At 41.4% G+C, this 144,179-nt stretch overlaps 1 protein-coding gene and 1 pseudogene across 1 annotated transcript; one reads left to right on the forward strand and one right to left on the reverse strand.

The window, feature by feature from the left end:
* Positions 1 to 27,918: 27,918 nt before the first annotated feature.
* Positions 27,919 to 98,543, reverse strand: LOC132241742 (ferritin light chain-like; annotated as a pseudogene).
* Positions 98,544 to 138,047: 39,504 nt separating this feature from the next.
* On the forward strand, positions 138,048 to 139,663 carry LOC132242042 (importin subunit alpha-1-like). The gene has a single exon (XM_059710969.1). The coding sequence runs from the start codon at positions 138,073 to 138,075 to the stop codon at positions 139,660 to 139,662; it is 1,590 nt and encodes a 529-aa protein (XP_059566952.1). The 5' UTR covers positions 138,048 to 138,072; the 3' UTR covers position 139,663.
* The last annotated feature ends 4,516 nt before the right edge of the window (positions 139,664 to 144,179 follow it).

Genomic DNA, 144,179 nt, shown 5'->3' on the forward strand with positions numbered 1-144,179 from the left:
AATGCTACTACTATCGATTTTAAAAGAAATAATTTGTTCATAAGACTGCCTCATTAATATAAATTTTCATTTCTCTATTCTTCTTCCGTCTTTGTCTCCTGATATGCATTCTTTTTGCATGATTGTGAAAAGTATTCATTGTGCACAAACATTTAAAAAATCTATTTAAGCTTGTGGCATAGATATGGGAACATATCTTGCAGGTGTAGGGAATAATTAAAGCAGTAATTAATTAAAAACTGTGTCACTGACATAAGAATACATTGGTAGATCAATGAGATGACATGAAGTTCAGAAATAAACATGCATTTATAAATAAAGTTTAGTGTATAATAAAGGTCAGTGGACATTTGGATGAAAATATACTGTTGGATAAAATATGAAATCTCCACATTTATGCCAATATTACTTAAAGCAATGCCCTGAGTTTTTGTCTTAAAAATTTACTAACTTATATAGGATAGTGAACTATATCTTCTTCCTAAATTCTTGATGAAATTAGAGAAGAGGTACTTTAAAATTAGCACATCTGTAAAAATGCTGGGGGAAAAATAGCTATGGGTATAAAAATTTAAAAGCATTTTTGGAGGAGAGACAGAAAATAGGATCTCTTTTTAATGGAGACAACAAAGATCTAGATATTTTAGGAAAAGTAGCAGCAAAAATGAACCTAGAGTTGGAGAGGAAAATTGGAACTATGGACTCAAGAAACAAACAAAAGAAAGAATTTTAGAACATTCAATATGTTATTGTTAAAAACATTTAGACGAGCCCTGGCTGGTGTGGCTCAGTTGTTTGGAGTGTGTCGAGTACACCAAAAGGTCTCGGGTTCAATTCTCGGTCACGGCCCATGCCCGGGTTGTGGGTAGGAGGCAACCGATCAATGTTATTTATTTATTTATTTTTTTATCTATCTAAAAAAGATTAATTAAAAAAAATAAAGTCCTCAGGTGAGGACTAAAAAAACAAAACAAAACAAAAAACATTTAGGATAATATTTTAGCCTTAAAATAAAAACAGGCTTCAATGAAGGAGGAAAAATAAATCATTCTTACATTAAAAAAAATCATGATCTCTAAATTTTTTTCAAAGAAGGCTTGAAGGTCAAGCTGCAGATCTGAAAGATGAAGATGATGAACTCTCCAAAAATGCAGACAGAAGAGACAAAAGTAATAAAATAAAATTATGAAAGAAAAATAAGAAAATAAGGAGGTCAGATGCAGAAGTTCATTATCTGTTCATAGTATTTAAAATAGTTTGGCACTCCTGGGAATAGACTGGTGGATCCATGTGGCAGCTTGAGGTGCAGCAATTGTCCTTCATTTATATGGAAATTTACATGTAGCCACAGTGGCTTTTAAATCAGTGGGCCTTTGGAGGACAGGGTTCATTGGCTTTTGGGAGAGTTGTCCAGATCCCAGCTTTACTTCCAAATTATTTGTTTATATGCAGAACTGATGTTGATATGCCAGAGACCTCATAACCAGTGTTTCAAATTTGTAAAATTAAACATTTTTCTTTCATCCTAAAAGTTTATTTCACCTCCCAAGGGAAGCGGAAAATGGAGTAGAAGGCAAAGGCAGATGTAAGTCTCTGCTCTAGTACGCATGAGCAGAAAATAAAAAGCAAAAATATTGTGAAGCTTTTCTAGTCATTCCCACTGTTCCCTGTTTAAGGAAAGGCTATTATTCTTTTAAAATCTTAAAAGAAGTAGGCACTGAGACTAAAATCTCACTGTTTTTCCAGCTTTTATCTTTCCTGGAGAAGATGAGTTTGGCTACAGGCATATCCCCCCAGACACTTTACATAACCTTACTTACAAAGAGAAGCTCAGAGATGCAGAGTGCAAAATCAAAGCCAAGGGCATGAGTTTGCCCCAACAAGTTTGTGAGCTGAGAGCAGAAAGGGAACATTGATTTTATGTCTGACCTATCTCCCGCACATGGGAAGGAGGGCGTGGACCCAGGACACAGGGCTCCATCAAGGGACTAGACTCCACCAGCTTTGCAAACCAGCATGTGTAAGTTCTCCACGGTGACTAAAACAAAATTTGTGCTTAATTTGACAATAATTTAAACACAAGAATATAAACACATTTTAAGCCCTCAAGGACTCCGTGACTGACACATACTTCTGTGTTGGGGTTGGGCTTTTATAATGTTATTGGCCTGGAGTAGAAAGGAAAAGAACAGTGAAAAAAAAATTAATATATTACTGAAGGCCAATGGCATCAAGATGCCGGCTGTGCACAAAAGTCTCATAGTAGCTTAAATAAGGAACTGTGCCGGGAACATAAAGTTCTCTCCTAGTGCATAGTAGCTCCGGCTGCCAAACCTACAAGATTCGTGCTCTGGCATTCAGGACTAAGGACATAGTCACAGTGTAAGGAGTGGTTTTATTTCAGCAAAGGAACATCATGTGCCACGTTGAAGAAAGAGACTTAATTTGAATTTTACTGTTTCTGTGCATGTATAGTTGTGTGAGCATGGGGAATTTCTACCCAGATCTATGTTTTTGCATATTTAAATAGCATTCTAATAAAAATTATTTCACTAAAAGTAAAAGTTAGAACCACAGGTACTAGTGTTTTTATTATCCAGTAATACTCATCAAATTTGAGCCAGACTAGCTGACTCTAGTGGTTCCTCCAGACCACAAAGGTCATGCATGTGATTGAACTGGAATAGCATCAAGGGCTCACGTGACTTGGCCTCTGTGTTTCGTCCGGAGACAAGCCCCTCTGGGTGTCCTCTTTAATTTCTAGCCAGTTCTTTTTTATGTTTTAATTTTCTATTCATGAATAAGTCACTCTTTCCTTGGTGTTTACTTAGTTGCGCATACGTCTCAGCAGAGGGGAGAATGAGATGTTTTGGAAAAGCAGGCTTGGGGAGTCTTCTCTGAGTGTATTTCATGCCTTAGTTTTGCAAATCTGAAGGTTATTAACTTTGTCAGCAAAAGGACTACTTTTTTCCTACAGATATGCTCTTTGCCAGAGAAAAGGTCTTTAGTGGCAGGTTGTAGCTAGTTCAAAACAAGATAGTCCTCATGGCACATGAACACTTTCCCAGACAATCTGAGAAGTCTTTGAAAGAATTCCAACCCTCCTGTGGGCAAGACTAATGCTCTGGTGGGAATTATGACCACTGAGGGAATTATGACCCAACTGAGAGTTGGCAAAATCCTTCCCTTTAAGATAAAGATCTAAGGGCTCTTATGTGGTAAACGTTAATCAGGTGAAAAGTTGGTGTATAGTTCAAATTAAACTAGAGGAATAATGTATGAATTTATGATGAGAACATAACCATTTTAAGCAGATAAAGTTCTCTTGATTGTAGATTCGTGCATTCTTTCCCTATAGTCATGTTATAATTGCTGTGGCCTGCATGTTTGTTTCCTCCTCAAATACAGATGTTGCAGTTGTAACTCCCAAATGATGATATTAGAAGGTGATAATGTGGGAGGTTCTTAGGTCATAAGGATGGAGCACTCATGAAAGGGATTAGTGCCCTTATAGAAGAGATCCCATAAGAAATCCCTTGTCCCTTCCACCATGTGAGGGCACAGTGAGAAGGCACTGGCTATGAATCAGGAAGAGGGCCTTGACCAGAATGTGATGAATGTGACTATCCTAGGGCCTTGATCTTGGATCTCCTAGCATCCAGATTGGCAAGAAATAAATTGTTGTTGCTTATAAGCCACCCAGTCTGTGGTATTTTGTTTTAGCAGTTCCATTGTACTGAGACAATGATCAAAAGATTTTTTGGTGCCCTAGCTGGTTTGGCTCAGTGGATAGAGTGTTGAGGAGTCCCAGGTTTGATTCTGGTCAAGGGCACATGCCTGGGTCGTGGGCTCAATTCCCAATAGGGGGCGTGCAGGAGGCAGCCTATCAATGATTCTCTCTCATCATTGATGTTTCTCTCTCTTCCTCTCCCTTCCTCTCTGAAACCAATAAAAATATATTTAAAAAAAATATTACTTGGTAAACAGATGATTAGAACCAGAGGATTTAGCTAGATTTATTTAGTTTGATCAGAACATGATGGACTGACACAGCCATCTCCATCGCACGGACGTGAACCTGGCACACAGACCTCAAGACCATCCTTCCTGAACAGTGGTTTTGTGGGCCCAGCCAGCATTTGCTTCTTTGTCACTTTTTGATACTTTTCTTTCTGGATGGATAGACTCTTTCTAAATGATGCATTGTTTCCTTAAATGTGCTAGTACTTTAAATCTACTTATAACCAGGACTTGCTGGCCTGTCTTTCTTTTTAAGGCAACCTTCTATAAGTCAGCTTGGAGCCATTGTATGTTGAAGCTAATCTTGTTAATTCTATTTCCAAGTTCTTGGCATCTCCTTGTTGCTTAGATAGACCACTTCTTTCATTCTTGTCCTTTGTGCGTATTCAAAAGAAAGATAAGCGCCCTTGATAATATGCATGCTATGGCACTGCCAGAATTTCCAAATAGGAAGGGTTTGGGTCTGTGATCACATGGGGATGGGGGGGATGGGGGGCAGGGACTACTCTGAAGCAGCTTTTGGAGGACAAACACACTGCTTTTATGTAGAAAGTTTGTTTATTTGGCAGTAGCTTGAAGCTGTGTTTACATAATAATCATGTTTGGGGGTTTGATATTCACTTAGGGTGATTGGAATGGGGCTGATGAAGGTGGTGGGTATTTTTGCTTCCCTAAGGTACTCCTTGGTTGCTGCTACTCAGTGCATGGTCTAGCTCTTCAACCTGGATCACAGACTAGCTTCCAATATTCCCAGACATGGAGTTAATTAATTGGCTCTCTCCAAGAAACCTCTAATTACTTGTTTCACTTTTATATTTACAGACATCTATTTGCACCTGTATGTATTTTATATCCCATTTTTGCAAATCTGCAGATTACTGACTTTGTCAGCAAAAGGGCCACTTCCCCCCCCCTGCAGATATCCTCCTTTCTGGAGAGTAAACAAGCTTTTCTCTCTCTATTTGCACAATTCAATTCTAACCCCAGGCAATGCAGACAATACCTGTGCAGCCATTCAGGTAACTGCAACAAGTCTCTTGCTGCCCAGGTGTGTGTGTGTGTGTGTGTGTGTGTGTGTGTGTGTGTGTGTACGAGGGTTGGATACATGTATGTTCCCTGTAATTATACTCAAAAGCCAAATATAAATTATACTAGAGGCCTGGGTGGGGGGAGGGTCCCTCAACCCGGTTTGAGCCCTCTTGCAGTCCGGGACCCCTTGCTCCTTTCTGCTTGCCTGTAGTGAAGGCTGGTGAGCGCAGCAGCGGTGGCGGGAGCCTCTCCTGCCTCTGTGGCAGCACTAAGGAGCAGCGTGGGAGCTCACTGACCGCCAGGGGGCAGCTCCTGGGTTGAGCATCTGCCCCCTGGTGGTCAGTGTGTGTCATAGCGACCGGTCCTTCTGCCGTTCGGTTAATTTGCATATTAGGGTTTTATTATATAGGATTAGTGGTTGTTGGTGTTATCCACGGCGTTTCTTCAACATTAGAGGCCTGGTGCATGGATTCATGCACTCATGACATCCCTTGTCCTGGCCTGTACCCTCTTGCAATCCGAGACCCCTCAGGGGATGTCGAAGAGCCGGTTTTGGCCCAGTCCCTGCAGGCCAGGCCAAGGGATCCCACCAGTGCACGATCGGGGCCAGGAGGGACCGTGGGAGGGCTCCAGGACGTGTCCAACCTGTCTGGGGGCCGGTGGGGAGGGACTATGGGAGGGCTCCAGGGCATGTCCGGCCCCTCTCGCCCAGTCCCGATTGGCCAGATCCCAGCAGCAAGCTAACCTACTGGTTGGAGCATCTGCCTCCTGGTGGTCAGTGGGCATCATAGCGACTGATTGAATGGTTGAACTAACAGTCAGACACTTAGCATATTAGGCTTTTATATATATAGACTAGAGGCCCGATGCACAAAATTCATGCATGGTGTGTGTGTGTGTGGGGGGGATCCCTCAGCCTGGCCTGCATCCTCTTGCAATCTGGGACTGCTGGCTCCTAACTGCTGGCCTGCCTGCCTGATTACCCCTAACCACTCGCCTGCCTGCCTGATTGCCCCTAACCACTCTGCCTGCCTGCCTGATTGCCCCTAACCACTCTACCTGCCTGCCTGATTGCCCCTAACTGCCTCTGCCTCAGCCCCCACCACCACAGCTTTATCTGGAAGGATGTCCAGAATGACATCCTGAAGGTCATTCAGCTGAAGGTCTAATTAGCATATTATGCTTTTATTATTATAGATAGTGTATGAGTTCCTATTGCTGCTGTAACAAATCACCACAATTTAATTATTTAAAATAATACAAATATATTATATAACAGTTCTGAACATCAGAAATCCCAAATAGTTCTCATTGTCAGCCTGTGTTCCTTCTGAAGGCTCTAGGGCAGTGATGGCGAACCTTTTGAGCTCGGCGTGTCAGCATTTTGAAAAACCCTAACTTAACTCTGGTGCCGTGTCACATATAGAATTTTCTTAATATTTGCAACCATAGTAAAACAAAGACTTATATTTTTGATATTTACTTTATATATTTAAATGCCATTTAACAACAACAACAAAAAATCAACCAAAAAAATGAGTTCGCGTGTCACCTCTGACACGCATGTCATAGGTTCGCCATCACTGGTCTAGGGCAGTGGTTCTCAACCTTCCTAATGCCGAAACCCTTTAATACAGTTCCTCATGTTGTGGTGACCCCCAACCACAAAATTATTTTCGTTGCTACTTCATAACTGTAATTTTGCTACTGTTATGAATCATAATGCAAATATCTGATATGCAGGATGTATTTTTATTGTTACAAATTGAACATAATTAAAGCATAGTGATTAATCACAAAAACAATATGTAATTATATATGTGTTTTCCAATGGTCTTGGACGACCCCTGTGAAAGGTTTGTTCAACTCCCAAAGGGGTCGCGACCCACAGGTTGAGAACCGCTGCTCTAGGGGGAAATCTGTTTCCTTGACTTTTCCACTTTTAGAAGCTGCCCACATTCTTTAGCTCACAGCCCTTTTCCTTCAGCTTTGAAGCCAGAAATGTTGGGCTGAATCCTATGTGGTTCTCTTCTGCCTCCCTCCTCCTCTTTTACAGGCCCTATGATTGCATTGGGTCCACCTGGATAATCCAGGATCGCCTCCCAATTTTAGTCAGCTGATTAGCAACCCTAATTCCATCTGCAACCTTAATTCAATCTGTAACATTAATTCCATTTGCAGTCTTAATTCCCTTTTTGCCAAGAGCAGTGTTTGTGAGTCTACTTGACCTATCATTGTCAATGATTAATTAATTTTAGCCATTCTGGTGGATATAGATGGAGTCTTATTTATTTTAGTTTTTGTTTGTATTTCCTAGGTGATTAATAAAATTAAGCCTGTTTTCATTCAATAATTGACCATTTTGATATATTTTTTTGTGAAAGAGTATATTCAAGACTTTTTTTTTTTTTTTTTTTTTTTTTGCAGTTGGGTAGAAAATGATACCATCAGCTCCTGTGGTTATCAGTCTTTTTAGAATTTTTATCTCTCAGCTTAAACTAATAAAGAAATAGTCTGGTTTTGTTCATCTCTTATGTGCTTCATTAATCAGAGCTCTCCTAGTTAAATTGATCTCATGGAAGCCACACACTGGCTAAACTAAGGATTGGCCTGGGGGCCTGACAGCTCTGCCCTGGTAGGTCTTGGTTGAGATAACATTGCAATCCTTCCTCCCTTCCTCCTCTTCTTCTTCCTTTCAACTAAAGCACTAACAAGCAGATAGCTATAGTTAGAATTTTCTCATTTGATACCAGAGTTTAATACATGTTGGATATCAGCATAAATGTTTCCCAGAATGTTTATTTATTGAATTATTTTATGAATTCATTTGCTGCTTGAGATAACTACTTAGTGAAGTAAGAGTTTAATTTTAGGAAGTCTCCTAGACCCGTGGTCGGCAAACTGCGGCTCGCAAGCCATGTGCGGCTCTTCCTAAGCTTTAGGAGTACCGTAATTAAGTTAATAACAATGTACCTACCTATATAGTTTAAGTTTAAAAAATTTGGCTCTCAAAAGAAATTTCAATCGTTGTACTGTTGATATTTGGCTCTGTTGACTGATGAGTTTGCCGACCACTGTCCTAGACAAATGGACAAAGACTCAGATGTTTTATTCTTTTCCTTCATGCCAATGAAAAGAGCTTGTGTGACCAGTGTTTTTCTTCCACCGGGGTCTTTGCTTGTGGGACAGTACATGCAAAATAGAGCCTAACTCACCTTCTTTACTCTTAGGCTTTCTCACATAACCAGTGCCTACTCCTCACAAAACCAGTGCCCTTTTTCCACATTCATGCATCACCTCCTCCTCTTACTGTAGCCTAGAACCACCCAGAGCCTGTGTGCTCCTGCCACCTCAGGCGGAGTTGTCATCAACTCCAGCTTCGGGGCACTCTGTGTTGGAATTGGCGGGCTCTGAGGAGCATTTCATCAGCCATGCTGTGCTCAGTGCTGCCAAAGGTAGGGCCCCTGCCAGTGATGCATACTTAGGCTAACGGCCTGTGGGATTCTGGGAAACAAAAGGCAGGTGATGGAGGACAGCCATCAGAAATTGGCAGGAAACAAGGATCTTTTAAAGCAAAACCATTAAGAAGAACAGGATTCAAATAAAAAGACTCGCAGAGGCTCTGGAAATATAATTCTGTCCCCATTTATATCTCTCAAGTAGAAAGAAATGGAAATAGATGGCTGAGGTCCTAAATTCCCAAGTCCTTCACCTCAACTGTCGCCGGAACAGGAGGAGGAGATGCAGCAGGGACACTGAAGGCAATGCTCCCGTTACCCACCCTGAAACTTCAGCTCCAAGTCAACACTGTACGGTACTTCCTGTGTGCCAAGCACTGTTCTAAAGATGTAATTCTCACACTTTAATGTAAGCATTATTACTATCCCCTTTTTATAAATGAGGAAATTGAGGCTGAGACAATAAGTAACAAAATCCAGGGTAGTAAGTTAAGGGAGTCATAGAGCTAAGATTTGTACCCAGGCATTCTGGCTCCCTACTCTAGGGTTTTAACTATTAAACTCATGCTTTCTTCCTAGAGAGGATATTTTACATGAAATAATATTAAGTATACATAATGTATATAGTCATGTCCTAAAAAAGATCATGGTCTGGGCTGAAATGGACAAAGACAACAAAGTGTGGAGGAGCCAGTCCTGAGGAATTGTGCAGGATTTCCATAGGTACAAGGGGAGAAGAAGGTTGAGGAAGTGAATATTTTGGAACATTTAGCATCCCTGTCCCACTAATTGCTAGTAGGGAATCATCAAGCATTGTGACAACCAAAGCTGCTTCACACATTTGCAAAAGCCTAACGCGTTGAGAACAGCGGAGCAACATGTACAAGGGCGTAGAGCAGCGGTCCTCAAGTGCAACAGAATCACCTGGAGGGCTTGCTAAAACACAGATTGCTGGTCCTTGGCCTCTAGAGCAGTGGTTCTCCACCTTGGCTGCACATTAGAATCACCTGGGAATCTTTTGAAAATCCTGATTTCTGGGCCTCATCCTCCGGAAATTCAGTGTCTTTGTTACTAATGTTGTGGCCCCACCCCATAACAAAGAAACAGAATTTCTGGAGGATGAGGCCCAGAAATTAGGATTTAAAAAGATTCCCAGGTGATTCTAATGTGCAGCCAAGGTTGAGAACCACTGCTCTAGAGTTTCCAATTCAGTAGGTGTGGGTGAGGCCCAAGGATTTGTATTTCCAAAATATTCCTCGGTGATGCTGACGCTGTGGGGGCCTCACTTTGCAAATCATTGGCCTAGAAGCAGAAGCCAGCAGGACATGAGAGAAAGGAGAGAGAAGATGATGATAAGAATAAAGAAGCCCTAACTGGTTTGACTTGGTGGATAGAACGTTGGCCTGCGGACTGAAAGGTGCCAGGTTCGATTCCAGTCAAGGGCATGCACCTTGGTTGCGGGCACATCCCCAGTGGGAGGTGTGCAGGAGGCAGCTGATCGATGTTTCTCTCTCATCGATGTTTCTCTCTCATCGATGTTTCTAACTCTCTCCCTTCCCCTCCGTAAAAAATCAATAAAATATACTTAAAAAGTAAATAAAGAAGAAAATGATTATTTAATAGTAGCAACCAACTGCAGTGACTATTCTGAGTCAGTTCTGTGCAAAGCACTTGATCTATATCTTTTAATCCTTGCCACAAATCATAGATGTTATTATTTTCAGTTTACAGATGAGAAAACTATGGAACAAACACATAGAACTTTTCCAGGTCACATATATAGAAACGTAAGCCCTTGTTTGGTGAGTTCTAGATAGAGCACAGCCACTGGCCAGTACTATTGCTCCGCAGCCCTGTGTTTTGATGGGATGTGCTAGGAAGTACTTAATCTTTCGAAGTTTCTAATCAGTGATGGAGCAAGACAAAAGTGATAGGGGAAATTATTCTGGCAGAATTGTGCAGAGTTTAAAGTCTGAGAGGATAGCTATGGATCTATTATAGCAATATAGGCATGATCAAAATTTCAGAAACAAACTTTAGATCCAATTCATTTTCAAAGTGAGTAACATGTCAAATGCCAGGATCTGGAGTTTCATTAAGGCTGGATTCCTTTTATTTGGTTATCTGATGTTGATAAACACAGATTTTGGAATAAGAAGGCTTTCATCTTAGATCTATGACTTATAATTCACTCGTTTATTCAAAACTATTACTAAAATCCACTAAAATGGCAATAGCTTTTTCTTTTGAGAATGTTGGCTATCATTTTGTTTTGATATCCCATACCAAACCCAAGTTAAACTTTTCTTACTGGCTGTTTTTAAAACCTTCTCTTTGTCTCGGGTGTTCTATAGTTTCACTAGAGGCCCGGTGCATGAAATTTGTGCACTGGGGGGGGGGGTGTTCTTTAGCCCGGATTGCGAGAGGGTGCAGGCCAGGCCAAGGTACCCCACTGGTGCATGATTGGGGCCGGGGAGGGACGCAGGAGGTTGGCCAGCAGGGAAGGGACTGCGGGAGGGCTCCAGGGTGTGTATGGCCCGTCTTGATCAGTTGACCCCAGCAGCAAGCTAACCTACCGGTTGGAGCATCTGCCCCCTGGTGGTCAGTGTACATCATAGTGAGCGGTTGAGTGTCTTTAGCATATCATTAGCGTATCATGTGTTGATTGGTTGAACAGACGACTGGACAACCGAACACTTAGCATATTAAACTTTTATTATATAGGATTATGATATGTTTAGGTGTGGATTTATTTTTATCCTGCTTATGTCTGAGTTGATGTCTTTCTGGAAAATTCTCCATTATTATCTCTTCAAATACTGCTTTTTTCTCATTCTTACTAATATTTCCTTCTGCAATTCTAATTAGATTATGTTGGACTTTCTTATGCTATACTCTAATCTTATTAATCTCTTGTATCTTTAATATGTTTCTTTCAGAAACATTCTGAATAATTTCTTTAAACCTATGTTCCTTTTACTAAGTCTCTCTTCACCTGTTTCTAATCTACTATTTAACTCATTTGTTGTTTAATTTCATTTACTTTATTGCCAGTTTTCATTTTTAAATTAGTTTTTCAGACTTTTTTTATAGTTTCTTGCTTATATTTTTCGACCTTACTCCTTGAAGCATATTAAACATTCTTATTTTGTATCCAGCATGTGATAATTCCAAAATCTGAAGTTTTGTGTGTGATTCTGCAATGTTACTGCTTTGGTTCTTACTCATGGTTATTTGTTTATCTGTGTGTTTGCAATTTTTTACTTTCAGCTCATATCCCTTTGGATCATTATCTGAGAGAATTTTCTTTCAGGTCATGTTAATGTAGAATTCCTTTGGAGAGGATTTTATTTTGCTTTTTTCTATCACCTGGAGGCAGGCACTAAAATCCAGGGCCATTTTATATCAACATTTCTATTTGAATTTTTTGGACCACCCAGAACATTTTAAATTGAGCCAAAAACCTGTGTGAGAGCTGGTTTATAGTTCCAAATTATTAAGAGAGATTTTTTTCCCCTCTACACTCAGTGCCAAAGTGAAAAGAGTTGCTTCCTTGTTGTCTACTTCTAAGAAGAAATTGTATCCCAGTGAGGTCTCAGCTTTACACGGGAGTCTACAATTTGACTTTCTACTTTAGGTGTGCCCTAGTGTTCTCTGCTTTCTTCTGTGCCTTGCACAGGCTTCAAAACATGTTCAAGTTCACCAGCGTTTAACAGATTCCCTCAGGAACAAGGCTGGATTCTGCACATGCTTGCCTTTCACCTCCCCAAATAAACTTGTTTTTTGCTTTGGCCTATTACACACTTCTTGCCAGCGTAGGAATGCACTTAGAATATTCTAAACACACACACACACACACACACACACACACACACACACACACACACAATATTTAAGCTGTTTTCATCAAAACAGAAACAGACATGTTATTCAGGATATTTGTTATCTAGTCTGATGTATTGCAGAAAATGCAAATTCCAAGTTAAGCTGAAAATGTGTTGCAAACTGTATTAGAAAGGAAGGAAAAGTACTCATTTTCATGGAAAGATATAATCATTATTATTATTATTTTTAATCCTCACCTGAGGATACTTTTTCCATTGATTTTTAGACAGAGTAGAAGGGAGGAGGAGAGAGAGAAAGAGTGAGAGAGAGAAACATTGATGTGAGGGAACTTGAACTTGCAACTGAGGTATGTTTCCTTGACTGGGAATCGAACCCTTGACCCTTTGGTCTGTGGGCAAGTGCTCTAACCGCCAAGCAACCGGCCAGTGCAAAATATTTTATTAAGTAAAAAATGGTAAATGACCTCTTTGAGGACAGAAACAATATCTTTCTTATTTGTATCTTTAGGTCTTACCACTGTGCTTAAGACATAACAGGAGCTTTATAACTAATGAATGAATAAAATAATATAACCATTTGTATTGTATTGGAGCAGTGGTTCTCAACCTGTAGGTCGTGACCCCTTTGGCAATCGAACGACCCTTTCACAGGGGTTGCCTAAGACCATCCTGCATATCAGATATTTACATTACAATTCATAACAGTAGCAACATTACAGTTATGAGGTAGCAACGAAAATAATTTGATGGCTGGGTCACAACATGAGGAACTGTATTTAAAGTGCCAGAAGGTTGAGAACCATTGTGGAGGCTTCGCCAGTTGGGTCAGTGTAACTCGTTTCTAAATGTATATGTATGTATGATTTACTGGTTCCAAAATGAGCCTAGCACATCTCTGATAAACCTGTTAACAGGCAGGAACATACTTCAGCAACCTTGATTAGAGCTAATGCATTTCAGATTCTGAATTCTAAAATTGACCTTTTCACTCTGGATGGTAATTCACTTATCTGCATAAATATTATCCATGGACCTTCCCGTGGCTCTGCTTCTGTGAACTGAAAGGAGAGCATGGTGTTGAACATAAAATCACTGAATGGAGTAGGAGGGCCCCTGCCAGTGGTATTCCTCTTAAACTGAGGAGCTCTTCAAAACTTGGCAGAAACAGGAGATATGGGAATAGTAAGAGTTTCAAATTTCTGTCAGGTCAGGTTCTGAGGCTCATGGCTAATTCTGACTGGCTGGCAATCTGCGGTGAAGCTAACTGGAGGGAAAAACACATTGCTTTCATATGAGGAACAGCTTTGTCCCTTCTAGAATAATGTTTAGACAGACACTGGAATTAAGCAAAACGAGTTTCAAATCTGGCTTTGTCACTTAGTATCTTTAGTCAGCAAGCAAGCTGCTAAGCTTTCAAGTCTCTATTTCATCATCTGGAAGATGCAAATGCTAACATAAGATAGTGTTGAGATTAAAAAAGATAAGACCCATAAAACCATTACCACAGTGCCTCATGCATTGTAAACATGCAGTAACATCTGGCTATTCTTTTTGTCCTTCCCAGCGAAGCCTATTGTAGTATGCTTGTTGCACATTAAGACACTTAGTAAATACCTGCAAATTAACTGATAAAATCAGCCACCTCTACTTGTTGAGTGACTGCCCACATTTCTCCCGTGCCTTTGGCCTTCACCATTGAGAGAGAAACAAGAATCAGGATGATTCTTTGTTCCATGAAAACAAAGCCATGTAGACCCCTATTCACTTCAACTTCTAAAGAAGCTAGTGTCTTGCCCCATCAAAGGGTAGAAGACATCCCAAGCACCCGATGCCAGTGTCACCTTGGCGCCAGCAGCCTCCATTCTCTTTTCTCTGCCTTGGAAAACCTTGTGTGCTTCTCTTGAGTCAACATGCTGATGTGGAGCTCTGCTGCCATGGAGCCACCACCCACATAATCTCTCTCAAGAAGCCCTACGCGTTCTTGCCAACCTCCAAAGAGAGGTTAGAGCTGAAGACTGATTTTCTGGAGAGCTTGCTTTGTGACCCAGCGAGCGTGCTCCCAGCGATCCCCTTTGTTTGCTTGAGGAACTCTCACCTTGTCTCCAACAATTCAGCTCGGTCTCAGAAAGCATCATGCTGTCCTCAGAGGAAGTCCCAGTAGACCTTCTAATTTAAGGAAGCCATCGAAGGCTGGCACAGATTGACTAATAGCAAGCAGAGGAATGTCTATGGCGAGGGTTACAGGGGGTTAGGGGTTTTGTGGTCAGAATGTAAATGGAGTTACAGGATTTCTTTGAAAGCCTACCATCTCCTCGCTCCCATTTTATTTTTTCACTTAATTTGCAACTTCAAGCTAATTGCTTAGCTGTTTTAAATGTCAAGCTCTTGTTTGGAGATTGAAAGCAAAATATTTCTACAGGGGCATTTTTTATTTTCCTTTTACATTGCTTATTTTACTGGATGGGTTTTGCTTGTTTTACTGGATGTATTTTTGTACATCACTGCAAATGATATATTAGGGGACATATACCCACCCTAATGTCCAGGATAGTGGGTATAAAGAGAGCTGCTTAATCAGAGGGGGATCTTTAATAGTGTATACAGAGCGCAAGATGGCATCCATGACTTTTCCCAATGGGTAACGCTGTTTGCATCTTGAATTACACTATGAAATAAATCTTCCAACAAGAATAGAATAAAATATGCTTCCCATTGTTTCATTGGAGAAGGGGGTAGAATGTAGATGAAGAACCCACTGCTACCAGAGCAGACGAGAGATGATACTTGGCTCTCCCACCTTCCAACTATATGATGTTGGATAAGTATTTATTTTTTCTAATCCTATCCCCTTATTTTTATATTATTTATTGTACTAGCGAGGGCCTCCAACATGTTGATTAGAAGTTGTGAAAACAGACATCTTTTGCCTTGTTCTAAAATTTAGAAAGAAAGGGTTTTTGAAAATGTCTTTTTATCAGATATGACAAATCCCATCTATCTCTTGTTTTCTGAAAATGGATGGTAAATTTTGTCAAATATTTTTTCCATCTATTGATATTATTACCAAGGCTGTTGTTGCTTTGGTTTGTTAATATGGAAAGTTTATTAATTGGTATTGAAAGTTAAACCAAACTTGAATTTCTGGGGTAAACTCTAGTTGGTCACAACGTATTAGTTTCTATCTATTGGGGGATTTGATTTTTGTTAGGAATGTTTATAGTTTTCTAATTTCTTTGATTTGTATCAATGTAAAGCTTTTATTTTCTGTAAATGTTTGTATAGAATTTGTATCTTCTTGCTTAGATGTTTGGTAGAATTCATTATCACCACTGATTCCATCTTGGGCCTACTGTTTTCTTTGTAGAAAGGTTATTAAAATGCAATTTCTGTATAGATACAAATGCAATTTCCTTAATAGATATACTATTTCATCTTAAATGAGCTTTGGAAATTTGTGACTTTCAGGAAATTTTTAATTTCATCTCAGAAGTCAAATGTATTGGCATAAAGCTGTTCACAGTTTTTCTGTGTTTTCCTTTTAATGCATCAAGATCTATAGTGATGTTCTCATTTCATTTTTGATATTGATAGTTTGGATCCTTTCTTTTTTTCTCCTGATCGGCCTTACTAGAAGTTTATCAACTTTATTTACAAAAATTTTGGTTATACCAATTTTCTCTATTGTTTTTGGTTTCTATTTGTTTGATAAAATATTTTTTATCTTTATTCTTTCTGCTCACCTTATTTACTTTTCGTTTTTGTTTTCAAAAATCTTAAACCACACTAAATCACTGGTTTCAGATCATTCTTGGTTTCTAATATAAGCATTTAAAGTAATAAATTTTACTCTAAGTATCCTACTGATTTTATGTTGTGTTTTAATTGAATTTGGAGCATTTTCAAATTTTCTTAGACATTTTTTTTGTTTGGCCCAGAGGTTATTTAATTATGTGTTATTTAATTTCTACTATTTGAATATCTTCTCAATATCATTTGTTTTTTAGTTTTCTAACCTAATTCCATTGAAGGGTCAAAGAAAATATTTTTTAATCCATAAGATTTCAATTTTTATAGATTTAAACAATGTATAGGGATTTATGTCTTAGAATATAGCTTACCTTGGTGAATATTTCATGCACAGTTAAAAACATGTTCACTCTGATGTTGTTAGGTAGAGTGTTCAATAATTAGGTCAAGTTAGTTGATGACATTGTTCAAGTTTTTATATTCTAATTTTCTATTATATTAATTATTGAGTAAGAGTGTTGGAGTCTCCACCTCAAACTGTGAATTTGTCTCATATCAGTGCATGTATTTTGAAACTCTGCTTTCACATGCATACAGATTTAGGATTATTATATTAATAATAAATAGATACTTTTATTACTATAAAATATTCTTAGTCACTTTTTTCTTTTCTCAAATTCTACTTTGGTTGAGAGTAGGAAATACAGTTAATCAAACTTTCTTATGTTTACTATTTTTTTGGTATCTTTTCCCATTCTTCTACTTTTTTAAAATTGTTGACACTATTACAAATGTTCCCCATTTCCCCCCACCCCATCCCTTTGCCCACCTCCACCCAGTTCCCAGCCCCCCACCACCCCTGGCCTTTGCCACAGCGTTGCCTGTGTCCATGGGCTTTGGCTAATCTCTTCACCTTCTTTTAAGTATACTTGAGATGGGTTTTTGTAACAGTATTTAGTTGGGTTTTGCTTTTTTATCCAATATAATAATCTCCGCTTTACAATTTGATTGTTTAATACAATTATTAATTTTAATGTAGTTATCAATATGTCTGGATTTAGATCTACTGTCTTGCTATTTCTTTCTATTTGTGTATCTTTCCTTGCTTTTTAATAATTGAATACATTTTTATGGTTTCTTTCTAACTATGCTTATGACTTCCAGGCCCAAACCCTTTGCTCTATCTATCATCTATCTATTATTTATTTATTTAAGTTTGGTGGTTTATCTAGGGCAGTGGTTCCCAACCTTCTGGCCCTTTAAATACAGTTCCTCATGTTGTGACCCAACCATAAAATTATTTTCGCTGCTACTTCATAACTGTAATATTGCTACTGTTATGAATCGTAATGTAAATCTCTGATATGCAGGATGGTCTTAGGCGACCCCTGTGAAAGGGTCATTTGACCGCCAAAGGGGTTGCGACCCACAGGTTGAGAACTGCTGCTCTAGGGCTTAACAAATACATCTTTACATTACCAGAGTCTACCTTTAAAAAACATTGTATCACTTCATGTATGGTCAGAGAACCTTCCAACAGTGTACATCCATTTTCACCTTTCTATTCCTTTTATTGTTTTTTCTCATACATTTTACAATACATATGTTATAAACTGATAAATTTATTATTATTTCTAATTAAATAGTTCTTTTAAAGGAATTTTAAAGTTGAAAAAAAAATCTTATGCATTTATCCACAAATCTATGCTCTTCATTCTTTTTTGATGGTCAGAATTAGCATCTGGTATCATTTTCTCTCTGCTTAAAGAAATTTCTTTAACGTTTCTTGTAATGAATATCTGCTGGTAATTAACTCTTTTAGTTTTGACTATCTAAAAAATTCTCTATTTTATCTTCATTTCTGAAAGATATGAAAGATAAGGTTGATGGTTTATTTCTTTCAATCCTTAAACATGTTTAAGTGTCTTCTAGCTTGCATAGTGGCTGATGAGAAATTTGCTTTTATTCTTCTCTTTGTACCTCTTTACATAATGTGTTTCTATTTTTTGGTCTGGATGCTTTTAAGATTTTCTTTTTATTGATGGTTTTTAGTAATTTGACCATTATGTGATTGGGTATTATTTTATTTATTTTTCTTTTGCTTGGGGTTCATTGAGCTTATAGGATCTCTGCATTTATAGTTTTCATTAAAGTTGGAATAGTTTTGAGCACTATTTCTTTAAATATATTTTTTAATCATAGGAATATTAACTGCTTAATATAGCTCCGCAGATTGCATATTCTCTGTTTATTTTCCTCTAGTGCTTCATTTTTGGACAGCATTCTACTGTGTCTTCAGGTATGGTGATCATTTCTTCTTCAGTGTCTAATTTTTTGTTAATCCTTCCCAATGTATTTTTTTAAAATTTTTTATTGATTAAGTTTTTACTTATGTGTCCTTATCCCCACGTTACCCCCTAACTCCCCCACTCATGCTCTCACCCCCCTGTTGTCTGTGTCCATTGGTTAGGCCTATATGCTTGCATGTAAGTCCTTTGGTTGATCTCTCCCCCTTACCCCTTATCTTCCCTCCAAGGACCAATGATCCGATTGATGCCTCTCCATCTCTGGATCTGTCCTTGTTCATCAGTTTATGTTGCTCATTATATTCCACAAATGAGTGAGATCATGTGGTATTTATCTTTCTCTGACTGGTTTATTTCACTTAGCATAATGCTCTCCAGTTCCATCCATGCTGTTTGCAAATGGTAAGAACTCCTTCTTTTTTACTGCAGCATAGTATTCCATTGTGTAGATGTACCACTGTTTTTTAATCCACTCATCTACTGATGGGCACTTAGGCTGTTTCTAAATCTTAGCTATGGTGAATTGTGCTGCTATGAACATAGGGTGCATATATCCTTTCTAATTGGTGTTTCTAGTTTCTTGGAGTATTCCTAGAAGTGGGATCACTGGGTCAAATGGGAGTTCCATTTTTAGCTTTTTGAGGAAACTTCATACTGTTCTCCACAGTGGCTGCACCAGTCTGCATTCCCACCAGCAGTGCATGAGTGTTCCTTTTTCTCCACATCCTCGCCAGCACTTGTTGTTTGTTGATTTGTTGATGATAGCCAGTCTGACAGGTGTGAGATGGTAGGTACCTCATTGTCGTTTTGATTTGCATCTCTTAGATGATTAGTGACTTTGAGCATGTTTTCATGTCTTTTGCCCTTCCTTCTGTCTTCTTTGGAAAAGTGTCTACTTAGGTCTGTTGCCCATTTTTTGATTGGGTTGTTTATCTTCCTTTTGTTTAGTTGTATGAGTTCCCTGTAAATGTTGGAGATTAAACCCTTATCGGTAATAAAACTGGCAAATATGTTCTCCCATGCAGTGGGCATTCTTGCTGTTTTGTTGATGGTGTCTTTTGCTGTGCAGAAGCTTTTTATTTTGATGTAGTCCCATTTGTTTATTTTCTCTTTAGTTTCCAAAGCCCTAGGAGATGTATCAGTGAAGAAATTGCTTCGGCATATATCTGCTATTTTGCTGCCTGTGGATTCCTGTAGTATTTTTACGGTTTCTTGTCTTATGTTTAAGTCCTTAAACTCCATTTTAAGTTTGTTTTTGTGAATGGTGTAAGTTGGTGATCTAGTTTTATTTTTTTGCATGTATCTGTCCAATTTTCCAACACCATTTATTGAAGAGACTGTCTTGACTCCATTGTATGTTCATGCCTCCTTTGTCAAATATTAATTGAGCATAGTGGTTTGGGTCAATTTCTGGGTTCTCTATTCTATTCCATTGATCTATATGTCTGTTCTTGTGCCAGTACCAGGCAGTTTGAGAACAGTGGCTTTGTAATACAGCTTGATATCTGGTATTGAAATCCCACCAACTTTGTTTTTCTTTCTCAGGATTCCTGCAGCTATTGGGGGTCTTTTTTTATTCCAGATGAATTTTTGGAAAGTTTGGTCTAAGTCTGTGACATATGCCATTGGTATTTTAATGGGGAGTGCATTGAATCTATAGATTGCTTTGGGTAGTATGGACATTTTGATGATGTTGATTCTACCAATCCATGAACACTGTATGTTCTTCCATCTGTTTATGTCTTCCTCTATCTCTTTTTTAGTGTCCTGTAGTTTTCCACATATAGGTCTTTTGCCTCCTTAGTTAAGTTTATTTTTAGGTATCTTAATTTTTTTGGTGCGATGGTAAATGGGATTGCTTTTTTAGTCTCTCTTTCTGTAAGTTCATTATTGGTGTATAGAAATGCCATAGATTTATTGGCATTAATTTTGTATTCTGCTACATTGCCAAATTTATTTATTAAGTCTAGTAATTTTTTGATGGAGTCTTTAGTGTTTTCTATATACAGTATCATGTCATCTGCGAATAAGGACAGTTTTACTTCTTCTTTTCCAATTTGGATGCCTTTTATTTCTTCTTCTTGTCTAATTGCAATGGCTAATACTTCCAGGACTATGTTGAACAGGAGTGGTGAGAGTGGGCATCCCTGTCTTGTTCCTGTTCTTAGGGGAAATGGTTTTAGTTTTTGCCCATTGAGTATGATGTTGGCTGTGGGTTTGTTATATATGGCTTTTATTATGTTGAGGAATGATCCTTCTATTCCCACTTTGCTGAGACTGATTACATAGATTCACATATAACTTTTCTCTCTCGCTTACAACTCAACTGCTTTCAACTCTATATGGAACATACAGTATTAGCACTTAAACAGTTTATTCCAACCCATTTCTTCTTTTATATTCTAACTAGGGGCCCGGTGCACGAAATTCGTGCACTGGGTGTGTGTGTGTGGGGGGGGGGAGTGTCCCTCAGCCCAGCCTGCCCCCTCTCACATACTGGGAACCCTCAGGCGTTGACCCCCATCACCCTCCAATCGCAGGATCGGCCCCTTGCCCAGAGGCGTCAGGCCTGGGCAGGGGACCCTCATTTCCCCCCATCACTGGTTCTGCCCCCAGCCCAGGCCTGATGCCTCTGGCCTAGGCGTTCGGCCCAGGCAGCGGGGACCCACAGCTGCAGCGGCCCCGCGATCGTGGGCTCCGCTTTAGGCCCAGGCAAGGGGCCCCTAGCTCCTGGGACTGCCAGCTTCGACCGTGCCCAGCTCCCATCGCTGGCTCCACCCCTACTTCCTGCTATCACTGGCCAGGGTGGAAAAGGCGCCTGATTCTCTGATCATGGCTGCCCCCCAGCTCTTAGCTCCCCCCTGGGTTTCCGATCACTGTCAGTGGCAGGGGGCTTCTTCCTGCTTTCCCTTTCGCCTCCCTGCATTGTGCCTACATATGCAAATTAACCGCCATCTTGTTGGCAGTTAACTGCCAATCTTAGTTGGCAGTTAATTTGCATATAGCCCTGATTAGCCAATGAAAAGGGTATCGTCGTACGCCAATTACCATTTTTCTCTTTTATTAGTGTTGATACATCTTCATTATGTTGTTTGATGAGATAGACCCACAAGAAGACGGTCGTGCCCAAGGTCAGCCCCACTTTCAGCCAATCAGGCTTGTCGTGTAGCAGCTCCCCAACATAGAACTTGGACCTGCTGACAAGCCGCTCTGGAGCCTGGCCGGGGCCAGCAGCCGGGAGAAGGGCTGCAGCCACGCAGACGGCGCCATCTTGCTGGGCGGGCTCCCCCTCCCCTTCCCCCCACAATGTATTTTTATTTTAAACATTTCTGAAAGTTTAACTTAGAGTATTTTTTTATATCTTTCATTTATCTCTTCATTATGATTATGCCTCGTTTATCTTCTTTGAACATGCAGTTTCTTTATAAAACCTGTCTTTATGTCCTTGTCTGCTAATTTTATCACCTTTGGGTTTTTCCGTCGTTATTAATTACTTTCCTGATCACAAATCCTATATTTCTGCTTTACTTTGAGTTTTAAACTGTTTGGTACGGATATATATATATATATAATCTTTAAATAGTGTTGGAGTTTTTTCTGGCACCCAATTAAGTTACTTGAAATCAATTTGATCCTGCTGAAACTGATTTTAAGCTTTACTTATTGCCACTTCAGAGCAACATTCAGTCTGAGGATAATTGAACTCCTATTCTGAGGCAATGTCCTTCTGAGGATTCTAGTCGGTATCTTTCCATTCTGGCTGGTGGGAACACTAACTATTGTAAGCTTTGAATGAGGAACTTTCTGTCTCCTGTTCTCTGGCGACCTTCCCCCAGCCTTGGTGGGTTTCTTCTCATGCCTGTGCAGGTGAGTACTCAACTAGATTCGCGGACACTCATCTGCAGATCTCCAGGCTCGCTCTCTCATCTCTGATGCTGTGCAGCTCCCTTCTCTCTAATACTGTGCCCCCAAATTCTAGTCATACTTGGGTTTCTCTCTTCTTAGCTGTGTCCACTAGGCTCTGGGCTCTTCTTTCCCTGAGCTGTAGCCTACAAACTGCCTCCAGAGGTAATCTGGGGATTTGTAGGGCTTATATCGTTTGTGTTACTTTTCTCAGCGATCACAGTCCTCCATTGCTTTTTGTCCAATATATGAAAGTCATTGTTTCATTTATTTGTCTGTGTGGCCTTCTGCCTATGGCTTATGAATATCTGTTCTGTAGTTCCCACATTAGTCCCTGTTCAAAGTTGTTTTATCCTGAAAGTCCCAAATGGATCATTACTAGTCATGCATTTATGCATTCATTTATTCATTCGTTACATCACTGCTAGGAAACTATGTGAGGAGAAATAGGGTGAGTAAGACACAGTCACTATGTTGGAGACCTACCTGAGTATGTGAGTAACAGAATTTTCCTATAATAATTGGGTTATAGGGCTGCAATGGGCACAGGCCTGCTGTCCTGAAAGGATGAATGAAGTGTCATGGGAAACCAGGGCAGGAAGGAATTCATCATAACTGGAATGGGTTAGGAGCAGGAACCCTTAGGTAAGGAAGACTTCACTTAAGACGGAACTCACCTGTGGCACAATGCAACAGCCTAGTGCCCTCTGTAAGAGGCTGGGTGCTTTTCAGAGAACAATGTCAGTATTCAGAGAGAGTTAGCTGCTAATTTTTAGTGCTTCTTCTGAGTGAGTAACTTGATGTATAGAAATTATAATCCTTTTAATTATCTTGAAAAGGAGAATCCTCTCTATTTACTAATCTAGGAAACAGAGCCTGAAAAAAAGGTAAGCGACAAGTCATGAGGATTCATCTTAAATATAAATCACTTAAGCTTACTGCATTTTATGAAATCATTAACTTTTTCATATTTAAGTTTTCAACAAATATGATATTATTTATCTAATATTATTTATTAGTCCTTCAGTCATCCATCTGTAGTTTTCCAAGAGCAACCAAAAATTGAACTAAAAACTATATCTTTAGTTTCCATTCCTTTATCAAAGTTTTATACAACTTTGAAATATATAAATCTTGAAAGTACTTCTGTTTAAAAATTATAAATTAACAAGTTATGGACCTGGAACTTCCTTTGTTGATGTTTTTGAAAATAAATTTAATTTATTTAATGGAAATCAGGCTATTCAGATTTTCTAAACTATAAAAAAGCAAATATATATTTAATTTTATTTTTTTATACTTTTATAAATTTTACATTTGTGTGTGACATTTGAAAAAGTATTAAAAATCAAATATATATTACATAAAAATATATCTAATTTTTAAAATTTTCATCAGAGAATGGAAAGCAGGAACATATTTATGCATTTTGAGCAGCAAAAAATTCGTATATATATTTTATTCTACCTTCTCAATAACTCTATTAGGCAGGTATTGTTATTCTCATTTTGGAAATATTCAAACACGGGTAGTTAATAATAACCTGGAAATTTAAATTCAGACCCGTGTGATTCTAAAACACTTTCTCATCCTGCTTCAGCAAAACTGCCTGGGAAGTGCCTTTAAGAATGGCTGACTCTAAGTTCTACTTATTTACTTTGAAATAGTACTTAGCATAATTTAAGGTATTTAATATGTGAGAGAGAAAATGGAAATTCCTTCAGTCATTCACCCATTCAACAAATACTTATTGAATTTCTACCTTATGCCAGGCACAGTGTTGATAGGATTCAACTCTGCAGGAGACACAGCTCTTGCACCTCAGGTGCTTCCAGCTCTGGGGTGGGGGTGGGGTGGGGAAAGGTGGGGGTGGGGGTCAGGGACAGAGGACACAGGCTCTGTCAGAACAGTATAGTAAGTACTGCGCTGAGGGAGTCTGGGAGTGCAGAGGTGCACGCAGGGTGGGTACAAAACCCAGGCCTCAGAATTCATGAAGACTTCCTGGACAATTTGCTGATACAGGAAGGATGAGTCCATGTTAGCCAAACAGTGGAGGTGAGGAGCAGGGGTGAAGGTGGAGGGTGATGGCAGTGTTCTAAACAGAAGGACCTAATTGTATGAAGATGTCTGATGTCACAGGAGCCTCCAATGGCCTGACATGCTGTCTAATATTTGTTGGAACATGGGTGGGCAGGCAGGGCAGCAGTGATTGAATGGAGGAATAATTGAGGAACATAATCCAGCAATTACTGTAGGAGCAGGAGATGAGAGTTATTGACCCAGAAATTCCCTGTAAAAGGGCTTTCTTTCTGTCCTTTCAATTCCCAGAGACAGATTGTGCTGATGTCGGAGGGAAAATGCGTGCTTTTGTCCCTCCTATCTAAGTAGGTCAGTATTTGCTAACACTCAAGGAGTCTGCATTATTTCCCAGTCGGCTAGAACACTGTGCTAATGAGGATCAGGTCTTAGGTTCAATCCCCTTACAGGCCTCTTAGCTTTGCTCTGTTCTGTAGGCACAGGCAGCGCCCCCCACCCAGGCTGTGCTTTCTGAAATGCCAGTGGCTGGACTGCGGAGACCTTCAGACAGATTAGAGAAAACTTGAGCGCTCAGGGCCTCCGAGGGGTGCAGCTTCCAGTGAGTGTTCCACTAACAGCGCATAATCAATGTAATTGTGGTTTTCTAAGAATGCTTAAAACATTTAGTGCTACTCCCACTAAATCTCTCACCTCAGCTCCTGTGGAAAATTTCTTGCCAAGGACCCGCAATCAGCTACTACTCTCCTCTGCAGAGGCAGCTAACAATATTTATTAAAAATCTAGTCAATTAGGGGTCCTGTGATGCTGTATTGAGAGTGCCAGAAATACAATCCCTTGGATATAGAAGCTTAAGCTTAAATACCCACATATTTACCCAGCGATGACTTTACAGTACAATCTATAGACCCAGCTCCATGCTAGACGTCTAGAAGAGAAGACACCCTAATTAACAGTATTGAAGATGGCCTGTGTGCCAAACATGTAGCTAAGAAACTTGCAAAAATTATTTTATTTAATGTTCAAAATAGCAAGTCAAAACTTAAGCTCCCCATCACTTCCCTCCTTCCTGGGAGAGATTAAAAGTATGAAAATATGTGGTCATAGAAAAAAAACGCAATGGTCAGAAATTTTCCCAGAAGAAATTTCCAGGCAGAGAGGTCCAAATCATTACAACTATAACCAGTATTTATCCACATTTACTTTGTAGCAGAATTTTATTCTGAGCCCTTTATATCATTAAAAATCTTTCATCTTTAACTTAATTCAGTGAAGATAGATTCTGTAATCATTGATATTTTATCTATGAGGAAATTGAGGCAAAAAGGACAAAGAGGTAAGCCTGTCCAAGTTCACATGAGAGGTAAGTGACTGAGCCAGGATCCTAATCCAGGCATTGCCTTAGTTATACTGAGGAGGTTCTACTGTGCTCATTTACCATGCACATGTAGTCTTCGGTGATGGGTCTATTACAATCTTTTTCTCCTTTTAAAATCAGGTTGTTTATCTTCTAGTTATTGAGCTTAGCGGGTTTTAAAAATAGTTTATACTGGATTCAGTTACTTTACCAAGTATGTGATTTGCAGATATTTTCTTCAAGTCTTTTTAGTATCTTTCAAAGGATAAAAATTTCAATTTTGTTGAAGGCCAATTTATCAAATTTTTTTTCTTTTCTTATGCTTTCTTGTGTGTGTGTGTATATGGGGGCACTAGCTAAGAGATCTTTGTCTATTCAAGATCACAAAGATTTTCTTTTATTTCCCTCCTTGGAGTTTTATAGTTTTTACTTTTAGGTTGAGGCCTATGTTTCATTTTGAGTTAATTTTGTATGTGATGTGGGGAAAGGTTAAAATAATTATATTCCATATGGATATCCAGTTTTTCTAGCACCATTTGTTACAAAGACTGTTTTTTTTTTTCATTGAATTACATTGGCAGCTTTGTTGACAACCAATTAATCATAACTTCTGTTAATAATGTGTAATTTTTGGTGTACTCATCTTTCATATTTTGTTAATTTATCTGTAAATATTTTTTATGTGTACAGTGCTACTAAAACTAATATTTTTAATTTCAATTGCCAAATAATTTTTTTTTGTTAAAATATAGTAATATGCTCTGGCAGGCATGGCTCAATGGGTAGAGCGTTGGTCTGCACATTGGAGGGTCGAGGGTTCGATTCCTGGTCAAGGGCATAAACCTGGGTTGCAAGTTTGACCCCTGTTGACCCTATATACCATATTGGCAAGAATTAACATTTTAAAAATTTATGTCTTTTAACCTATTATATGGTTTATCTCTTTATTTATTTTAATGTATTATTTTACTATCTTTTTAATAACAAATTTTTCTTTTACCTTTTTAAAGATGTGGCTTTATTGTCTTTAAATCATGTAGTTTTTGATGAAAAACCTGCTCTCATTTTTTTTTTATTCTACTCTATGTAATGTGTGTCTAATTCTTCCTCTAGCTGCTTTTGTAACTCACTTTGTCACTGGTTTTCAGCAACTTGATTATGATGTGCCTTGGTGTGACTTTCTTTATGTTTTATTTGATTTGATATCTGATGACCTTCTTAGATATGTAGATTTTTAGTTTTCTTTACATTTGGATATTCATTTTTTGTTATTTCTCCAAGTAGCTCTCCTTTTGATGAACATATTTAAAAGCATTATATTGTACTAGAGGCCCCGTGCACAAAATTCATGCACAGGTGGAGTCCCTAGGCTTCGCTGGTGATCAGGGCCAATCAGGGCCAGGCCTATCAGGGCCAGGCAGGAGAGGAGGCGATGGTCACCCGGCCAGGTGCGGAAGGAGCGGACGCCGGACACCGACACCACCATCATTGGTGCCCTGCCACTGTCCAGTTCCCCACCTCCCCCCTCCTCCTTCCCTCGCCGCCATGCTGCCACCATGGCGGGTGGGTGGTGGGCCGATCCGGGTGAGGGACCGCGGGAGGTTGGCTGACTGGGGGAGGTTGGCTGTGTAAGTGCACTGACCACCAGGGGGCAGCTCCTGTGTTGAGCATCTGCCCCCTAGTGGTCAGTGCACGTCTTAGCGACCGGTCGTTTTGGTCGTTTTGGTCATTCCAGTCATTCCAGTTGCTTAGGCTTTTATATATATAGATGATTGCTTGATACTGTGTGGTATCTGATTGAGGGTCTGTTCATTTATTTCAGGTTATTTTCCTCTGTGTTTCATGTAGCGTCGTTTGTATAATTCTGTTCCACACTTTAATATTCTTCTACAGTTTCTAATCTGTCAATCCCATCACCCCGTGTATATTTTATTTCACAAATTGTTTCTATATCTAGAAGTTCTATTTGCCTTTTCTGATATGTACTATTTTTCTAGTTATGTTAATGTTTTTTAGTCTGTATTCTTTAGCTTACTTAAGATTTATAGTAACTCTATTTTTTGTTTTTTTCAAAAAGCTTTATTATTTCCATTTGGTCCAATGCATGGGAGAGGGCTCCAGGGTGGTTAAAAGGATGCCTAGTGGTTTCAGGAAGAGGCTCAGGCAAAAGCCAGAGACCAGGGAGATGCTCCTCAAAGGTCTCTGAGTTCCAAAGGCTCCTAGTCGTGCTTCAGGGTGAGCCTTTTGAAGAGGTACTCGTCCAGCCCAGCCCGGGGCAGGCCAGCCTGCAGGAAGTCAGTCAGGTTCACCCATCTCTTCGATGAGTTTCACCTGCTCATTCAGGAAGGGGTTCTCCAGGAATTCAGAGAGATGGGGGTCTGTATGGACAGAGCCCAGGGCATGCAGATCCAAAAGGGCCTGGTTCAGATTCTTCTCCAAGGCCATCTTGGCTTCCATGGCATCCTGAGTTTTGCCCCTTCATCTTGGGAAGGCTTCAGCAAGTCCTGGAAGAGAATGCGGCCACTGCACTGGTTATGCATCTTTAAGAGACATGGGGTGCCCTCACACTTCTCTTCAGCCAACTTGTGGAAGAAGTGGCCCATGCCCTCCATAGCCACATCATCATGGTGAAAATCGGTACACAAAGAGAGGTAGGTGTAGACGGCCGGTAGATGCAGGTTGGCCAGGTGGTTGACGGCAGCCTCCACCTCCATGGAATAATTCTGATGAATTTTTGGAGCTCATGATTGTTCAACAGTAAGGAGTTAAGGTAAAAAAAATGGTGTTGGCTGGTCTCAGAGGCTGAGGATGGCTGAGGTGGTTCTGAAGGTGGTGACTGGAAAAGAAGTTGGAGGGTGGTCAGAGGTTGGAAGAAAGGGTCTATTCCAAACACTGTTGGAGCCAGAGACAGATCGGGGCAGCACCCAGGGTACCGTGAGATTTATAATAACTCTTTCAGGCCAGGCTTGAATCAGCTAGATGCTTTACATAAGCAATGAATTCATTTTTGCTTAAATGAGCATTATTACTCTTATTTTACAATCAAGGAAACTAAAGCTCAGAAGGGCAAATTAACTGTTCTCTTCAATATTAACTCCCCTTTACCTGGTTGTTTAGACTTAAATAAGTATTTTACTTCTATGAATCTCAGTTTCCGTGTCTATTAAACTAGAGATCATAACAATTTCACAGCATTGTATGTGAAAAGTACTTTTCCTCTGAAGTTACTTTTGCTGCAGTTGGAAGAAGAAATTTAAATGTATCTCAGGGAACAGCCCAGCAATAGCAGAGCTAAGGGTATGCATTTGCATAAATGTGTGGTGGAGGAAAGACACTTCATTGGAAGGCTCTTCTAAATTAGGGAGCAGGAGAAGATAGGGGCATTCTTGCAGAGGTGTGTGGAGAGGAAAGAGAAAACATGAGTGCTTCACCCTGTCATAAATAAGCCTGGCACTGCATATTATGGGTATGTTTGAGCAGCTGTGGTTGCCATTGTTTTGTTAATGTGACTTTTCCATTTTGACATGGGTGTCGTTTGGAAAAGAGAGATTGTTGTATATTGGCCATCTTAGTGACCTTTTCCAACAATCCAGAAGATAATAGCGGTGAAGATAGCATCTGCTGAAGGGAATTTTTACTTTTAAGATAAGGATTTTGTCCTAGATCTGTGCACCTTCACAAAGCCTCCTCTAGGGCTGGAGAGCTCAGTTTGTTTGCCCTGTGTTTCCAGGACACATAAATGAGTTCCATGATAGAGATCAATTTCCTTTTTTTTATTTTTATTGCCTTTTTGTTATTTGAGCTATTAGTCAGCAGAACCACCCTGGGCAGGAATCTTGAAAATGCATTCAGGGTTCACTATTTGCTTAGTGCCAGCTCTATACAAGTGTATTGCTACAGACTCTGTGCTATGGATACAGAGATAGTCTAGCCGGGAAGACAGAATACAAGTTAATCATGCTGTGGTCATAGGTATACGCCGCAATGGATGGGAAAATCGAGGAGGGGCGCCTTACCCAATTGGTAAAAAGCTAGAGAGGCAAAACTCAAAAGGGGTTCTCGGGAGGGTGATGCTTCACTGAATTCCGAAAGATGAGCACAAGTTTGTCAGGGACGGAAATAATGGCAGGGGAGGAGGTTCCCAGCAGAGGGAAGGGCAGTGTTTGTGGAGGCTTGGCAATGTGGTGAGTATAGTGCCTCTGGTACCTGTAATTTGTTTTGACTGGGGCTCAGGGGCGATAAGGAGGACAGGTGGACAGGGTTCAGACCGCGAGGAGGCTATTATGCCTCCTGGTCACAGTGAGTCTGAAAGTGAGAGCGTGGGTGAGGAGGTATTAATTCATATCCACGCTGGAAAAACAGCTCAAAGTACAAGGCCGGTTGCTGACAAATCAGTTGCCTCAAATTTGTGTCTGATCCCACAGGGCAGGGGGGTGATGCAGAAATCCCACGGACGACAGGGCCTAAGCTCTCAGGCAGCGAGGAAATCTGCTGAGTGGAAGCCTCTGGGGCCTGACGATGGGATAAACAGCTTTGCTCAGATCTCTAGCCTCTGGGTAAACAGTGGCCTGTTTCTGAGCGGAGGTGGCTCAGCTGGGGGTAGCTGGTGTTGGCTCCTGAAGCAGAAGTAGCCGCTGCCTGGGCTTGTACAGGCTCCCGAGTTCACAGGCAGACCACAGGAAGCTGACAAACCCACGGACGCAGGGACATGTTGGAAAGAGAACTGTAAAAGGCCAAGGAAATGTTTACAACCAAGCAAGGTGGTAAGAAGAGGAATGTCCTATGTTAATACCAACCTCGGTGCAAAAGTCTAACTCCTTGATACTCCCTGCTCAGCTCAGTAACTATAACAGGTGCCAGGCTTTGAGCTAAGTGTTATTGCAGGATAATAACCAGTAACTGACGCATTTTGAGTGTTTGCTTTGTCTCATGTACTGTTCTAGACATATTCCATATCATTTTCATTTCATTCTTACGTTTACCCTATGAGGGAGTTAGAAATACTATTTTCATGTTATAGATGTGGACACTGAGTCTGAGCAGTAAGGTTTGCTTAATGTCACATAGGTAGGCACTAACTAGTGGATCTGGGACTTGAACCCAGACAGTGGAACTTCACAGAGCCCGTGGTTCTTTTCACCATAGCTATGAGATACACATCATTAGCCCTGCTGTGTATATGAGAAAACTGAGGCTCAGAGTAGTTAAATAAGTAGTGGAGCTGGAATGAACCTCAGGCTCTGGTTCCGGTGCTGGGTTGCCTTAGCCACTCCACTCCACAGCTCTCAACACTGGGGACATGTCCAGAGCTAGCTTCCATCTGTATGGGACTTGTCCTGGGTCAGACCTGAATTGTATAAGAAAACTGGGCTGTGGAGAGAAACAGCCGGACTTGCTGAGGAGATGATAAATGTGTCCCACAAAGAGCAGAAGGTGTTAGCCACACAGTCATTGCTAGTCAAAGAATCAGAAACATTCACTAGGCAGGGGACCCCCATCACAGGCCTCACCTCCCCTGCTCGTACAACTAGCCCCGAAAAGTGGAGGAGTTAGGAACAGAGGGAAGTATTCCAGATCCAGGCAAGGGCCACTCTCCAGGGAGTCAGATATGGAAGAATAGCCCCCCTCCCCCAATTGCCCCCCCCCACACACACACACTTTAATCCCTCAAGCCACACAAGGAGTTGTGGGCAAGAGATAGTGAGGAAATTGGTTTGAGTTGGGGATTTTGAACTAGACTACATAGACTTTTTGTTAAAAAATAAGAACACAATTATGAAATCTGGGTAGTTTTGTAATCTGCTCATGGTATCATTAGGGAAGGGGAAGGGAGAATTCAGAGAGTGTAGGCAGTGACAGATATAAAACTGTTTTATGAGACTGTTCAGTAGACCAGCTACATCAGTCATCTACCAACTCAGGCATTCTAGCATCACCTGCCCTTCCCATCATCGTGCTCCTCCTTCCACCCCTCTCTCATCCTCAGAAGAACTCTAACCCTAATCCCAGTGCTTGCTACCAGAGCAGTGCTCTTCCAGCTCATGGTTGAAAGCTGACAGTTGTTACTTCTCTAGGATTCATCCTATGCTTCCCTCCCAAATCAGATTTTGAAACCGCCTAAGGTCAGGGCACAGTGGTTGCGCAAAGCGTAGATCAAGGTAGCATCTGTGGCCTCATGAGTCAAGCTCTAAACACATCCAGAGTGGATTCTATAACCTTGTCAAGCTGGCTTCCTAAGACCTTTCTCATTCATCATGGACAGCACCCGGACTGAGCGTGAGCCCTATGTCTGTGGAACACTTTGGGGAAACAGGCTGCATGTCCTTCTATAGAGAGGCTGAATGTCCCAGGGGTAGGAATGAGCATCTGAAGGGCTGGGGAGCAGAGGTAGGTTGCTAAGGCCTTGCACCTCTTCCTGAGAGGCAAAGTCCTGAGGCAGTGACAAGAGTTAGCCTGTCTGAGATGGCTCTGACTCAGTGAGTAGGGTAGATACTTGGGAAGACTATGAAAAGGGAGCAGATAGCTCCAAGCTCTCAGACTGAAGTTTACTTCTTTGAGCAAGTTTGACTCCCACCAGACTCAACTATCTCCCCTGAGAACCTAAAACCGAGCCTGGTAAGTCAGGCTGAAGCTCAGAGCTGTGTTGGGACTCCTGAAAAAGGACCAAAGAACAGTGTGGGGATGGCCAGGGCATCCTCTGCCTTACTACATAGCTCTCCATACTAAGACACTCTTTATGGCTTGCTCTTCATGATCTAGAATTGATTTACTACCTAAGGATGAATGCTTCTAAGTCTACCTTGATATTATTTTTAATCTGTACCCTATCTCAGGGAGAACAAAATTTATATAATTATAGGTAATCATTACCTTGAAATATCCAAAATTTGTATGCATTCATACATCCATTTAACAGATATTTATGGAGTACCTACTATGTGCCATTGTTAAATCTCCAAGTTCTCCACATTTCCAGGCCCCTATGGTGTAGGAAGAAGGAGATGTCTCAGGAAAACAGAGGCCTTCACTTAAGCTGCAGAAAGCTGGAAAAGCACAAAGTCATGCATTTTAAGACAACCAAAGACTTCCTAGAAAAAGAATATTAATAAGAGATTTGACTTTCACAGTGAGATCTTTTTTAAAAAAGGATTAAAAAAATTAATTGATTTTTAGAGAGGAAGGGAGAGGGAGAGAGAGAAACATCGATGTGAGAGCAGACCATCAATCAGCTACCTCCTGGATAACCCCTACCCAGGCATGTGCCCTGACCGAGAATCCAATGGCATCCCTTTCCGTGCATGGGACAATGCCCAACCAACTGAGCCACACTGGCCAGGGCTGTGAAATCCTATTTGGGCTGGGGGTGAGGGGATGGGGCAGTGCTTAAGTCACAGAAACATGTCAAATCTTGATGTGGGGGCCCTTGCATGAAGAGGGTGTAATCTACTCTTTTCAGTCCTTGGTGGGCATTAGTACATTGGAATGAGACTTTCCCAATTTTTAATGGGACTGAAAAGTCCACAGACCACTTGGATTTTATAGAAATAGTTGTTTTTATTTTCTATCTAGATAAAAAATTGTGATTTTTATGTTGTTTCAGAACATGATGGAATTGGGATTTCATCATTTACATACCCGCTTTTGTGACTGTTGGATGGCTCTAGCACAGGGGTGGGCAAACTTTTTGACTCAAGGGCCACAATGGGTTCTTAAACTGGACCGGAGGGCCGGAACAAAAGCATGGATGGAGTGTTTGTGTGAACTAATATAAATTCAAAGTAAACATCATTACATAAAAGGGTACGGTCTTTTTTTTTTTTTTAGTTTTATTCATTTCAAACGGGCCGGATCCGGCCCGCGGGCCGTAGTTTGCCCACGGCTGCTCTAGCACATTTCCAACATGTAAAATATTTTTTGGTTTGAAATGGGTTGTGGGTGAGGATTCCTGTCCTACACTTTGGATAAGGAGGAACTTTGTGGGGAGTGGGGTTTGAGAAGCAATAACAGCTTTAAGGAAGAAATTGCCTGCCTTCGCATTCTCTCGGCCTATTTAGCGAAGCCATTTGGATGGCGTTGTGCAGCTCCACTCTTGTCTAGGTAAAGAAATTACTGCATGAGCTCACCTTTGGCCCCCGGCCCTGGGCTATCATGCCAGTAAATCTATATTAGTTTAATCAGCACACCAAACGTCTAGATCTTTGTTCTAATCTCAGAATGACCTGGGCTCAGAAAAATTCCTTTTTTCATATTATTTTTATTCTTAACCTTTCAAGACAGTGGGCCTTCCTCTGAGCAATTGTTTGTCAGGGAGGGGAGGGAAGGAGAGGGGAAAAAGGAAGAAGGGGAGGAGATTCACATCCGCCCTAACATTCTCAGATGGGACTGTCATTTTCACATGTCAGGAGGCAGGCGGATGCACAGGCTGGCCCTTGGATGAGAGTGTGCAGATGCGCGCAGATCTTTCTGGGCACGCTCTTCTCTAGCACACCCATGGGGGAAACACAGGAAGTATTCGCTATGGCTTTGAGCAGAATACACACCAGAGCCCTTTAACTAGTAGTGATGCTCCCTGTGCCTCAGGGCCCTCTGCAGAGTGGCCGGCCTGCTTGGCCTGCCGTTTCACTCTTTCACTCGCTGGCGTTGGCGGTTTGGCCTGCAAAACAGCCTACAACCCTCGCCCTTGTTCTCCCTCAAGGGAATGTGCCAAACAGCATGTTTGCTTTGCCCACGGCCTCCCCACCGGACAGCAGCTCCAGTTCTTTGCTCAATCCAAGCATCTTAACGGAAACTTGAGCAGTCAGCAGAGCTCCAAAGAGCCGCACAAGAGGAATCTGGATGCGGTCCTAGCCTGGCCCCCTCTCATCTCCCCACGCTCACCCCTTGCTCACCCCTTCCATTGGCAGCTGCCTGAAAAGGGCCAGTGGGAACCATGAAGTCTATCCACACTTCTGTCCTAGAATCAGGTTGCTGACACCAGTGGCCCTTCTCCTGAGCGAAACCCTGGGAAGCACTTGGCATTGACTGCTGGAGACACTATTGCATGCCCTTTAGAAAGTCAGGACAGTGGAAGATCACTTCTGATTGGGGAGGTGGAATCTGAGAAGAGGCTTAAAGTGAGGGATAATTAAGATGGCGGGGGAAGATAAGGGAAGAAAAATTTGGGAGGGGGAATGGAGACTCGGGTCAGGAATAATCCCTGATAACTCCAAATGCCTAAGGCACCCTTCATGGGGACAGCTTGTGAAAGCATTTACCCTCAGGACTGCAATCTGTGTACTTGTCAGACATCTAGACAAGAGGGTGAATTCCTCATCTTACCTATTCAACACCACCTGGCCATACCTAGCACAGATATATCACCGAGGGAGCACTTAATAAATGCTTGTTGATCTGAACGGAAAGTTGTCAGCATGAGCAAAGCTCAGCAGGTGCAAGAGAGGATGAGAAGAGGGGAGAGGTGGGAATAGAGCTGAAAGGGAAGTAGGTATTTTCTCTTCCTTCAGGTCTTGAAGCAGAACTCTTTTGGGTAAGTCAACAAAGATTACTGAGAATCTTTGCGTAGGCTCTGCTCTTAGAACAGGTTGTAAGGTGGCAAATGTGACCCTCCTGACTCCCTCCTACGCCTCAGTACTTCTTAGTTGCTCAGCAAATGGAAGCCATGAGACCTCTCTCATCTATCCACCACCAAACTGACCACCTGCCTGCATTCAGACCGACACGTTCTGCCCACCCTCCTGCTATGTGCAGAAGTGGTTCCTGCTGCATCTGAGCCTGTCCTTCCCTGGGTACTGGTTCCTCTCTTCTTTCATTTACTCAAGGACTTTGCTCCTGCAAAGATCCTGAAATTATTCTCTCTCCCTCTTGGCAGAATCATTCTCATCTACATACAATTTGCTTTACTATCTCCCATCTTAGCTGTTGACCTATTTCTCTGCCCCTATTTATAGCAAAGAGCTTTAAAAGAGCATATTACATTTTCTGTCTCTAACTCCTAGCCTCCTTTATTCTCTTTGGCCTACTCCAGTCCTATTTGTATCTCCAAACTCTGTTGAAAATGCTCCAGTTAAGTCACTAGTGTTTTCCATCTTGCCAAAACCAATAGTCTGATCATATTATACCTTGCCCAACCACTCTGTTCATTTCAACCACTGCTCATTCATACTGTTTTTCAAAGCACCAAGCTCTTTCCCCTCTGCGCTTGCTGCTCCCTTTTTCTCAAACATGCTTCTTCCATCAGCCCATCACCAGCTCTCTCCCTCACTTCAAATTTCTGCTTGGAGAAGCCACTCTGATATCCTAGCTGAAAATAAAATCTCTCATCATCCCATGTGCTATCATCTACTCCCTTATCCTGCTGTCTTCCTTCTTAGCACTTGTCCTTGCTGAGATCATATCTTTATTTGCATTCTAATTTATGCATGATTCCCAGGAGAATATAAACTCTAAGAGGTTAGGGACTTTTGTCCATCTTGTTCCTTCCTTATACCCCAAACCTATAACAGGTCTGGCACATGGTCAGCCCTCAATGAATGATAAATGAATAAAGGCACAGACCTACCCCTTAGGAGCTCATAGTCTACTTGGGGATAGTGGTAATGATGATGATGATGATGATGATGTGGTACATAACACTAAATTTTATATATATACTAGGGGCCCGGTGCACGAAATTCGTGCACTGGGTGTGTGTGGGGAGGGGAGTGTCCCTCAGCCCAGCCTGCCCCCTCTCACATACTGGGAGCCCTCAGGCGTTGACCCCCATCACCCTCCAATCGCAGGATCGGCCCCTTGCCCAGGCCTGACGCCTCTGCCAGAGGTGTCAGGCTTGGACAGGGGACCCCCATCTCCCTCTGATTGCTTGCTCCACCCCCCGCCCAAGCCTGACGCCTCTGACCCAGGCTTCAGGCCTGAGCAAGGGGACCATCATATCCCCCAATCCCCGGCTCCGCCCCCCACCCAGGCCTGATGCCTTGGCCAGAGGAGTTAACCCTCATCACCCTCCGATCACCAATCACCAGATCGGCCCCTTGACCAGGCCTGAGGCCTCTGGCAGAGGTGTCAGGCCTGGGTAGGGGACCCCCAGCTCCCCGCAGTTGCAGGCTCCGCCCCTTGCCCAGGCCTAATGCCTCTGGCTGAGGCGTCTGGCCCGGGCAGCGGGGACCCGCAGCTGCAGCAGCCCCACGATCGTGGGCTTCGCTTTAGGCCCAGGCAAGGGACCCCTAGCTCCCGGGACTGCCAGCTTCGACCGTGCCCAGCTCCCATCGCTGGCTCCACCCCTACTTCCTGCTATCACTGGCCAGGGTGGAAAAGGCGCCTGATTCTCCGATCATGGCTGGGGGGCAGGGCAAAGGCGGCCCCAGGGCCGCCTTTGCCCTGCCCCCCAGCTCTTAGCTCCCCCCTGGGTTTCCGATCACTGTCAGTGGCAGGGGGCTTCTTCCTGCTTTCCCTTTCGCCTCCCTGCATTGTGCCTACATATGCAAATTAACCACCATCTTGTTGGCAGTTAACTGCCAATCTTAGTTGGCAGTTAACTGCCAATCATAGTTGGCAGTTAACTGCCAATCATAGTTGGCAGTTAATTTGCATATAGCCCTGATTAGCCAATGAAAAGGGTATCGTCGTACGCCAATTACCATTTTTCTCTTTTATTAGATAGGCTATGTATACACACACAAACACATATATATACACATATATATGTATATATATACTAGGTGCCCAGTACACGAATTTGTGCACCTTGAAAGGAATGTGGGCCATGAGGCTGCGGTGGGCACAGGGGCAGGTCTTGGCCTATCCTCTGCGCCCCTGCCCGGCCCCTCACACTGCAGCTCCTAGTCCCCTGTCTGCCGGCAGCCCCGCTCCCACTGCTGCTGCTCCTACGCACTGATAGCACTGGCCCCACTCACACCTGCTGCCAGCGCCCTGGCGCCGGCCCGATCTCTCGGTGCCATCAGCAGGTGCGAGAGGTGGCTGGCAGCCCCAGTTGCCCCTTAGGAACAGGGGAAGGTGGAGGAGCCCTGAGGGGCAATTGGAGCTGCAGCCGCTGCTTGTGCCCTCTGATGGCGCTGAGTGATCAGGCCGGTGCTGGGTGTTGGCAGCATGTGTGAGAGGCAGCTCTGGCGCCAACAGTGGGTGTGAGCGGGGCCAGTGCCAGCAGCAGGTGCGAGCACCAGACAGGACTGTGGCACGCGGGAGCAAGGAATATATAACCACCAGAGTCTCGCACCGATGACAGCGACTGGCACCCTGCCTTGGTCTGGTGCCCCCTCCCCGCTCACCTGCTCTACCCTCTGTCACGGCTGATACCCACCATGTTCCATGCATGCCCTCTGGTGGTCAGTGTACATCATAGTGACTGGTTGTTCGGTTGTTCTGCCATTTAGTCTATTTGCATATTAGCCTTTTATTATATAGGATATGGCACTTAGTATATATATATATATATATATATATATATATATAGGATATATAATCATTTAATTTTTATAATAGCTATATGAAGTTATGAAGTACGTGGTATCATGGCCACTCTATAGACAGGGACACTGAGGCTTTAGAAGTATTATATAACCCACATAGAGTTATATAGCTAGTCAGCAGGAAGAACCACCTCTCAAACATAAGTCTTCTGACTCCAAAGCCATGTTCTTCAACCTTGAGCTCTTTGACCTTGAAGTCTGACAGCATGTGAAAAGGTCACCCCATCTATTCAGACTGTCTTAGTGTGGATATGGCAGTCACGCCTACTGTGGACGGTGAGCACCCATTTATGCTTGCTTAGTAGAAAAGACTGCTGATGCTAATCATTTTGCTATAAAAGCAGTCTCCATGCCAGAAGCCAAAATACACAGGGTTGGTAAATATTTTGTACTTGGTTACAAGCAAGGACCCAAATTCAATTAATGTTGGCTCACTGAGATATGGTTGTTCTCTAGTTTTAGGAAATATGTAGGTAGGTTCAATTCCACTTTGAAGACATTTCTTGGTTATGTTTCAGTTGAGTGTTGTAGGAAATTAAAACCTTTTGATCTATTTGGGCTTGTTTCTGAGTTCAGCACAGTTTGTTCCCTGTCATGGTTTATAGTCAGGTTTGGTGCAAGGCCCTGGCTATTGGGCCCATGGTCTGGGTTTCCTGTAGGCCCGTAACCTGCCCTAGTGAATGTGGAGAAACCTAAGAAAAGCTCTGACCAAGACTGTGATGTGGAAAGTGATGTTAGCCTGGGTCAAGCCAGGAATGGTAGCCTTCTTTCTGGCTAGCCACATATGTAATTTTACAATTTCTAGCAACCACATAAAAAAAGTAAAAAGAAACAAGTGAAATTAATTTTATAGATTTTATTAAAGAAAATCCAAAATAGTATTATATCACCATGAAATCTATATACAGAATTATTAAACCTGTATTTTACACTTATAGAATATCTCAGATTAGACCAGCTACATTTCAAGAGCTTAATAGCCACATGTGGCTGATGACTACTGTATTACACAGTGTATCTCCAGATAATAAGAATAGATTTTGATTTTGTTGTGGTTGATGGTGGTGATGATAATGATGTAATTATTATTAACTTTGAATATGCCAGTCACATAGATCTTTGCTTTGGAAGGGAACTTTAAGTTTGTACAGTCTGATTATTCTTTTGATGCTTGAATCTTTTCTAAAGTATCACCTATAAGGAGTCATTTAATATCTGCTTATACAGTAATAGGCAACTCATCTCCTCTGAAGTAAGTTATTTCTCTTTAGCCAGCTTTATTATTATAAAACTAGAGGCCCAGTGCACGAATTTGTGCAGAGGTGGGGTCCGGCTGGCCTGGCCTGATGTGGGCCGATCAGGGCCGGGCCACCTGGGGGAGGGGACGCGGGAGGTTGGCCAGCCGGCCCCACCCCCGGTTGGCCAGTTGGCTGGCCTCAGTGTGTGTCATAGCGACCAGTCATTCCATTCCAGTCGTTCTGGTCGCTTGGCTTTTATATATATAGATTATCCTTTTTATTGAGCTAGAAATTGTCATATTAGCATTTATCTTGTGGTTCTACACTGTGAAGCCAGAGAGAGTCAATCTGACTTTGTTTATAGAATTGTTTTGATGTTTGAAGATAGCTAGCATGTTTTGTGGAGTCAATCTCCTCCAAATAAACTGTCTTATTGCTTTCATTATTTCTCCTGATAGCTTCAAGTCTTCTCAACATCCTGTCCTGTGAATGGGTTCCAGATTATCAGTCTCTCTTAAAGTGTAATGCCCAGAGCTGAATATAATATTCATGTGTGGGCTCACCACGCCAAAATAGAGTATGACCATGAACTCTTGGTCCTATATATTACACTTCTATTGCACCATTGTCAAAACTTACTGTTGACTATACTGAGCTCCTTGGCTCAAAACACCTAAATATGGTCTTCGTGCACATCTTTCTTATGTCTTTATGTGGACAGTTATAGCCAGACCCAAGGCAATGCCATAAATATGGGCATGATCCATGTGTCATCCAACACTGGAGAGTTGTGGAGAATAAAAGTTAGGAATATAACCCTTGATATGAGGAACTTTAAGAAATTGTTACTTTCCTTTTTTCACAATCTGGAAAAGCAAGATATTTTTACATATATTATTCAGTGTATTAATGAGCGCACCTCTTTCAACTAACCACTCATCATTAGAGAATTTTGATGAGTAAACTTTTTATATATCATATATTATTTATATATATTATTTATGAAATGTAATCTTTATCAAAACAAGTCGTCAATAAAAATATTGAGTATGTTATATTCTAACACAAAGTCTTAAAACATTGGGCTTCACCAAGTAGTAAGTTTTAGCTGTGTCAACCAGTTTAAAACTACCTCATTTCCATGAAACTGTTTTATGTTTCTCTATTGTTATTTCCAGGCCTTAGAACCTTTTTTTTTTTCCTTTTCCTGGACCTCACGGGACTGTCCTGTACTCGTCTTTGCCTGGACATTTTCTGATCTTCTTTTGTGTTTTATTTCAGTTATCATCACTTGTTTCAGGTTAGGGGCCATTCTTATGGGCTCCTACTGTGTTATATGCTGTCCCCGTGATAGCAATTCCACCCTCTTTTGTAATTTTCTGTGTATCTGACTATGTATCCTATTAGACTGCAAACTGTTAGGTCAGGGATTGACACTGTTACATAAAGTGTCTAGCACAGTACAAAGTAAATACTTTTTGATGAACGGAATAAGTTCTCATAACCACATGTGGAGGTAGTTATTATCATCCTCCATTTAGGAGGCAATGGAAGATCTGACAATGGTGTACGCTTGCTAAGGCACAGAGTGGGTGGAGAAACTGTGATTCAGGATTCTGAATCCGGATCTAACGCTTTTGTGATAAAGCCAGTTATGCGTACATGCCTTTGATGTACTCCTGGGTGTCTCAAGTTCCTTAACAAGTGATGGTGCTTTTATGGTTTCACTGGAGGCAAGACTTACAATGCAAATACTGGGAAGAGAAAGCACCATAGACTGACTTCTGGGGACATTAGAGTATTAAATACTGGTGCCAGGTGATCTCCCAGGAATAGGTTCTGACTGGAAGGAAAGTGAACCTAGTGCTCTTGTCATACAAGTCTGCACAAATCACTGTCTCCCAGCTTCTCATAGTAAATGCTTGCTAGTCACTTGGTTTCCAAGCAGTTAAATTAGAAGAGTCGCCCCACTTTGTTCTTTTTCATACAAACCACTATAATGAAAATAAATTAATACAATTTATTTTAAATTGTATTGTTTTTCTGCTTATACAATTCAGACATGTTTATTGCGAAAATGTGAAAAAAAAATCATTTTAAAAGCACGCAGAAAAAAATTATATTTAACCACAGTACTTTTTACAAATAATTATACTTTTATCTAATTTAGGACCAATCACTACATTCCTTTGTTTTTACTTAATATTTTGAGAATTTTCTGATGTCATTTAATATTCTCTACTATGTGATTGCATAAATTCACTCCATATAATATTCCATAAATATATCTAATCAATTTCTTATTATAGATATTTAAGGTTATTTCTAGTTTTAGATTCTATAAATAACATGGCAGCCCTCATCCTTGGGCATTAACCTTTGCACACATGACTGGTTAAGGAGAGATTGAGAGATTTTCCCCCTCATGTGACTGGTCATATGCTGTGCTGGAATAAGAACTTAGAATAAGAACTCCCCAGAACTGGGCCCTCACCTTAAAGTGCTTGTAGGATTTTGACCCTCAGCAATAATCAGATTTAATCAAGGATTAGAATTCCTGACTCCCGAATACCTAGATTAGGTTTGGTTCCTTAGGGGTCCTTCATTGCTCTCCCCATTTTCCTGTGGCATCTTGGTTGCTAATCTCCAGGGTGGAGCTAGAGGCCTCCCTATTTTCTTTCTTTTTTTTAAAAAAAATATATTTCATTGATTTTTTACAGAGAGGAAGGGAGAGGGATAGAGAATTAGAAACATAGATGAGAGAGAAACATCGATCAGCTGCCTCCTACACACCCCCTACTGGGGATGTGCCCGCAACCAAGGTACATGCCCTTGACCGAAGTCGAACCTGGGACCCTTCAGTCCGCAGGCCGACACTCTATCCACTGAGCCAAACCGGTCAGGGCGAGGCCTCCCTATTTTCAAGCTGGATCCCACCTGTTTGCCCCAATGCTGGACTTAGGAATAAGATTTCATATTAAGAATGAGGACAAGCAGAGGTTGTCTGTTTCAAAGGCAGGAGAGAGAGAGAGAGAGAGAGAGAGAGAGAGAGAGAGAGAGAGAGAGAGAGAGAATCCCAAGTAAGCAGATAAGGCAGATACACATATACTGTTTTGAGTCTTTTTCTTTAACCGAGGGAAGGGGAGGAAAGCAACTGCTTAACTTAATACTGCCCCAGGGCAGCCTGAATGGGCCTGCTTAAATCAAGTAGTTTGTCACTCTGCTGCCATTCTGACCCTTGCAAGGACCAGAAAATGCATGGATGAACTCACTGGGTTGAACAACACGCTCAGTGTCTTGAGAACAAACAGACTTTTCTTTAGTGTTAGTTACAAACATCTTTTCTTTCCACTTATTCAGTTCAGTTCTCTAAGAAGCAAAAGCTAATCTCCTGTAAAAGTTCAGGAGAAAGGCATGTGATATAGCTCCAAGCTGCCTTAGCCACATGCCCGGAGAAGGCTGCCAATCGGATTTAGAGGGTCTCTGCCTGCCCCAGCCCCCCTGCCCTATGTTTCGGAGAAGAGTCATTGTTCAGAGCCTTAATTTTCTCATCTGCAGAATGGAAATAGGAGTGATTCACCCAGTTGACTACACCAATTTAGAGTTATTTTATTTGACATGATAGATTGCACCAGCTTGTGCCTCGCACCACGCCAGATACGGGGGACACAATGGCCCAATTTCTGTCTTAGAAAACTTGAAGTAGTGGGACTCTCAGACAATATGTGGATAATTCCAATGAGATCTGAAAGGAGCTGTGACGGGAGAAGAACAAGTGATAACAGCACTTAAAATGGCCCAGGCTTGGCAGGAAGCGGTTCAGGAGAAGCATCCTTGAGAAACTGGTGTCAACACGGAGTCTTAGTGGGTAGTTAACTAGTCAAGAGGCAGGGACAGAAGAGCTACAAAGAGCTTATAATCAAGAGCGAGCCTAGTTCCTTTGGAAAACCAGCTAAGTAGGTCTGTATGAATGGAGTAGCCTGGGAAGCAATAAGAGATGATGCTGAGAAGGGCAGAAGCCAGGAGAGGGTCTAACCTCGATTGAGTTTACTTTAATTTATGCAGAATTTTTTGGATAATTTTATTTACCAGGAAATTCTGTGTTATAACACAGTGTCAAAGATTTCAATAAAGATCTTAGGCTAAGATCCGTACACCCAAACTTCCTCATAGGTTTCCTCTCTTTGAAACGCAATCATAAACATCTCTGTCATTTTATGATTCTCATCAGTCACCTCTTGTTTCTTTCTGCTTTTAATTGTACGTCCAGACCTCTTCAATATCATCCCTATATCTCAATAACATCGAAAATTCTTATGGAGAGGAGTGCGTTTCATATGTTTCTCTATGTAATTCCTACAATTTGGAGGCAATTTACAAATGAGAGCAGCAGAGAGCAACCAAGTACAGGCTGGTGCAGAGCTTTCCTCCCAACTCCACCCCCTTGCCCAAGCTCAGGCACAGTACTTCACAGTCCTGGGCAGTAATAAACACGTACTGGCTTCTTAATTGGAGAAATATGTTGATGTATTTGAGCTAGTCAGGCTCATAACCAAGACATACGCTTTTGAGTAAGCCTGGACAAAGGCAAGGAGAGGGCCTGGGGTAGAAGAAGGTTTGTGATGATTAATGCTTTTAGTTTAAGTAGGATCAGAAATGTTAATATTGCCAAGAGCTCTCTAAAATTAAAGAGGAAACTCATTTTAAAGAACCACACTGTCCTTTCTTTTAAACACTATATTCTTCCTAATTAATTTCTCTCCTTGAGGAAAGCATTTGGAAACAATAACTGCTAGCATAGGCTTGATCTCTAAGCTTCAGGTTCTATGTCACCTATCAGTTTGTGTATTCTTTGCAGCCTAGGAAGGGCAAGAAATGACAACTTTATTTTAAAACCATTTCTCTTGGATAGAGCTAACCGCGCCCCCCCCCCCCCAAAAAAAAAAGACTTAAACAGCCTCAAAGCATTTGTGCACTTGGCTCCATCATTCAACCCTTGTTTCCCACATTTTCCTTCTTTCATTGGCATCTGACTCTTTCTATGAAACTTACAAATACACTCCAGTGTCACCCATCCTAAGTCAATGTTCCTTTGAATCTTCTGCTTTCTCATCTCTACTCTACCCTTCTCATCCAAACTTCCAGAATGTGGCCACTTCTCATCGCACTGCAATCCAGCTTGCACACCCAATATGAAACTTGAGGACTACTTCGTTTCCTCGTTTACCACACTCAGTGGTACCCCAGCCAGGCCATTTTACTGTTAATGCTTTCTTGATCCTTCAGCTCCTTCTTCCCACCCACTCTGCTATTATCTTAGTTCAGATCTCACCATCTCTTGCCAAGACAATGGTAACATTTTCCAGTACATCGTCCCTATGATGTAGCTTGGTGGTCTTAGGATGGTTACAATTGTTATGGTCTTATGTATTTTGTTAACAGTTATAAAATTCTATTATACTCCTTGTTCCAGGGCTACGTGATAGTAGTCCTTTTTACCCTGTAGTTATAAAGTAATACAGCAAGTTCTTTAAGATAGTCATGTTAGTTCAAATTTAATTCATCCAACAAATATTTATTAGTCACCTATTACATACCAGGCACTGATTTAGTGCTGGGGATGTAGTGGTGAGCAAGACACAGACAGCCCTACAATTATGGAATTTCACAAGGTTGCACTGAGAGGCATGGGCAGAATCATGGACTCTGTGGTCAGGAACTGCCGTGTTCAAATCAGCTCCACACCTGATGAGTTTGCTGAATTCATTCATTCATCTATTCATTTAATATTTACTTACTGAATGTCAACAATTTGTCGGAGGTGTTTCAATTGCTGCGGATACAGACGAAGTCCTGCCCTCCAGGAGCTTATGTTCCTATGGGGAAGAATTAAGGTTAACGATACACATATGCATATATCGTAAACAAGATAATTTCAGATAATGGAATAGCTATGAAGAAAGTAAAATAAGGTGATATGATTAAGTGTGATCTGATTCTTATTTAGAGGGAACTACTTTAGTTGGAGTGGTCAGGGGAGACCTCTCTGGAAGATGACATTTGAGCTGAGATATAAAAGTTGCCAAGTGAAAGCAGAGAGCTGGGAGAAAGAGAAAACTACACGTGGAAAAAAAAAAAGAAGTAAGGCAGGAATGCTCATGGCCATTGAATAAAGAGAAAGAAAGCCAGTGTGGCTGGAGTAGACTGAAGGAGGGTGAGCTGGCAGAGGTGATGTTGGAAGGGCAGATAAGGGGCGGATGATGTGGGGGCTTTGTGGGCCATGTAAAGAACTCAGGCTTTATTATGAATTATTTAATCTCTGTGAGACTTAGTTTCCTCAGCTACATAAAGACTTCTTATAAAGTTGTGAGAAGTTTACAAGTTATAATCCTTTCTTGCATTAACCAATCCAATAAACCTTTATCTATGTGACTGCCACACACCTAGGCTACACAAGGAGAATATGGAGCTAAGCAAGGCATGACCTGTTCTCAAGGACATTGTAGTTGGTATGGAAGATAGACCCATAAGACAAACATGGACTACAGGATGACAGATACAACAGTCGATGTGGGTGCTTCTTTCCTTTCCTATCCTCTTCATCCCAAGATCGACAACTGAGTTGGCCACCAGCACCTCTTACCTGAATTACTTCTAGAGCCTCTAAGTCAGTGGTTCTCAACCTTCCTAATGCCGTGACCCTTTAATACAGTTCCTCATGTTGTGGTGACCCCCAATTTCATTGTTACAAATTGAACATAATTAAAGCACAGTGATTAATCACAAAAACAATATGTAATTATATATGTGTTTTCCGATGGTCTTAGGCGACCCCTGTGAAAGGGTCATTCGACCCCCAAAGGGGTCGCGACCCACAGGTTGAGAACCGCTGCTCTAAGTGTTCTCCCCACTTGCAGTCCTGCTCTTCTCCAAAAACATTCCCCATACTGCACCAGAGCGATCGCCCTAAAATTCACATGTTAATTAATTCATTCAAAGCTATTTACTATGTGTTCACAATGTGTCAGGCTCCTTATTAGGTATTTGTGAAGTATTCATAAACAAATATTGCTTGTGTGACTAAATTCCTTTATTCCACGCTGCTCTCAGTTTCAGGTCTCCCAGTACCACAGTATTCTTTTTATATTTCAGCTTAAATATCCCTTTCTGTGGAAGTCCTTCCCTGTGGTGGTTTTAAACAGGTCTGCAAATGCTTTGGCCCTCCCCGCACTGAGAGGTGGTGTTTAATTCCCCTCCCTTTAAATCTGAGTGTTTTGTGATTGTTTTGACCAATAGAAAACAGTGGAAGTGACACTATGTGACTTGTGAGTTTAGGTCATAAAAGTCCATGTATCTTCTACCTTGTTTACTGGAATACTTGCTCCTGGAACTCTGATATTTTATTTAAGAAATCTGCCTACTCTGAAGACTCCATGATGAAGAGGCTCTTGGGACAATAGTTGCAGCTAAGCCTAACCTTCCAGCCATCTTCACCAAGGCAAAAACAAGCGAATAAAACCACATCTGTAGAATGGGATCCTACATTCTAGCTCATCCCCCAGATGAATACCAGTACATGACCTTGTCTCATGCTTCACATATCCTCTTAGTTTAATTTAAAGGTCTCTAAGAATCTTAAGAATGTGTCTCTTAGGTCATCTTTGTTAAACTGTTGTGCTCCTAAGACTCTGAAGAGCATTTCCCACAGTAGTCCCACAGGTGATTCAAAGTTGAGAAAAGCTAATCTTTAAAAGATTTATGACTGTGGCTTTTGTTTAATGAAGTGAATTTTATAAATTTGTACATAATAAACCCACAAAGTTTTTAAAGGAATTATATTAGTATAAACTGAAAGAGACAAACATAGTACAAAAAGGAAAGAAAGATATGTATCCCTGAATTTCCATAAGCAAGGACTACACTGAGAAAATTATTCAGCTGCATACATAGGCAAGAATGACTCAGAGGGTGGAGCCAAGAGAGCAGAGAACGGACCTCAGAGTTATGGAAAATTCCTAAGCCAAACATAGATAACAAGTTCCCAATTGAATTTCAGAATTGCTATGAACCAGTGACTGCTATGTATCTTCTTTTAAAATATATATTTTTATTGACTTCAGAGAGGAAGGGAGAGGGAGTGAGAGATAGAAACAATGATGAGAGAGAATCATTGTTTGGCTGCCTCCTGCATGCCCCCTACTGGGGATTGAGCCCACAACCTGGGCATATGCCCAGACAGGGAATTGAACTGGTGACCTCTTGGTTCCTGGGTCAACACTCAACCTGACTGGGCTGCTTTATGTCTTCTATTGCACATCTTTTGGACAGGACTGCATATTACAGTTTTCCTATTCTTTCCCCTCACTGTGGGGGTAAGGATATAAAATTTCCCTTTAAGTTCATAGGTCTTCAGATTGAGAGGAACTATACGCAGGGAACTGGACCTGAGGAGACTTGTCTGTATCTAAATTGGACAATGAGGTACTGGACCTCAGGCTTGAACCCAATGCCACAGTAGAATAAAACTTAAAAGAGGAGGAAGTGAATGTATTTTGCATATATGCTAAATTTAAATAATTTATGGCAATAGAGATGACTGTGGCAGTTTTAAAATCCTATATAACAAAAGCCTAATATGCTGAGTGTCTGGTCAGCTGGTCAGCTGTTCAACCAATCAAAGTGTAATATGCTAATGACATGCTAAGGCCGCTTAACTGCTCGCTATAATGTGCACTGACCAGCAGGGGCCAGATGCTCTGACCGGTAGGTTAGCTTGCCCCCTAGCCGAGCGAGATGGGCCAGACACGCCCTAGAGTCCTCCTCTAGTCCTCCCCTGGCTGGCCAATTGTGCACTGGAGAGGTCCCTTGGCCTGGCCTTTGCCCTCTAGCAATCCAGGACCCCTCGGGGGATGTCAGAGAGCTGGTTTTTGCCTGTTCCATCAGGCAAGGTTGAGGGACCCCACTGATGCACGAATTCGTGCACAGGGCCTCTCGTGTAATTATAAATTCTTTAACACTCCCTCTATTAAGAGAAGGTGGTCTAACTTCTCTCCCCTTGAACCTGGGAAAACTTGTGACTGCTTTGACCAATAGAGTCCAGTTGTCCCCAGCAAGGTAACCAGCAAGTTAGTAAAACCATCTTGGATCTTATAGACTAGTTAATCTCCCAGCTGAATATTACCAAATAACTTTTCTCAACACTATCTGAAAGAAAATAATCTCCTAGCTGACCCCTGTCTAAATTCCTGACCCACAAACTAATGAAATATAAATAAATGGTGGTTGTTTTAAGTGACCATGTTTTGGGATAGTTAACACAACAATACGTAACTGGGACATCACTCAAAACTGGATTTAAATACCCCATCTCTATGCTTCTCTGAACCCTGTCTTTTTATTACACTGTAGAATAATTATCTGTTCACCTTCCTTTATTACCTTCCTGGTGAAAGTTCCCTGAACATCAAACTCAATGGCTTGCATAGTAGGCACCCAATATAATGTTTGTTTGTTTTCACTTTTCCTACAAAATTTCCTAAAAATTTTAGAGTAGATAGAAATTCTTAAACATGTTTCTTTGTTTTGTTGTTGTTCTGGTCTCATTAGGCTGAATTTGGGTCTTCTGACTTCTGCAGGCCTGATCTGTATGTGGCTATTCATATAAGGGACACCTACTAAAACAAGAAACAGGTCCAGGGTAGTTAGTTCCTCTAGAAATACACATGGATTTGGAACCAAAGTGGGTAATTACTCTGCAGAAACATGTTTTGAGTTTTGCCTCTCCCAGAATCTTTGAAAAATAGAACATAATGTGTAGCCAAACCTCAAACACCCCTGGGTTTGCACATCTCTAATAATCCCATCCAGATACATTTACTTTGACATAATGGATTTCTGGTTCCAAGGTTATTCCAGCATGAAAAACAACTCCTAGAGAGAATTGCTCTTTTGTGAGCAGGAGCCTGCCTGATACTCCCACAGCTGCATGGTCTCCCCAGAAAGTTCAGGCCTGACCCTATTTAAAAAACGCTCACTTTATTTAAATGTATGATGAGTCTACCTACTGAGAAAGCCTGGGATCAACCAGGCTTGAATCCCAGCTCTGTCACTCCCCAGCCATGTGACTGTCAGCAAGTTATTTAATCTCTCTGAGTCTATTTCCATAGAAGTAAAAGGAGGAAATACTAGTGTCTGCGTATAGGGTCGTTGCAAGCGTTCGATGGTCTAATGCATGTAAATACTTAGCCTAATGTTGACACATATGAGCTCTCAGTGAATTAATGAATGCCAGTTGTTACTATTATTATTGCATCCTCCTCCACCACTCTCTCAGTTAAAAATTATCAGACTGGATAATCCTCAAGATTACCTGACTCTTTTTTAAAGACATTGATTTGTTCAAAATCACCTTGAAAACCCATTATATTGCTGCTTTTCTTTAGGGACAAGTGTCAAACCAGCAACTGGGTGAATGTGTGAGAGGATCAGTATCACAGATATACATACATACATATATATATATATATATATATATATATATATATATATATATATATATCAGTTTGTTTTTCTTTAGTTTATGACCTGCCCCATTTTCCTATAATTTCTACTTTACCCTGTCAAATACAGACTTCTGTAGTTACATTACCATATTTGTTAAACTACAAATAAGGATCCATGGCTTCACAAATACAAATGTTCTTAGGGGGCAACATGACTCAATACCTTAAATTGGGACTTCTCTAGAAAAAAATGTAGGCCATATGGTGACCATGCCCATAGTTCTCAAAGCCAGATGCTGCCTGGCTCCAACAAAAGAAAACCAAAACAATCAGAAATCTTTTCTATTTGCCAAAACAAATCTTGTGTCTCTCCCAATGTTATTTCTGTAGATAACTTTGTTTGAATTGGGCCTGCTCACTAGTTCCATTTCTGCTACCATCTCCTGGGATGAGGGAAAGAAAACACCTTCATGTTCACTCGTGTTAGCAAGGAATTCTTTTTAGGGTAGATTTTAGGAGCAAAGGAAATTGGAAAATCTTTTTTTTATTTTGTGGTTTCTTTTTCCTTTTTCTTTTTTTCTATCTGGAGTCTTCTACTATAGCTTCCTTCCAGCCATGCCCTCTCAATAATTAATATTAAGAATAAAAGTTATTATTAAACATTCTATGTAACAGACATTTATCATGCATTTGTTTCTAAATATACTTAATACACACAATGGACTTGTGTGGTAGATATCATTGTCCCCAATGATTAGAGAACGTAAGAACTTATCTAAGTTCACAGAGTTACTGATAGAATAGAAATTTGAACCTAGAAATAGCTGATTTGCAAACTTTCTCCAGTCTGTGTGTTGCCTTTCAGAAATCAGATTTAGATTCAATTACCATATGCTGAGCATCTACCACATGCTGTGCTAAAATATTTAATAAATTATTTTCATCCGGTCCTCACAGCAACCCCATGAGGTAAATAATGCTATAACCATTTTTGAAAGTGAAACGTAATACCAAGAGATTATGAAAATTTCCCAGGGTTATCTAATTTGTAATTAGGAATCAAATCCACTTAAGAAAAAAACATTTTATTTCAGGTTCAAAACTCTAAACTCCTGTGAGACAGCTGGTAGCAGAAGTAGAAAATAGGGTATGTTAGAAACTTGAGTACTGGGAGGATATTGAATGAAGATAGCAGGCATTGAAGATGGGTTCTAACACCTTCATAGAGACCCACCCCTTTGTGTGAATGAGTTTATCATTGGTAAGTAGTGGAAACAGAGCTAGGGAGTACAGGGAGAGAACAAAGGGGCGTTCCTTGAAGAAAGGAACACTGGATAGCTGCTCAGTATCACTTAAGTCTCAGCACTGAGTAGGGCCAGACTTTGTCATTTTAATTGATCTTTATTTTAACTAAGAACAATTACAAGAAAAGACTTCAAGTGACTATTCCATTTTTTAAAAATTTATCTTTATTGTTGAAAGTATTATAGATGTTTCCCCCCCCCCCCATTGACCCCTTCTATGCCCCTGCCCCCACCCTGCCCAGGGCTTTCACTGCATTATTGTCTGTGTCCATGGGTAATGCATTGTATATGCATATAAGTTCTTTGGTTAGTCTCTTGTGGGGGCGGCTTCCCTCTGAGATTCGTCAGTCTTATCTGAGGAACAAAATAGATCCAGGGACAATTCCAATTTTTTTAAAATATATATTTTATTGACATTTTTTTTTTTTTACAGAGAGGAAGGGAGAGGGATAGAGAGCTAGAAACATCGATGAGAGAGAAACATCGACCAGCTGCCTCCTGCACACTCCCCACTGGAGATGTGCCCACAACCAAGGTACATGCCCTTGACAGGAATCGAACCTGGGACCTTTCAGTCCGCAGGCCGACGCTCTATCCACTGAGCAAACCGGTTAGGGCAACAATTCCAATTTTTGAAGAAAGTAGAAACACAGCGTAGAGCCAAGAAGTAGGAAAAAAGTTGGTATCAAAAGGCTAAATGTCAAACAAGATAAAATAATTTTCATTTTGGTCTGTGAGGCAGAGTCAATACCTCTTTTTAAATGATTCTGTTGTAATTGAGAAAAAAGAACAAACATTAAAAGTTAAAATTGTAAATAATTTCCAATTGAGATTATGGAATTATTCTACCTTTACAATTTACCTCCTTCAACATTTTAGCTATTCAAATACATTCAATTTGGTGTGGAGGAAACAGTAACATTCTCCTTATTCATTTTGACCTCAGGGTTCTCTTCATTCTTAATTTCTGAACAAATTCCCACCACTCCCTGTTAAAGAGAAAATTGCATTCTTATCAGAGAAAATTTGGAGGATATAGAAAAGCCAGGAGATCAAAATAAAATCTCCAATAGTCCCACTATCTTGACATTGTTAAGATCTTGACATATTTTAAAATTGTTTCTCTACTCTTTATTCCAAAATGGAGTTTCTAAAACCTATGCCCTTTTTTGCTGAAAGTGTATCATAAGCATTTCCCCATGTCATTAGTGTTTGAGGACATGGATTTTAACAAATGTGTATCTACATAATGAAGTAGCAATCCCCTGTTGTTAGATATTTAGATTGACTTAAAATTTTCACCATTATAAATGTGGTGTTCATTTCTGTACATAATCCTTCCATGGTCCATGGTCTTTTAGAACCCTTTGCTCAATGTTTCTCAGCATTGTTTTCCCTCACCAACATGATCAATGACATTCACATATGAGACTTTTTTTTAAGGTTATGTCTTAGACTTAAGGTTATATCTAAATTCTTGTGTTTTAATTAAATGTAATACATTTACCTTTTTCTTCCCCTCAAGACCACATGGAAGAGTGAACATGAGTTCAAGTGGTATAAGGAGATTTCCATGAGTCCACTATCCTATATAAAAAAGGGTAATATGCAAATTGACCGAATGGCAGAACAACCGGTCGCTATGAAGCGCACTGACCACCAGGGGGCAGACTCTCAACACAGGAGCTGCCTCCTGGTGGTCAGTGTGCTCCCACAGGGAGAGTGCCACTGGCCAGCACAGCGGTGGTGGTGGGAGCCTCTCCTGCATCTGCAGCAGTGCTAAGGATGTCCAACTGATGGCTTAGGCCCGCTCCCCACAGGGAGCGGGCCTATGCCATCAGTTGGACATTCCCCAAGGGCTCCTGGACTGCTAAATGGCACAGGCCTGGCTGAGGGACCCCCCTCTCCCCCCTGAGTGCACGAATGTCATGCACCGGGCCTCTAGTCTTTTATAAAATAAAACTGTTTAAAGTTCAGTACTTTGTTGGTAATAATAATTTATTTGAGGTGTATCTTATTAATTGATTGTGCCATCTAATTGTAGAAGCTCTGTTTAGCTGAACACAGTAAGCACCTTGTACTCTGTGTAGCATGAGCATGCATTTTCTCATCAAAGACCATATGTAGCCATGATTTCTGTCTTTAGGAATAAGTGAACTCATAGTAGTAAATTATAAGCTGTAGACACAATAAGGTCTTCATTTTGAGAAGGAAGTAGCTTAAGCTTTGGGAAGAGCTGAATAAGCATAAATAAATACTTCTTATCCATCCCGCCCCAATCTGTCCAGAGATTCTGATGCATTGTACTGGAGGTGTTTCATTTTCAAGCTACTTGACTCAGAATCACTGCTTTAGAGGGCATAACTGAGCCTTATTTTCCCTCTCAGACCAACATCTGAGGTCTGAAATTCTAGATAATTCTGCCTACTGATTCAGATTGATATTTTTTTTTCTTAGGTTGGGCGATGTGTGACCATTTCAGAGAACAGAAAGGTAGATGATTTGAAGTACGTGGGCAGTAACTCAATATTATCATCTCCAAGGGAAGGTGTTCTACTTGAAGCATTTATAGGCTGTGACTTTCTCACAGTTGAGAAGGGCACTGTCATCCAGGTATTGGCACATCAGCCCATCTTGATGGGTCTGAATGTTGCATCTTAGAATCGCCTAATCACAGGTAAAAGACATTTACCTACTGAAAGATTTGTAATGCTGAATTAGTTGACACTGTTTAGCAACCAAATTATGGGAAGAACAGGGTGCTAGACAAGGAAACAACTAGAACCAGAGACATATATGACATCAGTTCTCTCTCTCTCTCTCTCTCTCTCTCTCTCTCTCTCTCTCTCTCTCTCTCTCCCTCTCTCTCGGGCTTCTTTCCTCAAGGGGACTTCATTCTGTGTCACTGCAAATTAGTCCTGTTCACACTCCTAAAAATCATGGGGTGGTGTGAGGGTGATATTTCCAAGTTTTATTATATCTTACCGTTTCTATCTTTGGGGAGGACTGACAGAGGTTCTACCATCTCAGGGCCAAAACTACAGGAAAAGGACTCATGGGCTAATCTGGGTCAGGTGTTCACAGAAGGACCAATAAATAGTGAGCAAAGGAGATTCCACAAGAGAAATGTTGGAAAATCAAGAAGGAAGGTTTCTTAAGGAAGTGTTTACTCCATCATGTTGCACAGAAGCCTATATTTCAAATGATTTGCTGAAGAAGGGAGAGAAAAGGGAGTGGAAATTGGAGGAAAGAGAGAATTATATGATACACAGGTGAGTCGCCTATTTTTCATGGTGGTCATGAACATCTCTCCCTCTAATTCTCTGGCACTAAGGTTCCCAGAGAGAGGCCAGAGGTCTGCTGTTGCGTAGGGAAGGAAGTAGGAGCTAGGTGTTTTGCATGGTGTCAGTTTTCCCTAGAGACTTCCTGCTGCAAAACAGCAGAACTGCGTGTTCTTTCCCACACCCTGGCTTTCAGCAGACGACAACCTTCTACTGCAGCAAATGGAAAATTACACGCTAATGCAAAACATATATGTTCCAACCAAGTTTTTTATGAAGTGATCACAGCACTGGTTGGTATTCATTTGAATACTTTCCTGGGTTTGCCTATGGAGGATGTATGTGGGTTGAGGGTTTTCAAGGCATGTCACGTTCTGACAGAATTCCCAGCTTGCCACACAATTCTGTTTACCACACAATCCAGATTTTCACTGAACTGTGGAGAGTAGACAGGATACTCAGCCCTTCAGTGTCAGCCAATCAGGGTACATGGTTGTGAAAGAAGAATGAATATGCTAATACAAATTCATTTTTTCCCTCATACACAATGAGATTTAGTTAGCGCTTTAGTAAATAGAAAACAATCAGGTTGGAAAGCATTGTATGCTCCAATGGTCAGGAGTTTCTCAGAACAACCAAAACGTAAAAAGTAATAGGCATTGGAACAGGTAACTATGAGACAGGTCTCTACTGGTCTGCACCACCATTGATACCTGAGGTTTTAACATAAGAAGTCGTGGTTGACATTCACAGTCTTTCCTAAAAGGGCACCTCGCCTAAGTCCATGTCAAGGAGAGTGGGTGTGATACAGGTTCAGGGCCCTGAGCAGCTTTGAATTCTAGACTAATGTAATTCATTTGCTTTTACTTTATTCTAAAATATTTTTTTTTATTGATTTCAGAGAGTTAGGGAGAGGGAGAGAGAGAAGAGAAACATCAATAATGAGAGAGAATCCTCTATCGGCTGCCTCCTGCATGCCCCTTATCGAGGGTCAAGCCCATAAGCCAGGCCTGTGCCCTGACCAGGAATCAAACCATGACCTCCTGCTTCATGGGTTGATGCCCAACCACTGAGCCACACAGGTAGGCCATTTGTTCATACTTTTATCCTTGCTGGAAACATCAAGCTCAAAAGGCTATAGATGCCAGGAAAGTTACATACAAATGTTGTAGACAGATGATTAAAACCCAGTGCAAAACAGCGTGCTTACACTTACTTATAGCAGGCGATTATTATGGGCTTGTTATTGTCCAAGCTTCTCCCTCTCTCTTAGCAGAACCTGTAAATCCAGCCCTTCCAAACAGTGGTTGAATATGGCATGCCCAGATGTGTGTGCCTGGACTATCTGGGAGCCCTTTCACCCTGTAGGACTCAAACTTTCAGTTATCTCTGCCTATTTTTGGAGTTCTGGCCTTTGGATGCCACTTGGCATTGCATGTTTCTGTTCTTTTCTTGGTGGACAGAGCACCATTGAGAAGTGCTACATCTTTTCACTCCATATTTCATCTTCCTTTCCTGTGTTTAAGCAGAGAAGAGAACTCACATGACCAATTTGACATGAAGCCCAGTTTATGCTTTTAACTATACCAGTGATTCTCAACCTTGGCTGGGAATCTTTTTAAAATCCTGATTTCTGGGCCTCATCCTCTGGAAATTCTGTTTCTTTGTTATGGGGTGGGGCCACAACATTAGTGACAAAGAAAGGATGAGGCCCAGAAATCAGGATTCTAAAAAGATTCCCAGGTGATTCTAATGTGCAGCCAAGGTTGAGAACCACTGAGCTATATCATACCCTTGGCTGGGATGCTTTATTCTGTTATAATTCAATCCATAGCATCTCTGAGAACTGTATTTGTTGAATTCCCTGCTGAAACTCACATAACATACGCCTACAGTAAATCCTCTCCTCTCTTGGTCTTGCGGTACCATGAAGGGAAGAAATTAAATGAGTTTGGTGTATTTTTTCCTTAGAAGACTTTTGCCATCTTCAAGTAACCAGGGTTTTCTTTATTTAGTGTCATTAAAACATTTATTTAATAATTTATTTTATAATTTTGCCAGGAATTAGTGGCAATCTCAATGACCTATCTTTTCTGAGATCTTTCCTTCTCCTTTTTAAAGTTAGGACAGCATGTACCTGTAAATTTTGAAACGTGGTTTATTCTTAATTATTAAAACCACAGCTTTGCATCAATGGCACAAAACTGAACAGAAAGCTAAAATGCTTAGGAATAGTATCCAAACCCAGAAAGATCTTAACAAGTTAAAACAATAAACTCAGTTTGATCAAATACATTTTAGAAAATGTAAATTTCTATGTTTAAGCAAAAAAAAATGAATTATGAAAAGAGATCAAAGATTTTGATTGACTGCCAGCTTCAGTAGGAGTCAGAGTGTGATGTAGCTGACAAACAGAATCAGACAAAATCAAACCAAAACCAAAACGACAACTTAAGGAGTAGTCCAACATTCAGGAAAAGGAAGGGGGGAGCTGACATTTTGAAAAACATGGAGCTCAGTAGAGGAGTACATGTGTTAGCTGATAGAATTAGAATCACCACTGGCTGGAATTACAGTTTACATTTATTATGACATAAATAAAAATTATGGTCCTATACTTGCAGTCCCCAAAAGTCTGCACAGTAAAAACAAATTCACTCACAGGATGAGGAGAATTTATCATATCCCAAAGCAGTTTTCTTTTATTTCAAAACCAAACTTGCCTTCTCCCCAGTCCTCCTTCTACAGTGTTCTCTCTCTCTCAGAGACGGCACCACCAGCACCCAGGTGTCCGTGGCATATACTGATGACACTCTTTTTAAAAAAATGTATTTTTATTGATTTTTTACAGAGAGGAAGGGAGAGGGGTAGAGAGTTAGAAACATCGATCAGCTGCCTTCTGCACACCTCCTACTGGGGATGTGCCCACAACCAAGGTACATGCCCTTGACCGGAATCGAACCTGGGACCTTTCAGTCCGTAGGCCGACACTCTATCCACTGAGCCAAACCGGTTGGGGCTACTGATGACACTCTTGACCTTCCTTTGTATTCACTCCCAGCACCCAGGCCCAGTCACATTGTTACCTCCACTATGTGATAATTGCATCTCAGGTGTTTTCATCACACCTGTACAGACCCTTATCTTAATGGTTCTCACCTGTCCTTGCCCTGGATGATCTGTAAGCATCTTGAGACCAAAGGGTGTGTTTTCTTCATCACTGTGTCCCTGGTACCTGTCATATTCCTCAGCACATAGTACCTTCTCAATAAATATCTGTAGAGATATATGTGTACTTAACTTGGAGAAGCCAAGTCATGAAAAACCCGAAAGATGTCTTCAAATATTTCTACACAGACATATCAAAGAGGTGTTAGACCATATGATGACCCCGAGAAGCAGTACAGGGTAACAATGAAAAGTGCAGACTGTGGGATCAACTGCCTGGATTCGAATCCTATCCCCTCTGCTTACTGGCTGTGTGGCCTGGGACACGCTAGTTAACTTTCCCATGCCTCATAGGTAAAATAGCAGCCATCTCACTCACTTGCTGTGAAGACTGAGTTAAAACATACAGCACACTTACTTCAAAACATGCCTGATATAAGTAAGGCCTCAATACGCGTTAGGCACGATGCTAATCATGATTCCATCCGAGACACTTTTCATTTGTGTCTCATTCCATATGGTCATGCTCAGTTCATAATCCTCCAAAAACGGAGCTGAAACAGGTTCACATGCAGGTGATTTATTTGGAGAACCTGGAATCAGCTGCAACGACTGTCAAGATCTTACTACCTCACTTCACTGCACGCAGGGGTTCCTCACTGGTTCTTAGGCTGCGCGGCCATCCTGACCTAGTAGTGCCTCACTAATTCTGTCCACCTGTGTGATTATGCTGTGTCAGGTTTGCATGTTGTCTTAACTTCTCTCCTTTGCCAAATGGGAATTGGAGTTATGAGAAATCTATCTTCCCTCCATGTTGCACACTCTTTTGTCTTTTAAGGAGAATGCATTGATATATCACTTGGCAATAGGTTATAGGTCCCTGAGGAGCCACATTTGGTCCTGACCTAAATGATTGCATGTCAATTGAAGAACCTCAATTTACAGCTAGATGCAGGAACTAGCAGTAATTGAGTGTCTCCCTTGGCAGAGGAAGTATGTCCTTCCTCTCCTGTTGTATATGGAGTAACTGACAGGAAGGGGGAAGGGAGTATATCCTAACGTGTCTGCACAACAAATGAGGTGAGTAAAACGTTTTTGCCTATCCTGTATCATTCTTCATTCCTTCCTTTGGGTACTTATCCTTCCCTCACTGCATGGTAATTCTGCTTATCCCATGTGGTTCAAGATGGGCTGATTTCTCTTCCCCCAGCCCCTCAGTCTCTAGTCATACATGTTTGACTTAGAACTGATGGACCAGAATCCTCCATGTTCACAGCTGCAGTGATTGGTACACAGATGTCTGTAAGAGACATAGTCGCTCAATCAGTCTTCCCAGGGCCTTGGAACCACAGGATCCATTTATGCCTAAAGAACTCTGAAGGGCTTTTTAATCAATCAATTAAAGAAATCAAGATAATTTGAGGTAGGGAGCTGTGACTGGCTACTGAAAGATTTATGACTAATACTCACCTTCTGATATAGGAAATATTTACTAATGTTCAGAGCTAGCTAAGAATGGAATGAACTATTTGAGTTTCCTTTTCCTAGAGGTTATTCAATAACTAGACAACCACATCTATATGAAATGCATTTACTCTCTACCCAAAGGGAGACAACTCAAAATCTCACCCAGTGCTGTATCTAACGCCACACTCATAAGCTCTAGGCCAGCGGTTCTCAACTTGTGGGTCGTGACCCCTTTGGCGGTTGAACGACCCTTTCACAGGGGTCGCCTAAGACCATCCTGCATATCAGACATTTACATTACGATTCATAACAGTAGCAACATTACAGTTACGAAGTAGCAACGAAAATAATTTTATGGTTGGGTCACAACATGAGGAACTGTATTTAAAGGGCCAGAAGGTTGAGAACCACTGCGTCTAGGGCTAGGCAGTGTGTCATTCTTTCTATCAAAGCCCAACATGACTTCCCCTTGGTTCTCAGAGAGGTACTCCCATGGGTTCCTAAAATGAGAAAGAATGAATGAGAATGGTTCTTGGGTAAACAATCAATAATGTGTGCCATGCCTCTAAGCAGAGATTTTTTGCAGAGAGTATCTTAATATTCTTTAAAGTCTCATTCAAACAAGATATACCCTCACCCTATAAATAAAAATAAAACAAAATGAACTTTTAAAAGATGCTTTCCTTGGTCTATTTTGTTGACATTATATTTTCTTGCCTATTCCATCTCTAGGGTTAGTAGGTAGTTGCTCATACCCTCTTTTCCATGGAACATTAATCTAGCTTCACTTTACATATGGTAAATGAGTGTTGAAATGTCTCAAGCCTTGTATAAATTGATATCGCTTCAGTTTATCTAATTTTGGTGAGGAATACTGCCATACAGTACAGATTTTTGTTGTGAGGCAACTGTATAAAGACATTTTAATTCCTGGAGCAATTTAGATTACAAGAGGTTGAACATGTCTTTCTGTTGCTCTTTAAAAAAAAAAAATAGTCACAGTGCCTGTGGCTTGTGGAGTTTTATGAGAAGCCATGAAGAGAAGCTGTAGTATGAAATGATGCTTATTAAAAGGCCGCATCCATTATGTATGAATGTGCACTTTTTTTGACCTCTTCTCCTGGAGCCGTCCCAGTCCAGATTATACCAAGCTGAGCTGTGAAACCCAGAGAGAACGGCACGTCTGTCATTGGGGCATTAGGAAGTTTCAAAACACCAGCTCAAGAAAGCCTCTCAAGGCTTTAAGTTTCTCAAAATATGAAAGCCAAGTTCTTGTGAGAATGCCATGTTCTACCCTGAGAGAGAGAGCTACAGTCAGCATTGAGTATGCCGGGCTGGCAGCCCGCAAAACACAGCAATTGAAAGATTTATCTGAGAGTCTTTTTGGAACCAGAAAAATTAGGAAATAATAAATGCAAGGTGGAGGGCTCATCTTTTAGACTTACAGACTGTAGATTCTCCACCTATCAGCCTTAACAGACCTACATGAATAGGTGCTTGGTATAAAGGGAAGATAGAAGCAACATGGAAAGAACAGATGCTTTTTTCAGGCACGTTTAGAATTCTCAGAACCAGCTGGTTGGGAATTCTGGAAGGAGCCTTAATCTTTTGATCTGGTGAAAGGCATCTTTGCAGTTTTAAAGGCAGAGAGGCAAAGGGGCTGCGTGTCTTCTCTAATAGCTGAAAGCTCCCATTTGGTGAGAAGGGCCTGGTTTAAATCAGGCATGCAAAAATAAATTACTGAGCCACCCACCTCTTCTCCTACTCAACTGCCTGAGCCAGGAGTTCAAGCTGGCAGCACCCTCCACCCTCAGAGAGCAGCTCAGAGAAGATGCAGCTCGGGTAGGGGCTGTTGCTGGTGGTGGAAGGGCAGGGAGCAGGCCAAGGCTTTGCCCGTGAATGCCTTCCCACTTGGGCAATGGGAAATCTTTTCTTCAAGACATGAATACATATGATTTAAAGACGAGCATCAAATCTCTGAAAACACAATTTAGAAAAATCAATTTTGTTTTTTCGGCAGACTTAAAAGCATATTTGACCCAATTCCTAACATCATTATCTGCTCTATAATCATTATCTGTCTTTTATATACAGCTTTTATCCTGTTCTAAGCGTTAGCAAAAGGACTCAGAAGAATGTATTTCATCTTTTTTTTCCCTCCAGTAAGAATTACTGAAAATTTCAGACATTGTGTAAAATTAATCGACTCAGTTCTCCCTGAAGGGATTAAATTCAGTGGCAAAAACATAAACACAAAAATAATTAAGGGTTCTCATTAAAAATTAGTGACTGGTGCTATCAGTTTATCTCTTCTCCTTCCTTAAATCCTGCTAAAATGATAGCAAAAAAATAGAAAGATGAATTAATCCACAGGGATTAATATATATGAGATGGTGGCAACTGAGCAAATTGCTGGAATAAAAATAGCAGATAGAAGTTGCAGGTTTAGAGGAATGGAAGAAGTTACAACCAGGAGCCAGGTGAAGGGTTACCAAAAGGAAGAGATTTTCTCACAGGTTTTATTAATACACATTATGAGTGGTGAGGTGAGAACACTGGACGTGACTACTAACCCTACTTTAAATTCATGACCACCAACTACTATTTTGACATTTTCAGAACTGTTAGTCTTGGATAATGGCTGATCCCATATCAAATGAATTCCACCTGTTCTAGGCAGAGAGGGTGGGGAAACAGATGAGAAAATCCATTTATTGCTTTCCATGACAGAATGCACCTGGCTCCATTTGTGTCTAAACTAAAAATGAACTGATTTGGTTTTCATCTTCCAAGTGTCCGATGGTTGCAGCAAGCCTAAAAAACAACCACCACCAAAAAACCCCCCACAAACATACCAAAGCTGTAGAGAAACATGCTCTCTTGTTAGCATAAAATAATTAGTTAGCGAAGTACAAATGGAAAGCAAACCAAGTGGTGAGGGAGTTCCCGCAGTTTACCTCCTTACCAATTCAGGACTATAGTTTCCAAAAGCAACAGGAAGGCAGTTTTGCCCCAAGAATGTTCAAACCACATAAAGCATTCCAAGTCCCCATTGATATGTCCCAGCTACCCGGAATTTCCCAAGAACTCAGCTCAGCTTGCATTGCTCCTAAAAGTCATGAAGCACAGCAGCTCTGAATGGAAAGGTACACGCTACCCTCAGGAGTCCATGGAAAACTCTGACACAGCAAGATAAAGGGCCCATAGTTTTGCTTTGAATTTTCCCCTGCGACTCCAACCATAAAATGTACGAAAGTTGAGTTATGCAACTAGCACTGGTCAGTGGGTGGGGTTTCCATTCCTTCTTTTTTGGCTAATTCAATGAGAAACAGATTAAATATTCCTAGCTCTGCCTTCAGTCTGCTTTTGCAGAAGCCAAGAGCTGTCAGGCTGTTCAGAGAGACAAAAAGCAATTTAGCCAAATGTCCACAGTAAATTTCCCAAGAATGTGGAGGTGATCTGAGCACCAGACCCGAACTGACATTTCAAAAACATATTTTAATTAAGATATTTTTCTGATTACCTGCTCATTGCCAGGAACTTTAGTCTCATGAATGTTAACTTCAATGTGCTGCCCAGCAACCCTGCATGCCCTACCTTATTCACTCTTCCTTTTCTCTCACATGACTATCCCACACCTTCTCCTTCCTCAACACATCTCCAGCCCCTCTGCCTCTGTCCTCACTGGTGATCTGGCTTCATGTTTCACTCAGGAAAGAGAAGCAATTAGAAAAGAATTTCCACAAGCCCCAGCCTACATCTCCCTATTGGTGTGTACACCCTGCCTTCTCTCTGGTTACTCTAGATGAACTATCTAGGCTCCTGACCTACTTCCCTCTTGAGCTCAAGATCTCCTTCCATCCACCCTAGCTCCACCTCCAAGCTTCCCAGACTTTCTTCCACAATCAAGCATCTAACGGGGTAACACCTGTCAGCTTAGGGTGCCTCCTGGGCCAGCATCTACTCTCAAAGCCTGGTGCCTATATTGTGCCAGTTGTCACTATTTCCAATATTACCTCTGAATATGGCACAGGTATATTTCTCTAGCTCTATCTTGATTCATTCTCATCTGCGTGTTTTATGTACCAGCGATGGTAGGTAATTATATTCTCCATCCAAGGTACCTGGTTTCTTTCCTATGTGCCTTTACTTGTGCAGCGTGCTCTACTTGCAATGATATGCCCAGTGTTCTACTCTCTGAGTTCACCTATCTAAACTTTTCCTCTTTGTCTGGTTAATACCTCACTAAGTTTAATGCTAAAGGCTCAATCATTCACCCATTCACTCATTTTTCCCATAGATCAGGGGTGGGCAAACTTTTTGACTCGAGGGCCACAATGGGTTCTTAAACTGGACCGGAGGGCCGGAACAAAAGCATGGATGGAGTGTTTGTGTGAACTAATAGAAATTCAAAGTAAACATCATTACATAAAAGGGTACGGTCTTTTTTTTTTTTTTTTTTAGTTTTATTCATTTCAAACGGGCCGAATCCGGCCCGCGGGCCGTAGTTTGCCCACGGCTGCCATAGATGCTTGCCAAGCTCACATTAGGCATCAGGCATTATGCTAGGTATTGGTGAAACTGTAGTAGCAAAACAAACAGTTTTAATTTCTTTAAGAAAACTTCCACACTTCCAGACTCCACTAGATTTTTATCTGAATTCCCTTAATATCCTTTGTTTCCATTTATCCTTCATCTCTCTTATGTAATACTAGAGGCCCAGTGCATGAAATTTGGCCAGTCGGAGACACCTGGGACCCGGGCTTCCCTCCCTCTGGACGGCTGCAGGCACCTAGGGACCCGGGAGGGCTTCGCCTAGGCCGCAGCCACAGGGGCCCAGGACTGCGGGGCAGATGGCTTGTCCTTCTCCCAGCCACAGGCTCAGGCACAGCCGCTGGCACCCAGGACTGTACTGTGAGGCGGGCAGCTTGTCCCTTTCCCAGGCCACAGCCTGTCTGTTCCCCATTCCTCTCTTGCAAGCTCATTTGTGCCTGGCTGATCCCCATTCCTCTCTCCCCAGTGTTGAGTGTCTGAGCCGTTAAGGCATGACAGCATGAGGGCATGATGACCATTTGCATATTAGCTCTTTATTGTATAGGATAACCATCTATTTATGTTTTAGTTCCATCAGATCTTATCCTCTCTGAGTCTGAAAACTCTGAGATTTGGCTAGAATAGGAAAAGATGGTACTAGAACTGAGTGGGAAGCCATAGAAAAGTATTTTAAAGAGAACAATGGGTTTAATTTCCCGTGCCCCTTCTAAGTAGTACTGATGGTCCTTGACTCATGATTGTGTAAAAGCAAGACACGTTCAGTAGAAACCCTACTTGGAATTTGGGGTTTTGATCTTTTCCTGGTCTAGCGATATGCAGTACAATACTCTCTCATGATGCTGGGGAGTAGCAGTGAGCTGCAGCTGAATCGTCAGGCACACGATTAAGAGGGTCAGCCACTGATACTCAACAGTGTATTCATTGTGTTAGGTGATTTTGCAGCTGTAAGCTAATGTAAATGTTCTGAGAAGTTGAAGGTAGGAGAGACTAAGCGATGATGTTTCATAGGTTAGGTGTATTAAATGCATTTCGACTTACGGTATCTTCAACTCATGATGGGCTTATTCTGAATAACCTCAGTGTAAGTCAAGGAGCATGTGTATTTGGCTCTCCTGAGAAAGACAATGAGACCCAGCTCAGGTCCTGAGAGAAATAATGCCCTGATTGATCTTTAGGATCTGCCCTACTCTTGAGCTTCCCCAAGACTGAGGCAGCAGCCTATTGCCATGCCAGCCCAGACATCATGGAAAGATGAAGAAAGAAAACTATAGTTGTTCATATAGAAAAGAATACAATAATTGATAAATAATAATACAAGAATAAACTTTGTTTCAAGTACCCACAGTTGTAAACCTACTTTGGCCCCACCCTGTGTTCTCAGCTGTATTCCACTGAGGCCTTTCCCTTCTTTTTCCACTTGTGGTTTCCTCAGTCTCTGGCTTATTAATAATCTCACAGGCTGGCTGGGCAGGCCTGCTGCATTCTGGAAGCTTAGAAATATCACAGTTCTTGCAACTTACTGAAGGTGAGAGGTCAGCCTGGTGGAGAGCTAGAGCTTTTGAGTTTGTCAGTGGCCTCATGGGAAACACAATTATGAAGGGTCTGACTATTCTTGTCCTAAATATGCCACCTTGTGAAAAATGATGGCAAGAATATTAATCCCAAGAAGCCTTCCCTGGGACTCCTCATGTTGAATAAACTGGGTTACCTAAACGTGGGCGGTGACAGGTGTGGAACCTGAAATATCCTGTCCTAACAGTCTCCCAAATCATGATATTGATTAAGAAACCTTTGTGAGAATGATTAGGCCACCTCACACACAGCTGGAAAGCACCTCAAAGGCTTATTTAGCACAGAGCCATAGTGGTAAGGGAAAGATCTAAATTAATCTTTTTTAAAAAGTTCTGGAAGAGTTTCTATTTTGATGTCTCCTTAAAACACACTGTGTTCTATGAAGAAAACAGAGTTGGCTCTCTCAGAAAACTCAGCAGAAAATGAGGTAACAGACCTGTTACATGATTTTACTAAGAGCTGATGTTAATTTGCACATGTATGCACACCTATACATAAGGTCTATAACACAGCAGCTGCAAGAAAAGGACCAAGTTCCCCTTACCCCTCACAGGTGTCAATCAGGAAACAATTTATTCATCATACTATTTCAGCTCATCAAGTATCAAGTTGGCCTACTACATGTCACTGTTCCCAAGGTAAATCCATAAAAAGTACTGGTCATAAAAAAAAAAAAAGAAAGAAAAAGCTAAATTGCTATGGGAACAGACCTAAAAGAATGTCTGATGTCCTGCTGGAAGGCGTGTGCAAGGATGTCACAGCACACATTTACCAGGTGGATACTGAGGTGGGATGGGCCTACATTTCACACAGAGGAGCAGCCGTGCAAAGGCCTGGATTCATGCCAGAGCCCAGCTTGTTTGGCAAGTCTAAGGCAAAGGGTGTAGTAGGGAAGATATCGGAGATGCAGGCACAGGCCTCCAGCAGAAAATGGGAAACCTAGAAGTCATTCCTCTTTGAAGTGGTAGATAGCCCCTTTTCTCTGATTCCCTTTGCCTGGTCTCTATCCCTCATATGAGTAGTGCCTTTAACATTATGATGACAGCTGCCCAGCAACCATTGTTCTTTCTTTTAGTAACAGCAACCCAATTTTCCCTAGAGAACCACTCATTTCCCACTCTCATACCACATGGTTTGGGTGCTCTGGGCCTGTCTCCTAACCGTGGGAGCAGGTTTGTGACCCAGAACTAGGCAATAAGAGCTTGATAATTTCATGCCATTGTAATTGCTTTAGGAACGAGCATGTGATTCAAGCTGGGTCCATTAGGACCTAATGCTGGGAATTTTGCTGCATTTCTGAAGAAAGGAGCCCTCCATAAGTCACACTATCCTTGTTCCATTGGTGTATGTGAACCCAAAGGTGGAAGTCTGGAGCTGTCGTTAGTCATGGTCACCACTACTTTAAGAACTAATCTGAGAATGAAATCAATTGAGGATAAGAGATCTGAGAAATGGAGAGAGACAAATTACTATATTTTTGAGCACCTGAATATATGCTTAAAGTCACCTCAGTCCCTTTTTTTTTTTTCCAGTAACATGAAACAATAAGCCCTTTTAATAATTAGATGCAAGTTATTTGCAAAGTGGCTTCTAAAGCCGTAGCCATGTCACTTCAGTGACTCACAGTGCCTTGGGGAATTCATAAACTGGATTTGACTCAAGAATATCTGTCTTAGTCTGGCCAGCGTGGCTCAGTGGTTGAGCATGACCTATGAACCAGAAGGTCAAGGTTCGATTCCCGGTCAGGCACATGCCTGGGTTGCAGGCTCAATCCCCAGTAAAGGGTGTGCAGGAGGCAGCTAATCAGTGATTCTCATCATTGATGTTTCTATCTCTCTCTCCTCCCTTCCTCTCTGAAATAAAAAATATATATATATATTACAAAAAAAAAAAATCTCTGTCTTAGAAATCCTTAAGTTCTCCAAGAGGACAGTTATTCACACGAGAAATGTTGGACTGCAGTGACTCTAAATACCCTTCACTGCTTTGACTTCCCACCCTACTTATGTGCTTTTTAGTAACTGTTTTCCAGGGACAATGATATGGAAGGAGAATTGTCCAACTCTGAGACTAGAAACTCCCACCTTAAATGACGAGATCCCTCTTGAGGATTCATCTAGCCCAGGGGTGGGCACACTTTGTGACTCGAGGGCCACAGTGGGCTCTTAAACTGGGCCGGAGGCCGGAACAGAAGCATGGATGGAGTGTTTGTGTGAACTAATAGAAATTCAAAGTAAACATCATTACATAAAAGGGTACGGTCTTTTTTTTTTTTAGTTTTATTCATTTCAAACGAGCCGGATCCGGCCCGCGGGCCGTAGTTTGCCCACGGCTGATCTAGACTCTAGAGCTCTGCAGATCTAGGGGGCTTGCTACTTCTAACATGCCCTGTGGTCGCCTTAGGTCTAGGCCAGTGATGGCGAACCTATGACACGCATGTCAGAGGTGACACGCGAACTCATTTTTTTGGTTGATTTTTCTTTGTTAAATGGCATTTAGATATATAAAATAAGTATCAAAAATATAAGTCTTTGTTTTACTATGGTTGCAAATATCAAAAAATTTCTATATGTGACACGGCACCAGAGTCAAGTTAGGGTTTTTCAAAATGCTGACACACCGAGCTCAAAAGGTTCGCCATCACTGGTCTAGGCAGTTGCTGTTTAATTTACACATTCTAATTTCCTTGCCCTGCCATAAAACATCACTGTTCCTGCTGGAATACCTCACCCACTGGCTCACAGCAGTTATCAGGAAAGTCTGCTCAACCGCAGGATCTAAAGAGGTTAAGAGGATTTGCAATCAAACAGACCTCAGTTCAAGTCCAGCTATGCCAAATATTTGCTGTTTGATTATGGATAATTACTTAGCCTCTATGAACTTCTGTTTCCTCCTCTATGAAATGGGGCTAATAATGCCCAGCTCATGGAATTGTTGGAATTAAATAAAATTTAAATGACCATGATAACAACAATATATCAAGCCTGTCATTTAAATTCACCATAATCTGACTTCCACAGACTTTTCTAATCTTTTCTCCCTTATCCCCTCCCCATCCCCATCCCCATATAAACTCAGTTCTGGCCACAGAGACTCAGTCACTACACCTAAATGTGCTTTGCATAGCTCCCGTTATGGTAGTTTTGTAGTTCCTTGCACCTGGAATGTCCCACTGCCCATCTTCAAGATCCAACTTAAATTTTACCTCTTCTATGAATTCTTCTTTTACCAGGTCAGTTTCTTTTTTGATCTCCTGGAGAATTTCTGGTGGAATACATTTACCATATTGTATCAGACTTTTTGCTTTCTCTCATATCATGTACCCCCAACTATATTCTACCTAAACCTCTTTGTACCCCACCCCACCTAGTGTCTTACACATACGTGGTACTCAGCGAATATTTGCTAATACTTTATTTTCCTCCCAGTCATCTGTTATTGGATAACACTGAAATTCTACTAAGTAAATTTTAAACGAGGACCTACCTCCCCAGCTCTATAACTCCCACAAAGGTCTGTGAAGCTTAAGTTAAAGCCCACACTCTGCTTTTGAATTCAAAATTGGAAACATATGGTGATTTGGAAGCCAGCCATTTTTTTTCTTCATTTCCCCCCCCCTCGCTCTTTCTAAGGAAACCTTTAAAACCTCACTAAATATGTCAAGAAACAGCAATGAAAATGTCAAGAAATTGTAATATTCCTTATTGCAACACACACACACACACACACACACACACACACACACACAACATTGCTGACACACAAAGCTCCAAGTTGAAAAAAACAAGTGCTAATTTTAGACTTTTTTTTTCCTTTATGTCATAATAAGAAAAAATACAAACATCAACTAAAACCCCAGTGCCTAAAACCTCTTAGTCATACCTACCAGGCACTTTCAAAAACCAATTTTCAAGAGAAAGGATTCTAATTCTTAGCTCATTGAATCATGAATCCTGCTGCCCCAATGAATAGAATGAATTGAAAGCCCCACCAATGAAATCTTGAGGTCTAGTCTTGAATGGTGAAGTAAAAAATGGGAGCTATGTCTTGCATGTTGTTTTGTGACATATTTCCCACCTCATCGAAACCCTGCAGTGCTTAAAACTTCTCAGATTGTAACCCAGAAGAAAATGAGCACCCGCATTTCTCATCGACAGCAATGCCAACCTTTTGATGTTCCAGTAATCATCACAGCAATCAGTAGTGAATCATGTATTGAAGTTTTGACTTCTCTTGGGAAATCACCAACTAGTACAAATGAATCCTTTTTACCAAAGCTCTGACTTTCTAAACACTTTGGTAATAATAGCTCAGTTCTCCCAGCAGCGGTGGAAGGCAGAGTGGGGAGGGGAGAATGAGTGTTTCTGAACTTACAGAACTACCCTCTTGCTTTCTCCAGGGGGAATTCCTGACTCCTGGGCTATTAACATCTCCAGAGCCTCCCATCTCAGCAGGCTGACATCTTCTATCCCTTAGCTTTCCCCCTCTCCCTTCTCTGCCTTCTTAGAAGCATCAGTAAATGTTTTGAAGCCAAGGCAAACTGAATCTTCAAAAAGATGTCTGTGTTTTGTGATCATTGGTTCTTTACTGGAATAAGCTTTGTTGTTTTTTTTTTTTTTTTACTATAATCACTGAGATTTCAGTGATAAGAGACCATCGCTAGCCAAACCAGGATTCAAGGACTGGTGCAGCCCAGCCAGCATGGCTCAGTGGTTGAGTGTTGACCTATGAACCAGGAGGTCAGGGCTTGATTCCCAGGCAGGGCATGATTCATAGTCAGGGCACATGCCTGGGTTGCTGACTTGATCCCCAGTAGGTGACTAGAAGTACAGAGGCAGCCGATCAATGATTCTCTCTCATCACTGATGTTTCTCTCTCTCTCCTTCTCCCTTCCTCTATGAAGTCAATAAAAATATATTTTTAAAAAAGAACTGGTCCAAATGTCATATTCTTGTGAGACCTTCCTTGATGATCTCAGTCCTCTGAGAGTCCTCTCTCTTCTCACCCCTTAGAAAACTTATTGACTATCCCTTCATTTATTATTCACTATAAACTTCTTTACTTTTCATGTGGGCAGGACTTTTCCCAAACAAACTGGTAGTCAATTGTCTTATTTTAGTGTGAGGTTTAAGGGAACTCATCTGCCACTTCCTGGGTATGGCATTGAGCAAGTCATATCATCTTCTGTGCCGCACTTTCCTTATCTATAAAATGAGAATAATAATAGTTTCTCTCTCACAGAAATATCATGAGTATTACAGGAGTAAATGGATGTGAAATGCTTGAAACAAGCCTGGGAAATAGTAAATACTAAATAATGTTATATATTAACACCCCCCCCCCCCAGTACCTCTCATAGCAGACTATACTATGATCAACTCGTTCATCTAGCAAATAACTATTGTGTACCTACTATATTACAGGAACTATTTTAGGCGCTAGTAATGTAGGGCGGTGAATAAGATTGACAAAGTTACTCTTTAAGGAATTTACTATCTAGAGAGGGAAACAGATGACAAACAAGCAAATAATATAATAAAACATAGCAAAATATAGCATAATAGCATATGACTTCAACTAATGAGGTGGGTTTTGAAGAAGAAGAAGTGGGATGGAGATACAGTATAATGGAGAAGTGTTATGGGTAAATGATCAACAGTACTTAGCTACAGGTCTAGAGAAAGAGGTTTACTGACCATCTATTGGAAAGCTCAGAGCTGTGCATAGCAAGCCCATTTCTCCATATAAAATTAGAAAGAAGGCTGAGAAGAATGAAGCAAAATGGTGAAGTTGGCTAAATCTGCCCAGATTTCTTGGGCAGCACATCTCCTGTCTAGATTTTACCTACCCTTTCTCTTTAATTTTACTTCTTAAAGCATGTTTGGTAATCATAGGTGGCCAGAAATACGCAATGAAATACAATCAGCGATTTCATCTTTAGAATTTACCTTTCATTCCTTCATCAAAATCAACCAGTTCAAAGTCTTCCCAGAGGCTTCTGGTTCTCTGTTACAGCTAGTCCAAGGAGATTGACCTCCTAAAGTCTCCCAGTAATGTGTTCTAGTGGTGCTTGTGTGTGAAGGCAGGCGGGGCGGGGGGAGTGGGTTGGGGGCGGGGAGCCCTATTAGTCTTTGGTTATATTTCTGCTTTAAAGATGGTTTTCTGAAAATATTGTGTCATGTCATGTGTTTTGTCTAATAGGAATTTTATGGTAACAAGACCAGAGGAAGACAACCTAGGTGCAGGTAAGACCTTGTGATACCTGCAAAATCTCAAAATGTAGGCTGCAGCCTTGTTCTAGGAAGTGTATTTTGGTGATCGTGATTCTAGAATCTCATAAACGTGGGTGTGAGCCTTGGCCTGACAATTCTTGATGTGTAATTTTCAGAAACTCACTGTCTCTCAGCCTCCTCATTAGTGAAATGGGGAGATTAATACTATTTCCCATCTTGGGTTTTATATAAGGATTAAATTAGTTAATACAAGTAGCATATTTGGTACTGTATTTGATATATTTCAATTGTACAATCATCTCTTCCAAAAATCTGCTTATACAAATACAGAGTCTCTTTGTTTGACCTAAAGAGGGATTAATTTACACAGCTGCTCTTTAGAACGGAGCTTTTGATAGCAAATGTGAAGGACATGATTGCTTTCCTCACCTACCCTTGGCAGGAAAAGGCTTTTTTAGGACAGGCACATTGTAATTGGAAAATTGTAAATCTGTATGAGCTTATTCATGACATGTGTTTTGTTTGGTGATTTTAAAATATTCAAAAGAAAAGAGTCCGACCCATCAAAGGAGCTAGGTTACCAATCAGAGGACACATTCCCTAACGGAGAGAATTTGAGTAAGTGGGTTAGGAGAAAAACAAGACTATGGAATGTCCCTGGCCTCCCCTAAAGGAGGGATCCAGTGCCACACAAGAGGTGGAAGCGGGAGTTCAAGGTGGCTTTGGAAAAACATTTTAAAAAGTTTGTGTTTTGGGTAACATGGAGTGCGTAGGGCAAAGCAGGAAACGTTCTTTCTCTGAAGGGTTATGGGAATGGACTAAAGCACATAGAACTGGGACTGGAAGAGGCTCAGAACGTTACTGATGAGTGAGAACCATCACTGCCATTCTCTACATAGAGGGAGAGCAGAGTTCGCAGTGGTTGAGTGAGGACCTGTGTATTTCACTTATACTGAGAAGGTTGCATTTCCTTTAATGGGGCCACCTCTCATACCAGTCCCGGAGCACCATTCACAGAGGGATGAATGGAACCCTTGGAGCATAATTCCATTGTGTTCTGGGTGAATGGAGTTACTAAAGTTGTGCAAGGCAGCAGCCTTGTCTTTACGTTCTTGCTCAAATTATTTTTATTTGTATTGTTCCTAAGAATCAGTTTCTGGGAATATTGTTTTATTAGTTAAATGCTGTTTTCTAGCCCATGAAATGAGTAATTCTCAAAGTATGATCTCTGGGCCACGTGCATCAGAAATCATCAGGAATGGGGTGTGTTTTTTTAATACAGATTCCTGGGTTCCACTTGGATCTTTCAACTGTGGGGATGGAGCCCAGCAGTCTGTCTTTCATGAGCACACCAGCTTATTATAAGACACATTAGAGTTTGATGGCCAAGGAATAGAAATTGTTAACATCAGGGATGCTAGAGTGAATTCAAAACAAAACAAAAAACATGACTAAGAGAATTTGGCATAATTACTCTCTCGCTTCTGAACTTTAGAAGTATACTCATTATAGATTTTTCTCAAGTCAATTCTACAACTACTTTTTGGTCATCACTGGATTTGAAGTATTTTTAGATGCCCCTCCTGTGTCCTAGAACCTGGACTAACCTATCCTAGCATGGATTGAAGAGAGTCACTTAAATGAGGAGGCTCCATCGTAAAGGCAAGAGTTTAGATTGGAAATAGCTTAGCCTCACTCTGACACAGAGCAAAGAGAAGAGACTTTCCATTTCTTAAGTGGGAAATAAACAAACAAAAACAAAGAAAAACAAAAACAGAAGAACAAGAACAAGAACAAAGCCTCTTTTAAAAGCAGCTGCTTTTTAAAAATATATTTTTTTATTTCAGAGAGGAACGGAGAGGGAGAGAGAAACAGAAACATCAACGATGATAATCATTGATTGTCTGCCTCCTGAATGTGCCCCATGGGCAGCTGCTGAATGTGTGCTCAAGGCCTTGCTAGACACCCTGAGTCTCTGTGACGCTGATTCAAAGCAGGGTGCGCAAGTTCTCCATTCCCTCCTAGTGAAGGAAGATAAACTTCAGTCCTTCCTGGGCTTTGGATCTATGGTGCCTCACCCAGATTTCCCTTCATTAATGACCGACTTCCTCTCCCAGCTGCTGGGAGTGTGGCTGGCTAAGAGCCCCAGCATCCCTTCTGGGGATCATCTCTGCTCAGGAGAACGGACTGGCTAAAAGCTATGCCCCTTCCAGACCAGCTCACTTCCAGTGACCTGATCCAGGTCAGAATATAAAGGCTCATCCTCTCTAATCCAACTTGGGACAAATCTGAAGGGTCATCCCACTTTCAGAACTCCCCGTAGGGTTGGCTGAGGCCTCTGATGAAACTAAATCACAGGTCAACTGCTCCCTCTTTTAATTATCCCTTCTCTTCCCTTCCACAGGTATAGTACTCCCTAGTAAACTTCCTGCAGGCTCAGCTCCATCTCAGAATTTCTTTCTTCAGAAATACACCAAGAAACAAATGGCTACTCTTCTGTGCAGTCTAGAAAGATTAGATCAAGAATAAGGGGGGATATATATATATATATTCATATCAGATCCTGATCCTGGAAGTGCATAAGCATGTTCTTATTGGTCCATGAAAGTTCTAATGTTAGGAAAGTTCAACTGAAATGTATTCTTATTACCCAATTATCTGAATGATACCATCTGTCACTGAAAATCTATCTTAAGAAACTTGTCTCAGAAATATCACCCTATCATTCCAATCATCATGCATATTTCCCACAAAAACAATCAGAGGTACTTGTTAGACCTACTTAATTAAGGGTTTCTTTTTATCAGAATAAAAAACGTAGTTCCCATTGATTAATCGATTGATTGATTCATGATTATTCATTCATTCAACAAATGTATTTTGGATGCCTACTGTGTGACAAGCATTGATATGCTTTGGTCTCTGGAAGTCTACTTTCTATGTGGGAGAAGATAAAAAAGAAATACATACAAATAAATAAGATGATTTGCATTACTGATAAATGCTATAAAGATATAAAGGGGGATAATATGACAGGAAATTACTTTGAGAAAAGGTATGCTGTAGAGAGCAGTGCTTTAGATATATTCATCAATAAAGCCTAGGATGAGGAAGCAGTATTTAAGTAAATGGCAACATTTTAGTGAAGTCCTAAGTGGGAAGATCTGGGTAGAAGCCATAGGAAGTGCAAATGCCCTGAGGTGGGACCAAACTTAAAGTTAAAAAAAAGACCTATGTGCCTATCTTATCCTTACCTGGTTTGTTCAGTGGATAGAGCGTTGGCCTGAAGACTGAAGGGTCCGGGGTTTGATTCCAGTCAAGGGCACATGCCCGAGTTGCAGGTTTGATTCCCAGTAGGGGGTGTGCAGGAGGCAGCAGATCAATGATTCTCTGTCATCATTGATGTTTCTATCTTTCTCACCCTCTCCCTTCCTTCCTTTCTGAAATCAATAAAAATATATTTTTAAAAAAGACCTATGTGCCTAGAATATGTCAAGAATGAAGAATCGGGCGACATCAATGAAGACGGCAAAGTGAGATTATCTAGGGCATTGTAAGTCATGGGAAGAATTCTGGATTTGACTTGAAGGGCAATAAGAGACTGCTAGGGGGTCTTAAGCAGAGGAGTGACTTGAACTGATTTACATTTCAAAAAGATAAGGAAGATGTATCATAAGGGAGCAAGAAAGAATCAGAGAAAGCAAGGAGGAGGAAGTTCTAGGTGCCTGGTATGAAATGATGATGCTTGGACAATGGTGATTTCTGCAGAGATAAAGACGAGTGGGTGGGTTCAGGATGATTTCAGAGATACAGAGGACAGAAGCTGCCAGAGGTTTGAACATGTTGTATGAGGGAGAAAAATTATAAAATTATCATGACTCCGAGGCGTGTTTGGCTTGAGCAAATGGATGGGTTTGAGAACCATCTCCTGAGGTGGGAAGACTGCGTTTGAGTACTCTTACAAATGATTAATGCGTTTCGCCTTGAGCAGCCACTGTCTTTTCCTGACAGAAGGACTGACAGAGACACTGCTGGATTTTTCATCCTTCTAACAGCCTCACCTGCTACCCCTCAGTGTTGTATATACCATGGAGAGCCAATCTGCACTCTTGCCAGAATCCCTCTCGAAATTTGCTATGCTTCAATGTTCCAGGACACTTTATTATAAATGAGTAGCTAAAGGCAAAGTGTAATTAGGGACAAGGGTAGTGGGGCATGCAAAGTTGGCACCACTATGAGCTCAGCATCCCTGTACAGGTGCCAGTTCTTTGTAACATTGGCGTTGCTGTTCAACCTCCAAGATGTAACCACCTCCCACCCCTCTTCCTGACAGGTAGAGGGACAGGTAGACCAACCAGGTAGATAGTTTTAAGATCCCAAACTTGGTAATACTTATTTCAGTCACGGGCCCATCTTTTATCAGGCCCAATAAAGGAACAGCTGATTAATTGGTTCAATCAGATTCAAATGTTTGTTCTAAGGACAGTAGTGGAAAGTATTTTAGTTGGGATTTCATTCAATTGATTGACTAGTAGGGCCTTTCAGAGTCCCCAATATTTATTTAACATTAAAGCATTTTATCATATGGAATTTTCTGCCTTAACTGTAGATAGATTTTTAGAAGATTCCGTGACTGGTTTTTGTTCTCAGATGTACTTTTTCTCCAAGCTGAAGTTATTGGGAAATCTCTTCTCCATTTTCCTATTACCTCTTCACAGTTTGTGTTGCCCTGGGTCTGATTAAGTTCTCTCTTTTTTTTTTGTTCAAGCCAGTGCGTAAGACTGGTGATATACATTTCACGGACTAGCTTCACTGTTGGTTTTATTATGCCTTTATTTTCTCTTTTAATCATTTTTCTCATTTCTTTGCTTTTATATAGTATCCTTGGGAAATGCTTGAACACAGCAGAGTTTATATCATGCATACATTTATATTCACATGCGCATTTATATAGCTACTGTCAAGAACTCATTTTCTCTTTGGACACCAAAGAAAAGGTCTTGGCGCAAGAGATGTTTTCAATGTAAAGCCACAGTTCTCGAGCTGGGATATGCAGCAATGTTTGAGGAAAAAACAACAGGAAGGTTTATGCAAAAAGGAATATTTTCTGGCATATCAATTTTAATTGGTGATTTTGAGGATATCATTTTGTATTAAAATATTTATTAAGATGAAAGATTTTCAAGAATTTAAAATATAAAATGTGAAGCATATTAACTCTTATGGAAAATAAGATGAAAGGTAGATGAAAGGTAGACCTGTTTTCTACAATGTCTCCAAGTTCCATCTTATTCTAACCACTTGTTTGCATGTAACTAACATTTTCTATATCATGTTGGTTTTTTCTCTTTAATGCTCAGGAGCCCAGGTATAGGGGACAGTTAGGTTCAGGGCCTCAGGTCTGGTAGACTTAAGATGAAAGATTTTCAAGAATTTAAAATATTAAATATGAAGCATATTAACTCTTATGGAAAATAAGTACCATTTATCCCCCACACCTCTAAGTTACCTCTTATTTAGATTCTTTTAATCACAATAAATTAGAAGTTTCATGATCTCAAGAGATACAGACCAACTCTACCCTTTATTAAAGGTAGAATTTCTTTGGATGTTAAAGTGTTCTGGATTGCTGAGCTGGTATAGTTCCCTTGCTCTTTGGAGGGGTTCAAAATTGTGTGCCACCATAGGTAGGAAAAGCACAATGGGTATGACTAGACAATGGGTTTAAAGAACAGAGAGGTTTAGATACTTGTTTGAGCTTTTTATAAGGTAGAAGGGATCATCTTAAATGATATCCAACCATAACTCCAAAAGGAGCATAAATCAGAAAACAAAGGTAATCTCTAAAACAAGAAGGACTTCATTAGACATTTGCAGAAATTATTCTCCTTATGTAGCTATTCTTTAAAAGAGAGATTGTCTTAGTTTGGGTTCCTTTCAAAGACATCTGTGATATAAGCATTTGCAAGGAGATCCTAGCAAACATGTAAGAGAGTTGGAAAGTTAGGCAGTGAAGATAGAAAAGCCAATAAATGGTGTGCTAATGAGCAAGTTACCACTAGGGAAGCTGGGACTCAACTCCACTGGAGTTCTTGGAAGGACTGTGTGTTAGTTAGGTCCTGTAAGAAGCTGATTCCATGACAGAATTAGATGTGCAAGAGGTTTAGTGGACAACATGTCTGTGAGGGGAAAAGGGAAGGAGCTGGAGGAGGTAAGGAGAGCTGTCAAACTACAAAGGAGGTTTCTTTCCATAAGGGACGGAGGCAAGGAAGGGGAGTTAGGTAGGATGAGTCTCAGACTACAGCACAATTCTAAGAATATTACAGCCAGCAAATAGGAAGGCTGGGGCCAAAGCCATCTATCAGAGGAGGTCCAGGTCTCTCAGAAATGGGTCTCTTAGTATCCCTGTTGCTGTCAATAATTAGCTAGGTGCTAGTGAATTGTGGCTTCAGCAAAAGTATAGCCTTTTCCCTCACAGGCATTTTCCTCAACAAACCTCTTACGAGTTTCATCTGGTCTTGATGTTTGCTTCTTAAAGGACCTAAATGAAAAAAATGGTACCAAGAGTTGCCCAAGAACAAAAAGCAGTAAAATGGGAATTTGGGACTGGCACACTCATTAATCACCAGGCAAAGAGGGTGCCATCCTGAGTGGTAGGTGGGGCATGAATAGCCTCTGGCACAAGGTGCTGCTAACAACTTCATCAATGGTGACATGGGAGAATGTCTTGGTTGAAGAGATTACCATTGTAGTTGCCATGAGCCATGATTCCAGTATTTGGAGGAAAATTTCTGCAAAGACAGCAGGATTGACTGGTTACTACTAAATTGTAATGATACCCTGCAGAGGGATAATGAAAAACTGAAGGTCATTAACAAGTAGTTAAAGGCTAAATGTGAGAGCCAGAGGGCCTCTTTGGTAGCGTACAAAGAAGCACTTCTCCCATGGAAAAGTAGACAGAGCTTCGTAGCAGACTGACTATCTAATATAGTCACAGAGCTCAAAACACATCTGTATGCTCAGTCAAGGCAGCTCTGCTATTTGAAGGTTAGGACCCTCGTTGGAAGAACTAGGGAACCTGAAACTTGGAACATCTGGGTAGATGCTCCTGCGGAGATGGGTTCCGCAGACCTGTAAACTCTCAGAACTTGCAGAGGTGGCTCATTTTCCCCTAGCAACAGCCGGATTTCTAGAAGATGCTGCAGAGACTTTTTGCCTGCAAGGCAACAAGTGTTCCCCTCAGGAACTGCCCCTGTCTCCTATCCTGGCTGTCATACTGGTAACTAGGGTTAAATCCCAGCATAACTCTATTGGGAACATGCTGAGCTTCATAAGTATGGACAGAAATTCTATACTCAAGAAGTTTTATGAATTAGCTTGCATGTACCAGCAGGAGCAAATGCATTACCACTAGGTTAGAATTTTGAGAGTACTTGACCAAAAGGGCTAGAATGTAAAGCTGTAAAAATGATAATTATTGATCTGGGTGTACGTTCTTGGGACACGACATTTAACACCTGTCAAGAACCACAGAGAATGGGACAAACTTGCTGCTAGGGTGGCTCCTAGAAGCTTAGAAAAAGTGATGATCAAAGCTGAATGAAGTTGAGGTGCCTGATTTTTCATGGTACAGAATAGAAGAAGGAATAAAGAGGCTGAAAGAAGTGAGAATGTTGGCCTGGATATATTATAAGAGGCTAGAAAACCCACCAGATAATTATACTTCACAGATGGTCCCAGTGGCCATCACTTTCACCAAGGTCATTCAGAATGCACAGGTAAGAGGGGCACAGCACCACTGAGAAGTTCAGTGGTGGCTGTTCTCTGCAGACCCGGGCTGATGATAGGAGGTGCACATCACAGAGCTTTAATGGCCATGGGAATGATGTGGTCCCAGAATAATAAGGGTCAGGTGGCAGCACATAACTCCCAGGTTGCAGGAGGCCACAATAACCATAATGATAAGCAAGGGTGTCTGAGACACAGGAGTTTTGGAGCTGGTTAAAAGAGCTTGGCATCCCTAGGGGAAAAACAGATGAGCAGCCAACAAAGGTGTTTCTAAACATGTATAACCAGAAAAGAAGGAAGGAAGGAAGGAAGAAGGGAGGAAAGAAGGAAGAAAGGAAGGAAGGAAGGAAGGAAGGAAGGAAGGAAGGAAGGAAGGAAGGAAGGAAGGAAGGAAGGAAGGGAGGGAGGAAGGAAGGAAGGGAGGGAGGGAGGGAGGGAGGAAGGAAGGAAGGAAGGAAGGAAGGAAGGAAGGAAGGAAGGAAGGAAGGAAAGAAGGGAGGGAGGGAGGGAGGGAGGGAGGGAGGGAAGGAAAGAAGAGAAAAGAAAAAATAAAATAAAAAAATAAAGGAAAGAAGGAAGGAAAGAAAGAATGAGCAGGAAGCTGACTGAGGGTGTTCACCACAATAAAACACCATGATCCTAAAGCTGAACCTATAGTCAGATCAGAAGATTATGGACTGAAGAGGAGGCCAGGTCCCCAGGAGGCAGTACCCTATGGTAACAAGACAAATATACATGATTATGATTCCCTGAATCTTCCTCCAAAGGAAATTATGGCTGTTTATTCAGATGACTGTCCACTGGGTAAGTGGGAATATCCAGACATTTTGAGGACTATTGGGCATAGTCTGCATTAGCATCAGTAGCTGGAGACCCAAAGTACAAGATGGCCCCTCTGTTAGAGAGGGGGCTTATGGGAGCCAGGTAATATTGAGTTCTGGCTAAAATGTGGCTCTTGGTGGATTCAATGGGTTCAGAGACCTACTGGGTGGTCATTTCCCCAGCCCTGGAGTGTGTAATTGAAATGGATATATTTGGCAGTTGGAATAACCTCTGTTGGGTCTTTGTGTGATAAGGTAAGAGCTACTACAGTGGATACATCTGAAATTGCCCCTAACCCCAGTCAACATAGTAAACCAAAAGCAATAACACATCCCTGAAAACACGGTAGAGGTTAGTGCCATCAGTAAAGACCTGCAGGATGCAGGGGTGGTGGCTGTCATATCTAAGTCTAATACACCAGTCTAGCTCCTGCAGAAACCAGATGGATTTGAGAATGAGTGACTTCACTGGCATAACCAATTCACTGAAGGCATAACCAAGTAGTTGCCCCAACTGCAGCTGCTCTGCCAGACATGTATTGCAATTAGAGCAGATTAATAAGCCTTCATACCCATGGTATGTAAGAAAGATGTGACAGATGTATTATTTTCCATTCCAATTAGAAAAGAGGATTAGAAAGACTTTGCACTCACGTAGCACAGACAACAATATTCATAAGGTCTGTTGGATCATCTGGCTGAAGTGGCAGGATTTTGCCTTAGGGCTATGTTAATTCTTCCATCCTCTGTAATGATATGTTCATAAGAGACCTGTATGACATGCACATCCATCCCATAGATTATCACTGATGTAATATATTGATGACCTCATGCTGTTCAGAGAGAACAAGCAAAAGGTGACTAATTTGTTTGTAAGACGTATAGGCTGCAGAGGCTGGGAGCTAAATCTTATGAAGATTCTGGAACACTGTTCTTCAGTGGGGTTTTTAGGGGTCCAAGGGTTAGGAGTATAACCACTAAAGTAAGAGGCAAATCAGTGCATCTTCTGTCCTGGGCCACAAAGAAGGCAGCAGAGAAGCCATTAGATCTCTTTGGGATCTGGAGGCATCACGTTTCACACTGGGATGCAGCTCCAGCCCACGTACTGAGAGTGGTACCAGCTTTGAGTGGAGCCTGGAGCAGGAAGGGGCTCTGCAGTGGGCCCTAACTGCGAGCAAGCAGCCCCGCCACTTCAGCCACATGGTCAAGCAGATGCTATGGTGTTGGAGTTGTCTGTGGTGGGAAAAGACCTAGAATGGAGCTCATGTCAGCCTAAGGGCAAGAATCACACAGCAGGCCCCTGGGATTCTGGAGCAAGGCCATGCCATCTGCAGCAGAAAATTACATGCCTTTTAAGAAGCAGAATCTAGAATATTGCCCTGGTAAAGACAGAATGCTTAACCATGAAGCACCAAGTAACCATGCCACTGGAACTGTTCACTATGAGTTGAGTCCTGTTGGACCCACCAAATCATGAAGTAAGACAGGCTTAGCAGTAGTCCATTGAAAGATGGAAGTGGTACATTCAGGATTGAGCCTGAGTGAGATCAGTGGACATGAGTAGCTGCATTAGTGGGTAGCTCAGATTCCCATGTCACCCACCTCAATCGCACTAGCTTACACCCATGGCCCATATAGTCAGGTGATGGGGGGGGGGGGGAATCACAAGCTTAGTTTATGGAATGGTCAGCTTGGTACATGGGTGCAAGCCAAAAGTGGACAGCAGCTCCACTTGGAAGATAGCGAAGAGAGGATAATCTTCTCAATGCATGGACCTGTGAGCAGTGCGTCTGGTATTCCACGTTGATTGCAGGGAGAAGTAGCCCAAGGTGAGAATGTGTACAGATTTTTAGGCAGTGGTCAATGACCTTGCCATTTGGTCAGGGGCCTGGAATGAAAAGGACTGGAAGAGTGGAGAAAAGGAGGTCTGGATAGATGCAGTGGGGATGGAGCATGGACATTTTTTTTTTCACATATTAACATCTGCCAGAAAGCATCTACCATGAAAGACATACTGAACATCTGGGTAGGCAAAATGAACAACCAGGTAGAAAAAAACAAATAGATTTCGTTGACATGAGCCAGCCTTTGTTATCAGTAACTCCAGCTTGGCACTTTGCACACATGAACAGATGGGCCCAATTACATGGATATCCACTCACCACTACTACCAGCTCCTGCTGCCTTGGGATTTGCAATCTGCCAGCAACAGTGAGCAGGGAGGAGACCACCTCAGGGTCAAGATGACTACAGTGGTTCTTCCTCACAGGGATAGGTACATTTCCCGGGTGAGGATTTGCCTTTCTGGCCCACAGAGTCTCTGCCAGCACCACTAACCGGGACTTATGGAATGCCTGGGCCAAGGCGTGGACACCCATACAGCGGAACATCGATCCAGAGGCCTCTGTCATCGCAAAGGAGGTGCACTTCGCTTTTACGGGAGACCTACATTAGTACCTGCTTTCACGAACTGAAAGAAACCCAAAGAGGATTTTTACTTGTATGTAAAAGGTGCGACACAAAACTAGTGTTCAGCATTTACTGTGCAGCCAGAGCACAGCCTGAGCAGCAAGAGTGCCACCACCATGCTCCTTCCCCAGAAGCACACTCAGCGTCTCAGCACCAAGCTGCCATCGCTTTGAACTGGGTCTAAGAGCACCTGCGCTAAATCACGGTTTATTCTGTGCATCTGTTAGCAAGACGTGTCCTAAGGTATCCGGAAAAGTCGAAGAGAGCTCCTAAGGGTGTTACACTTAGAGCAAAACCGGACGTAATTAAGTGTATTTGGTAGGTTATTTGGGGAGGTCTGCAAAAACTCAACTTTTTTTCCATGTAAATTAATGGTAATTGCTTCTTTGCTGTATACCATTTCAGCTTACCAAAGTTTTCATGGGAATGCTCTATTTTCAGTTAGCAGGGGAAACCTGTATATTTGATATGTCCAATCTGTTCAGTTTCCTCATTTCTAATTCAGGACCCACTCTGAGTGTAAGTCAGTCTTTCCTGGTCCTCAAAGGCTGGGTAGGTCCCCCCTCCCCCAAGGGGCTTTGAGCAATATTCTCCCATTATCACAATCTACTGAAATCGCCTGTTTGATGTTCACACCTAAACTTCACTCCCTCCCCATCCGCCCAGGGACTAAAAATCTTTGAGGGCAGGACACATGTTATATTCATCCATGGATCCCCATCATGTAGCACTGGTACACAAGAGATGCTCAAAAATCTCTGATGGCTTGATCAACAAATGGAGCGATGACAGGAGGGACAAGGCATCCCCTTCAGTGATTCCTAAGGAAGAACTCACCCCTTGACAGAGACCACCCAGAAGGTAAACGTCCTCCTCATAACACAAAAAGCCCTTCTCCGCGATGGATCCTCATTTCCCCTTTCCAGACCTCCTACTGCACTGTGTCAGACAGAGATCAAAGTATTCCTCTCAAGCTGCCAGCATATAAAACTCATGACTATCCTAAAAGGAGAACCTTTTAAATCTTTAAAACTTTTAACCGTGTAAGCCTTTCCTGTCCAACACTAAGAATTATGGGAGGAAATAAGCTGTAGGGTGGGGGATGAAAGACTTGGAGTCTATCCTGACATAATCTCCATGATAGCCTGTTACCATCGCCGTTTCCTTTTTAATTCCTGGGAGATCACCTCCACCTGCCATCATGTTAGCAGGTTTTTGAAGCCTAAGTATAATTAGGGAGATAGGGCAGCATAGTAAAGGCGTGTATCTCTGGAATCAGAGATTTGGATGAAAAAACAAACATGGCTTCGTTGTTTATGATCTGGCAGCCGGGGCTGAGACGCTGGAGTAGCAGCCCAGACTCAGCTCTTCTCACTAATGATTCTTCCCACTACCTGCCATTCCATGCAAAGCTTCCTTTCTTTTATGCTGACTACGCTCCGAAGATCTACATTCATAAATGTCTCTGGACTGGCTTTGAAACAGTCTTTTATTCCTGATATATTTCCGTGGCTAACAATAGCTTATGGGATGATGTCCATGACCCACCTTAACGTTTAATGACAAAGATTGAGGGTTTTTTAAACAAAGGACAAAAGTGGGACATTTTAGGGTGAAACTATTTGGAGCCAGAGAATCTGAATTTGGATCTTGATTGTGTTCCCTTGGGCAAGTTTCCAAGCCCGAATTTCCTCATCTATAAAATTTGGAAAATAAAAATAACTTCCTCATGAGGTTGTAAAAAATGGTCAGGTAATGAGGGTCAAAGGTGATTTGTAAAAATCTAACGTGCAAAAAAAGAAGCATGCTCTGATTCATGATGTGATATTTTGTGCTGTATATTACATGCCAAAAAGCTATGCAAAGGTATATTGGAAACCTTTCTTTGCTGTATACCATTTCGTGAGATGAAAGGGAAAAGTCAGGTGAGTCCTGAATTGATTGAGGCCAAGTGTACTCGGAGAAAGTGTCTCCAATTACTTAATAAGAAGGCCTTTGGCCAAACCGGTTTGGCTCAGTGGATGGAGCATCGGTCTGCAGACTGAAAGGTCCCAGGTTCGATTCCGGTCAAGGGCATGTACCTTGGTTGCGGGCACATCCCCAGTAGGGAGTGTGCAGGAGGCAGCTGGTCGATGTTTCTCTCTCATCTATGTTTCTAACTCTCTATCCCTCTCCCTTCCTCTCTGTAAAAATCAATAAAATATATTTTTTTAAAAAAGAAGGCCTTTGAATGTTGAAAATGACTGAGTCAATATGAACAACTCACCAGATGCTATTAAAGTGCAACTAGGCGTACAAAAGAAGTCTGTAAGAAGAAAAAACGGGGGGAGGGGGGGGGTCTATTTAATTTTATCAGAAATCTGTGCAAAGTGGATAGATTAAATAAACAAGAGTTACATGTTTCTTGTTGGCCATCCACATGGTATTTGTTGTTGATACAATAACATGGTAAATTTAATGTGGTTTATTTGTCTGAAAAGGAACAGCTTATCTTTTGTTTGGAACATAGAAGCAAGCTGAATCCTGATCTGTGTTATTTCAGTGTCTAGTTGATTTGTTCTTGAGGTTTCCGGAGAAAACTTCGTCACTAAATACCTGGCAGAATCCCACTGTCAGGGTTAGTGATCAAAAGATGGCCTAAGATCTCCAGTTTGGTATTTCCAAAGATTAACCCAGAATCACCTTTGCTGTCAAGAAATAGAATTCAGTTCAAGAAACATTTATTAAGACTTTCTATATGTCAGGCACTGTTCTAGGTTCTGAGACTGTAAACATAAATCAAGAATATGCTCCTGATTTTGTTAATTTTGTTCTTGCCATTTTCTTCACCCCTCGGGCCCTCCCTTCTGTTAGTCAGTTTTACAGTCTCCCTTTCTTACTTCATGGACAGAAGGCCAGAGCCGTAACAGAGATGGGAAGATGTTGGTCTTTGAATTTTAGAAAATGAGACCTCAGAGGAATGGAAGGTCTTGGAATAAACAATCGAACAGCATACACTGGAGGGAACGCCATCCATCCCTCACCTGTCTTATTGGTCGCTCTGCCTGCTAATATCTTGCAAAGGCCTCAATAACATCGGGGGCACTGCTAGTTGATACCACCTGTGCCCTAAGACTCTGTTCTGCTCTGACTTACTCAAATGGAGCCCGCTTTTATCAACATCTCAGGACACAACAAACTGCTGAGTTGGGGGCTGGGACTCTTGACATCTAGGGGAATGGGGATGATATAGAAAATGTGGTGAGGCTGCTGTTTCCCCAGGGTTAGACGCCCCCCCCCCCCAACACACCACGCACACACACACACACACACACACACACACACACACCTTCAGTTTAAGCTGCACACATGGTTGCCCAGCTAGAGGACCAGAGACAGCATTTTATGGATTCCTCTATAGCCAGATAAATCCATGTGTCTAGGATGTAAAGAGAAGTCATACCACGTGGTGTTTTAATGTGGACTTGGAACATTGCGCACATACTCTTCCACCTACCTACCTTTCCCTTTCCACGGGCTGTGCCACTAAACTTAGCAAGACCCAGATCCAGGCCTGTGACCAGAACAGCACCCGAGGCTGGCAGAGCAGCAAGAAGGGAGAAATCTGGGTCCTCGAAGACAGCATGGCGCAAAGCATACTCCTCCACCCACACCACTCACTGCTAGGCGGTTGCCTTCTCATTTATTTAAGCCACTGTGGGGTTTTTTGACCTATTTTTTTTTTACATGAGAAACCTAGCTGCTACCCTAAAATAGAAAGAAGAGCCCATTTCACCTCTACTGGGTAGGAATGAGTGGAACCAGCTTGAGGTCTCTCCTAGAGGCACTGAGAGTTTGTCAGAGGAAAAGACACAGGGGAACAAGAGTCATTTCTCACAGCTGGAAAGTGAGGAGCCAGATAATGTGGTTCAGATCCAGAGGGCACAGAGCCGGGGTGGGGCTGGGTGGAGCGAGACCCCGTGTCTCTAACCTCCCGCACAGCTCTGGGCAAACACCGACAGATTCATGCTGCTTGGGCTTCCTTTTTTACCCTTTTATTTCTTTCTATTTCATCAGCACTCTTTCTTCAGGCACAAGACAGTATAATTAATTCGTTATGATTGCAATCTAGGCATGCCCCATTACCACACAAGATTATATGATTACACACGGATGTTCTCAAACAATTTTAGCCACAGAGTTGAGCACAATTTTGTTCCACTCTCAGAAGGTAATCGAATTTCCATGTTCTTGTGAAGAGAAGAAACCGCTTTGTAAAGTGCTGAAGGTTTTACCATGCAAAGCTGGATCTCAGAACTGAATATTGTTGTTGGCAGAGCATGAGAACATGCTCAGTCTCAAGAAAATGGAGCATTTCTTTCGTGAAAATGTGTCACACTCATAATCTCCCTTTTCACCCTCTCCCACCCCAGAACTGAATAGTGTGATGACACATTTGGCTGATGTTATAGCTTCATTTATGATGGTGCTTTGAGGCTTAAACCAGCTGAGTTTGGAGGCAGCCTGTTGGCCTCTGACAAATTTTTGGTTTTCTTACTGCAAGGAACTTCAAAAGTGTAGCAGTCTGAAAGGAAACATAGAGGTAATAACAAGTGTTCAAAATTTCACTCCCAATCCCTGCTGGTCTCTGAATTTTGACCCAGGGTACTAAAACAAGCTCCCTCCCTTGCTGTTTTCTGTACTTACTTAAAACAATAAGCAAACTTTTCATTTTGAAATAATTATAGTTTTATAGTTGCAAGGATAATACTCTTTACCCATCCCCCCCACCCCCCACCACCTCCACTGGTTATACCTTACATAACTCTTTTACGGTATCAAAACCAGGAAATTGACATTGGTACAATGTATGTGTATGTGTAGGTCTCTGTTATTTTATCATATGTGTATATTCATGTGACCACCACTGTGATTAAGATGCATAACTATTCCATCACTACAAAAGCCTCTTTGGACCTATCCCTTCAAAGTCACATCCACTCATCTCCTCCACTTCCACGAAACCCGAACAGCCACTGATATATTCCCCATCTCTTTAATTTTGCCATTTCAAGAATGTTATATAAATGGAATCATAGACCATTTACATTTAATGTAATCATTTGTATGTTAGGGCTTAAGTCTGCTATTTTACTTTTTGTTTTCTGATTTTTATGGTGTGGGGTTTGTTTTTTTCGTCTTTTTCTGTTTTCTTTCTCCTAACTTCCTGTGAGTTACTTGAACAGATTTTAGAATTTCATTTTGCTTTATCTGATGTGTCTTTTGATATATATCTTTGTATAGTTTTTTTAGTGGTGACTTTAAGCATTTTATTATATAACTAGTCACAGCCTATTGATGTAGATATTTTACCAACATGAGTAAAGTGTAGAGAGATGACCTCCCTTTAAATTTCCTTACCTTCTCCCATTTACAGTGTAATTGTTCTAAATATTTTCTTTTCATATTTTGAAAACCACATTAAACAATGTTACAATTTTTGCTTCAATAATCAAACACAATTTAGAAAACTCTTTAAAGAGAGCCTATTGAATTATTCATATTTTAAATGTTTCTGTTCTTTCTTTTTCCTTCCAGATGTTTGAAAATTCTTTTTAAAAAAATCTTCATCTGGTTCAATAACTTCCTTCAGCAGGTCTTTTAGGATGGATCTGTGTTGAAATTTTTTTAGATTTTATTTATCTTAGAAAGTCTTGATTTCCCCCTTCATTCCTGAAGTATATTTTCATTAAATATAAAATTCTGGGTTGACATCTTCTATTTCAGAACTTAAAAAATGTTGTGCCACTTCCTTCTGTCACAGTGGTTTCTGGTGAGAAATCTGTTGTCATTGGGATTGTTTTTCCCTGATAGTCATTGTTCTTGGGATGCTTTTAAGGTGCTTTCTTTGATTTAGCTTTTGGAAGTTGAGTAGGATGTGTCTTGATGTGGATTTCTTTTAATTAATCACGCTTAGAGTTTGCTCAGCCTCTTGAACCTTTAAGTTTGTCTTTTTCCAAGTTTGAGAAATTTTCAGCCATTTTTTTTTTAATATCCTAATTTTGCTGTGTCAATTTTTTAGGTTTTTTTTTTTTTTTACATGAGTTTGGCATTTTTGATTTTTCCAACTTTACTGGGATATAATAGACATAAAACTTTGTGTAACTTTAAGGTGTATGACACCTTGATTTGATGTGCTTATCTATTGCAATTTGATTACCACTGTAGTGCAGCCATGATTTCTTTGAATACTTTTTTATTCCTACCTACTCCTGCCCTCCTTGTGTCTAATGACACAAAAGTTAGATCTTTTGTTATAGTTCCTCAGGTACCTAAGGTTTTGTTCATTTTTTCCTCAGTTTATTTTATTTCTACTGTTGAGATTGGGTAATTTTTGTTTTATCTTTAATTTGGTTCTTTTCTTTGTCCTCTTCATTCTGCTGTTGAGCCCATCCATTGAGTTTTTATTTTGGATATTGTGTTTATTTTACCATTATAAAATTTTCATTTGGTTCTTCTATGAATCTTCTGTTCCTTTGCTGAGACTCTATTTCTTCATTTGTTTCCACCATGTTCATAATTGCTCACTGAAGTATTGTGATGATCTCTCCTTTAAAATTCTGTTCAGATAATTCCAACAAATGTGTCACCTTGGTATTGGTATATGTTGATTACTTTTTCTCATTCAAGTTGAGATTTTCCTGGATTTTGGTATGATGAGGGACATTTTGAATGTTTTGTCATGAAATTCTGTATCTTATTTAAGTCTTGCTTTAGCAGCCTCTTCTGACACTGCTCTGGCAGGAGGTAGTAGGGGTGCTGCATCACTGCTGCCCTGGAAATGAAAGTCCACGTTTACCATTTGACCTCTAGGGAGAGGTAGGAGTGCCTGTACCCATTGGTGGGGTCCACTGACACCACGGATGGGGGAACACTGTCACTGGAAGGACATGCAAGTCCTGGCTCCCCACTCTGTCCTCTCTGACACCACAGGTTGGGAGGTGGGGTAGGAGCGCCTTGTTATAACCAAGAAGTGATAGAAGTATAGGTTCCACACTCAACCTTTGCTGATGGGCTGGGGCGGGGGGGGAGGGGCAGGTGGGGAGTGCAAGTGTTTTCCATGCTGTTTGGCTTCGGGGGGATCATTTTTGTCTAAAAGTTTTGTCTTGCAAAGGTGGCCCATTCCTGGTCCTCTGGCTAGAGTCAGAGGGCTTTTCTTGGGGCTTTTGTTGTCTTTTCCTATCAGCATTTCTAGATTGCTGGCTTTTTCAAGTTCATGTCTGGCATATATGAGGCAAAAAAGAATACACACAAAAACTCATAGCCATGTTATACTTTCAATCCAAGCCAGTCTGCCTTCTTGATTCAACTTTGAGTGTTCTTATGTGTGTTTTATATATAATTTCCAGGGTTTGTAACCACACTTAGCAGGAGGAACAGAGAGGAGTACATCTACCCACTTACTTGTTTTTGCCCTTAATGTTTCCATAGCTAATAATAACAATAATGGCTGCTGTGTTTTGAGCTGTAGCTACTTGGCCAGTACCATGTTGATTCATTTAATTCTCAGTAATCCTGTGAGGAAAATGTAATTACTATTGCTCTTTTATACATGAAGAAAGATACACAAAGAAAGGGAAACTCAGAAATAATCATGTAAACATTTAGAACAGTCCCTAGTACACATACCAATAAAGGTTAGGGAATATTATTATTACTAATTACTTTAGAGCTGTTAACATGTTTTGGACCAAACTTATAAGTGGAGAGTTAGAACAACTGAGGACAGTCTAAGCTTAGTCATAAACTTAAGCTATAATTTCTCTCAAATTGAGTGCAAACATCTGCATTAAGCAATTGCTGCTGCATCCTAATCTCTATTTTTATCCATCTCCTTGTTTCATTGTCACTGTTTTCTTACCTTCACTTTCTCTAGAGCTATAGTTCTCAAATATCTCCCTTAATAATAGAATTTTATATATATATATTATGTATACAGCTGACAAAGTCATTTTATATTTATCACACTTAATATTTATTTGAAACTACATAACAGACTCACAGGCAGGCAGGTATTAATTATTGTCACTCTACTTAAAATGAAGTTCAAAGAAGTTCAGGGACTGGCTCAAGGTCACATGGTTAGGAAGTGGTTGAGATAAAACTCAAGCTCAGTGCTATTTCCACCACTCTGTGCTGCATCTGTAACCCACAGCTCACTTTCACATCCTCCGTGTGGTTCTACCTGCTCATAGCTTCCCTCCCTTTGGACCTCCTGGCAGAATGTAAAGGCTTTGGGGGAGGGGAGAGGAAGGAAAAGAGCCCAACAAATAAAGAGCTGTCTTTGTACTTGTAGATCTCCTCTAAGGGTTGATCTATTGAAGATCTGTTGAAAATTCTGCCATATAACTCATCTTTCTCGTGCTGCTTCCGTAGCCCCTGGCGTCATATTTTGAGATCTAGTGAAGAATGGAAGGGTTGGGTACATGGAGGAAAGATAGATGGCTTAGAAACTAACCATGTAGAGGATTACTGCCAAAGAGTCAAGTTAATGGAAGAAAATAAAGACAGAGATAGTTAAGATCAAGAACAGAGGATTAGCCCTGGCTGGTATGGCTCAGTTGGTTGGAGCATCGTCCCATTATACCAGAAGGTCACAGGTTCAATTTCATTCCTGGTCAGGGCACATACCCAGGTTTTGGTTCCATCCCTGGTCGGGGTGCATGTGGGAGGCAGCTGGTCAATGTTTCTCTCTTACATTGATGTTTCCCTCTCTCTTTTTTCCTCTTTCTCTCAAATAAAAAAGAAAGAAAAGAAAAGAAAAAGAACAGGGGATTAAAGTATATTTAGAAGATGGATTTGTGATCAAAAAAATTCTGTGTGTGCGCATGTATTTGAGAGAGAAAGACAGTTAGAGGGGGCATTAATGACAGTGATGCTGCCTAGGTTTCTGATTTGAAAAACTGGAGGGTCATTTGTTCATAATTGAGGTCAAGGAAAAACAGTTTCAAGGGGGATGGAGTAGTGCGTGGTAGAATGCTAAAGAGAGGACAAGGAAAAATAAAGATTGTATCAAAATAATTGGGTTTGAAAATTAGTAGTAATTAATGACTTTAGAAAAATACTGCCAAAGGTGGAGATAGATGCAGGCAGAATAATGGGATGAGATGGGCAAGTTGAGAAATTATTTAGACGCGAGGAGAGACTATTTATGCAGTGACACAGTGGCATGCATTTGGGCTTTGAAATTTGAAGATCCAATTTCATAACCCGGTACTCCTTACTTGCTATGTAGCCTTTGGCTAGTCATTTTGCGCATCTGGGCCTAGAAGATGAGCAACAATTTACTCTGTTCATTTTCCTATGACCTATTTCCTCATTGTGTATCATAGGACAAGCCATGCCGTGAAATAGAGACTTTTTCTTTCTTTCTTTCTTTTTTTTTTTTTTTTTTTTGGCCTCTTTTCAATGAATCCCCACTCAACAATGGCACTTTCCAGTACAGTTCAATTGGAACTGATTTGACATTTAATCAAATCCTGGTTAAATTTGTGAGAGCATGTAGCATTTTCTATAATTCTATTACAGTTGTGCATGGAGGGGCTGAACATAAATGGAAACTTATTTCTAATTGGCCCTTTGACAGTTAAATCTTCTCACTTGATAAGTTAATGTACATAATTTGTAGATGCAATGCATTTTCTACTTTGGCACCTCTTAAAAGATAAAGCACTGTGATTCCTTCAAAAGGTTAATGTCTTTTATCTTGCATTTTTTAACATATTAAACATTTATTGAGTACTAACAATGTATAAAACCCTGTAGATATTATAAAGTTATTTACTTCCATTTTATTTTGTGAAGAAACATAGGATCTGCTCCCATTTAATTTCTGCTCCCATTAATACTATATATAAACTATAGTTCATATTCTTTGTATATCCCTATTTCAATTTCAACTCAATAATCATAAAATTTGCCACGATTTATTTCTAACCCTCACCACAATCTTGGAGTAAGTTTAATTACACCTATTTTAACAGATGAGAAATCTATCTTTTAAAAATGGAAAAATATATTTAAATGTCCCTTATAGAGCTGCTGAATAAATCTGTGATTAATGCTATCCTATAATAATGCCTTAAGATTAGTAGGGGAACTCAGTATGCTCTCACTGCAGGCATACCAACAAGCATAAACGCAATAGCCATGCCATAAGAATTTACTGGAATGTCCTACATCTTCGTCCTTGTTCCTCCATTTATTCACCTTTTCATCCATGTATCTACTCAGCAATGAGAATGAACTAGTCACTATGTTAATTCACACATCTGTTAATCCACATGTACTATGACTACAGGTGTACATTCCGACCATACTTGCAAGGCTCTGACCCCTGGCTGCCAGCACATTACTGAAAACAGTACTAGGAACACCTAACAGAGTTGGGGTGGCAGAGGGTTGTAGGAATCCTTCAAATGACTTGGGCACTAGAACAAGGTCCTTTTAACTAATCAAATCTTAGTCCATTGGGTCTCCAGAAAGTCAGACTGGATCCTTGGGATCTAAACTGCTGTGGAGGGCTCTTCTCCCTCTCTTCAGCAGCTGCACTTCTGGGTACCACCAAAGGTTCAACCTCTGCAGTGCCCTTTTGAGTCATACTGGAGCCTGAAGCAAAGGGAAAAATCTGTAATACTGATCCTGTCTTTATTTATGTTCATGATGGATTTGGGGGGAGAGGAGCATTCATCTAGATTTTGAATTTAAGGTGCCTCCCTAAATTTTGTGCCCAGAGCGAGTAGTTTACTTGCCTCCTCTGAGTCCCCGCCTGCCCTTCTACAAGAGAATTAAGAATGGCTTAGGCCACATTAGCACAGAAAATGGCAGAGTTCCAAACATGTGTTCTCGAACTGACCCTGGCCGCATAGTTTGCATAGGGAACAAAGTGCACTCAGGGGTCATTCTTTACTGAATGTGCTCAACTCTAAGTGAGCTATAGTTATCTCCTATTGGATATCAAAACCCTGCTGAATTCCTATAGATGCAGCCAGATATTTTCCAGAGGAAATAATGTAAAATGGCCTCACTGGTTTAAACACTGAGAAAGTAAGTTCAGACAACTAGACGTAGATCTGCCCAATGATGCCATCCTAGGAAGGAGGACCCTTCCTAAAAGGTCCCCTCTGTAGGGGTCTTCAGAGAAACACTGTTCAAACATCGGAATGAGTACTTGAAATCTCCACTAAGTTCTGATTCTCCCTGGAAGTGACCCACTGTTTTCCCCTCGAACTTATAGAAACAATAGAACCTGGAAGGAGGCCATTTCTTGCGAGAGGTTCCATCCATTCCAGAACACAGGTGGGGCTCGGGCTGGCATGGAGACTATTTACTAGACTTACTATTGGAAGAAAGAGATCTGGATTTCATAACCAGTGATCAGTTGTCACACAAATGGGAAGAGCAGTGGGTAAGAGAATCTCATAATTCTCTTGCTAGCAAATTTGCTTTTGTACAAATTTTCTCTCTTTTTTAGTGTCCATATCTTTGTTGGATCTAATGATAGGTAGCAAAAAAAACCAAAAAACAAAACAAACTAGTTGATTTGGACTTGATCTCCCTAATGTAAGAAGCCCTCTCAACATTTCCTCCTTTTAGTTTTTTATTCTCAGGTCTCAACTCAAAAGCTGAATCCTTTATGAAGAATTCCTTGACCAGTCCTAATCTGAATTGGGTGCTTTCTTATTGTAAATGTGGATAACTATAACGTTGCCAAGTTATTGTGAAAGGCCTGGAGTCAATTTATGGATCCATCGGTTTCTAAATCTCTTTTGAAGATGTTAGTTAACTTCTCTCCACCCATTTTATTTGTCTGCGAAATGGGAATTAAAGATTGCATCCCTATCACAGGTGCCTATGAAAATTCAGAGGGTGTGCATTAAAGGGAAAAATATTAGCTGTTATAACTTTATGGTTGTCATTGTTGTTTTCTTGATTAGACTGTAAATTCCTAGAGGGAAGAGGTCTGGTTCATCTTCCTATCACCCGCAGATAATCTTAGCTGGTGGTCAATAAGTGTTTTTGGGATGCTGAATATTTACTACCTCAATTAGGTTACAGTTATGCACTCCATAATGATGGACCACCTATATGACAGTGGTATACCACATGGCCTAGGTGTGTAGTAGGCTGTGCCAACTAGGCAGACGTAAGTACACTTTATGATGTTTGCACAGACAAAATCGCCTAGCAACACATTCCTTGGGACATATCACTGTGGTTAAACAATGCACAGGTATCCCCCGTTTCTCAAAAGTTTGCACCATGCCTCTATGGTTTTATGAAAGACCTACATTAGTATCTGTTTTTGATAACTGAAAGAAATCCAAAGCATATTTTCCCTTTTATTAAAAAAGGTGAAAAGCAAAAATAGTATTTGTTTTGCAGTAAGTTATTTCAGAGGCTCAATGCACCCCAAGCAGTGAGAGTGGTACTACTTTTATTATATGTCAGTGTTATTTTAGGTTTTGTGTGTTATTTGGTATGATTTGGGGGATCTGGGAATGCTCAAAAAAATTTCCACATACATTAATGGTAACTGCTTCTTCCCTTTACACCATTTTAGCTTGGGAAAATTATAGGAACACCCTACTTTCGAATACGGGGAAACCTGTATTATTATTTGTAAGGCCTTTATTATGTTCAGCTTCGTGTTGTAATATATTGATATAGCTTATCTTCCCTTCTCTTTTGCAATGTGCTTTATGCAAAACATTCAGAAAATACCATATAAATAAAACAATCCCCCCATATCCAAAGGTTCTGCACAACACAGCATCATACAAGCTTTCTTGATAACTCACTGAATGTGCATTTAGGATCCACAGGTTAAATTCCCACTTTTGAAAAGTGATACTTTTCAAAAATTTTAAATCACCAAATGAGCAAATAATGAGCAGAAGCCCTTGTCTTGTGCAGGATGGACACGCGTCCTTATGCTGCAGTGACAGACCATGTGCAAGCCACATCTTCGAGGGCCATGGTGCTACCCTGTCCACCCAAAGAAACAGGGCAGGCAGTTAGAAACAGGTTGCTTTTTGTTTCAAATGATGTCATCCAGGTCCAGCGCGAGGGACCTGCTGTCTGTTCTCATTTTTTCTGCTCTGAGGAGCTGTCTAGGCTCCGCTTGACACCAGCACAATAGAGGCTGAGGGCTGGGAGGGAGATTGAAAGGGCTGATATACCACCAGCTCTAAAAACACATGACAGCAGAAAGCTGGGCTATTACTAATGCTGATCAGCTCAGAGGCAATGCAATCAAACCTTCAATTACACCTGGGTGATTTAATCAACTCCCTGTCAAACTCGGGCTGGAACTCCTCTGGTACTGTACAAATACAGTAATTACCATGCCAGCTTGCAATAAGATATCATTTCAGTGGATTAGAAAACACATTCTGTTGTCAATTACCAACAGCCAATTTATAGGCCCTGAAACAAGCAATATTTTTTTAATTGCTGCCTTTGTGTCATTATCACAAAATTACTTCTGTTATGAAGCATTAAATCATTTCAGCAATGTTGGGAGTAGGGGTAGGGGGCAGATTAAAAAGTTTTCACTCTGTTCTTTCCTGATAAAACAAGAGTAGCAGCATAAAAGTTGTATCCTGCTGTGCTGAATTTTGAAGTAAAGGACAACCATGAAGCCCTAGAGATTCTCAACTGCACAAACAATCATAAACAAACCTGGGGCCACCTGAACGGGTCAGAGAGCGGAAAACCAGGCGTCAGACTTACTTCTACCCCTGGCCTCATATTTCCCCCATGTACCTATCCTCCAAGCTTCGTTTCATGGAGGTATTTATTTCTTTTGAGCATATGTTTTGGTTGACCCCAGATGTGGCCACTTTCACTGAAGATCTGCAGATTTGAAAGACTTGAAATTTTTCTGTTCTACCCAACCCATTCCCAAGCCCATTTGTCCAGTCCAGAGAATAACAGCCATTTGGCCTTGCCAGCTCCATTCAATTTGTCCACAAAGGTCCTAGGATTCTTCTCTTCTTATGCAAAGGGAGCATCTGCCACACCCCTACTGACTCCCTGCACCTGCCCCATTCCAGCCTCAATAAATCTTGCCCGAGTCCTAAAAAGAGGCACTTTATTTTTCCCTGACAGCAGGGTATGGGCAAATTTTTATTATTATTATTAACAAATATTTTGTAGCACATTATCCCCGGCACTATTATAAATGCCTTACAAGTATTATAACAATCCTATAAAATATGTATTATTATCATTATTCCCACTTCATAAATGAAGAGCTAATGCACTGAATACTTAAAGTTTTTGGCCACAGCCCTAACCGGTTTGGCTCAGTGGATAGAGCATCAGCCTTTGGACTCAAGGGTCCTGGGTTCGATTCCTGTCAAGGGCATGTACCTTGGTTGCAGGCACATCCCCAGTGGGGAGTGTGCAGGAGGCAGCTGATCGATGTTTCTCTCTCATTAATGTTTCTAACTCTCTATCCTTCTCCCTTCCTCTCTGTAAAAAATCAATAAAATATATATTTAAAAAAAAGTTTGGGCCACAGTGACCTAATGGAAAGAACATTGGATGTGTCTCAGGAAGAACTGGGTTTGAATCTTGACACTGCAGTTTTAGCTGTGTCCTATTCAGCCTGTTATGTATCCACTCTTAGCTTCAGTTTCCTTGTTTTTGAAAAGGAAAAAAATAGTAACAATAATATTTATTAAGTATGTCATGCATCTCTTTTAGGTGTTTTACATGTACTACCTCATTTAATCCTCACCACAACTCTAATGGGTAGAAACCACAGTTATCCCCATTTTGCAGATGATGATGCTGAGTTGTAGGGAGGTAAGTAACTTGCCCAAGGTTACACAGCAGGAAAGTGTTGGAGCTCCAGAGCTCCCTCTCTTAACCATTACTCTGTATGACTAAAGCTAGCCCTTTCCCCTATACTATTAACTATCTCCAGTCAAGTCCTCTCTGTTAAAATACAGGTCTATATTCCTAATTTCCTATATATATAACCATTTGGCAAATGTCACAGACATCTCAAAGTCCACATGTCCCTACTTGAAGCCATCATTTTCTTGTCCCCTAACCTGCCAATCATTCAATACATCCTATTTCCTAGAATAAATATCTCCATCTACCTGGTTGTCTAAGCTAAAAACCTGGACACAATCCTTGGCCAACACCTCTCACTTGGATAATATCTATGATTTCCTATTGGTATTCCTGATTCTAGCTGTGTCACTTTCAAGTACACACAGATACCTCACCAGACACTCTTAACTCCTGGTCTATCAGTAACTAAGTCCCTTCTCAGTCTTCAGAGGCTCACAATTATTATCAAGATAAATTCTTACTATCTAAAGCCCTAGGAGACCCCTTTACTTACTTAAAGAAATGGCTTTACCTTTTCTTCAGGAATCTGTAACCACTTTCTTGGTTTGGTACCATGTACCTCTCTCAGGACTGTGTACTTCTCTTCATGGTCTACCTCTCCCCCCACCCCTTGTAATTAGGAGACACTCAGGGAAACAGAATGCAACAATCCACTGAAGACGGTCTTAGCTTCTTCTCTGACTTAGACACTATCCCACTAGGGTTTGAAAACAAAAGAGTGGGAATTTTAAATATTAGAGCCAGGAGGAGTGGGCCACAGAGTTTTAAACTTTGAAAAGTTTACATAGCTCATAGTGTCAAATCCACTCATTTTTCAAAGGAGAAGCAGTGTTGCTAAGGTCAAAATAGTATGAGGTGATAGGCAAAGTCCACAGGATGTCCAAGTTAAACACACAAACAACAACAAAAACAAAAACAGTATCAATAAATACAGAGCCAGGGAGCTAAGTCTTACCTCCCTGAAGCTTGTAGTCCAGGGACAGCTCTTCTCTTATTAAAGGCATAGATCTCTGCCTGGCATATTCCTTCTGGGGACTCTTCACGTAAAGAGTCATTTCCCAAATGGGGTTCCTTGAGATCCACTGTGGTAACAAGCAAAATGTCTCCCACGGTTACATCTCATTGTTAAATTGGCCTACAGCTCCCAGTCTGAGGAAGACGTAATGAACACTGGTATCTTGAAGGCTCTTAGAAATTGTGCAGTAGAAAACAATTTTAATTTGTTTAAGTCAGATTTCTCAAACTCACTGAACATGGATCCCTACTTTGTTTTGGAGTTTAACAATAATCAAAGCTCATGAATTTTAAATTAAGTGACTTTATACTCATGGGATGGTCATGGTGGTCTGGCCACTCATGCGTTCGTGGGCTGTTGGATCGTGTTGTTTGCCCATATCTTCAGAGGAGAATCACTTCTACTGTTGTGGTAAACAATCTGCTTCCCTATTTATAATGGTCTGGCCCTCTAGCAACTTCAGTGCGAAATTATAGAAAAACATAATAATAATAAATAAATAAATTAAGTGACTTTAATGATTTAGTCATTAGGCACATTTCAAGGGCTTAATGGCAACATGTGACTAGTGGTCACTCTAATCGACAACTAGACTAATTAGTTAGATGACAAAAAAAGCACCCTTTTGCTACTATTTCCATATAGAAATTATGCTTATTTATAGTTTTTTCAATGCCCTGTCCTTAAGGAGGAATTGTCGTAGATGATGTTTCAGGCACTTTGCCATGTTGGAAATAGTTGGGACAGAGCCCATGAGTGAATATTAAGTTCTACCAGCGAGGTCGGCAACAAACATATGGATCTGGACATCCCAGCATGGCTTATTTACATTAAAAATGGCATCTCACTTGCTCAAGCCAAATTCCTGGAATCTGCTCTGGTTACTGGTTGTGCAAATAGCTGACTCCATCAGTCATGTTAATACCATCCCGGGGAGTTGGCAAGAGGGAAACATGCTACTCCTTGCCCCAGGATGATGGAGTTAAATTTGCCACTGTGGCTCCTGGCCAATTCTGTGAAGGATGCCCTTGAAAGTGCTCCTCCCTGTAGAGAAAGAATGAGGGAGAACAAAAATAAATAGCACTAGGTGGACTCATAAAACTTGTCAAAATCATTCAAGCATGGGATACTTGATGATTCATGGGGTTTGCAAAGCATTATCAGATTAAAACAAGAAATGTCACACAGAGCGGTCATTCCATAGCTTCAGAACCCTGCGTGGCAATGCAACCCTTGGTTAGGGGAACTGCTTGCATGTGAGCCTGCACCCCGCCCCCCCTCCCGTCTCCCCTCCATCACCACCACTCACATCATCTAAAAGCAAGACAATGCTCATCAGCAAAGCAGTGAAAGTTATTGATTTCACCTTATCCTTTCTCCAGAGACAAAGACCTTGTAAGATCCCTCTGGAAATTTGTTGAGAAATAATTTGCTCAAATTTCTCTCCCTATGGATTGAGCCTACTTATTCTCATGCAGTCATCAGCATGAAGGGAAAAGCACCGATTCATCAGCCCACTTATTCTAACCCTTCACAATTTCAGAGACAGTTGTAATAAAGCAATTTTCCTGCGCTGTCTCCTTTCTGTAATTTGAATGTTAACCCCTTTATTCACACACAGCTAAAACTCCCTATATTTCCTCTCTCTGCACATTCTTATTCAACATGATACTTTCACCTTTCTGATCTGTGACCAGTCAGTCACTGCACTTAATTAACCAATGAAAAATGACAGGGGTGTTTTACACCCAAGAGATGAACTGGGATGATTCCCGGAGAGTGGGATTAATCAGGCCTTGGATGCTGCCTAATAAGATGCTAGTGAAGCCATCACTTCGACGAGCCCATGGCTGCCACAAAGAGAGGTTATTCATTCACAACCACGCACTGAACTACAGTGTGTGAAGGTATACTGGGTGCAAGCTTCTCCCATGATACTCCTGTCTACGACCCAACCCTCACCCCAAACCAACCTCTACATTGTTATAGAGAACATTATTTTCTATTTTTGTTTGCTTTTAATAAATGTTTACTGCATGTCTACAATGTGCCAGGTACTATACTAGAACTGGAGAGAAAATAATAAACAAAACAGAGTCCTTGTCCTTGATTATAGCCTAGTGAAGAAGACAGGTCGTACAGTAGTCCCCCTTATCTGTGGGGAATACGTTTCAAGACCCTCACTGGATGCCTGAACCTATATAGACACTATGTTTTTTTCCTATACATACTCACCTTTTCATTGTATGGCTTCTCTTTGACATGTCCAAATTGCCAGATACAGCACAGACAAGGGGGAAGATGTCCCGGGTGGGATGGAGTGGGACAGTGTAAAATTTCATCACACTGCTCAGAACAGCATGCAGTTTAAAATCTACGAATTGTTTATTTCTGTAGTTTTCCATTTACTATTTTTGACTGCAATTGACCACAGCCAACTAAAACTGCAGAAAGTAAAATGGAGGATAAGTGGGGTGGGGTGGGGGGCACTACTGTAATCAAGGAGTCACAAATATATAGGTGCCTATGCTAGGGGCTTAGACCTAGTAGGGTTTGGGGGGGGGGGTTGGGAAAAGCTTTCTCAAAGAAGTAATGACTGGCTGGGATCTAAAGGAAGGAGGAGAAGCTAATCAAGCCGAGGGGAAAGGGTTTCCTGGAAGAAGAAACAACCTGTACAAAGACCCTGTGGGGGCGAGGGGTGGCACAGTGTGAAAACGGAAGACATGTGAGGCCCACTTGCAGCAAGCAGGGGGAGAGTTAAAGACAAGGCCGAAGAGATAGGTAGGAGCCAGACATTGCAAAGCCTTGGAGTCCATACTAAGAACTTTGGTCTTTATCTCATGAGTAATGAGGAGCCCTTGAAGTGTTTTAGGCAACAGGAAGCCATTGGAATGCTTTCAGCTAAAATTAATCATGCACGTTTTTTTTCAGCTCGAGACGGTTAATGACTGATCCTGGCCTACAGAGTACACTTTAAACCCCTTCCTGTAATATTACAATCTTCTCTGGTCCCCAGACTTTTCCCTGCCTCGTTCTGTGCTTGGGGCGGGTGGGGGAGGAAGGAGAGAAGGTCCATGGATGTTTGTTGAATTATGCATTGCAGTTAGGGAGTGGGTTCGCATGACTGAGAGTTAGCAGATGTGGCTCGGTACAAAAGGCAATCTTTCTTACCCTTCAGAGTGTTTTGGAATTATATGAGATATATTACTTGGTAACATCCCAGAACACTGCCTGGCATAGGCAGGTGCTCAGTAAACATTAGTCTCCTTTCCCGTCCAATCTTCTCCCTTCTCTAAATAAACTTCATATCACAGCATTTCCATTTTGCTCACTTTTTCAACTTCCCTTACTTCAAGGCCCTTGGGTTTCTTTTCCCTGTTAAAAACAACAAACAAAAAAACTCTCAGGAAAAAAAAAGATCTGATATTAATTTACATCTTGGTATAAATATATACTACCCATATTCCTCTCTTGGACTGCATTGTAAGCCCTATATCAATAGAGGACTTTAATCTTCTGTTAAAAGCATTTCAGGAGTCAGAATAAAATTGGAGGAGTTATTCTGGGAAGAAAAGGGCTCTTCAGCCATGTTCCTAAATTATGACAATATAAGTGTCTGCCTCTTCCTTGATGCATCAGAAAGGGATACTTCTCGATGGTAATGGGGGCAGGTGTTTGTGTGTGCATTCCAGGTGGGAACAAGGCCCAGACACCACCAGCTGGAAACAGAATACAGCTAGGAAGCATGTGGTACATATCTTCCTTTAGAAACTAATAAATAACTTGGCCATATCCCTTCTCATTATGAAAAGAAATATCACAGAGCTCTTTCCACCCATTCTTTTGCCAGGTAGAAAGAATGACAACTCAATATTCTCTTATTAAAATGGTCTGGAAAGGCCAAAAGAGGAACTTTTCACATTGCCAGTGAATTCAGTGTATCAGGCCTCTAAATAGTGAACTTTCCTCAAATTAATTTCAGAGTGGTGTCACTTTTCAGTGAACTTTCATACACCTCCAGAACAAATAGGTAAAGGTTTCAGAACCCATTATTATCTTAGCAACTCGCTCCAAAATTTTTTGGGAAGGAAATGCTTTTATACAGAAAAATACCTTAGTTTAGTCACTGGGGTTGAGAGATTGAAAGTGTGGGCATAGATAAGCGGGAGACAATCAAAAGGAGAAGACAGAAAATGAAGGAAGGAAGGAAGGAAGGAAGGAAGGAAGGAAGGAAGGAAGGAAGGAAGGAAGGAAGGAAGGAAGGGAAGGAGGGAGGGAGGGAGGGAGGGAGGGGGAGAAATTGTCCACTAGGAATGAATAAGATGAGGGAGGAGACAGGGAAGAGCCCAGCAGCAGGGGGAGACTGGTGCCCAACTTGGAGGGTATCTGAAGGACATCTTTAAAGACAGATATGGCTATTGAGCAAATTTCAGTTTTTATGTTCCTTTATAATTGCTTCCCTGCTTTCACCAACATTCAGAAATGGCTCATGTGGTAGATTTTTGTAAAAGTCAGGAAAGGAAGCTGTTCGGTAACTGTTTCAAAATAGAGTCGGCTTAAGCTTCATGGAGAGAACTGTAAATTGTGTAGCTCAGAGGTGATCATGAGCACGTAAGTCCCCTTCCTCTGCAGAAAGCAGAGGAAGGCATTGGACTTTCCACAGAACAGAAATGGGGAAATCAAGTCAGTCACATCTCAGTTACCTAAGTCATAGCTTAAGCTATCGTCCGAATGACAAAGGCATCTTCAGATTGACTGTTTGTCATTGGTCTTACTACAAATAAATCTCAAGAAGGCTATTGAAAGGGCAATTAGATTTTTAAAAATTTTTTTACTGTATCTTTATTGTTGAAAGAATTGCAGATGTCCCCCCGACCACCACCCCACTAGCCCCCTCCCCAGACCTTCACTGCACTATTGCATTCTGGTTTCATTTTTTTATTCATAAAAATAGTTCATTTTACATATACTGGGAAGATGTGCCTTTGAATAAATTTATCTGATTAAAATATACTTTCTGAAACTCCTGAGGTTTGGGAATGGTGCTCTTTCTTTCTGGCTCCTTTCAGCTTCTGCACACAACAAACAAATCAGGACTTGTCTTGCTCATTCCATAAATCCTTAAATGAAGGTTTTGCAAAGGGTGGGGAGGACAGCTAGTGACAAGGGAAGATACTTGGTCCTGCTTGCTATTGGGATGAAAAGGCTCTGCTCATCCTGGAAAATCCCACAGGGAACTGGGAAGAGGGGGAGGAAACAAGATCATATTGTTTGCACAGAGCTGTTCACAAATGCTGTATCATGGGGTCAGAGACACACGCTGGGGGAACTTTGAAGAAATAATCCCGAGAGATTCCATAGGATAGGAAAGCAGACCAAAAACATTGTTACTTATTCTTTTCTCCTCCCTCAGACTTAGACATCCACACGCTTTAGACAGACGGGAAAAGAGTCTGTACCTCTTGAAGAGCCGCCCCATGTCTAGGTCCATCCAAATTCATCTACAATTCCCTGTGGTTATTTATATCTTCTTATCCAGGACTTTGGGATCTTAAATAAGACACAGATATAATTTCAGAGAGGTATTTAAGATCAGTAGAAATTTGAGAAATGGGCATGTGTGTCACTATTAGTCCGATCCTATCCCCAAGGTCAAATCGGGTGGTATGCTTTGTACACCTCGTTTTCCAATGAAGGACAAATAAAAAGTCAGGATAAAATAGAACTAAGTCTTGCTGGGCAGCACCTAACTAGTAACAAATGATTTCTGTTCAGAGACCATACCTATTAGGACCAGATGATGATGGTGATGGTAATGATAATGATGTCAACAGTTTTTGAGTATTTACTACATACCAGGCACTACCCAAAAGACTTGATGTGCATTGTTTCGTTAAATTATCATAATAATCCTATGAGGTAGCTGTTATTATTTAAATCATAAAGATGAATAAATTAAGGCTCAAGGAGTTTAAATAACTTGTCCAAACTAGCAATGAGCTTGGAATTTGAGTTTAGTAGAGTCTTACTTGACCATTGTGCTATACTGCTATCCATTAGTAAACCAAATTGTTCTTCTAGTAGGAGGGGAAGTAAGGCTGGGAATAAAATTGCGTGTGGCTCCCAACAAAACCACGTAGAATGGAAGGAAATAGCCTTTCTCCAACTCATAAAGATCCCTCCCCATAGAGGACTCAGGATTCTCCTGTTATCTCCATCTATGCTTCCCATCAAAACTAGCTGTCATGTGAGAATCTAGTTTACTCATTCAAACTACACAAGCCACAATAAAAATGGTTAAGTAGCTGATGATGAGATTTGAAATCTCCTTAGGGAGCAAAATCTTGAGCCCAACAAATTAACTTATAACAACAGGTTTTCAGACTTAAGTAGAATTGAAGTGGGGTGTTTTTTTCTAACATGGAATATGGGGAGCAGCAGGGTTTTTTTTCTCCATCAAGTTACCTTAATTGGTGAGTTCTTCATGCCCATGGTGAATTGGAAATCTCTAAAAAATACTGGTAAACTCATTCTGAGCTTCCAATGGGCCTACTTTAGAAATTGCCTAATTTCTTTGCCAAAAAGTGTTTCAGATATACTTGGGTAGTGTCCTGCCCCACAACCTTTCTAAAGCAATTATAAAGCATGAAAAGAAAATGCTCTGTTGAGTATCTGGGTTCTTACCCTGAAGACTTCATCTGTAGACGTCCTGCAGTGAGTGGGGACATGGCCTCAGTCATTTACAGTTCTTGTGTCCTGAGAATTCTAGTATTTGGGGGGATGTTTAAGAATTTTATGGATATTTGTTTGGATTCCTTTCAAGCTCAGAAACCAAATGAAAGGGACAGTTTTGAAATACCATTTCCAGCCTACTCTAGATGCCCTCACTAACTAGGCTTAAAGACCCTTGCTCATAAAATTGTCAAACTTAAAAAAACAATTGTCAAAGTTTTTCCCCCCCTGCTATTTATGATTTGTTTTATTTTAGATCATTAGCCAGAGAAGGGGTAAATGCTCCATGGATTTAATATACAGAAAATTCCTGCTTTTGCTCCTCATTTCCTCAACCTCAAGAAAAATCCTTAACAACAGCAACAACAAAACAAAAAGACCTACTATTGCTGTGGAGTCAAGATAAAGTGATAATTTTTTTAAAAGGTGATTGTAAATTACTAACCCCCTAAAAAAAAACCTTAGGTCCAATATATTATTCTGAAGTTAATACTTAGGAATAGCATTGATTGCACAATGCCACTGTTTTGTAAATAGCTTTAATCCACTTGCTGATTCTTTCAGTTGTTCTAAATCTGTGCTCCCTGTCTTCCAAGACCCATCATTTTCATGAGTCACCCGGTCATGGAGAGGGCAAGTGCGTAAAGGCCAGGATCCAGCCAAACAATGCCTGGGCTCCTCAGTGTTTTCACAGACTGTCCTGGCCTGTCTTGTAATCACTGTCTTGTTTTCCTCAGAGGAAAAGCTATGAAGATATGGAGTACAGAGAGAAGGACAGCAGCTAACATCCCAAACTCTGCCGTGTGCCAAGCACACTGCTTTGCGCCTTAAACTGTAATCCTTATCACAACCCTATGTGGTAAATATTATTAACCCCCTTTTTCAGATGAGGAAACTAAGGCTTAAAGGGGTGATGTAATTAGCCTAATGGAATAAAAGCTGAGGTAAGGTCAAGGTTGAATACAGGTCTCTCATCCTACCCCAACACATGCTTCCACATGCTGCAGTGCCTCAGCCAAACACAGCTTTAGGAATAAATGAATCATAAGAAAGGCCTCCGCCTGGCCATGATCCTCATATTTCGGCAAGACCTAACTAGTTAATAATGCCCAGAGCATTCGTCAACTCGACCCTGGCTTGGTGTAAAGTTTCTCGGCTTATTTACAGTATGGAGTTCATTCTTGATTCATGAGCTGACGCCGCGCTGTGTCCTCCAGGCTGGAGTTACCTCTGGCACCACAGCACCATTGCTCCTTCTATCAACACTTGGGCTCGCTGGATGCTGACTCCTTCCAAATGAAGCAATTAGTTGAACTCTATTAAAAGAAATTTCTAAAACCAGTGATTGCAAAATCCATTAGCTGAACAAAATTTAGAGAGAGAGAGTTTCCTTCCATTGCCTAACTGGAGTTCAAATAGTAGAGGCAAGAAAATAAGAAGAAGCCAATGATAATAACCAAACCTACCAGGTGCTCAGTCAAAACGGAATCAGCAACCCCAACCTTCAGATCATGAGCAGAGTGCCTGTAAGGATCTACACCGAGTGCATGTGAACTCTTTGATTGTGCATGGGCAGGAGTGGAGGTGAGATGACATCAAATAATTCAATTTTTAAAATAATAGAGTTATTTCAAGTGAATACACGTACTCTGCAGGTGGTGAGGGAGAGAGAAAGATAACTAGTTAGTAAAGATAATTTAGTCCCTTTTATGTACTAGGCAGTGTGCTGGGCATATAATCCATACCTTCTCATAACAACCAGATAGGTACTATAATCCTCACTTATACTAGTAGAGGATGTTTACAATAATTCTTTTAAGTAACTTATTCCAGTGTGAGTCCAATTATTGAAAGCTTCATTGATACTTACAGTTCAATAAAAAACAAACAAACAAAAACAACTCAGCAGGCACTAACATACCTGAGTTCCAGAAAGAGGCAACTGAAGACATGATTCTCATTCTGATTTTCAGTTCAGGATCATGGAATGACCCTAAGTGTTTATCACCTTTTTTTTTTCTTCTTTTTTTTTCTGAGACCCCATTGAGAGGACATTAAAAATAAAATAAAATTTAACAAAACAAAAACAAAAATGCTCACAGCAACGAAATGAAGAGGAGGGGGATGAGAGTTTTCAAGCAGTTTGTAGCATGCAGAAAGTGGAAGGAGAGTGTCAGGTAACAAAGTACAAGGGAGGAAGACACAAAAGAAACCTGGGAGGTGAGCGGGGTCTGGCAGCACAGGAGGCAGCTGACCTGCCTTGGGAAATCAAAGTGGCTCTGGATTCCAAAAGGTGGGAGTAGAAAGGAGAACTGAAGTAGAAGGTCTCTATATAGAACAGGTGGCCTCCGCTGCACCTTTCCCTCACCTCCACATGCAATAGAAATCCAGGTCCTTGCCCACAAGCAAATTAATCCAAAAGCTTGTCTTTAACAGAATAGAATGAACTGTTTGAGGAAGAACTAGAATAGCCAGTATGGGTGTTGGTAACGCAGCATAAGGCCCTTCTCAGTTGTTACCTGGAGCTCTCCACCAGCAATCACTGTACCGCCCTAGGCATTCAGCGTGGAGAAAGCCCGCCAGCTGCCACTTCCTGCAGCACAAGCAGAGCTCCTGGGCAGTCTGCTTACTGCTCATCCTGCTGTCTAGAGGGACCACCAAACATCTCCCAGCATTTGAAAGAGAAACACCAAAATAAATAGACATCAGCTGTTCCCAAGAGGGAAGAGAGACCTAAGTGAGTAGAAGAGAATTTACAGAAAAATAAAAACAAATTCCATATATTCAGAAGTATTTAAAATTTTTTCTCATGGAGAAAACAAAACAAAAAAAATACAATGTTGTATATTTTTCAAAAGGCATAATAAAAAAAAACAAAATTAATTTTTGGAAATTAAAAATACATTGTGAAAATGGAATATTTGGTAGATGGGGTGTAAGGCCAAGCTGAGGAAAGCTCCTAGAAAATAGAACAAAAGGCAGTTAGGAAGAAACAATGAGCAACAAATCAGGAGACATTGAAGATCAGTCCTAATGAGATCTGACATTTCATTCCAGGAATTCTAGAGAGAATAGAGGTAAGAGAGGACAGAAAATGATCAAAACAAATCTAAAACAAACATTTCCCGGAGTTGAGGGGAAAGTATTTTTAAATACAAAGAGCTTACTCAATGCCCAGCATAATTAATGAAGATAGATACCCCTCAACACAATATAGTGAGATTTTTAGAACAGCAAAGATTATGAGAATATCCTAAAACTTTCCAGAGACAGGGACAGGGAAAAACAGAAGCTAAACCCTCATAGATCATATAGTATGAAACTAATAGCTAAAGGTCTAAAGTCCACAAAACCAGAAACAACAATAAATGCATATTATTTAGGATAACTACCACAGAACTCCCAAACAGAAATCATTAAAAACTGATTATCTCTGAGGAGAAGGACTAGTGTAGGTGAGTCAGGAGCCATGGAAGAGATTGTGGCTTTTTTACTGTCAGCATTCAAGTATTATTTGAATATATATATATATGTGTGTGTGTGTGTGTGTGTGTGTGTACATGTTATGTATGGTCAATATATACTTTAGTCAATATATAATATAACCCATATATTAAATAAAATACTGTATGTAGTTAATATATAACTTATCTGTGTGTTATAGAAGTAATATTTGCAGGCCTTCGTTTATTACCCATTGAGAACAAACTCATTAAGCAGTATGTCTTATATCATAATACCTTAACAAGGTTTATTCTTGCCTATATGTATTGCAGTGCACACATAATTACTGGTGCATTTGATACAGAGCCATAAAAATCATATCCTACCAGGTCTCCTAGTGGCCTGGAAAATAAACAAGCCTCCTACTAACACAACTTCCAAATAGTCAGTGGTTTAGGCTGAGCCAACAGGATATAAAAACAGTTGGTTGAGAAGTGGAAACTTCAAGCTGAAAAACATTTGGGATTTTCTAATCTCAACTGGATGTTTTTTTAAAAAACTGAATTTCGTCAAACCTGTTTGTGTATATGGGGAGTGAGCCATAGGCACTAAGGAACATTTGACTCTTCCTGCTGCTAAACATGCTGGGAGAAAGAAACTTCTGGAAGTTGGTTGAATTATTTTGAGCCATGATGAAATTCCTTTAGGGAAAGAAAAATACTTTCCTAATTGGTCCCTTTGCAGCATAAAGAATTGGTCTTACATGGGAGATGGCCACCAAGTAACGGATTAGAGTCTTTACTTCATGGTAAAGACTAGAAAAAGTCAGGTCTGTGGGACCTAAAACATTTGGCAAAAATGGAAGTCTGGAGGTAATGTGGAAAGGAGAGAGAGTTCAAGCAAATGTATGAGAGAGGAGGGAAAAGCAGCAGTAAGAAAGATTAGATTCCTGCTCAAAAAGTGAGAAATGCAGAAATTCTACACAATCCCAGTGAGCACTGTATTCATTAGGCCGCACCAGCAGCTGTTTGCCAGGGGTGGTGTTTTTCTTAGCCTGGTACCTTTTCAATTGATTATGCAGGAAGCATTCCTCGAGTTAGAGTGAGGTGCAGACTGTGCTATCTCACTCACAGCTGATAATTTCCCTAGAGGCAGGTGAGATGCAGGAAGATAAAACCAAGGACTCACAAGAAAAATCACATTAGTGGAGAAGTGAAGAGCGCAAGGGGGCCCAGTAGGCAAAGCTGGCCAGTAGTATAATAATTCAAAGACTGCAGGTAAAAACAGTCCCCTGGGATGCAGCAGTTCGTCATGTACTCAGTCAAGGAAGGAAAACAAGAAGCCAAAAATTGCGGTGAAATTGTTTTCCTGAAAGAGGAGCTGCTATAAATATAGATGCCGTGGGATAGAAGGAACAGGATGAATAACAGCAAGCCTGGATTCATAATGAGAAGCACATTACAGTTCCAAGTATCACTCCCAGGTACTGAGAAAAAACCACAGAGGAGATGGGCACTTGAGGAGAACGGAGTGCCTTCATATTCTAAGATGATTAATTCAAGCTTACGTATAGGGCAGAATCAAACACATGATACCAACATCTTCTAGAGCTGAAGACTTTTCCCTAGGAGTGGAGGATAAGAATCTAATTTAGAAGAGGTTGTTAGTGGCAGCCACCTAGCACAAGACTGAGGGTGGGTATTCTGGGCAGACCTTAGGGTGTCCCCCATATTTCCCACCCCTTTGTGTCCACTCCCAGTATAATACCCTACTATTGAGTGTGGGTGGGACATACTCCCACCTGTGACCTGATTCCAGGCAATAGATTATGGCATTCTCAGGGGTACTTTATATTACATAAGATTCCCTTTTAGCAGACTGGACAGGACCCTCTCCTTGCTGAAACAAGCAGCCATGTTGAAGTCCATATGGCAAGGAATGATGTGGGGAAGCTCTATGGCCTGGGGTCAGCCTCTGGCCTACAGCAACCTGAATGGGCTTGGAAGTGACCTCTTCCCAGTTGAACACCAGATAAGCTTGCAGCCTGGCTGATGCCTGGACTTCAGTATTATGAGAACCTGAGAGGAGGACTCAGCTCAGTCACGCTCAAACTCCTGGCCCACAGAAATTGTGAGATAATAAACATGTGTGGTTGTAAATCACAGAATTTGTGGTAATCTGTTACACAGCAATAGAAAACAAGTACAGTGGGGGAGAAACAGGTGAAAAGGAATAAAGAATAACATCAGATAACTTCTAAACAGGAAGTAGCAAAGCAGCCATGATGCCGGTACTCTATGTAAACACTATTTAATAACATTTCAGCTTCCATGATGTCTGTTGCCCCATGATCCATCTAAACCTAGACTCTTATCACCTCTGAGTCGTTCCCTCCTTCCATGAGATAGCATCTGTGTCTTGTACTTTCCGTCCAAGGATGACAAAATGTTTTGCTTCTAGGTTTTCTGTACAGGAGGTCTGGCCCTATGCAAAGTTGTGAGGGGGGAGGTTTGGTGCCCTGTTCTTTGGATCATCTCCTGCTCTCATGCAGAACCCTTCCCCCAAAGGGCACAAATAGCTTCTAGTTACTACCCCTTGCCTACCCTACCCCATGCTCCATACCTTGTAAATTTTTCTTCTTTCTGTTAAATTTTCCCTATTTCTTCTGTCCTAGTCCTCAGACCTTGCTTGGTAGCATTGAATTCAGACTACGGGCAATCATCTGGTGTCAGCTTAATGAGACATCTCACTGGATAACATTTGTGCTTTTCAGCAGATATCTTCGAAATGCCAACCAGTGGGAAACTTGAGAAACGGATGAACAGATGTATTGTCCAAGCAAGTCTTCCAGGAGCCCACAAGCTACAACCTACAGGGACAGTGGCAAACAGCTTCCCTGTCTCCTCCAGAAGGTTGCCTCTCACGTCCTTCCCACTGGGCCTCTTGTTGGCTGGGGGCTCTGCTATGTGACCCTTATGTTTATTCCAGAAGCAATAACAGCAGCATCTGTCTACTGCCAGGCAGGTGTCAGACATTCCCCCATGTGGTAAGGGGGAAGGATTGCTAGTCTGCTCATCACAAATATATTACTCACATCTGAGCTTTCTCAGTAGACAGCTTTCCTTCTTACATATATTTCTGAGCTGTAGAGAAATGTGCTTTCCTATGGTAGGAGTGGGAGAGAAGCCAGTACATGGAACCCAACACAGGCTTGCTGAACTCCCACGACGAAGTGAAGTCTCCACACCAGGGAAGGCCCCTGCTTGCTTCTACAAGGAAGATCCAGAAAAGCTCTGTCCCCAGGAGACTCAGAAACACTCTTCACCTAGATTGTATTGTCTCGGCCTCCAAATCCTTGTGCAACTCGCTCTCTCTCTGCTTGAAATGCCCTTCTTGTGCCCCATTGGAATTCAGTTAGTTTAGGGGTATGTACAGGTGGACATGCCTGAACTGACTCCAGGGTGGTTAGGATGTCTACTCCAGGCCCCCATGAGCACACCAATCATGCCGTTTAACACCTTGCCCAGGAATTGCCTCAACTGCCTGTCTCCTGCACTGTACAGCAGGCTTCTTGAAAGTATTGGCAGGGACGTATTGTCTTTTATCTTCAAATTCTGTCTCATTGTCCAGCACTAAGTAACTGGCTTATGGATTAGAGAGTGGATGAATGGCCAATAGGAAGCAAGAACCTGACCTGTTCAAGCTGAAAATAAGAAAAAGATGATGAGCCCGACTGGTGTGGCTCAGAGGTTGAGCATGGACCTATGAACCAAGAAGTCTCGTTCAATTCCCAGTCAGGGCACATGCCTGGGTTTCAGGCTCGATCCCTAAAAGGGGGCATGCAGGAGGCAGCTAATCAATGATTCTCTCTCATCATTGATGTTTCTATCTCTCTCTCTCTCTCCGTCTCCCTTTCTTTCTGAAATCAATACAAATATATTTAAAAAGAAGAGGATGATTCCACAAGGTCAGGATCTGAGAAGGAAGCGATGTTATTAGGTGCATTATAACCTGCCCATGAATCTCTGTCCATCTTGTCCCACGCAATTCTTGGCCAGTGAAGGTCTTTTATGATGTTTCCCAAAAGGGTGTCTGTGAAAACCATTCAGCTGAGGGCAGGAAGCCAGGCTTGATTAACAGAAATAGGGGTGAGAAAGTATTATGAAACAGTGATATAAGAGTGTTTTACTTTCATGGCAATATCTGATATTTTTTTATAGTCACAGTATTATATAAACACTTCACTTCTCTATTGTATGCATAGAAGTTGATGTTGATGAGACCTAATTTTGCCCTGTCTCAGACTTCCTGTAATAAGTTATGATGTATAACTGTTTATAAAGTATGGTGTTATTTGATTATTTAAGTATGTCATGTCACATATTTTCCAGGAATATTAACGTTATATTAAAATGCAAGTAACTAAGACATCTTTTTGGAAAATATCATGAAGTGGCTTCGCTGCCCAATAATTACATGAGACAGGATGGGACAGATAATTCATGGGCTGATTTTAATGTAGAATCCTGAATAACATCACTTTTTTCTAATAGAAATGAATATGACTAATACAAGTAAACAAGTTCACTTATTTAAAAAAAAAAAAAGTTTCCTTCTCCCATCCTGGTTCCTTTGCCAGCATCACAGAACTGGAATGAGTGCACAAAAGAGGCCTCTCCTTACCCAACCCCAGGGAGCAGGACTGTGGTGGGTAAAGTGTATTTCTGAAGAGATCTCCCCGTAGGGCTTCTTCCCTTCTCACCTCCCCACTTCCTAATGTCCCTCCAGAGTTCCAGAGCCTTTCTTCTCTAAAGTACACGCCCTATGCCCCCTCCCTAAGAAGCCCCTTCCTGCTTGGAAAACATTTTTCTTATTAACAGGACAGACATGGATCAGAAGGCAGCTTACATTAGCCTTTACGTCGAGGACTATCATTATTTCCCCTGGATACAAGCTCTCTTTTTGTAGACCTCCAAGCCTCCTACACTAGTAGTTTAGAGTCTCAACTTTAAACCCACGGACCTTCCAATTTCTTCTGGTGAATCCTCAAATTTAACTCTTGCTCTAACCATGCTTCCACACCATTCTGTTTAAGGTTCCCAGTGACCTTCTTACTTAACGCTATGACCTACCTTTTCCCATTCCTTATTCTCCTTGACGTATTTTATGTTGGAGTCTGGGCCCCAGAAATATGAGCCCCGTGTGTTCTCTGGGGCATGGGAAAACCAAGGCAGAGTTGTAATGGTTTGAGTGTCTTGGGATATCTTTCTGGTCCATGCTTCCACTATCTCTGGATGTAGAGGCCCTGCCTATTCCCACCAAGCACACTCCCACCTCCGGCCCTTGTCACCAGTTGTTTCCTCTGTCTGGAATGCTTTTTATTTAGATTCTGCATAGTTATCCTTCTCACCTTCTTCTATGGCAATGGCAATGCTATTGCTCACATCTCGACCTACAGGTTCCTACACTAATCCAATCCCATTGCTTTCCATCTTTTAGGAAGTGCTCTCTTTCTATTGTGCTGGAAGTTCTCCTATTACTGAGAACAACTATATCCTATATAATAAAAGGTTAATATGCAAATAGACTGAATGGCAGAACAACCAAATAACCAATCAAAGTGTAATATGCTAATGATATGCTAAGGGTGCTCAACCGCTTGCTATGACATGCACTGACCACCAGGGGATAGACACTCCAACTGGTAGGTTAGCTCGCTGCTGGGGTCTGGCAATCAGGACTGAGCAAGATGGGTCGAACACGTCCTGGAGCCCTCCCACAGTCCCTCCCTGGCCTGATCACAGTCCCTCCCCTGCCTGATTGTGCACTGGTGGGGTCCCTCAGCCTGGCCTGCACCTTTATGCAATCCGGGACCACTTGGAGGATGTCGGAGAGCTGGTTTCAGCCAGATCATGCAGGCCACTCCCCTTGGGAGGGCACCGATGCAGGGCACTGCTGTGGCAGTGCGAACCTCTGCCGATCAGGACTGACTGGGCGCGAGCCTGTGCAGGGACAGTAGGGCTGGGATGAGCGGGAGCAGCAGGTAGGAGCTGCAGGTGGCATTGGACTGAGGGTTTTGGCCTGATCCCTGCAGACCACCCAGAGGGACCCCACCCATGCAAAAATTCATGCACTGGACCGCTAGTATATATAATATGTATATATATATATATATATACATATATATATGTATATATGTATGTGTGTGTGTGTGTGTGTGTGTGTGTGTGTATATATATATGTTTATTAATCTAAAAACTATCTCTTCTCTCATTTCTATGAATTCATGTAGGAAGGAGAGTTTACCATCTTGAGAATTGAGAGAAACTGGAAGGGGATGAAGAGGATAACTATGCAAATTTCTAAAGGAAGAACATTCCAAACAGAAGAAACAATTGGTGCAAAGGCCATGAGGTGGAAGTGTGCTTGGCAAGAACAGGCAACATGCAAGCTGGCTGGATCTTGGCTGGAACAGAGCCAGAAAGAGGGGAAATAATGGAAGGTGAGTTCAGAGAGGGAAGGGAACAGTGGGGTATAAGGAGGCTTGTGTGATGTGGAGCCTTGTGGCATTGTATGGACTTTGGCTTTTGCTCTGAGGAAGGTGGGAAGACACTGGAGGATTTTGAGAAGAGGAGGAACAGAATCTAGTATTTTAGATAACAACTCTGGCTGCCATGTTGAGAACAGACTCAAGGGAGATGATGAGGATGCTAGTGCCCACATCCAGGTGGGAGATGATGCTGGCTCAGACGGTGGCAGCAATGGCGGTGGTAGGAAGTGGTGGATTGTGGATATACTTTGATTCTAAAGCCAAAAGGAGTCCTGACAGGTAGGATGAGGAGTGAGAGAGAAAGACAGGGGTCCGGAATAACTCCAAGTTCTTTGGTATGAACACTGAAAGATAAAGTTGCCATCAAGATATGGGATTGCTGTAAGTGGAACAAGTTAGCAGGAGAGGATCAGGGGTTCTGTCTCTGAGATACTGAGTTGAAGATGTCAACTGGGTAAGTCTGGGTTCAAGAGAGAGGTCTGGAATAAAGTATATATTTGGAATGGCACTTAAAGACACCAGACTGGGTGGATCACCAAGGTATTGAGTTTGGTTAGAGAGGGAAAGAGGAGCAGGAACTGAGCCCTCAGGCGGTCCTATGCTCTTAGGACCAGGAGGTGAGAAGGATCTAGACAAGGAGACTGAGAAGGAACAGTCAGTGAAATAGAGAGAAAAAAAGAAAATGTAGTTTGTACATATGTTGCATTTTAATTCAACACATTATGTAGCAATCTGGATTGAAAAATTGGAACTGAATTGGAGATTATCTTTACTTTTGAGGAAAACAATATGATGCAGTGGATAAACTATTGGCATAGCACATTATGTAAGTACTTTTAAAATATATTCTCCACACCTCACCCCCGCAACCCAGCACAGTAACAGGTGGTCTGTATAAAAAACTACCTTGGGTCTTTCTAGTTGTTGCTGAAAAGAAAGCTACTATATTACTTTAGAAAATGAATGAAAATCAATTAGGTTCGTTAGCAGGGTTGGGGGAATAGAGATTGCTGGCAAGTTATGAATATTCTAGGACGTGGCACCTTCTATAATTCAAACAAGGAAGGGTCTGCCTAGGGAGAATGCAGAGTGGCCAGGGGTAGGTTCTAGGGTTAGGGTGGGGGTAAGGGGGAGAGATCAACCAAAGGACTTGTATGCATGCATATAAGCCTAACCAATGGACACAGACAACAGCGAGGTGAGGGCATGAGTTGGGGGGTGGGGTGGGGGGCAATAGGGGGATAGGGACACATATGTAATAACTTAATCAATAAAGAAAATAAAAAATAATAACTTTAATCTTTTAAAACAGTTTTAGGTTCACAGCAGAGAGTTTCCATATACCTTCTATCTAAGGTCTACCTTTTTTCCTCCAGACTTACTCTGTGCCAGTCAAGTTGCTTAATTGATGCTTCCATTTTCCCACCTGTAAATCGAGGGTAGGATGAATTCTATTAAAACGCTGATGTTCTTTCAGGAAAGTGTTCTGTAATGTCAGGTTCTTATTAGAGACCTGAAGGAGAAGGTAGCTTCCTTCTCCTATTTCTGGGAGCCAGCTGCAAATGACTAGGATTTAATGAGTTATCAAGACTGTGTTATTTAAAAACCAATGAGATCAGTGCTTCCACATCAATAAATATGTGTGACTGCCCCCGGGGAGCAGCGCCTGACTACCATGTGAGCTCATAAAGGTGGCTGCGCAGGCCTCAGGCTGGGGCTTCAGTCTCCCCACAAGGCAGCCAGGTCTCCTGATTTGTGACTCTGCTGTCAGGGCCCCCAAGATTGTCTTCTGGCCCCTTGACCTTGGGGCAGGGGGGCTGAGCTGAAGCCTTTCCACCAGCTCCTGTGCTCCTTCCAGGGCCCATGAATCTCACGGGAGGCGATGAGGTAATGGCTAGAACAGCACCCCGGCTTCCTGACATGACCCTAGGCAATCGTGCTGTCCTGTACACAGAGGGCAGCCAGCTCACTCTGTCAGAAAGCACTTCAGCCTGCTGATGGATGACTGTGAACAGGGTGAGTTCAATTCCTTGCCTCACACTTTCCACAGCTTCTCCTGCCAAGCTCTTGAGACTTTGAGAGAAGGGAGAGGTTAACTAATTACCTTGAAGAACTGTCCCCACACTGGCTGCTCCGGGAATTTCAAACCTCAAGACCACAAGCTGTCGAAGGCTCAGTGTGACTCCAATCATATTCCTGGAAGGTGGCTACTGCAAGAGGAAGCAAGGCAAATAGAACCAATAAGCTCTGGACCTGGCGGGAAATCCAACGCACCAATCAAAAGATGGCTGGAACTGAAGGACCCATCTTGATAGCAAAGTCTCATTGTCAGCAAAGAGCTCCACACTCAGTTGTGCAGCAAGCTCGTCCTCATTCTGGAAGAAGCACAGGCCGCTATTGTTCTAATACTTTGTGTGTAACGATGAAAAAAAAGCTGTGGCCTCTGCTCTGAATCAAGTTATAGTGGGTATCATGGAATGATCAGAGGCTTCCTGTCCAGGAAGGGAATTCTAACTTTGTCCTTCATTGATTTTCATATTATTGAACCACTCGGGACCCTAGTTTCTTTATGTACAAAACATAAAACAATCACGTGTGACCTGCAGGGTTGTGATGAGATATGGAAAGTGCAGGCTCCAGCTGGCTCTCCTAAGGAGAAGATAGGTAGGAGGACTCTTCTTATAGCACTTAGCACCTGCTTGGCACATAGGAAATGCTCCAAACATGGTAGAAACGTATGCTGGAAGCACTTAACACTGTGCAGGGCACATAGTAAGCACACTGTAAATGTTAAAACTCTACATACCTGCTGTTGCTGAAAAGTAAAGAATTCTTTCAATCTTTTGCAAGGCCATTCATCTCACCTTGATACTCAAGACATAACATTTATCACTGGCTCTCCACACACCAAATAGTTCTGACCTAGTCACTGAAAATAAGATGTATTGTTGGTGTCTGTGGAGACCACAGAGAGCGTATGCTGCCTCACGGTACACCCTGGGCTTGAGTTTCTCTGGCTCACACAGCTTACTCTCTGGAGGTGAGGAGCTTGATGTCTTGCCCTTCAACAAGGTCTTTCCTCCAACCATATGAAAATTCTCCTCTGAAATCAGAGACTCTCTGGGTATAATGTCAAAGCTACGACTTCTACTGAAGTCAACCAAAAATACCGGCATTGTCCGTAGAGGAAATTCAATGAACCTGGTATCAGGCATTACATAGTCTGATATGAGGCATCTGACAAGTTCTCCTGCTGGGCTGCAATCACAGCCCAAGCTCTCATAGACACTTGCTCCCCTGGCCGCTGCAAATTAACTTCCAGAACATAATCTGTGTTCCAAAGCAGGGGGCTGAGAACCAGAATGGAGGGAGTAATGGTCCCTGTCCTGAGACCATCAATCTTATCTCTGTCCCTATTGAGCAGACTTGTTGGTGCTAAAACAAGTATTTTAGTCTGTACCATATTCTCCTACCATTGTCCGTGCCTGGTTTGAGCTTTGTACCCCAACATTTGATTTAATAGCCAAACTCCTATGTATACCCTCTTGCTTGGGCTGGATATCAAAGCACCAACTCTAGTCACCTGCTTCAATTCCCAAGTCTTCCCTACTTCTCCACTTTGGCTTGATTCCTCATGATGGATCCTGCTTTCGCTGTCAGGCTGCCCATGGTGTTGGGTCTCCTTACCCTCCCTTTGCATGCTGGACTACCCACCATCGTGCACCAGCCTCCTTACCTCTGGGCCTCCCCTGTTCGTGTAGTCACCTATACCCCATCACTGACCTATTTGATTTGTTTAATGCCCATTTCAAGTATTAACTGTTTTATGTGCTTTATCTTCCCAGTGAGATTAAAAGAAAAAACCATATGGGATTTGTTTTTTCTTCGATGCCTTCTATAACTTGGTGCTGGACTAAGCAAATGTGGAGTGTCTCTGTAGGTCAATGCAAATAGTTCTTTAAAATGGGCTCTTAACATGACTCATCCTAAAGGGAAACAGGGGTTGCATATGTATTGCTGCATTCATCCTGCACACGTCTGACCTCTTTGACAGAGACCACTAACTGCCCAGGGAAGGTAATGAGAGGTGAGGTGAGCACTGTTATCGATATTGGAAACAGCAGGAATTGCTTATAGCAGACATTCAACCAAGGGTTGTTGAGTTAAATACTTCTGACTTGGGGAGGGGGAGGGATATCTCACTTTCTCCCCATTCAGTTAAAAAAACTTTTCTGTGTGTGTAGGCAGGACGGCCTCTGCTGAAATTTGTGGAGCTGACTTTTAGGTTCTCACTGATTCTTATTATGCTTTGTGAGTTAACTCTCTAGAACAGTTGTATCCAGGGATCCAGAAAAGGAACAGAAGTGGGAAACTACAGTGGAGATGATACCTTCCTCTGTGCTATATTCCCTGATTTCACATGTGCTCTGAAGCCCCGTGCAGCCTGGCTACCGACTCAAAGAGCTTGGTGATGGCACTGAGTCTCACCTGCCTATCCATTCTTTGTGTGTGTTTTTTTTCTTCAAAAAAACACTGATTTTATTCCAGGTAAAAATATGCCCAACCAAAAGTCTATTTTCCCTTCCTTGTAGCCAAGGGTGGCCAATGCGATGGAAGTGAAAATGTTGGGGTGGGATTTCCTGGAAAGTATCTTAAAAAGGGAACAGCCAGTGGGCAGGAACTTGAACTTTGCTATACCTCCCTCCCTTTTACTTTTGGACTTAAGTTTCAATAGCCTCTTGGAACAGGAGTTGAACTGAAAAGGGAAGAGGCACACTGAGGATGGTGGGGCAGAACGACGGGAGACGCACGGCCCTGGGTGACTACGGTGCTGCCATTTCTCCCTGGACGGCTGTCTTGCATTTCCTTTACATCAGAAATACATCTGTTTTCTTTAAGCCATTTTTGACTTTCCACTATAATCGGCCAAATCTGCCTCAGATACAGTCTTTCCACCCTCATCCACTCTAACCCTAGTCATTATCTCCCCTTGTCTTATTTTACTATTTAAAATTCACTTTGATTAAATATTTTTTCTCAATTAGAAAGCCAAGGGATTAATATTTATCAATCATAGATCAATATAAAAATGCACAATGAAACAATTTGATCCTTAGAAAGTATAACCAGTGGGAACATAGATACGTTGATGGAGTGGAGTCAGAGAGAAACTTTGGAACATGGATCAACTAGAGAGGAAAGTTACTATAAAAAGCATCAATTTCTTAGATGAGAAAGGAGAGGATGACTCAGGACACAGGCTAGGGGGCCTGAAAGAGATGGAAGGAGCCCAAAGATCAACCTTTCCTCCTTTGCTCTTTTGTTATAGTCCCGGGTAGGGGCTACATCAATGTCACCAAAATTATTCCATGCGCTACCTTTAAAAGTGTAGCCCCTCCTTTATCATCCTCAGGTGTGCAATAGCTATTTTTGAAATGATTTGCCATTGGAGAAAAGCTCTCTACCCAGTGGCTGAGAAAACAAGACAGTATCATGATAATTCATGTATTTCATACAAGGTTGAATGGGGCATCAACACTTAAAGGCCATAAGCTTGAGATCAAACTGCATAGGGTAGTGGTCGGCAAACTGCAGCTCGCGAGCCACCTGCGGCTCTTTGGCCCCTTGAGTGTGGCTCTTCCACAAAATACCAACTTCTGCGCATGGGCCACGAAGTTTCAATCGCACTGTACGTGCGCTCCCGCACATGGTATTTTGTGGAAGAACCACACTCAAGGGGCCAAAGAGCCGCAGGTGGCTCGCGAGCCGCAGTTTGCGGACCACTGGCATAGGGGAAAGAAATTCCTTTATTCATGTCTTCATTCATCAAGCATTTTTAGAGCACCCGCTCTGTTCCTGGCAATGTGCTGGACCTAGGCACAGACACAGCAAGCCCAGGCCCAGCTTCAAGGAGCTCACGGTCTGGAGGAGGGTGTGGGAAAAAGAAACATGGAATGAAATGAATAATTGCAAAGGCCTTCCTACTACCTTGCTCTTGGACAGATTTATTGACATTCTCTAAACATTGTATTTAACATTCCAAAGCAAGGCAAGTGCTTTTACAAGGGCATTCAGGAAGGTAAGCAGTCCACATATTTATTCTCCATGGTTAAGAACACAGGCGTGGCTTTAAATCTGCCACTCGCTGGCTGTGTGATCTTGGGCAAATTACCACTTTTTGCAACCTATTTTCTCAGCTGTAATAATACGTAGGTTCCGGTGATGTGCAAATGCAAGAATGTATATGAAGAAATGAGTATATATATATAGGAACTGATCTACAGAAGGATCCCAGGATTGCAAATTACTGCAGTGTTCCCTGCTCATAGCCTCTGAGAGAGCTGACCCATGTGCATGCATCTGGCAGGTAGTTTGCAGGCAGGCAGGGGGTGAAGGGAACAATGGTGGGGCTTGGGGAGGAGACTTGGGCAGGGCGGGCTGACCTGGGATCTGAAGAGTAAAGCACAGCTGGGGGCACTGATGCAAGGGAAGCCTGACAAGCAGCCTCAGGAGGCCTGGAGAACGTTTATTCTGTGACAACGTGGGTAACCTGGAGACCAGCGCTGAGATGCAATAACTGTCAACAACTGCTAGGTGCTGGCGGCATGAAGGCAAAGAGGACGCTGTCCAGGTTCCCCAGCTCCTGGCCCACTGGAAGGGATGAACACATATGCAGATTTGATCACACGGTGCGGTATGCGTGGAGATGGAGTAGTACATAAGGGGTTATGAGCAAATTCGCTCAACTCATTGTTATGCCTGTAAAATGGAATAATGATAATACCATTTACTCTAGAGGGTTGTTGTGAGAATTAAATAAGAGATGCATACAAAACTATATGTGTAAATGTAGATACATATGTGTGTTATCTATAATATATATTCATATGTAATACACACATATCTAAGCAATTTCTAAATTATGCAATGTTATAGAAACTTAATTTATTTCACAATTAATCATTCATATATAGGGTAGACTTTCTGAGGAAAATTATCATCTTCCATTTCCCTTTATCACTGAAAAATGCTGAGCACAGTGCTAAACACAAAGTGATATTTGTTAAAATAAATATAATCAAAGTCCAAACTATCAAATAATTTAAAATCCCCTTCTTTCTGTCAATCCCACTTTGCACAGCTCTTGCCTCTTGCAAAGAGCTACTCTTTGCAAAATAATAATAATAATAATAATTAATAATCCTATATAATAAGAGAGGGATATGCTAATTAGCCAAGATATGCTAATTAGTCACAACCAGTATGCAAATTGACCACCACTCCAACACAATAATAAGAGAGGGGTATGCTAATTAGCCCTGATATGCTAATTTGTCATATCCATATGCAAATTGACCATTACTCCAACACACAAAGTGGCCACCCCCATGTGGCCACAAGATGGCCGCCACAAGATGGCCTGCAGGGGAGGGCCATTGGGGCCAACTGGGCTGGTAAGGGAACAGTTAGGCATCAATCAGGCTGGCAGGGGAGTGGTTAGGGGGTGAACAGACTGGCAGGCAGAAGCGGTTAGGGGCAATCAGGCAGGCAGGTGAATGGCTGGGAACCAGCAGTCCTGGATTGTAAGAGGGAGAGGGTGCAGGCTGAGCTGAGGGACACCCCCCACCCAGTGCACGAATTTCATGCACTGGACCTCTAGTAATAATAATAGTAATTGTCTGGAAACTCTAGTTTTCCAAATGCATGGATGGGTGCCTTTCCCACTGGCTTCAGCAAGAACAGCGAATTCACCCAAAGACAGAATTTTCCCCAGGACAGTTATCAGAGGACAAATTCTCTGCTCCAAAGATCAGCTGTGATCAGATCAGAGGATTACCTGGGTGTTAATGATTGGCTGTGAGAAGCTGACGCCCAGACCCAGTCCAATAAATATACTGCACTCCTCACTTTATATCCTGAAAGGAACACCATCTGAATGTAATATTTCCCCCCTTAAATTGGTTGTATGAAGATTCAGAAAATATACGTACATAAAGCACAATCCATATGACTGGCTCAGGTCTCTGGAAATACATTAGAGGAATTCCACAAAAATAAGCTGTGCTCTCTCTCCAGTCTGCACTTGAGCGTAAAAATCTTTACAATCAGTTTATTTTGAACAGAGCGTTGACAGTTCTATGAAAGAAAAAGTGCTGTTACTTAGCACTAATCATTATAATTATACTACAATTGAGTTCTGATTATCTGCTCCCAGGTTTTTAAAACTGTGGCTGATGAGATTGTTTTGTGTCCTCTTTTCCATCTGTGGCTTGCGGCTAGCTTTCATTAAATCAAGGCTTTTCAACCCACTCAAGATATTACAAGTAATGGGAGGGTGTTTTTTTTTCTTTTTATAAGGATACATCTACATCGGCCCCCAAGAACTGGTGACAACTTTATCTCCAGACAGATAGGTACAGTTACTCACGTGGGCATTGTGGAAACAAGAAACATCACTGCCCTGGAAAGCTTCAAAGACTATTTGTTTCATGTCTCTCCAATGGTATTTGTATTCTCTCATGCTTCAATATGCGGATATCTATAATTCATGGCTTCTCAGCAGTTTCAAACATCCCTACCAAGCACCTTGTTATTGTGAGAGAATTTGATCAGCTGGGCTTATCTTTTATACCATAAGACAATAGATGGTGGCCTTTGGTCAGGTGCTTGTTTCTGAAAACAGAGATATAGTGGTCAAAATAAGGCAAGCAAACTGAGTTACATGGTCAAAGGCTGCTTTTTCAGGAGGACTATGTGTAGGCTCTGAAGAAAGTGCCCAGTGGGATTGAGACCCACATGCCCAAAGTGGTAAGGAGCTCATTGAATCATGCTTTACTGGTTTCTTTCCTCTCCTTTTATTATCCTCACTTCCTCTCTTGTGCCTCCTGGATGACCTCTCAAATAAACACTCTGCAATCAAGTCTTTGTCTCAGAATCTGCTTTTGGAAGAACCCAAACTGCGATTTTAAAAATTGCAAATATGGAACACAACCTGCTTTTCATATGCTCATTGGTTCCAGATTCATCTTAAGAGCTTTACAAAGTATACAATCCTGCCCTCCACAGCATGAATCTGAGCCCTTGGATACTAAGTGCAGAGATCTCCATTTGTAAAAGCATTCAAGGGATTGGTCAGTCAGCTTAGGAAGTATAGCAGCACACAATCCAAACTTCCAAAGTTGTTTTGTTATTACTTCTACTGTTCTATCTCAGCAAACAAGCTATCATGTATAGATAGCAAGAACTAGAAACTCTTTTTTGATAGAGAGAAAGGTGTTAGTTGGTGGTGGAGGTGGTGACAATAGTTGGTTGGTAAAGCTGAATGTTTTCCTTCCTTTCTTGGTAACTCATTTTTGCCTAGAAATAAATTATGAGAAATTTCAAATTATGTTATTTAGAAAGCAAGTTACAAGAAAACCTTGCACATTCATCTTACTCAAGTTTCCTCTGAAACCATTTCCTACTTAAATTTCAAGGTATGAATTAAATGTCATCTTCTCCATGACTATCCCTATGTGCCAAAATTAGACCCCCCTCTCTTAATTTTCCCCGAACTTTCTGCTTGGAGATTCACTTAAGAATACTTTCAGTGAAAAATTTGTTAGCTACTTGTTAAAATCAGTAAGACTTGTCTGCTTGATTATGAACTATTTGAGGACACTGTTCTTGCTATTTTTAAATTTATCTTGGAAACTCCCTTTCTTGGCATATCGCTGGGGCCCGATAAATATTAAACATGTGATCTTTTTAAAAATATAAATCCAGTTTAACTGATTCTCTGCTTAAGCCCTTCATATGTATTCCTACTGCATTTGGGATAATATGTAAACTTTTTATTTAGGATGTAGAAAACTGGAGAGTCACTCCTGCACTTCCAAGAAAAAACTGGATAACCTACAGAACTATAACTCCTCTCGAACCCATCAAACTGCCCAAGTGCCAAGGCACCCAACTACCCTGAAATCTAAGAAAAGACACTGTCTCCAAGGAGAGATGGGATGTAAGCCGATGCAGAATACCATATAAACTAGTAAGAAAATGCAGTAAGTTTTATATTTAACAAACTCTGATAGGCCAAGTAAGAGCTAGCGTTAAACTATAGAACTCCTACTAGCTGAAGGTTTTTTCCCCCTCGACCTCACTGAGTGTTCATATGAGGGATGGGGTCCAGGCAAGAGACTAGAGAAAACCTCCCTTGTGGTAGGGGTTGCAATGAAAGCACACAGCCACCACGCTCAGACTTTTCTCCCCTAACTCCTCTATGGAACAAATGCCTTGAACTTGCCCCAGAAGTCTCTTGGAGAAAGAGTGGACTCTCCCAGACCTGAAAACTGATGGGGACCAGGGAGCTTTCAGGCCACACTTGTAAGACCCCTTTAAAAAGACCCAGAAATATTCAAGGATGCGCATCTCTCAGAAGAACCGGACTACCTCTGTGAGCTGAAATTTAGGAAACGTCATTTGCAAATGTTAATACTTTTTCTCACCCACCAGCTGGTGAGGCTGGAGAGATGTCAGTTACACTCCCTGATTGATTGAGCCGTGATCCCATCGTCATGGCCGCGGTATCATTCCATCTGGCATTTAGGCTCCGTGATTGGGATTGTTTGGGAAGATGGCCAAAGCGATAGCTCGCTCGCGGCAGTCTGCTTCAGCAGCTGCGTGTACGCCCAGTCCACGGCCCAAAATGTATTAATCCGGACCAAATAAATGTTATTTGGGGGTTGATTTAGAAGAGATACGATCAAAGATGGGAACATTTTGCATGAATGAGTGAACATAATCAGTGTGCTAAATTATAAAGTTCAACTTATGCTATTGAATAGACGACTGTTTAGAGTTATGGAAATTCCATATGGAATCACATCTCCTGATTATCATACAAAAATATAAAACCAAATTATAGTTCGTGCTGATGCATGCTGGGTTAGGCAAAGACACTCCAAGGTCATAAAATTTCGCAATGTGTAGCATTTGCCAAGGCTACGATGAGACTTCTTTTGTTTCTTTTAGAAAATAACTTTTACAGACCGTGTCACCAAATGAGCAATTAATAAGAAAGAACACATCATTAAACTCTGCTCTCAGGTAATTTTCATGCCACAGTGTTCATTGTTCATAGCCCAGGCTTTTCTTAGTGAATCATAACATTGTCTTAATTATCGCTACCATCCTCTGGTAATTGGTTTCCTTCTCTCTCATCCAGGACAAACCTTTGAATCCCTTTGCAAAGCATATAGCCCATTTATCACATGGGTTGTCATCTTATGAGCAAAGGATCTCAAGTTTTCCCTCCCAATGTTCTTAGTGAATAAGAGTCCCAGGTGCCAGGAACAACAATGAAAAAAAACAAAACAAAAACTTCGTCCACAATTACCACAGACTCTTCGGATGCAGAGTAATGGAAAGCTTTTTGTTCCGGACTTTTTAAAGAAGTAACTAAAGCTTAACCTTCTGGAGCCCTTGGGAACACAGTCTCTAATGAATATGATTTGTCCCGCAATTCTTTCCTTAGACAAATAGGCAGCAGCCAATTGATTCAAGCCTGACTTCATACTGGGTTAATTTTATGGTGGAAGAGGGCAAGGTAGGCATGGAGTAGTCCTTCTGGCTTGCCTTAAACATGGATGCTGGCTGTAGCTATTCACATAACAACTGTGATTGATGTCATTCCTGTTGAAATGTAGACTTCTTAAAAGTATGTTTGGCCCAGCCGGGGTGGATCGGTGATTGAGGGTCAAACCATGCACTGAGAGGTCACTGGTTCGATTCCTGGTCAGAGCACATGCCTGGGTTGTGGGCTTGATCCCTGGTGAGGGGCATGCAGGAGGTAGCTAATCTGTTCCCTCATCGATATTTCTATCTCTCTCTCCTTTTCCCTTCCTTTCTCTCTCTAAAAAAAAATCAATAAAAATATGTTTAAAAATACATTTGGAGCAACCATGGTATCAGATAATCAACCAATTATTTTAGAATCATATAAATCCAGCCAGAAAGACAAATGGACAAACTTCGCATTAGCTAGTCCTTCCTCAGAGATGTGTGATGATCTTAGACAATGGACCAATATCCATTTGATATTAAATGGATAGATTTGAAAGGTACCTGGGCAGAGAAGGTGAGTGTAGTGCAGGGCGGTACATCCCAGACCTTAATATGTATACAAATCCCTTGGGAATCTTGTTAAGCTGCAGATTCTGACTCAGTGGGTTTTATTTCCAACAATTCCCAGGTGGTGCCGGTGCAACGGGTCTAAAGGCCTAGACATAGACCCAGTTACCAACAGTTTAAAATCAAACCTGATCATGAAACAGATGCAAAATACTAGATAGTGGTTGGGAGCACAGTTTAAGTCTCAATTCATTTACTCCACAACCAAGAAGAATGTGACTGAAACACTTGAAGCCTTGTTTGTAGCACGGGGATGTTCATACCCACCCAGAGGGCTGCTGCTGTACACAGAAATGTGTGAATGACATTTTATAGTCCAAGCACACAGCTCAGAGCTTGACATCGAGGAAGTGCTCAGTAAGCGACTTCTGATTATTACCCTGTGGCTAAGCATGGTTATTTGGCCAAGATGTGACTCGGATTCTTGTCTACACTGTCTACCTAAGCTGACACCTCGGCTCCAAACAAACAGTTGTTCATTTTTTCCTTAAGTTAGGGGATATGAATTTTCAACACTTTGCGTTTAAGAATTCCCAGATGGTAAAAAGTGCATGCAACCATAAAACAAATGAGTTTCAGGGATGTATTATATTGATTTATAATATGTATGCTCCCATAAGTGATTCTTTTTAATTATGAGTTGCAATGATTTATAAATATTGTTTTCTGGAAATCATCATGCCCTCCCCCCCCAAAAAAGTGATAAATAATGTTAAGCCTCACCCAGCTCTAGTTTGGGGGGGCTGTGTCTCACATAGGTAGCTGAACACATGGGCCCTGATTCCTGCTCCCGGAAGTGGCTGCTCCCTTTACTCTGTGCACTATGGCCACTTCTGCTGTTGTGCCTGGTTTGCAGCACCACAGCAGGTCAGCTGGTCCTCCTTCTGTTGGACCCCATAGCTCACAGGCCCCACTACCAGCTCTCGGTGCCGTTGAAGAGCCAGAAGTCTCCTGTGGGGGCAGAAGGAGGAGAGACTTGATGGACAGAGAATTCCTCAACCTCCTTGTGCTGCGTTTTGTTTAAGGTGACCCCTTGCAGCCTGCCCATTTCCAAATGAGTTATATAATTTAGTGAACACTGCTTTTGCTCTTTTTAAAAAATATATTTTTATTGATTTCAGAGAGGAAGGGAGAGGGAGAGAGAGATAGAAACATCAATGATGAGAATCATTGATTGGCAGCCTCCTGTACACTCCCCACCGGGGATTGAGCCTGCAACTCAGGCATGTGCCCTTGACTGGAATCAAACCTGGGACCCTTCAGCCCGCAGGTTGATGCTCTATCTATTGAGCCAAACCAGCCAGGCCTGTTTATGCTTTTGTACAGGCTCCTTGTTCTAGGATTCCTACAATCACGGGGGAAATAGAACACAACTGTGCTCACCTTTCCCCTCTGATGAAGAGCTCTGTCTGAGGTTAGAGGGCCCCTTAGCCCCCATACCTCCACCCAGAGATGCCTCAGTTCCTGACTGCTGCTGTCCAGTCCCATAGGTACCCCAGACATGCTTTGTTGTGGCTGATCCCAACAGCACAAAGCTCGCCTTCTCTCCCAGGAGCCTCCACACAGCCATGTAAATAGGTCTCTGACTGGTGGGCTCACCAGCTGCCCAGACAGTCGCAGACTTTTCTGGATATTCTCCCACGTAGGTTCTCTTTTCTATTCTGAACATTGAGGCTCTAAGAACCTCTACTGAAGAAAATTAGAGGAAATAAAAGAAAGGAAAATAACATGTATTGATTACTTAATATGTGAAGGAACGTGGTTGTTTCTTTTACATATAAATCCTAGCTATACGGCAACTTAATGAGAGCTTAGTGTTCTATCCCTACTTAATAGATGAAGAAATTCAAGCTTACAAATATCAAGTAACTTGACCAAGTTAATAAGTTTCCAAGTTGGAATTTCAGTCTGAGTTTGGCCTCAGAAAAACATGGTATTTCCACTACACCACAAAAAACTATAAATTAAGAACAGAAGTGCCCACATAAAGACAATCTATTAATGTGTTGGATGCTAATGAACATTAGTCAGTTGATGGACATTAGCTGTGACATGTTTGCCAGGAATATGACCCTCTTTTTTGCAAAGAGTCTTGCTATTTATAGAGCATTAAAAATTGCTTCATTGAATTCTGGCTGCACAATGTATTAATCACAGTTCAGTACAATATCACCAGTTACTAAATTCTAATGTTATAATACCCTATCTGCATAATGACACTCAACTAGTAAGAAAGTGAAATAATGAAGCCATTTGAACTATTGTTTACCCATGTGGCAGTGAAAGGATTTAACATGTCTAAATTTTTAAGGAATTAATTGTGGGGTTATTTTTAACTAAATAGATTACATCAATTGGTTGATTTAGCCTTTGAAATTTCAAGAATCCAAGCTCTTCTCAATTCTTAAAAAGCATTTTAAAAAGTTTAATATCTCTATCAGTCATCCTCAATTCTTATAAAAAAAAGAGGACCCCCTTAAAATTTAATTTAAAAAAATCAAAATAATACAAGTGCATGGAATTTTTAAAAATCAAATGGGTTAGAAAATATTATAATGAGAACCCATATCACTGAATTAACACTGGCTTAAACAATTAAGAAATGTATTATCTCACCTACTGAAGCCCATATACAGGGTGACTCTAGATGTGTGTCTCAGAATTGGGGACCAGCTCAGGAACCCTCCCAGCTCAGGAACCCACCGTGTGTGTAGCTATGTCCCCTCATAGTCACGGGATGGCTGCCAAATCCACCTGTCGAGGACAGTGATGAAAAACTGTCTCCCCAATTAAGGAACAGATGCCATTCTCTTCAATTTGATCAGGTGCCTCCTCCCCATCATGACTAAAAGTAGCCAGTGACTTCAGGCACTGTGTGTCCAGATCAATAATCTCTACCTTATCAGATCCAATGTTCTCTTTGAAAACAAATTCTTTATAAACCCTTTCTTTCTTAACTTTGATAGCATGTGATGGCCATCATAACCCATCTACATGCACAATTTCAGAGAGTACTTACATTAACAAAGTTTCTAAGATAAGCTCAGTTATGTCTAGGATCCTTCTCAAACCAGCTCCATCCTGGATCTATAAGCTTGGGACCTGAATATCCTAACTATTTGTCTCAGCTTTTGCTTTGACTTCTGTCTGCCTTGACCAGTGTTGGAAGATTCTGTGTTGCCATATATGTTCACTGTTGCTGCTGGAGACTTAGGGGAGGGGATATCCGGTAGGAAAAAGGATCTTGAACCTCGAATCTTCTCAGCTTTTCTGTATGACTGTCAGTATTCAGTGATCCCCACCAATGTAAATTCAGGCCATTGAGATATTTCAGGAAACTGTTATTCAAGTGAATGGGGGATCTCAAGGATCTCAGGTCTAGGGAAGGAAATATAGACAAGCATAGATGAAAATACAAAGTTCAACATCATTGCTTTAGGAAAGTACACCTCAGAGACAGATCTTAGGGACCTCATAGCTTTGGATTTTCTAAATTCAGCTTTTCCCTGAGTCTGGTTTTCTCTATCCTACTAAAGGGGAAGTAGGGGAGTACGGAATATTTGTTGAACTCCTCCTGTGTGTCAGGGACAATTTTCTCGTGACACACCGTTTAATGCTCACTAGGACACTCCGAAGCAGCTGTTTCTGCACTTGCTCTACAGATGACAGACTGCGTCTCAGAGGGTAAAGGGACTGCAAGTTGAACCGGGTCCTGTAGGAGTCCCACGTCCAACCTCCTTCCAGACCTCAATGAAGTCATTCTCACCTTGTCTGCCACCTCCTTTTTATTCTTATTTTAAATTAGAGTGTTCTTGAGTTCCCCTGGTCCCAGGAAAATGCAGACTAATATAATTTCCAATCCTCCAAGGCTAGCCTCCACATTTGTTGCTTAAATTCCTTCTCCAGGGATCACCTGACTCTGCTCAGACAATATCAACCTTCGGAAAGTCTCTGCTCTGGAGGCGGCCCAGCCCATTTTCAGATGCAATGGTAGTTAGAAAGCTCTTTCAGAATTTGCCTCCCTGAAACTCTGCCACTGGTGCTGGTTCTGCTCTCTGAAGCCTCCTTTAAAAGTCTCATCCCAGCCTAGCTGGTTTGGCTCAGTGGTTGAGTGTTGACCTATGAACCAGGAGGTCATGGTTCAATTCCGGGTGAGGGCACATGCCCAGGTTGTGGGCTCAGTCCCTGGTGTGGGACATGCAGGAGGCAGCCAATCCATGGTTCTCTCTCATCATCGATGTTTCTATTTCTCTCTCCCCCTCCCTTCCTCCCTGAAATCAATACAATTTTTTTTTAAAAAGCCTCATCCCCATATCATGGGGTGGCCATATAAACATTCAAGCTGTAATTCATTCAATTGTTTGCTATGAGCAATATATGTGTCCACTGAAGATAAGTCATCTAACACTTGAGTTATCTTATTTTTTGGTGCCCAGATCTTTCCACTTCTTCCCAAATGCCAAGCTTTGTCTAATATATATTTTTTCAAATGGTTCCTATTTTCTAGTTTCCTATGTCCTACTCCATTCTTACCTTGGCCTCTGACTAATTCTTTTCTCATATACCTCAATTTGATTTTTCTTCCAATTAGTGTTAAACTCCATGCTGGCTCTTCTCCAGTGATTACACATTTACATTAATCAACATGAATGTTTTATTGAATACACAAAAGCAGAGCCTTAAGAGCAGCAGAAAAACATCACAAAAACCGGTTTTATTCTCTTCTCCTGTCTTAAAGTTTATTCACTAGAAGTAATAGAGAAATACGGTATTTTACAAAATATTTTTGAGCCTTAGAAACAATGCAAAAGAGAACTTTCATGGTAATCACATTTGAGTTCAGGTATCCTACAAACCAGTGTGGTCTGTGGACCAGCAGCAGCAACATTAAGTGACAATTTGTGAGAAATGCACATTTGGAGGCCAGCCCTTAAACCAGCCGTGGGCAAACTACAGCCCGCGGGCCGGATCGTTTGAAATGAATAAAACTAAAAAAATAAAAAAAGACCGTACACTTTTATGTAATGATGTTTACTTTGAATTTATATTAGTTCACACAAACACTCCATCCATGCTTTTGTTCCGGCCCTCCGGTCCAGTTTAAGAACCCATTGTGGCCCTCGAGTCAAAAAGTTTGCCCACCCCTGCCTTAAACCCACTGAATCAGAAACTCTGAGGTGAGTCTAGAGTTAATAAACCCTCCAAGTGATTCTGATGCACACTAAAGTTTGAGAATTGCTATAAACTAACTTGGCTTTTGTCCTTGATAAAAAAAAACAATGAACATCTTTAGCATTCCTTACAAATTTGCAAGGCCTACATTACTCAAACTCTCTAGAGCCAGCGGTTCTCAACCTGTGGGTCGCGACCATCGGAAAACACATATAGCATATCAGATATTTACATTACGATTTATAACAGTAGCAAAATTACAGTTATGAAGTAGCAACGAAAATAATTTTATGGTTAGGGGTCACCACAACATGAGGAACTGTATTAAAGGGTTGCGGCATTAGGAAGGTTGAGAACCACTGCCTAGACTCTTTTTACCTTTCATGAAAAATCATGAGGTTAAACTAGATCATGTATGGCAAAGAAATTTCATATTAGTCGCCAGCTCTGATCAATTAGTAGTGATTCCCTGGAGAATAATGACTTCAGAGTCATAGAGACTTAAGAACGTCTCTAGCTTCTTATATGTCTTCCAGTGTCATCTAGCCCACATCTGGGAGCTCATCTAGCTAAAATCTTGTCCTCTTAGTAAAAACATCCAAAACTTAAATACCTCAATTAAAACATTCCTTACCCACTTGGACCCTCCCACTCCAGTTCTATTTTCTAGTCTGAGTGTTGAGCCCTGCTCATTGTTGACACAAACTGAGATGATGATTAACACCTTTGAGCCCCAGTGGATGATTTAAGCTTTGTTGGCGCAGATTATCAGATACAGTTTATCTGTTGAAAGCCATTAATTAATGAATTCTTCTTATAGTCTCATTCCACCGAACCACACACACACACACACAAAGGGAGTGGTTTTTCAGAAGTCTACATATTATACTTTATAATACAATGATAGATAAACCAGATAATAAAAATGTGGACAGCAGAAATTAGTACACATATAGGAGGAGACTGGGTTTGTCTAAGAGGCTGTCTTATAACTGTTTCAAATAAGACAATGCAGAGTATCCTGGGAATTTTGAACACACTCTCAAAAGGCACTAAATAAGTTGCTTTCAATATAAATTCACCCACTCCTAGTGGGTCATAAGAACATGTATATATTCATGGCTTGATTTTCCCAAAGTAATGGCAATATTAGGTAGGTAAGAAGAGACCACCGTATTTGGATAAGACCCAAACATCAACCTTCAGTCATTTACTTAATTGCGTAGAGTCTGTTTCCTCATAACCATCTTCTCAAAGTTGCTGTAGGGGACTAGTTCAAGATGACAATGTAGGAGGATCCTGAACTAATCTAGTCCCATGGACGCCCAAATCTACAGCTACATACAGAACAATTTCTTCTGGGGGGAAAATACACCAAAAACTAGCTGAGCAACTCTTGCACATTGGGAGACTGAAACACACACATAAACACACACACACACACACACACACACACACACACACACACATCAAAGCAGATAAGAGAGCTTAAGACACAATCTTGCCAAGAATCCATCCCAGTATGGTGATTCACAATTAGGAGGGAACTCACTAACCCAAAGTTCTCCCTGAGAAACAATGGGTTTGAACCCCACACCTGGCACCCCAACTTTTAAAACTGGCACCTGAGCAATGAACCTTCAAAAACATCCGGCTTTGAAAGTCAAAGTTGCTATAGTGTGCTGCTTTTTGAATCACAAAGCGCTGTGCAGATATTGGATCTTTTACTATAGATATAGATATAAATAAACCCTAAGATAATTATTTCAACTAGAGCTACAATAATGGCACCACAGAGAGTTTGTGAGATTTGGATTATTTTTTTACAGTTATTATTTGATAGTTGTTTTCTTTTGTTTTGTTATTGCTCTGACAAACAATAGGATGGGTACTAAAGGAATTTCCTGATAGGTGTAAAATCATGATTAATTCTACATCAAAGGCTTCTTCCCTGGGCACTTCTTCACTTAAGTCATATATGGTGTCCTGTAGCTCCCCACTTCATTGGCAAACAATGAGTTTCAGAGCCCTGGAATACCCCAGGCATGTCAGCAATCCAGGCTCTGAGAATCTTGTCTAGAACAGCAGCTCTGGTGATCCCACCCAGGCAGCAATTTTCACTGCTTGGGCATTCGGCAGCATGCACAGAGGACTCACCAGGCAGAGGGCTGAAGAAGCTGGAAGAGAGGCAGGATTCTCTCATCTGTTGGCCCCATGCCCAAGGCATCAGGGCCTGAGTGATATCACTAAAAAGTGGCAGAATAACCCCACCTGTCCCTACATATATCACTCACTGGACTTGTCCCTTACAACTCATTGCTCCAATTAGATAATGACATCATGCACGCAATATCCATGACACAATTTATATAAATCCTTAAGCACATTGTCTGGCGTATAGTGAGATGTCAATAAATTTAACTCTTAGAAACATGATTAGTTGTTCACATGAGGTGAGGCATTCGAGCTACTTTAGACAAGGAGCAACACATTGAGCCATAAATAGTCACTGATACTCAGATTAATAATGGCTCTTTAGATTCAACACTGAGCTCTGGTAGTACTCTTATGGCTGGGACATGGAGGAAGTGGCATGTGACCCTTCAATCAGAAGTGGTTAATATTGGAGGGCAGAGGCAGTAGGGCCCTGCGATGGAACAAGGTGAGGATTCCAGGGTCCTGTTGGGCAAATAGGATCTAAAAGTGGAGGAGAAAGGTGAAAACTATCTGGGGTAACAGATAGAATCCTGCTCAAGAATCAAGAGATGTGGTTCTCATCCAAGCTCAACCCCTAGCTAGCAATATAACTTTCACAAGTCACTCAGTGTCTCTGAGTGTTAGTGTATTTAACTACGAAGTGATGAAGTGAGATGAGATCACCCTTTGGGCCCTTCCAAGAGTACCAAAGGCAAAGCTTTACTTCCTTTCCTTAAGCTAGATTCCAAATGCAATAAATTCATAGTATAGATGGAAACTTTGAAGAGTTCTGTAAATGTAAAAACTGTCAGAGTTATATAAGGTAACTTACAAAAGAGACAAGATCAAAAGTCTATACTTTATAAAGCCACATGCAGTGTCTGTTGTCTCAAGGCTTCAATAAATCTTATCTTAACTGGCATTTTTCATATATGATATGATTGGCTACATTAAAAAAACTAAGAGAAACTAGGGAAAAACATTATAATTAAAAAGAGAATTTATCAGGCTTTCTGGATTAATAAAAAATCAATTGAAAAAAAATAAATTGAATTTTAAACACCAGCTATACAGATCAAAATGTATAACTTAGGCCCTAGCTGGTTTGGCTCAGCGGATAGAGCGTCGGTCTGCGAACTCAAAGGTTCCAGGTTCGATTCCGGTCAAGGGCATGTACCTGGGTTGCAGGCACATCCCCAGTAGGGGGTGTACAAGAGGCAGCTGAATCGATGTTTCTCTCTCATCGATGTTTCTAGCTCACTATCCCTCTCCCTTTCCCTTCCCTCTGTAAAAAAAAATCAATAAAATATATATTTTTTAAAATGTATAACTTAAAATGCTATTCATAAGATTTTCAAAAGTATGAAGCATCCATAGATAAGTCTAATAGATGATGTGAAAACTTTATGGAGACAATGATAAGATTAATTTTAAAAAAAACAACAACGCCTAAATAAATGGATAAGGAAGACTTGCTATCCCAAAATGTCAAGTCTCCTTAGTGGATCTATAGCTTTAATGCAATTCTAATTAAAACCCTAATAGGATTTTTATGGACCTTCACAAGATGATTGTAAAATTTAAATTGAAAACAAAGGGCCAAGAAATTCCCAAATGTCCTTTAAAAAAGAAGTATATGGCACAGGGAGGGATTGCCCTAACATATATCAAGAGTTATTATAAAGATAATAAAATTGAACAGAGTGATATTGGCTAAGGGAGAGACAAACAGTTCAATGGAGAGGGCCCAGAAGCAGACCTGCATGTATAGGTAGGTTCTCCTTACATATAACATAGGGGTCATTGCAAATCAGTGGGGAAAGAACCAGCTAGTCAATAAATAGTGCAGAGACAACGTTATCCTCATTTTGAATGGATTAGGGCACAAAGGTGAAAGGCAAAATGTAAAATTTAGTGTAACATATAAGAGAATATATTTATGACTTCAGTTTATAAAAGAATTTTCTGTAATACATTCCAGCCATAAAAGAAGAATGATAAATTCAACTATATCCAAGTTAAAATTTTTGTTCCTTAATGAACAAAATGTCTTTTCTGTTTGTGAAAAGGCAATAAAGGAAATGAAAAGAAAATCCAGAAGCTGGAATAAATATTAGTGGCATATAACCAATAAAAAATTACGATTTATAAAAGATATAAGGAGCTCCTAACTTCTTTATATCAGAGTAAACTAATCACCCAATAAAGAATGGATACAGAGATCTCCGCCTCCTCCTCCTCCTCCCTGGTATCTTCCATATCAACCAACCCAGAGGGCACAGCTGACTCCTCCCCAGACACCGACACCATCATCAAGAGCGGCCCTGACTGACCCTTTGATGCAGCCCTTCAACTCACTGAAGCTTCGGGAAGCCCATCACCAATGATGCCGCCCGCTAGCCAGATCAACAAGTACAGCCAAACCACCAACTTAAGGACAGCTGAAATCCCTTGACTGATGAGGCCAGCAACCTTCTACAGGAACCAGGCTCCTTCTGCACTCCATCCACTATGTTTATAGCTATGCTCGCTATCATTGCTTGTCAGTCTTCTTCTGAGTCTTAAACAACCCAATCCAAGAGGTGGCCACTGATTTACATGTGCTATCATTTAAAAAATAAGAAAGGGGGAATTTGCCGGAAGCCGGTCCATCCCTGCTGCTTGACACAGTCGCTGCAGGGAAGAAACATCTGCACAGCATATGTTTCAAGGGACCTGGCATATATGGCATACTGTTCTTAATATGTTTGCTCCCCTTCTTGGCGCTATGTGTTTTAACCAAGGTCACCTCTCCGAGCAAGGTTGTTTCACCGGGTTGGGATTTTTCCCTGAAGTTAGGGTGGGAATAAAACCCCTTAACTAAGTGCCAGGCGGGTAGTTAATCACTTTAACTATGACCAATCACGCTTAAGCTACATAATCTTTACTTCCTGGAATGGAGATAAGAAACGCCCTAACCTTTGGAATAGAAATGGATAGGATTAAATCAACTGGTATAAATACAAATGTAACAAGACAGTAAAACACAGATCCTGGCTGGAGATCCTAGACAGAACTTGGCTGGAGATCCTGGCTAGGCTGCTGATCAACTGAACGCTGTCTCCGTGTCCTTCATTCTTCGCTGACTCCATCCACACCTTTGGGAACCCCTGGATCTGCTGGGGTTGGACCCCAACACACCGTCTGAGAGTTGAGCAGCTGTAGACGTTCTCGGAGCAACCGAACTGCAGCCCGTCCTCTGCTCACGGGTCTCCTGTGAGCGGCCTGAGTGCCTGTGTGGAGCTTCTCCCTTTGTCTTTTAACCATGCCCACCAACGAGAATGCTAATTCGCCAGCTGCCCGCCTTAACAGATTCAAGAACAAGGGGAAAGACAGTACAGAAATGAGGCGGCGCCGAATAGAAGTTAATGTGGAGCTGAGGAAAGCTAAGAAGGATGACCAGATGCTGAAAAGGAGAAATCTGAGCTCTTTTCCCGATGATGCTGCGTCTCCACTGCAGGAAAACCGCAACAACCAGGGCACTGTAAATTGGTCTGTTGAGGACATTGTCAAAGGCATAAATAGCAACAATTTGGGAAGCCAGCTCCAAGCTACTCAGGCTGCAAGGAAGCTGCTTTCTAGGGAAAAACAGCCACCCATAGACAACATAATCTGGGCTGGTTTGATCCCAAAATTTGTGTACTTCATGGGCAGAACTGATTGTAGTCCCATCCAGTTTGAATCTGCTTGGGCCCTCGCTATCATTGCTTCCGGGACTTCGGAACAGACCAAAGCTGTAGTAGATGGAGGTGCTATTCCAGCATTCGTTTCTCTCTTGGCATCTCCCCATGCTCACATCCGTGAACAAGCTGTATGGGCCCTAGGAAATATTGCAGGCGATGGTCCAGTTTTCCGAGACTTGGTTATCAGGTATGGTGCAGTTGACCCACTGCTGGCTCTTCTTGCAGTTCCTGATATGTCGTCTTTAGCATGTGATTACTTACGTAACCTGACCTGGACACTTTTAAACCTTTGTCGCAACAAGAATCTTGTACCCCCATTAGATGCTGTTGAGAAGATTCTTCCTACTTTAGTTCGGCTCCTGCATCATGATGATCCAGAAGTATTAGCAGATAGCTGCTGGGCCATTTTCTACCTTACTCATGGTCCAAATGAACGGATTGAAATGATTGTGAAAACAGGAGTTGTACCCCAACTTGTGAAGCTCCTAGGAGCTACTGAATTGCCAATTGTGACTCCTGTGCTAAGAGCCATAGGAAATATTGTCGCTGGGACACATGAACAGACGCAGGTTGTAATAGATGCAGGAGTACTTGCCATCTTTCCCAGCCTACTGATGAACTCCAAAACTAATATTCAGAAGGAAGCTACATGGACAATGTCAAACATCACAGCTGGCCGCCAGGACCAGATACAGCACGTTGTGAATCATGGATTAGTCCCATTCCTCATTGCTGTTCTTGCTAAGGCAGACTTTCAGACACAAAAGGAAGCTGTATGGGCTGTGGCCAACTATACAAGTGGCGGAACAGTTGAACAAATTGTATACCTCGTTCATTGTGGAATAATAGAACCACTGATGAACCTCTTAACTGCAAAAGATACCAAAATTATTATGGTTATTCTGAATGCCATTTCCAATATATTCCAGGCTGCTGAGAAACTAGGTGAAACTGAGAAACTAAGTATAATGATTGAAGAATGTGGAGGTTTGGACAAAATTGAAGCTCTACAATACCATGAAAATGAGTCTGTGTACAAAGTGTCACTAAACTTGATTGAGAACTACTTTTCTGTAGAGGAAGAGGAAGATCAAAATGTTGTGCCAGAAACTACCTCTGAAGGTTATACATTCCAAGTTCAGGATGGCACTCCTGTGACCATTAACTTTTAGATTGTACCAGTGAGGCATAAAGTTGTTTGTTGTGGGAAAAAAAGAAGAATGGATACAGAGGTAGAGCAGCATCGAACAGACTGTCAGACTACAGCGGGGAGGGTTGGGGTGGGGGGGGCGGTTAAGAGATCAACTGAAGGACTTGTATGCATGCATATAAGCATAACCAATGGATTCAAGACGCTGGGGGTTAGGGGAGGCCGGGGAAAGGTCAAGGGGCAAAAGGAAAAGGATACATATGTAATACTCTTTGTAATACCTTAAGCAATAAAACAAAATTTTAAAAAAAGAATGGATAAGTATATAACAGAAGAGAAAACACAAGTGGCAAATAAACATATGAAAATATGCTCAGCCTCATTAATAAAAATCACAGTGAGAAACCATTCTATATCCATCTGTTTGGAAAATATTAAGAAGCCTCAGAATATGCAGTTGGTAAGGCTGAGGAACAATGGCAACCCTTGCACGTTGCTAGTAGAACTGCAAATTGGCACATTCTCCCCGGGACACCACTTGGCATCACCTACTAAAGTTGAATATGTCATATACTGAGACCTGGCAGTTCCATTACTGAGACTAAAATCTAGAAAAACTTATTTGCATCAGAAGACATGGACAAGAATGCTCAAAAAAGCATTGTTTGTAATAGTAAAAATTGAAATCAATTGCATTTTCATCAACAGAAAAACAGTAACTGAATTGCAGTATATTCATAGATTGCAACACTATATTAATATCACATATGTATGTTTGCAGTATATTCATAGAATGCAGCACTATATTAAAGTCATATATATGTTTGAAAATATCTGGAGTAGGTTCACATGCATCCGTATAGGTAAACTTCACAAACGTCAACATGAACATAACAAGCAGGTTGCAAAAGAGTACACTCAGCATGAGTCCACTTAAAACAACTTAAGGGGTATTGCCATCTGTGGTTTTAAAACAAGCCCTGGGATAGATAAACACCATAGTCACCACACTGGTTAAGTCTGGGGAGGGAGAGGAAGTGCATCAGGGAGGGCTTAATGGGGCTTCAAATGACCTACTGGTAATAATCCCTTTCTTGCACTCAGTAGTGAGTGTGCAGATGTTCATTTTTGTCCTTTTTTATACTTTGCTCATAAGCTATAAATGTTCCTCTGTATGTGTAAATATTTAAGTATTTTTAAGATTCTCTGATTTTCTATGCTTATGAAATGCTAAAAGATGCAAGAGAAGTCACCTAGACCAGTAATGGTGAACCTATGACATGCATGTCAGAGGTGACACGCGAACTCATTTTTTTTTTGGTTGATTTTTCTTTGTTAAATGGAATTTAAATATATGAAGTAAATATCAAAAATATAAGTCTTTGTTTTACGATGGTTGCAAATATCAAAAAATTTCTATATGTGACACGGCACCAGAGTTAAGTTAGCGTTTTTCAAAATGCTGACACGCTGAGCTCAAAAGGTTTGCCATCACTGACCTAGGCCCTGCCATAGTTTCACCACAAAAAATGGCTATTCCTTTCAGCATATTTCTTTGTAATTAGAAATTTTTTTCATCCCCCTCCTTGCTTTGACAAGGGATAAAACAAATGTCCTTGAGGGAAAGCCTGGGATCATTCTAGATATTACGTCCATGTTTGAGACATGTTTGCTCTCCATTTAAATGATGAATCAGCAGCAACTAGTAGGCCTTTCTCTGAACTGGAGGAAGCAGACTGGAAAGGGAAGGATTGAGTTCCTTGTTCAGGAGGACACAAGAACCAGCTGTAAAAGGGCTCTTACTTTTTCAAGAATTTTTAGACCATCAGGACAACTATTATTACACACATTTTACCAAGGAGGCTTATGAGAAACAGGGAAGAGAAACAGCGTGGACACAATGAACAACTCTTCATTCAATTTTTCTGAATCCTAATTCTGTATTCTTTTTTTTTTTTTTAAAAAAAAACTGCATTAAGTTATATACAAAGAAAAACAAACAATAATAATAATAATTTAGGCAGCTAACAGGCCAATAAAAAATATTTTTGGATGAGGTTCTATGGCAAACCCATTCATATGTAATTCTCTCTCTCTCTCTCTCTCTCTCTCTCTCTCTCTCTCTCTCTCTCTCTCTCAGCTTCCTGTCTGCTTACACATCATTTTGACATAGAGAAACAAAACTGTAATTACTAGACAGAGGTCATTGTTGGTTAGCATGGCCTACAAGGACCTGTATAATCACACTCCTGCCTGCTTCTGCCATAGGAAGGCCAGACTACTTGATATCACCAACCCTTTCCTACAAAGTATCATAATCTCTTACTCTACTCTCCTTTCCAGGCTAATAATTTAGTCCTGATTTTTCTTGGGAAAGTGATTTAATATGAGCCTCATTTTTTTATATGCTGGAAAATAAAAATATTACCTATTAATATCACAAGGCTGTTAAAAAGTTACAGGACATTGAGAGTCCCAGTAGTGGCAACTAGACGCCGGGTGGGGTTGGGGGGTGGGGAGCGGATAAAAAGAGACTGGACTGGGTATAAGGAACTTTTTAGGATGGCAGAAATGTTCTAAACCTTAATTGTGGTGGTGGCTACACAGGCATATGTGTTTTCAGCAGCGTGATCAGCTTCCTTGCTGCACCTCTCAGAACCTACCTCCCTCTTCCTATCTCCTCTCTGGGATTCCTTCTAACCCACCTTGCTTTGCCCAATAAAAACCTCAGGCTTCTCAGTAAGACAATTCCTCCCATTTAGAATAATGCTTTGGAAAGAGCTCTTACCCTCTGCATATGGGAAAGGACAGAGGATTTCAAGTCAGATTGGCTTCTGAGTGGGGACTCTGTTCCTGTTCCAGCTCCACCTCTTCCTCTCCGGATGACTTGACTGTGGGCAGGTCCCTCCTGGAGCCTCAGTGTTCCTGGAGAGGATAACATCTCCACCTCATAGTGGGGCCCTGAGCATTAAATGAGATAATGTATGTAAAGCACTTAATCACTCAGTAGATGATACTTATTATTATCATAACGCAGGTGAACTTGAGCAAAATCCCTTAACCTCACTGAACCTTAGTGCGCTCACTTTCAAAACAAAGTTATTATTACAGATTTGTCTGCTTTATAAGGTTGGTCTAAGAAAGACCCATTGAGATAATAGATGTGAAAGACATTATATGTATTATAAAGAGCTACTCAATGGTAAGCCATTGTTTGCATTTTCAATGATACATTGAGCTGAAAGCTTCTTTTTAAAAGACTCCAAAGTGAAAAAAGAGGGAATATAACCATGAGCTGCTACTGCCTTTCTGTGACATTTATAAGCAATCTGGCAACCATCCAACTCCACGAGTGAATTTGATTCCACTTTGAATCGCAGCACTGAGGTTGGTGCATTCTGGTTTGCTCAGCTGTTCCTCTGCTTTGACTTGACATGCCCAGAGTCAGTCGGGAGGACACCGGGTTTGGAATGAACTGGAGCCTCTCCTTAGCTTTCTTTGGACCTCACCCTGGAAGGTTCCATCTCCTCCCAAGAGTTTTGAATCCTCCCATGGACAAAACATCAGCTCTCATGAAATAAGGCCAGAGTGTGGGCATTGTTCTACTGGATGCGAGAAATGATCCCACACTAGCAGACACCGTGCCTTCGCCCTGGGAATTATCCTGGTACTGATTGCAGAGAGAAGCAATTATCTGCCATGGGAAAGACTCTTCCCTGGCAGGGCCTCCTCTCCAATGGAAACATGTTTCAGGAGGAGGGAGGAGGTGCTTGGTCCATGTTACATTCCTGAAAGCCCCAGGAATGAGGCTCCTGGTGCTTATTTACTTGGTCACAACCAAGGTCTAAACCTGTTGGTTTCAGGACAGCAGACCAATCCTTTAGTCTCTCATGTGCTAGGATAGTGGAGGTAACATTTGCCCCATGGGCTACAAGGTGTAAATGCAAAAAAAGGAATGTTTGAAAGGCTTAGTAAATGCAAAGTAAAATGTCACTAAATGTAGGATGACCATATAATTTATGATCTTCTTTAATTTATCTGGACACTTTTGACAGTGAAAGGTGCACTACAGAGACTGAGCATTAGGACAACAGGTATAACCATGACTGTCACAAGCAAACTGGGATGGGTAGTGTAGCAAGGATATAATATTAGCTAGTATTATTGATCATGGGGTTGGGCATGGAAGCACTAGTGGCTGGAAGTCAATGACCACTGGTGTGCCTGGGACTAGCTCCCTGGGCCACTAGAGTCACAGAACACTGCCTGAGGCTCCAAGCTCCAAGCACAGTTCCCAAGTACAGGCTCTCTCAGTTGTTGTAGGGGAGTCATCCTGCAGCATCTGAGCTATAGCCTAAAGATCAACACTAATAAAAGAGAAAAATGGTAATTGGCGTACGAGCTACCCTTTTCATTGGCTAATCAGGGCTATATGCAAATTAACTGCCAACTAAGATTGGCAGTTAACTGACAACAAGATGGCAGTTAATTTGCATATGTAGGCACAATGCAGGGAGGTGAAAGGGAAAGCAAGAAGAA

Source organism: Myotis daubentonii, chromosome 9 (assembly GCF_963259705.1).
Source record: "Myotis daubentonii chromosome 9, mMyoDau2.1, whole genome shotgun sequence".
Taxonomy (NCBI): Eukaryota; Metazoa; Chordata; class Mammalia; order Chiroptera; family Vespertilionidae; genus Myotis; species Myotis daubentonii.

What these genes read in the sequence shown, in the direction of transcription:
- LOC132242042 (XM_059710969.1), top strand. Translation starts at nt 138,073, where the DNA reads ATGCCCACCAACGAGAATGCTAATTCGCCAGCTGCCCGCCTTAACAGA.